The 109,714-nt window shown below is 39.0% G+C and overlaps 1 protein-coding gene across 1 annotated transcript; it reads left to right on the top strand.

Moving 5' to 3' along the window:
• Window positions 1-25,700: 25,700 nt before the first annotated feature.
• On the top strand, window positions 25,701-86,258 carry LOC126176586 (cilia- and flagella-associated protein 61-like). The gene is made up of 4 exons (XM_049923747.1): window positions 25,701-25,743; window positions 25,827-26,033; window positions 69,070-69,199; window positions 86,090-86,258. Exons 1-4 carry the CDS (start codon window positions 25,701-25,703, stop codon window positions 86,256-86,258), a joined length of 549 nt encoding a protein of 182 aa, XP_049779704.1.
• The last annotated feature ends 23,456 nt before the right edge of the window (window positions 86,259-109,714 follow it).

Below are 109,714 nucleotides of genomic sequence, written 5' to 3' on the forward strand. Positions count from 1 at the left end.
GCTACAGAAGGGTACAGGTGTTTCATGATATGGCCTCCCCAATCACCATAACCCACTTTGTGTGACTTTTTTCTGTGGGGACATATTAAAGATCTGGTATATGTACTGACTCTACCACGTAATGTAGCATAGCTCCGGAAGAGAATACAGGAAGCGACTGTCACAGTCAACGATGTCATACTGGGATGGTATGACAAGAATTCGATTACCATATTGGCATCTGCTGGGTCACTCATGGTTCGCATATCGAATTTTGCGTAAATCAATGTTAAAGTTTGAAAAGTTATTTTTGTGTGGAATAAAAATATTGACTATGTACATTTTTGCATTTCAAAGTCTTATAAAAGTCTTAGACATTCAAAATCACTTTCAGCCTTTCTTGATTTTCTTAATATTAGTGGTTTTTTTATTCCTCTAACTATGTTTACGCTTAGGTCCTTTGTCTTTCAAGAAGACGTTACTTAGATCCCTTGACTTCTAAAGAAATGGTAAGGAAAATGACTGCAGTAGTTTCATGAAATACTTTTATTGTTATACAAATGTATGAAAACTCACTTTAACTTTAATGTAAATTGAATACTTCGTATGTATTAGACAATATAATCATCTCTGCCTGTATCATAAACATTGTCTGGTTATGATTCTTCTCCTTCTTCAACAACTGGTGTGTTGCTTCCATTGTCATGTTGTGGGGCACCCCAACAGAGAATTAATGGCGGATTGGTGAGACAGATTGGAGAAGTTTCATGAGACTCATATTTTTTCTTCTTCGTCAATAAAGATAGAAGCGGAAGAAATGAATTAAAATTTGTGCCACAGCCAGGACTTGAATCAGATCTCCTGTCTACTAGGCAGATGTGCTAAGTATTGTACAAACCACACCACTCTTGCAAGAACTGGAAGCTGTGAGGGAGGGTGATCGGATCTGGGATTGGAAACTCTTTGCTTGATTCAATACTTCCTGGTGTAGTCTTGTAAAAGAGAGTGGCTGGATTTGTCTTTTTGAAATGAAGAACTTTCATTCCTCAGATTACTATTAAGGTTTTTGGAAAGAAAGTGTTGAGTTATAATATGTTAATGAAATCCTCATCTTCTGTAAGAGTTACAATAAACTTATGGCTTAAAGATGCAAGCAGGTCTACCCAATCTTATGGGACATACAAGGCTCTTTGGTTTTTTTCTTTTATTTCAATGACCCCAAAGCCTTGGTTGCATTCATTATATGAATGGCCTGACACCGGAAAATGGTGTGTCACTGCTTTAGGTCAGGTGTTTTTCACTACATAAATAGGGCCACTGCTAGGTGTTTCAGTGTCCTAGAAGAGAACTCTCCTATATCATAATGTACAGGGCTTAACTAGTAAGCTATATCAGCTAGAGGTCCTTTTGAATGGTTCATTGAAGGAGATATCTGTCTTGTGTGTAACTGAACACTGGCTGCAAGATATACAAAAATGTGCAGTTGGGATTTCAGACTTCCAGTTGGTCAGCAGCTTTTGCAGGGAAACATACAGAGTGGGTGGAACATGTATATATGTAAGAAGAGACATTAAATCAAAGGAAATTAAGTTTAAAAATGTCTGCTGTATTGAAAAAAGATTTTGAATATTGTTTATGTGGACTAACAGACAGTAAAATTAAAATTGCATGTATATATTGGTCCCCATCTGGCAATTTTGAATTATTCTCTGAAAATTTGGAAAATCTTCCGGACTATCTAAATAGTCAATCAAAATACATTGTGCTTGGGGATTTCAATCTTAATTTCAAGTAAAACTGTAAAAGAACAGAAACTTGTTAATCTACTAAAAACATACAATATGGACATGTGTATAGAAGATACCACTAGATATGGCAGCAAAAGTGAAAGTGCTGTAGACTAAATATTCATCGACAAATCAAAATATGGCTTTAAATCTGAAGTATTGGATACAGGTGTCTCTGATCGTCAAGCTGTTAAATCGACTCTAGAGAAATCTCATGATAAAAGTGACAACAGGAGATATATTGAGAGAAGATTAATTAATGATGACAGCATTAGGGTCTTTAATCTATTGTTAGAAACTGTAAACTGGGACATCAAAAGCAATAGTTCTGTAGATATAAAATTCAGCAAGTTCTTGCCAAATTCTAAATACTGCTATGATGTTTCATTCCATCTGAATAGAATGAAAATGAACAAAATATCAAATTCATGGATCACAAGTGAAATGAAAGAGTCACCAGAAAGTCTTAGAATGCAATATAAGTGTGCAAAGCAAAATACTATCTTGAAACCTTATCTAACGTGTTGTAGGAAAAAGTAGGAAATCTATAGTTGCTGCAAAAAGAAGCACAATGATTCATATATCAGAAAGGTTAACAACAAAATTAAATCTACGTGGATTATTAATAATCATACAGGCAAACATGAAAATGCAAGTAATAAAATCACCATAAAACACAGAAATGAAATTGTTGATGATCCACTTCTAATAGCTAATATATTTCAGGATCATTATATTAATGTAGCCCAGAACCTGATCTCCACTTAATATAATCCAAAGACAAATGTACTAACTCCAGTAAATGAAAGGTTAATGTATCTATATCCTGCAACACCCAAAGAAGTATAAATGGCTATCACCAAACTAAAGAGTAAAATAATAAACTGAATCTTTTTGACTGTGGTATATTTTATAAATATGGATGAATATTATTATTATTTTTATTATTATTATTGTCGAAATTTATGTTTTGGCTAGCATAAATTATCATGGATGTAACCTAAGTGTGTAGTATATTCATATATTGGCAGTAGTTCAGTAATTGAATGACTGTTAAGCAAAATTTCTTCAAACTTAATGCATCCCATTAAATTTTCTGTTCTACTATTATTTAAATATTTGCAAGGGACTAGTTACCTTTAATACTAAATATTCACACACAACTATTAGTGTGTGGAATAATTAAAGGTATCACTTCTTATTCTTAATTGAAAGTAAGTGAATTAGATATTTCACACACATGACACTTTTTTTACTTCTTTTTCTTTCGTTTCACCCTCTTTGGGGTACGCTGGATCTATCATTTCTTTGTGCGTTGTTCTTTTCTTAGGACCCAATATTTCTTCATTCTTTCTGATCTTCTTCTCCTCTCTTCTTCCGAGATGAGGGATTTGGACTTTTGTGTGGATTTGTCTTGGAACCTTATGTTTTTATCTTTAGTAATTAATTTAGCAGCTCGATCAATAAGTGAATTTTCTGAAACATTTAATTCCAATAGGTCTTTCTCAGTTTCTTTAAACCAGTTGGGCTTCGTTTTTCGGTTACGGAAGAAGTCAAAGATTTGTTTAGTTAATCTGTTGGAATTCATTCTGAGAAGATGACCATAAAAATTTATTCTCCTTTTTCGCATAGAATCTGAAAGTTTTTCCATTTTCTTGTAGAGAGTTTCATTTTTGATGTATATAATCTTATTGTCTTGAAATTTTGGCCCAATGATTTTTCTTAAAATTTTTCTTTCCTTTACCTCAAATTTCTCCATATGGCCTTTGAAATTCATGTTAAGTGTTTCTGTTGCATACAGTGCTTCTGTCTTAATCACTGTCTTGTAATGTGTAATTTTGGATCCCCATGAAAGGGCTTTTTTGTTGTATGTATTTTTTGTTAGTTGGAAGGCCAATTCAAGTTTATTTTTTCTGGATTCCATTGCTTCGCTTTCCCCAGCATTCCAACTAATCCATTCTCCAAGATATTTGAATTCTTTTACTATTTCAATCTTCTGTTCTTGAGCTTTGAGGTATTTACATGAGTGCTTGATGTTTGTCAATATCTTAGTTTTTTCAGCGGGGATGTGAAGACCAATTTTAGCTGCTTGTTTCTTTAGTTCAAGGATTTGCTCCCATGCCTCTTCCATTGTTTCAGCAAACAGGGCCATATCATCTGCAAAAGCAATGCAATTTACTTTAAGGTTCTTCTTTTTGCAACCCAGTCTTATACCACTCTTAATATTTGTGTTCCATTCTCTGACTACTTTCTCAAGCGCACAATTGAACAGCAACGGTGAGAGCCCATCGCCCTGTCGCACTCCCGTTTTTATTTCAAAGGGTTCCGATAGTTCGCCCATAAATTTAACTTTCGAAAATGTATTTGTAAGGGTCGCTTTTATAATATTAGTTGTTTTCTTATCCAAACCCGTTTCTTCCAGGACTGATAACAGAGATTCTCTATCAATCGAATCATATGCTTTTTGAAATCAATGAAGGAGATTACGTATGTCTTTGCCCTTGATTTTTTGTATGCCATAATGTTTTTGAGGTTTAATATTTGTTCCGAAGATGATCTGCCCTTTCTAAAACCGCCCTGGTATTCCCCGATTTGCGGATCCAATTGCGGCTCTGCCCTGTTCAAAAGGACTTAAGAAAGAATCTTGTACGTTATATCCAGTAGTGATATTCCTCTGTAATTGTTGGGGTCTGTCTTCAAACCTTTCTTGTGGATAGGGTGGATGAGAGCTGTTCTCCATTCTGCGGGGATCTCTTCTTCTTTCCAGATTTGATCAAAAACACACTTTAGGGATGCAATTGCATTTTTGTCAGCCTTTTTCCATAGTTCAGCCACTATTTGATTTTCTCCGGACGCCTTGTTGTTTTTAAGTTCTGAAATGACCTTCTGTAGTTCTTCAGTTGTCAGTGGTTCTGAATCCGGCTTCTCACAGTTGTTTGGGATGGATTCAAATTTTTCAAGGATGGGTTCACAATTCAAGAGTTTCTCAAAGTAGCCTGCTAGTATTTTGCAGTTTTCCGTGTTGTTGTGAGTGATGGTCCCATGTACATCTCGAAATTGGAGGGTGGGTGCTTTGTATCTTGATAACCTTTGTTTGAAAGTTCTGTAAAAGCTCCTTGTGTTGTTTTTAGCAAATTCTTCATCAATTTGGAGGAGAGTTTTGTTTTCATGTGTCTTCTTAATCCTTTTTATATTTTTATCTACCAGTTTTCTAACTGTAATGAAATTCAGTCTACTTTCTTCTGTTTTCTGTGATTGCCAATTTTGCCATGCTTGTTTTCTTGTTTCAATGATGGCATCACATTCCAGCGACCACCAGGCATGTTTTTTACTTTTTTTGTTAGGTGCTATCCGTTCAGCTGCAGTAATGAAGTTTTCCTTGATATCCCCCCAGCTTTGTGTCTGAATGGTTTCTGTTGCTTTTGTGACGTCATCTGATTTTAATATCTTTTCTGTGCTATACTTCCGACCCTTAATTTGTTTCATGCTGCGTTTCCTGTTTGGGATGACTTTGAACTTAATTTTAGAAGGGTAATGGTCTGAATCCAAGTTTGCACCCCTGAGTACCCTAACGTTCATGATTTCTTTGCTAGAAATCTTCTTGATTGACACATCATCAAGTTGAAATTCCCCAAGGCTAGAACTAGCACTCCTGGAAGAAAGGAGGGCTAGTTCTGCAAGGTTCGCAGGAGAGCTTCTGTGAAGTTTGGAAGGTAGGAGATGAGGTACTGGCGGAATTAAAGCTGTGAGGACGGGACGTGAGTTGTGCTTGAGTAGCTCAGTTGGTAGAGCACTTGCCCGTGAAAGGCAAAGGTCCCGAGTTCAAGTCTCGGTCCGCCACACAGTTTTAATCTGCCAGGAAGTTTCAACAGTCATACCAGTTTATAAAAGTGGTGACAAATTTGACATTAAAAATTTCAGACCACATTATCTGTATTTTCGAAAATAATTGAAAGAATAATGTATGCCAGATTGCTAGACTTCCTAAACAAAAATAAAAGTCTTGTAAATGCACAGAATGGTTTCAGGAAAGGCAAATCTACACAAACAGCTTTCTTCAGTTTCCTAAAACTTGTTTACTGTACAAAGCTATTGAGGACAAGGAACTGATCTGTGGGTTGTTTTTGGACCTTTCTAAAGCATTTGATCTTATAAATCATTATCTACTGCTGTTAAAACTGTATTATTATGATGTCCATGGTATTTCCTATGAGTGGTTCAAGTCATATTTAAGTGATAGGAAACAAAGAGTACAAATTTCTCAGGATGAAAATGTGTACCATTCTGAATATCAGTGTTAATGATGGGTGCACCAGGGCTCGGTATTGGGACCATTGTTATTCTTGATTTTTATTAGTGACCTACCATAACAGTTTTCAGCAACTGATACCATATTATTTGCTGATGATATCAGCTTCTTTGTAAAAGGGAAGAATGATTATGAGATGCAGCAAAAAATTGCCAAAGTAGCAGAAGTGGCAGAAAAATGGTGTAAAGATAACTCTAGTTGTCAATGACAAGAAAACTGTATGAATGAACTTCAAACCACTTCAAACCAGCTTTGAGTAGTGAGATCCATAATTATCAAACAAGGAACAGAGATGACTATCGTAGGGATTTGCACAGAAAAACAATATATCAGGACAGTGCTGTTAACAGACCAAAAATTCTGTACATTGCATTGCTCAAATTTGTAGGTCTCCTTCATAACTCACTAAACAAAAATTCGTAATTATCAACTATTCCTTGATAAAACCAAACTTCTTTCGTCCCTGTATTTATCTAATTATGCACCTAGCTTATGTGCCATATGTTACTATGCCTAGTTAACTAAAGTACTGGTATTTAATAGTTTTAATAAAATCAACCAAGGGGTTTCGCTAGCTTTTATATTATCTGTAAGTACATATATAATTTTATAATCAAATAAGCAGAATAATGTTTTTGTTACAAAGATGTGTTGATACCAGTGATAAGATTTTGTACATGATGTAAATATGTAATATTTTATACTGCTCTGTACCTTGACATGAATGTGATAATACGGGCACTAAATAAATAAATAAAAACTGAAAAATGACACTCCTTCTTTTTACTATCAGGCTCCCTGATTTACCCCCCCCCCTCCCCCCTAAATCAACACCAACGTCCAATGGCACAACAATGCAAATCTCCGATTATACTTTTAATCAGTAGACCAAGGTGGTCAGCTGTCGTCATGATCTGGGGACAGTATTCAGTTTTCATGCTTTGTTCTCTGTTGTTTTAACACTGATTGAGGATAACAAATTTTCTCAACTCCTCATTTGTTGTCCCCAGTTTTTTGACTTTCGCAAAGTAATTGAAATAGTAAGAATATGCTGAACATTTTAAACTAGAACTCAACTAAATATGCCAGTGCATCCAAATTTGGCATTAGTTACTTATTTTACTTAATTTCAAGGAAATGGACAAATAAATGTTTGGAACTATTTTCTGGTACAAATGAATTTTTCCTTGAATTTATAAATTATGAGCTCGTCTAAACCTAGTTGCAACACCTTGAAAGTACTTAGCCTTAATATACAATGTCTCAAAAACAAAGTTCCAGAATTTAAGATTAAAGCCAATGGTGCATTCATTGGCTCTATTTGTATTCATGAGAATTGGTGCAAAAGTTATGAACTAGAAAACATTAATATTCCCCCCATGTACATGTATGTAAAGACAAAGGTTAAAGTAAAAAACAGTCCTGAAGCTGAAGCCTTGAGTGTAAAAAAATGTTTTGAGGCTACAGCAGTGCATCTGAATGTAAAAAAGAGAAAAACAATAGTAATATCAGTGTATAGTTCATCATATGATGTAGAAATTTTTGTAAATAAGACTGAGGGCGTGCCAGCATCTTACATTATGAGAAATCATCAGTAATTATATGTGGGGACTTTAATGCCAATATATTGGTAGATGTTGCCAATGAGCAGGGATTTCGAAAACATTGATCATGTGAAATCCTACTGGCACTTTTCTCACATTATATACTGAAATCCTTGGAACAAGGCAATCAGGTTGGTGCTGTATTTCTCAATTTCCGAAAAGCATATGACTGAGTACCACACCTACGCTTATTGTGAAAAGTACGATCATGTGGAATATCAAGTGAAATTTGTGGCTGGACTGAACACTTTTTGGTTAGGAGGATGTAATACGTTATCTTAGATGGAGAGACATTGTCAGATGTAGAAGTAACTTTGAGTGTGCCAAGGGAAGTGTGTTGGGACCCTTGCTGTTTGTGTTGTATATTAATGACCTTGTGGACAATATTAATAGTAAAATCAGGGTGTTTTGGAGACGATGCCATTATCTATAGTGAACTACCATCTGAAAGAAGTTGCATAAATATTCAGTCACACCTTGATAAGATTTCAAAGTGGTGCAGAGGTGGGCAACTTGCTTTAAATGTTAAGAAATGTAAAATGTTACTCTTCACAGAAAAAGTAGTATCCTGTGATTATAAAATTGAGTCACAGGTGGAATTTGACAATGCTTACAAGTACCTTGCTGCAACACTTTGTAGGGATATGAAATGGAATGATCCATAGGTTCAGTTGTGGGTAAGGCAGGTGGTAGACTTTGGTTTATTAGTAGAATACTGGGAAAGAGCAATCAATCTACAAAGCAGATTGCTTACAAATCAATCGTGTGACCCATCCTAGAATATTTCTTAATTGTGTGGGACCTGTACTAGATAGGACTAACAGTGAACATTGAACATATACAGAGAAGGGCAGCATGAATGGTCTCAGGTTTTCTAATCTGTGGGAGAGTGTCACAGAGATACTGAAGGAGCTGAACTGGAAGATTCTTGAAGGTAGATATAAACTGTCCTGAGAAAGTCTGTTAACAGAGTTTCAAGAACTGGCTTTAAATGATTATTCTAGGAATATACTAAAATCCCTATGTATCACTCACATAGGGATCATGAGGATAAGATTAGAATAATTACTGCATGTACAGAGGCATTCAAACAATCATTCTTCTTGCACTCAATGTGTGAATGGAAGAGTAAGAAACCCTAATAGCTGGTACAATGGGATGCACCCTCTGCTATGCACCTCACTGTGGTTTTCAGAACAAGGATGTAGTTGGAGAAAGTTCAATTCCTCAGTATTTTGCACACTTTCAACTTTATAAATAGCCCTTGAAGGCTAATAAATACTTTAAAAAATTTCATATACAATAAATTTTCAAATATAGAAACCTCAGATACAGAAGTAATGAATATCTGACGGCAATGCACTCATCATTAAAGTTCTCACAGTTCCAGTAAAAACAAAAACAGTACATCGTACATATAAAAGAGTTTTCTTATCTGAAAACTGTAACGAATTTGTTCACATTGACTAACCAATTCTGTCCAGAAGTATTGCTACAAACGAATACAAATGCTGCACACATTGTTTTCCCTTCTCTTTCCATGGAAAGTTTTGAACTGTGCTTCCCAAAAGGATTAGTCAAAATCAGCTCAACTAAGCATAAACACATGTATCACATCTAGTATAAAATTTTTCACATGACTATGAAAAGACTCACTCTGAAATGAAACTTGTACTGACTTTAACTTTAAAAAATGTAAGAAACTACATAAAAGTGTATAGAAGGTTAATTAATCTAGTGCTAAAAGCAGACAGATGAGTAAGGAAGTCAGGCAATAAATCAAGAACTAGATGGGAAATTGTTAGAAGAAGAATAGGGGAAAAAACAAGTAAGGAACAAGAAGTTTTACTTAAATGTAGTGATAACATTAAAATAAAGAAGGAAGCATTTCCCAGTTACTTTAATAACTACTTTCTAAGAGTAACTGAGGAACTAAGCCAGAACCCCACCAAACAAGAGGAAATGACAGCAGCAAAAGTAGTCAACAGTATGAGAATAAGTCTCACAAATGAATACGAAATGATGAAAGTAATTAATAGCCTGAAAGCAAAAATGTCTGCAGGTATGGATGAAATGCCAGTGTCACTAATAAAATATGTTGCCACGCAAATTTTGAAACCACTGGTACATATTGCTAATTTATCATTCAGTGATGGTGTGTTTCCAAAGAGGCTGAAAATTTTTATAGTTAGAGCTGTGTTCAAAAAGTTTAATCATAGCAGCTACACGGGCAGAGAGAATCGACGTGCTTTTTAGTTTGGACCACTATCTAAACCAGCTGAAGGCACCTTCAGTTCTGTGGCTTTCCTTCCATATGCTGCCTGAGGTAGGTAGGGTTTTGAAGAAACATGAAACTAGATGTGTCTGTCAGCCAGCTAAGATTAGAACACTTGTTGGCCTTGTTAAAGCCAAAATAACATGAGAGTGTGGTACAATATGCATTGACCAAACTATTCGTACAGTAAATGACAGATGTTTGGAATCCCATTACCATGCTTGATTATTACAATCTAACAAATCTGTGGTGGCTGAACACTGTCTTACAGAGGGACATAGGCTGTTATACAATGAGACACAAGTGGTTGCAAGTGCCTCATGTTACTGGGATTGTGTTTTAAGAGAATCTGTTGAAACAAGACTAAAAGATGAATTCATTAACTGTGATAATGGATATCAGCTAAGTAAAACTTGGAATCCTGTTTTGTCAGATACGGAGAAACAATGGTATCTGAATCAGCCAGCTATGAGTAACAATTTTTAGTGATAAGTCATTTTTCAGTAGTATTTAACACTCAACCCTTCTTGCGCCAGGAGGCAGGAGCAACGATTCAGTGCTTGCGCATTACCTTAGCAATGTGCTTTTGTATTTTCGCTGCATGTAAATTTTCAATTATTCATGGTTGAATCAGTTATCAGCGAGAGAAGCTTAGCTCTTCTCACTTGATGAAAGCAGCAAGGTGGACTGCAGAAATTTTGTGTGCAGATGACAGAGATCCGATGCGAATTTCATCTTCTAATACATTGGGAAAGTCTACATAGTCTGTCTGCAGTCTGTGAAAACTTTGAAGTCAGATTTTCTGTAAAAACTTTTTTTCGTGAGCTCAATTTTTTTACTACTTTACAGAATCTTGTGTACAAATCATACACTTTAGATAAATTTAAGTCAGGGTTAAGGTATGCCATGTTTTGGAGCATTTTCTCAACTGTTTTGGCTTCAATAACAAAGGAAGTTTCTGAAATGTTCCTTGATTACTTTGATCTTAGGGCAAGAAATTTTATTTGCTGGTTCCTTCATATCATGTTGATCCCATAAAAGCACTCCACGTGTTGTTCCCTTTTTTTGACAGTTACATTTCTCACTCTTTTGTTTGATTTCTCCAGGGTTTTGAGAAAAAAGTGTTGCATACTCTTTATCACCTAGCTTAAATACACATGAAGCACCTTCTTTGTTCCTATTGACTGGCTCTGACTCAATTGGCCCCTTCAGAAATATAGTTTGCAGTTCCCAACTTTCAAGTTTCCAATAAGAATCAAAAATACTTTGCTATTCTTGTAAAGGAATATTATCAGTACATTTATACTGGCAGTTGCGGTCATATGGTTGCATTATTTTTGTTTTTCCTGTGTATTTTGTGTTGTCTGGCCTTAGTTCCTTAGCTTCTCTTCTTTTTACTTGTTGCCAAGTGTGAACTCTTCTTACTCATTTTTTCCCTCGCTGGGGCTCTGTAGGAATGGTCTTATCAGATAAGTCTTCTTCTTCACTAGATTCTGGGAACAAAAAATAATTGTAAATGAAGAATATTAAACATTGTTTGAGAAGTTTTTTTGGTAGTAGTAATAGTGGTGGTAGTAGTGTAATACACAATCATCCTTTCTTTAGCCTACTCTGGTAACTTACAGAGTTTGTTTTGATTGTGCTGCAACAAGTGACTGGGGTCTCCTGAGAAGCTATAGGTAGATTTATCAATTTTAGTGTAAAAAACATAAAATACTTAGGTCCCTGAGGCAAGGAGTACTGTCATCTCAGTGATCTTCAAATAGAAGCAAAGGAGAACTTTATAATGGATAGATAAAATAAATCATAGTACCTGACAATTCTTCACTGCTTTTATAACTTTCTTTTCCGAGATTGTAATCCTTGACAGCATCAGAATCACCTCCCAAAAAAGGGTGGTGGATCTACAATACACAATACAGTATTAAGTTTAGTAAACAGAAGTTGACTTCACCTCACTTTACAATGATTTCACAGGTATTTGATGGTCTTAATTACTAATCATTTTAATTTAAAATGCTTAAAGCTTAGATAATTTTACTGTTGGTAGTTTTTAGTATAATTATGAATCTACTTACCTGTGTCAGAACAGTTGTCATCAAAGTTGGTGCTGTCTCGAGAAGGTCCAGGCACTGAGTTATCCATTTTTCATTGAAAGTTGAAATATTAGGGCGATGAAAAAGTTATTATTCTGTATGTGAAAACTGAAACTTTATATTTATTGATAAACGGTTAAATGGTATAGAAGAAACAGGGCCTCAACACCAGTGGGCTGCTGGAAGACACAAGCAGGTTGTAACATGTGACTGGGAAAACAAAACAAGATAGAATGAAAGGGATCCAAGTGACACAAAGTCTCCTAGTGCTCCGGCGGATGAAGTACATCTGTTAGTTGGTAAAGGGACACACTGCTAGGTGTGTCAGGAAATGCACTTATATCTCTTTACCACTCAAAAGATTACTATTTCGACTACCATAATTTCATATTAAACTGAATATTTTAGAAAATGTCTCAGACCTCTTGTGTTCTAGGATCCACACAAGAGCTCTATTTTTCTTACGGTTTTTAAGAGTTTGATGGCTGTGGCAGTAGTGGCTCTCACTACAGCAAACTGCACTGTGTGGTGTATGAAACATTCTGTGTTGACAGTCTTCAGTGTCAATAGTGAATTTTTTAAACTTGTATTTGCAAAGAAAGAGAAATGTTATAGTTTATTCTGGAAACAAGTTATTATCCATAATGGACCAACCCATAATCAACTTCCAGTTACCCTGCAATGAATAATAACAAAGTGATTTCTTCCTGCAGCTAGTAATCAGATTTTTTCCAAATGAGTTTTATAGATATTGGTATCCTACTCCAAGTCACACAACTAATCAATCAACTTTGTACTTTGTGCTGCTTCATTTTTTTGGTCTTTGGTCCTTTCAATTTGTATAAATGATAGTTTGTGTGTGTGTGTGTGTGTGTGTGTGTGTGTGTGCAGGTAGGCAGTCAAATGATTTCTTAGAAAATAAGGCGGGGGGGGGGGGGGGGGGCAGAAATATGATGTGTTGCTTTTTAGTTCCTTATAGAGAATTCTAAAGAGTTCTGTTTGTTACAAAAAACCTGTTCTATAGCGATGTATTTGACCAAACTGTGAGCTAAACATTAGATGTATTATCGATCAGAAAAGTGACCATAAATACTGTTTGCCACAAATATTGATTGCTTTCCATTGGTTGAGACTATCGTTCTGTACCATATTGAGGATGCACTCAGCAATGGGGTAAATTAAGATCCAGGCCCATGCAGGATTAAAACTGTTACCTTCTCTCCAGGAGTTGCTGATGCTGCACTGATACCACAAAAGTCTTCTCAGCAGATGACTTTCGACAGCCCACACAGACAGGGACCCAACTGCCGTGACACTTCCCGATGGCTTTTACTTGTACAGTAGAACTCCAATTTTCCAGATGACTTGGGACCACACATGTTCTGGATGATCAAATATCTCAATTTGTGGATAACTGGAGATAAATCATTAAAACAGAAAAAAAGAAAGCTAAATTTGTGTATGCGTACTACTGTATTGCTAATTTAATGACAACAAAACAATACTGTTTACATTTTGTACAGTACTGTACTTACATCTAGTGTCTGGGAGAGTGATGTGCTGACCACATGTCTGTCAGCTGTTTTGCCTTCTTCAATAATTTTTGTGCAGCCAAGTCTCATAACTGTTTGTCAGTGAGCTGCTGTATGTGGCCACACTAAAGGTGCCACTCCATCTGTGTTAGCGAAGTGTCAAGACATGCATCTGGTTCAATGACAATGTCATTCTTCTGGTCATCAGTTTCTTCTCTCACACTTTGAATGATTTCATCATCACTGCGAATTTGGAATCCAGAGTCCAAAGAATAATGAGCAAGTCACTCATCTGTAGCCTCTGCACTGCAGTAAAAGCATCCTAGAATTTTAAGAAGGATCTTTCTCATGTCCTCAGATGATATTTTGTCCTCTGCCATGTCTCTTTCTTCCTCTTCTTTTTCACGCTTCTTATTTTTGTCTTCATCTGTCAGTACCTCACCTTTGATTGAAATGCCTTTCAATTTATTCCAAGCCCCTTTTAATGTGGTTTTCTTCAAATTCCATGCTTCTGCGGCGATGAAAGAACAGACTTTTAAATTCAGTTTATGGTGAGGAACCCCAATGCCTTCTTCATTTCCATCTTCTATCAAAAGCTTCCTCAACAGTCGCAATCTGTAATGTCACTTCCTAGTTTCAAAAACCAAATGGTGCATTGGCTGCCACAAACTCTTTGAGTTTCATGGCGGGAAGAGTGTTTTGAATCATCCATCTTCTCTATCAGGAAGGCTTTCTGTGAGGTGGGTGGGTGTACTGTCTAGAAGTAACATCACCATACTTCCTTTCTTCTCCTACGGACTATTGGTAAATTTTTACCTAAAAATCTTTTTTCTCTATGGCCTTTTGAGTAGTTTTTTACTTCACCTATGAAAACTGAATCAGCCAATGGCCTTGCCGAAGGTGGTAACACCAGTTCCCGTCAGATCGCCAAAGTTAAGCACTGTCTGGCTGGGCTAGAACTTGGATGCGTGACCATCCAGTCTGCTGAGCACTGTAGGCAAGTGGAGTGCACTCAGACCTTGTCAGGCGAACTGAAGACCTACTTCAGTGAGAAGTACTGACTCTGGTCTCTTAAACTGACATACAGCTGGGAGAGTGGTGTGCTGACCACATGCCCATCCATATCTGCATCCAGTGACCCCTGTGGGCTGAGGATGGTATGGTGGCCAGTTGGTACCATTAGGCCTTCATGGTCAGTTCAGGAGGAGTTTAGTTAGTGAAAACTGAATCATATCATTCCAGACCTTTGGTTGATTCCAGTAAAAGATGGCAGGTTTTTTAACAGTTTTGAAAGTCAGGGTTTCTCGATTTTCCTATAAACAGATTTCCTATAGTGTTAGCCCAGTTCAGCATGATAACACAGTCTTTACTAACTTATGGCCATGAGCACTAGTTTCACATTTCGAAGCCAAAGTTGTTTCAGGAAGAGCCTTCCAAAGGAGGACTGTCTCATCCGCACTGTATAAAAATTCACAGCCATGAGATTCTGCTTCAGTTTTAAATTTTCAATAAAATTTATTGCTGCAGTTGAGTCTGCTGTTAATTTTTCACCATTTAAATCCAAATCACGAATACTGTGTCTTGCCTTGAAACTCTGGAGCCATCCATTGCAAGCTTTAAGTGAAGACAAAATATCGATTTTCTTGGTTAAATGATTTGCATTGTTGTGAACAGTCAGCCCAGAAAGAGGGTCTCCCAGTGCTCATCACTGCAAAAACCACTTGAATATGGCTTTTTCAACTTGTTTTTATTGATTTTTTGAATGAACTCCCATTTTCATTCTCAAGGAGAGCCACAAAGCTTAAAACAGAACCCTCGTTTTTTTATTTTTTACATTTATTTCATTTTTTATGTCTGAAATTGTTGATATTCCCACACTAAACATCTCATCTAATTGCTTACCACTCGTGCCTTTGTCTAATTCTAATTGTTCCAGGACTTTCATTTTGTCTGCCAATGATAAGAGAACAAACACATTTCTTTTTACAAGACATATGCTGCACCATAAGTTAAAACACACTCATTAAACAAAAGACACGGAAAATAGAACATCTGGTGGTAAGCCAGTGTTGGCCTATACATTAAGGTCATGACACAGACTGATGCAGGCCACTCTGAATGACAAGCACCACAAACAAAACCATGCACATATTGCATCTACAACAATTTACATACTGTATTCATTAATCACTTTAAGATTTTGTCTTTTAATGCATTTGCTGTGATTGATTTTAGAACAATAAAGAAATGTATGGTGTACTGTATGCTGTGATAACTATCATACTAAACCAACAATTTCAATCAAACAATACAAATTTGTTTTTCCTCAAAGTGAGACAGATAATTGGTATTCCAGATAGTTGGAGTTTGGATAATAGATGGTATTTGCAGGATGCCCACTGAGATTGTTGCCACTTCCCATATCATTAGCCCTTAAAATACTGTATTATTTTCATCATAACTTGTTCACAAAATATTTTATCCACTTGGAGTTTCACATTTTTGAAAGGTAGTGAAACATTTCACTCCATAATTCTATGTATATGATGTTGCAGATATATTGTGTGTTTTAGTATGTATTTCACTTAAACATTCTAATTTATTTAACAAATGACAAAATCAATGGTGTTGCCTGAATTCCTGTAATAAAAGGCAGCAGCCACAAAATATTAACAAAAATAAATCTTGAGAATGAAAACTTCTGCCTCAATTTGATTAACAGAAACAAATAACAAGTGAGAACTAAGAAGAGAAAACTGTGAAACAAGAACTTAGAAATGAGATCTGAGAAGCATGTGCAACAGAAGTAGAATTTCATAAAAAATCCTTCATAATATTAAGTGTATATCGAACACCTGCAGGTAACTTTAATCTGTTCATAAACCACCTTGAAGCTGTACTGGCCCATTTAACAACCAAAAACAAAGAATCTGTGGTTGCTGGTGACTTCAATTTAGATTTCCTTAAAGACTCTCTCAATAAGAACTTATTTTAGTTAGCAACACTATCATTCAACATAATTCCCACTGTAAAGTTCCCAACTAGGGTACCCAATTGCTCACAAACAGCCATTGATAATGAAACTTCCTGGCAGATTAAAACTGTGTGCTGGACTCGGGACCTTCGCCTTTCGCGGGCAAGTGCTCTACCGACTGAGCTACCCAAGCATGACGCACGCCCTGTCCTCACAGCTTTACTTCTGCCAGTACCTCGTCTCCTACCTTCCAAACTTTACAGAAGCTCTCCTGCGAACCTTGCAGAACTAGCACTCCTGAAAGAAAGGATATTGTGGAGACATGGCTTAGCCACAGCTTGGGGAATGTTTCCAGAAAGAGACTTTCACTCTGCAGTGGAGTGTGCACTGTATGAGCAGGAGAGCTTCTGTAAAGTTTGGAAGGTAGGAGATGAGGTACTGGCAGAAGTAAAGCTGTGGGGACGGGTATCTTGGGTAGCTCAGTCGGTAGAGCAACTTGACCGCGAAAGGCAAAGGTCACGAGTTCGAGTCTCATTCTGGCACACAGTTTTAATCTGCCAGGAAGTTTCATATCAGCGCACACTCCACTGCAGAGTGAAAATCTCATTCTGGAAACATTCCCCAGGCTGTGGCTAAGCCATGTCTCCGCAATATCCTTTCTTTCAGGAGTGCTAGTTCTGCAAGGTTCGCAGGAGAGCTTCTGTAAAGTTTGGAAGGTAGGAGACGAGGTACGGGCAGAAGTAAAGCTGTGAGGTCGGGGTGTGAGTCATGCTTGGGTAGCTCAGTCGGTAGAGCACTTGCCTGTGAAAGGAAAAGTTCCCGAGTTCGAGTCTTGGTCTGGCACACAGTTTTAATCTGCCAGGAAGTTTCATATCAGCTCACAATCTGCTGCAGAGTGAAAATCTCATTCTGGAGCCGTTGATAATATCTTTATAGAAAAGTTCAGTGAACAAAATTATATTACAAAACCAATAGTCAATGGCCTCTCAGACCATGACATGCAGTTCTTTCTGTTAAAAGTTAATATGGAACAGGAAGTAAAATCTATTAAATCTGAACTCAAGGAGTTAATCAATAACAAAAAAATAGATTATTTTAGGACACTCATCAGAGACACTCACTGGAGTGATGTTTACAGTGCTCATGGAATGAATGAAAAATGTAACACTTTTGCTAATAAAGTTCTTAACTTATTTGACCGGTTTCCCCCCAAAACTAACGAAGGTGAGAGCAATGTCTACAAAGAATCCATGGATTACTCAAGGAAAAGAGGTTTCTTGTAAAACGAAAAGAAAACTGTATCTGTCAATCCGAAACAGTTCTGATGTTGATGCTATAGCACATTACAAGAAATACTGCAGAATATTAAAGGCTGTAATATGGACATCAAAGCAAATATATAAGGAAAGATACTTATGTCAGATAACAAAATAAAATCAATATGGGATATAGTGAAGAAGGAGACTGGTAGAACCAGACATGAACAGGGAAAAATAGCATTAAGAGTAAATGATACATTGGTGACAGATGTGTATAGTGTTTTTTTAACAAACATTTTATAACTGTTACTGAAAAGGTGGGCTTGTCAGGTTCTGTATATGCTGCCATGGGATACCTCAGACCAGACATTTCATGTAACTTCCATAATATGAATTTGACCCTCACTACCCCAGTACTACCCCATTATAAAATCTTTAAAATCAAAAACATCTAGTGGGTATGATGAAATATCAACAAAGTTAATTAAAGGGTGTTCTTCTGAGTTAAGTAACCAGTCATTTATCAGTGAAATATTTCCTGAATGGCTGAAAAATGCTGAAGGTAAGCCACTATTTAAGAAGGGAGATAAAGAACTAGTGTCAAATTTCCATTCAATTTCACTTTTGTCAGCATTCTCAAAAATTTTAGAAAACGTAATGTACAATTGGCTTTATAACCATCTTATCACAAATAACGTACTGTCAAAGTCTCAGTTTGGATTTCTAAAGGGTACTGATATTAAAAAGGCTATCTACACTTACACTGAAAATATACTGAATTCATTAGACAAAAAAATTTTAGGCAACTGGTACATTTTGTAATCTGTGAAAGGCATTTGACTGTGTAAATCACAATATCCTTTTAAGGAAATTAGAACATTATGGTGTAACAGGAAATGCTGTAAAATGGTTCAAACCTTATATCTCTGGCAGGAAATAAAGGGTGTTATTAGGAAAGAGACATGTAATATGCTACCAGGCATCATCCAACTGGGAACTAATTACATGTGGGACCCACAAGGCTCCATCCTAGTGCCCTTAGTTTTTCTTGTGTATATCAATGAGCTTTCATCAGTAACATTACCAGATGCCAAATTTGTTTTGTTGGCCAATGATACAGACATTGCAATAAATAGCAAATCAAGTGTAATCTTAGAAAGATTGGCTAATGTAATATTTGTGGACATTAATCACTGGTTCCTAGCCAATTTTTTGTCACTAAACTTTGAAAGAACACACTACAAGCAGTTCAGAACTTGTAAGAGGTGTCCCACGAGTATATGCCTAACATATGACAACAAGCAGACAGAAGAAGTGTACAGTGTTAAAAGTCTTGGGGATTACAATTTGATAATAAATTCAACTGGGAGGAGCACACCACACAACTGCTGAAGTGTCTAAACAAATCTCTGTTTGCAATGTGAATTCCATCAGACATAGGGGATATAAAAATGAAAAAGCTGGCATACTATGCTTACTTTCACTCCATAATGTTATATAGGATTATTTTTTTGGGGTGATTCATCAAGCCAAGCTAAAGTTTGCCAGGCACAAAAATGTGCAGTAAGAGTTATATGTGGTGTGAACACAAGAGCATCCTGCAGAGGCCTGTTTAGGGAACTATGGATACTAACTACTGCTTCCCAATATATTTATTCCTTAATGAAATTTGTCATTAAAAATATATCACTTTTTCAAACTGACAGCTCAGTTCATGGAATCAGTACTTGAAATAAGATTTTTCTTCACATGGATTTAATGTCACTTAATCTTGTGCAAAAAGGTGCACATTATTCAGAAACACACATTTTCAATAACTTGCCAGCAACCATAAAAAGCTTAACAACCAATGAAATTCAATTTAAGAGAAGCCTAAAGGATTTATTGGCGGCCAACTCCTTCTACTCCATTGATGAATTTCCTAATAGAACCAACTGATTTTGTGAGTGTGCAGTAATATGTTCATTGGAAATATGTTTATTACCTTATAAATAAAAAGAACTTTTTCATAAATTTTAAAGTCTGTGCATTAATGCGATATTAGTAAATGAGGGTTTTAAAATGATACTTTCATATAGTCCTCATAAAAAAAATTACGATCATTCCACTTGGGACCTGTGGAATGTACATGAGCTTATTTGCAAGAACAGAAGTGAGAACTGAGAAGCAAGAACTAAGAAAAAAAAATGAGACCCAAAAACTAAGGACTTTTGTATGGTAATCATCACAGAAACATTTTGAACATAAATTCTTGTTGCATTGTGGACGAAATAATGCAGATGGAAATTCAAACAAAATAAGGGATTATTAATAAATCAGAATGCAAGCAAAATTACGTATATAAATAATGAATCCAATAACATTGACAAAAATATAATAAAATAATAAAGCATAACAAATTAAATCAAAGTTAATACATGAAAGTGATTAAAATCACATGGATGGATATTCAAATGAAGAAAGAATTATAAGAAAAAAAAGGGGCAAAAGAAAGTTAATACAATGATTGAAAAGATACAGAAAAGTGTTAGAAGTCTAAAATTGCATTTAAACTAATTAAATGAATAAAAATAATGATCAAAGTACTTTGATAAAGATTTTAAAATAAAAATTTTAAAGTACTGGTTTGGATTCAAACTCATGGCCCACATAACAGTTTAGTCCCTTTATACTATGCAGCCATTACAGGTTTCAGTATGAAATTTGCCACATCAAGACAAAGCATAAGCTAAATGTCACATTACCAATGATTGTGACACAAGTAGAAGTATAAATATTTGTTTTAATATTTTTCTGACACTGCAAAGGGAGAACTGAAAACTGAGAACCAATGTTGGTTCTCAAGAACAATGAGAATCCTTTGGTTCTTGGTTTGCCTATCACTATGCTTACCGTACCTTATAGTATGATCAAAAAGGGAATTGCTACGTCAAGGTTACCCACAGCGCAGCAGTGAACACTGTGTGAGGAAATTTTTGAACACTTTCAGGCTCTCATATGCACATATACTGCCAGAATTTTTGTAGATATCAATAATTGTAATTAACTGAGAAGCTTAATGGCATTCTGGTCCAAGCTGCTGTAGATGGCAGTCGTGTGTGTGTGATGTGTTCTTTGCTTGTGTGACTGAATGTGTATGTGTTTCCTTTTCTGACAAAGGCTTTTGGTGAAAGCTAATGTGCAAATGTCTTTTTGTTGTGCCTTTCTGCAAATCAACCTGTCTTCTTTATGGTGAGTAGCAATCTATCTTTCCCTTGTTGTTGTTGTGGTCTTCAGTCCTGAGACTGGTTTGATGCAGCTCTCCATGCTACTCTATCCTGTGCAAGCTTCTTCATCTCCCAGTACTTACTGCAACCTACATCCTTCTGAATCTGCTTAGTGTATTCATCTCTTGGTCTCCCTCTACAATTTTTACCCTCCACGCTGCCCTCCAATGCTAAATTTGTGATCCCTTGATGCCTCAGAACATGCCCTACCAACCGGTCCCTTCTTCTTGTCAAGTTGTGCCACAAACTCCTCTTCTCCCCTATTCTATTCAATACCTCCTCATTAGTTATGTGATCTACCCATCTAATCTTCAGCATCCTTCTGTAGCACCACATTTCGAAAGCTTCTATTCTCTTCTTGTCCAAACTATTTATCATCCATGTTTCACTTCCATACATGGCTACACTCCATACAAATAGTTTCAGAAACAACTTCCTGACACTTAAATCTATACTCGATGTTAACAAATTCCTTTTCTTCAGAAATGCTTTCCTTGCCATTGCCAGTCTACATTTTATATCCTCTCTACTTTGACCATCATCAGTTATTTTGCTCCCCAAATAGCAAAACTCCTTTACTACTTTAAGTGTCTCATTTCCTAATCTAATTCCCTCAGCATCACCCGACTTAATTCGACTACATTCCATGATCCTCATTTTTCTTTTGTTGATGTTCATGTAATATCCTCCTTTCAAGACACTGTCCATTCCGTTCAACTGCTCTTCCAAATCCTTTGCTGTCTCTGACAGAATTACAATGTTATCGGCGAACCTCAAAGTTTTAATTTCTTCTCCATGGATTTTAACACCTACTCTGAACTTTTCTTTTGTTTCCTTTATTGCTTGCTAAATACACAGATTGAATAACATCGGGGATAGGCTACAACCGTGTCTCACTCCCTTCAAAACCACTGCTTCCCTTTCATACCCCATGACTCTTCTAACTGTCATCTGCTTTCTGTACAAATTGTAAATAGCCTTTTGCTCCCTGTACTTTACCCCTGCCACCTTCAGAATTTGAAAGATAGCATTCCAATCAACATTGTCAAAAGCTTTCTCTAAGTCTACAAATGCTAGAAACGTAGGTTTGCCTTTCCTTAATCTTTCTTCTAAGATAAGTCGTAGGGTCAGTATTGCCTCACGTGTTCCAACATTTCTACTGAATCCAAACTGATCTTCCCCGAGGTCGGCTTCTATCAGTTTTTCCATTCGTCTGTAAAGAATTTGCGTTAGTATTTTGCAGCTGTGACTTATTAAACTGATAGTTCGGTAACTTTCACATCTGTCAACACCTGCTTTCTTTGGGATTGGAATTATTATATTCTTCTTAAAGTCTGAGGGTATTTCGCCTGTCTCATACATCGTGCTCACCAGATGGTAGAGTTTTGTCATGACTGGCTCTCCCGAGGCCATCAGTAGTTCTAATGGAATGTTGTCTACTCCCGGGGCCTTGTTTTGACTCAGGTCTTTCAGTGCTCTGTCAAACTCTTCACGCAGTATCTTATCTCCCATTTCATCTTCATCTACATCCTCTTCCATTTCCATAATATTGTCCTCAAGTACATCGCCCTTGTATAAACCCTCTATATACTCCTTCCACCTTTCTGCTTTCCCTTCTTTGCTTAGAACTGGGTTGCCATCTGAGCTCTTGATATTCATACAAGTGGTTCTCTTCTCTCCAAAGGTCTCTTTAATTTTCCTGTAGGCTGTATCTATCTTACCCCTAGTGAGACAAGCCTCTACATCCTTACATTGGTCCTCTAGCCATCCCTGCTTAGCCATTTTGCACTTCCTGTCGATTTCATTTTTGAGACGTTTGTATTCCTTTTTGCCTGCTTCATTTACTGCATTTTTATATTTTCTCCTTTCATCAATTAAATTCAATATTTCTTCTGTTACCCAAGGATTTCTATTAGCCTGCATCTTTTTACCTACTTGATCGTCTGCTGCCTTCACCACTTCATCCCTCAGAGCTACCCATTCTTCTTCTACTGTATTTCTTTCCCCCATCCCTGTCAATTGTTCCCTAATGCTTTCCCTGAAACTCTCTACAACCTCTGGGTTTTCAGTTTATCCAGGTCCCATCTCCTTAAATTCCCACCTTTTTGCAGTTTCTTCAGTTTTAATCTACAGTTAATAACCAGTAGATTGTGACCAGAGTCCACATCTGCCCCTGGAAATGTCTTACAATTTAAAATCTGGTTCCTAAATCTCTGTCTTACCATTATACAGGGTGATTCAAAAAGAATACCACAACTTTAAAAATGTGTATTTAATGAAAGAAACATAATATAACCTTCTGTTATACATCATTACAAAGAGTATTTAAAAAGGTTTTTTTTTCACTCATAAACAAGTTCAGAGATGTTCAATATGGCCCCCTCCAGACAATCGAGCAATATCAACCCGATACTGCAACTCGTTCCACACTCTCTGTAGCATATCAGGCGTAACAGTTTGGATAGCTGCTGTTATTTCTCATTTCAAATCATCAATGGTGGCTGGGAGAGGTGGCCGAAACACCATATCCTTAACATACCCCCATAAGAAAAAATCGCAGGGGGTAAGATCAGGGCTTCTTGGAGGCCAGTGATGAAGTGCTCTGTCACGGGTTGCCTGGCGGCCGATCCATCGCCTTGGGTAGTTGACGTCAGGTTTCATAACTAACCTTTTTCGTAGGACTCTCCATACAGTTGATTGTGGAATTTGCAGCTCTCTGCTAGCTCTGCGAGTCGATTTTCCTGGGCTGCGAACAAATGCTTGCTGGATGCGTGTTACATTTTCTTCACTCGTTCTCGGCCGTCCAGAACTTTTCCCTTTGCACAAACACCCATTCTCTGTAAACTGTTTATACCAACGTTTAATACACCACCTATCAGGAGGTTTAACACCATACTTCGTTCGAAATGCACGCTGAACAACTGTCGTTGATTCACTCCTGCCGTACTCAATAACACAAAAAGCTTTCTGTTGAGCGGTCGCCATCTTAGCATCAACTGACGCTGACGCCTAGTCAACAGCGCCTCAAGCGAACAAATGTACAACTAAATGAAACTTTATAGCTCCCTTAATTCGCCGACAGATAGTGCTTAGCTCTGCCTTTTGTCGTTGCAGAGTTTTAAATTCCTAAAGTTGTGGTATTCTTTTTGAATCACCCTGTATAATCTATCTGATACCTTTTAGTATCTCCAGGGTTCTTCCATGTATACAATCTGCTTTCATGATTCTTGAACCAAGTGTTAGCTATGTTTAAGTTAAGCGCTGCGTAAAATTCTACGAGGCGGCTTCCTCTTTCATTTCTTACCCCAAATCCATATTCACCTACTACGTTTCCCTCTCTCCCTTTTCCTACTGCCGAATTCCAGTCGCGCATGACTATTAAATTTTCATCTCCCTTCACTACCTGAATAATTTCTTTTATCTCATCATACATTTCATCAATTTCTTCATCATCTGCAGAGCTAGTTGGCATATAAACTTGTACTACTGTAGTGGGCGTGGGCTTCGTGTCTATCTTGGCCACAATAATGTTTTCACTATGCTGTTTGTAGTAGCCTACCCGTACTCCTATTTTCTTATTCATTCTTAAACCTACTCCAGCATTACCCCTACTGGATTTTGTATTTATAACTCTGTATTCACCTGACCAAAAGTCTTGTTCCTCCTGCCACCAAACTTCACTAATTCCCACTATATCTAACTTTAACCTTTCTATTTCCCTTTTTAAATTTTTTAACCTACCTGCCCGATTAAGAGGTCTGGCATTCCACGCTGCGATCTGTAGAATGCCAGTTTTCTTTCTCCTGATAACCACGTTCTCTTGAGTAGTCCCCGCCCGGAGATCCGAATGGGGGACTATTTTACCTCCGAAATATTTTACCCAAGAGGACACCATCATCATTTAATCATACAGTAAAGCTGCTTGCCTTCGGGAAAAATTACGGCTGTATTTTACCCTTACTTTCAGCCGTTCGCAGTAGCAGAACAACAAGGCCATTTTGATTAGTGTTACAAGTCCAGATCAGTCAATCATCCAGACTGTTACCCCTGCAACTACTGAAAAGCCTGCTGCCCCTCTTCAGGAACCACATGTTTGTCTGGCCTCTCAACAGATACCCCTCCGTTGTGGTTGCACCTACGGTACGGCTATCTGTGTCGTTGAGGCACACAAGCCTCCCCACCAAGGGCAAGGTCCATGGTTCATGGATACTTACATTGTTAATATTCCAACCTGGAGTTTCCATTGTTTGAAGGTTAATGAATGGTGTATCATGATCTCACTGTTGCTCCATCTATACATGCTTTTCTTCTCCAATTCTTACATTTGACTGGTAATTAATGAAATAAACTTACTCTTTAATGTTATTTCACCCCACAAATGCAGGAAAACCTATGAAACCTAGAGATAATTTGTTTGTTCTAGAGTTCTTTTGCATGCTAATGTGCTTTTTGTAGTGAATTAGTGAAGAGATTTTGCGTGAAGGGTTTATCGGTGATCCGTTACTACTGATGCACTTGACCGATTTATATAAAGGAGAAACAGTGATATTTGTGGTAGCCATTACTAAGCCAAATCCATAAATTTTTACATAGGTCACACCCATTGTACTACAAATCGTATGTATGTGGCTCATGTTGTGCCTTTCAAGAAACTATGCTCCTGTTGTTGACTAACTATAAAGCTATGCATACTTAATCTAATAAGTGTAATACAATTTTGAAGTTGTTAACATGATTCTTCCTAGTGTTATTGTGTGATCTTATTCAGAGATGGCTTTATTTTTATGCCAGGCTGGAGTACCTCACTGCCCGTAATACATTATTTGTGCATCTGGTTGTGTGGGATTGTTGCTATGACAAAACGTCCTTCACTTTCTTTCTGGAGAATGCTTTTCTGGCCAGTCCCTATCTTGAGCACATCATTATGGTGGTGCCACCAAATACTACTACAAGTAAGTATAGTTAAGCATTTCATGTACACTTATTACTAATAATTTCTTGCAACCAGTATGTAAAATTTTGTTAGTTTTATTCTTATCATGAACAGTCCAGTCTCACTCATACATTTTTCATGGATGTTTTAAAAAGAAAAAGGATCAAATTAGTCTGGAAATTAAGCAGTTACAAGGACATTTCCATGGGTGACTGTGGATTCTGACCACAATCTATTGGTTATGAGCTGTAGCTTAGAACTGAAGAAATTGCAAAAAGATGGGAATTTAAGGAGATGGGACCTGGATAAATTGTGAGAACCAGAGGCTGTAGAGGGTTTCAGAGAGAGTATTAGGGAATGATTCACAAGAACAGGTGAAAGAAATAAAGTAGAAGTAGTAGGGGTAGCTTTGAGAGATGAAATAGTGAAGGCAGTAGAGGATCAAGTAGATAAAAGACGTGGATTATTATAAATCCTTGGATAACAGAAGAGATACTGAATTTAATTGATGAAAGGTGAAAATATAAAAATGCAGTAAATGAATCAGGCAAAAAGGAATACAAATGTCTCAAAAATGAGATCAACAGGAAGTGCAAAATGGCCAAGCAGGAATGGCTAGAAGACAGATGTAAGAATGTAGAGGCATATATCACTAGGGGTAAGATAGATACTGTATACAGGAAAATTACAGAGACTTGTGGAGAAAAGTGAACCACTTGTATGAATATCAAGATCTCAGATGTAAAACTGGTTCCAAGCAAAGAAGGGAAGGCAGAAAGGTGGAAGCAGTATATAGATAGTCTATTCAAGAGCAATGCAATTGAGGGCAATATTATAGAAATGGAAGAGGACATAGATGAAGATGAAATGGGAGACATGATACTGCATGAGGAGTTTGACAGAGCACTGAAAGACCTAAGCCAAAACAAGGCCCTGGGAGTAGACAAAGTTCCATTAGAACTACTGATAGCCTTGGGTGAGCCAGCCCTGACAAAATTCTACCATCTGGTGAGCAAGATGTATGAGATAGGCAAAATACCCTCAGACTTCAAGAAGAATATAATAATTCCAATTCCAAAGAAAGCAAGTGTACAGGTGTGAAAATTACCAAAAAATAAATTTAGTAAGTCATGGCTGCAAAACACTAATGGGAATTCTTTACAGACAAATGGAGAAACTGGTAGAAGCTGTCCCCGGGGAAGGTCAGTTTAGATTCTGTACAAATGTTGGAACATGCAAAGCAATACTGACCCTACAACGTATCTTAGAAGATAGATTAAGGAAAGGCAAACCTATGATTCTAGCATTTGTAGACTTACAGAAAGCTTTTGACAATGTTGTCTGGAATACTCTCTTTCAAACTCTGAAGGAGGCAGGAGTCAAATACAGTGAGTGAAAGGCTATTTACAATTTGTACAGAAACCAAATGGCAGTTATAAGAGTTAGAGGTGCATGGAAGGGAAGCAGTGGTTGAGAAGGGAGTAAGACAGGGCTATAGCATATCTCCAAAGTTAATCAATCTGTATATTGAGCAAGCAGTAAAGGAAACAAAAGAAAAATTTGGAGAAGGAATTAAAATCCATGGCGAAGAAATTAAAACTTTGAGGTTCACCGATGAGATTGTAATTCTGTCAGAGTCAGCAAAGGACCTGGAAGAGCAGCTGAATGGAATGGACAGTGTCTTGAAAGGAGGATATAAGATGAACATCAACAAAAGCAAAACGAGGATAATGGAATGTAGTCGAATTAAATCAGGTGGTGCTGAGGGGATTATATTAGGAAATGAGGCACTTATAGTAGTAGATGAGTTTTGCTATTTGGGGAGTAAAATAACTGATGACGGTCGAAGTAGAGAGGATATAAAATGTGGACTGGCAATGCCAAGGAAAGTATTTTTGAAGAAGAGAAATTTGTTAACATCGAGTATAGATTTAAGTGTCAGGAAGTCATTTCTGAAAGTATTTGTATGGAGTGTAGCCATGTATGGAAGTGAAACTTGGACGATAAATAGTTTGGACAAGAAGAGAATAGAAGCTTTCAAAATGTAGTGCTATTGAAGAATGCTGAAGATTAGCTGGGTGGATCAGACAATTAATGAAGACGCACTGAATTGAATTGGGGAGAAGAGCGATTTGGGGCTCAACTTGTCTAGAAGAAGGGATTGGTTGGTAGGACATTTTCTGAGGCATCAAGGAATCACCAATTTAGTACTAGAGGTAAGCATGGGGTAAAAATTGTAGAGGGAGAGCAAGAGACGAATATGCTGAGCAGGTTCAGAAGGATGTAGGTTGCAGGAGTTGTTCGGAGATGATGAAGCTTGCACAGCATAGGGTAGCATGGAGAGGTGCATCAAACCAGTCTCCGGACTGAAGACCTCAACACAGTATTCTCCAATGGTGTAAGTAATACATCACGTAAATTGATGATAAACAGCACCTGTTAATTTGTCTGGTAAAGTGTATGTCTCTATTACTCTTTCAACCACAGTCCCCACCCACACATTGATATTAAAATAAACCTGATGCCTCTATTTCACGATGGCATGGGGATTTTTGTCTACCCCTACATAGTTATTGTGGTACTTTATTATCACACTCTGGTTGAAATCAGTTTCATATCCAAACTGATTTGAGGAACTGGAATCTGGCATTCTGGTCTTGTGGCCTGAGAGATTGCATTGGTATGGATAACATAACAGCATGTGCAGCAGTGGTCATGCAAGAACATAGTTGATGCCTTCAGCAGTTCCAGTTCTTTGCTCATTTGGGTCAGGATAATCTTCTGCTTATCACAATAGTTGTTTCTCTGTATCTGACATAGGAACTGTGCTAGGTCCCCTCAAATTCCTTGCCCTTGTTGTGGATGAACCTGTGCAAAGTCACTATAGCAGCCTACTAAAATTTTTTTAGATGGGGTGCAGTGTTGAGGACGTTTGGTATGCATTCATGTACTTGACAATCAACGTCTTTCTCACAACCACAGCAGACCTATGTCTGTCATTTCCTGCTTGAGGTAATGGTACTCCATTTCCCTCTTTGTGGTGGTGGAAAGTATCGAGCACTTAAGAAATGGGAAAACAACGAAGAGTGACGGCATTCCAGCTGAGCTACTACATGGAGAAGAAGCACTCCGGAGATGTTTGTTTCACCTGGTACAGTGATCTGGAAAACTGAGACCATACCAACAGAATGGGAAGAATAATTAACAGTCCCAATACATAAAAAAGAGACAGGGAAGATTTTAGAAGCTATAGAGAAATATCATCAGTTAACACTGCTTAGAAGACTTTATCTTGGTCTTGCTAAACATCTTGAAACCATATGTAGGAAATATAGTTGTGGTTTATCAAAACAGCTTTCATAGAAAGAGATCCACTACTGATAATATATTTGTAATCAGAACAAAACATGTCAAAAGGTGGGAAAATAAACAAAAATTACATTACTTGTTCATTTATTTTATCGAAGCGTATGATCCCATCTACAGGCAAAGCCTTTGGAATGTAATGATGGAATTTGGGTGTCCGGTTAAACCTACAAATCTTTTTAAAGTGTGCATAAAAAAAAAGAAAAAAAAAGAGGACTAAGACAGGGAGATGAGTTGTGAGGAAAGTCAAACTAGTACCTGCTGTGATCCTCCAAAGAAATATAGTTCGTGTGCAGATAGTATAGTGCTCATTGGAAAAAGCGAAATAGAGATTAGACAGCTGTATGTGGAACGCACAGAAGAAGCATTCAAACTTGGCCTAAAAGTGAACAATTAGAAAACAAAATACATGTTAGTTCAAAGATATAGAGATGAACAAGAAATCCAGTTTCATCTAATAACTGGCAAACATATGTTCTAACACTGAGTAGTTTAAAGTTTCAAGGCCAATGAAAGATGGACAAAATCAGTGACAACAAGTGAAAACAAGACTGCAAAATGCTAACAGGGTACACTACTCCATTAAAAAATTCTAGTGACTTAACTACTGACAAGGAAAGGTAAAATGAAGATATGTAGCACAATTATCAGAGCAGTTCTAACCAATGCAGCAGAAACATGATGAAGTCTCTAACCCAGAACTTTGGAAACAAAGTGGGATAGAATTTGATATTTACTATGATAATGAATCACAAAACTGGAAGGCAATACAATACAGAAATCATGATCATAATCAAGTGCAGAAGCAATTGCCAAGCCATCTGATGAGAATGAAGAAGGATCAAGTGATTTCAAGAACACTCAAGAAAAAGTCGTTTGGTAAAAGATCATGGGGGAGAACCAGGAGTGTATGGCTAAATGAAATTAAAACAATTTGCCAACAGGATGGGCACGAAAAACTGGCAAAAAGTAGAACAAGATAGAATCATTTGTAGGCAACATATGAGACTGTCACAGGATCTTTGACTTCCTTAGAAGCCAGAAAGAAGATGAGAAAGAAAAATAAGAAGAAGAACAAGAAGAAGCAAAACATGTTACTAGTACATTAACCCAAATAACTTTACAACTTGCTGTTAATATTTTTATTTAATACCAACATTTGTCAGTTTTCAGTTACTTTCAGAGACTATTCTTTTAATTTACTTATATTTCCACAACCTGCACTGTGTGCAGTGTGCCATAATGGTTAATGTCACTGGCTGACATGCTGTGGGTCAGCAGTTCAAACTTGACACCAGTAATTATTTGTTATCTAATATTTGTCATTTATAGAAAGTTCTTGAAGCCTCTTATGTTTGTCTATTCTGGAATATTCAAAATCCGTACAAATAACTGCACTTCATTACAAATGGTCAATTCTTTTTTATCTGTTGTTGTTATTGTTGTTGTTGTTGTGGTCTTCACTCCTGAGACTGGTTTGATGCAGCTATCCATGCTACTCTATCCTGTGCAAGCTTCCTCATCTCCCAGTACCTCCTGCAACCTACATCCTTCTGAATCTGTTTAGTGTACTCTTCCCTTGGTCTCCCTCTACGATTTTTACCCTCCACACTGCATTCCAATACTAAATTGGTGATCCCTTGATGTCTCAGAATATGCCCTACCAAGCGATCCCTTCTTCTAGTCAAGTTGTGCCACAGATTTCTCTTCTCTCCAGTCCTATTCAATATGTCCTCATTAGTTATGTAGTCTACCCATCTAATCTTCAGCATTCTTCTGTAGCATCACATTTCGAAAGCTTCTATTCTCTTCTTGTCCAAACTATTTATCGTCCATGTTTCACTTCCATACATGGCTACATTCCATACAAATACTTTCAGAAATGACTTCCTGACACTTAAATCTATACTCGATGTTAACAAATTTCTCTTCTTCAGAAACGCTTTCCTTGGCATTGCCAGTCTACATTTTATATCCTCTCTACTTCGACCATCATCAGTTATTTTGCTCCCCAAATAGCAAAACTCCTTTACTACTTTAAGTGTCTCATTTCCTAATCTAATTCCCTCAGCATCACCCGACTTAATTCGACTACATTCCTTTATCCTCGTTTTGCTTTTGTTGATGTTCATCTTATATTCTCCTTTCAAGACACTATCCATTCCGTTCACTGGTCTTCCAAGTCCTTTGCTGTCTCTGACAGAATTACATTGTCATCGGCGAACCTCAAAGTTTTATTTCTTCTCCATGGGTTTTAATACCTACTCTGAACTTTTCTTTTGTTTCCTTTACTGCTTGCTAAATACACAGATTGAATAACATTGGGGATAGGCTACAACCCTGTCTCACTCCCTTCCCAACCACTGCTTCCCCTTCATGTACCTCGACTCTTATAACAGCCATCTGGTTTCTATACAAATTGTAAATAGCCTTTCGCTCCCTGTATTTCACCCCTGCCAGCTACAGAATTTGAAAGAGAGTATTCCAGTCAACATTGTCAAAAGCTTTCTCTAAGTCTACAAATGCTAGAAACATAGGTTTACCTTTCCTTAATCTAGCTTCTAAGAAAAGTCGTAGGGTCAGTATTGACTCAAGTGTTCCGATATTTCTACGGATCCAAACTGATCTTCCCTGAGGTTGGTTTGTACTAGTTTTTCCATTTGTCTGTAAAGAATTCATGTTAGTATTTTGCAGTGGTGACTTATTAAACTGATAGTTTGGTAATTTTCAAATCTGTCAACTCTTGCTTTCTTTGGGATTGGAATTATTATATTCTTCTTGAAGTCTGAGGGTATTTCGCCTGTCTCATACATCTTGCTCACCAGATCTTGCTCCTGTTGCCGAATTCCAGTCACCCATGACTATTAAATTTTCATCTCCCTTCACTATCTGAATAATTTCTTTTATTTCATCATATATTTCTTCAGTCTCTTCGTCATCTGCAGAGCTAGTCAGCATATAAACTTTTACTACTGTGGTAGGCGTGGGCTTCGTATGTATCTTGGCCACAACAATGCGTTCACTATGCTGTTTGTAGTAGCTTACCTGGATTCCTATTTTCCTATTCATTATTAAACCTACTCCGGCATTGCCTCTATTTGATTTTGTGTTTATAACCCTGTATTCACCTGACCAGAAGTCTTATTCCTCCTGCCACCGAACTTCACTAATTCCCACTATATCTGACTTTAACCTATCCCTTTCCCTTTTTAAATTTTCTAACCTACCTGCCCAATTAAGGGATCTGACATTCCGATCCGTAGAACGCCTATTTTCTTCCTCCTGATAACGACATCCTGTTGAGTAGTCCCCGTCCAGAGTACCGAATGGGGGACTATTTTACCTTCGGAATATTTTACCCAAGAGGACCCCATCATCATTTAACCCTACAGTAAAGCTGTATGTCCTTGGGTAAAATACGGCTGTAGTTTCCCCTTGCTTTCAGCCGTTCGCAGTACCAGCACAGCAAGGCTGTTTTGGTTAGTGTTACAAGGCCAGATCAATCAATCAATCATCCAGACTGTTGCCCCTGAAACTACTGAAAAGGCCGCTGCCCCTCTTCAGGAACCACATGTTTGTCTGGCCTCTCAACAGATACCCCTTTGTTGTGGTTGCACCTACGGTATGGCTATCTGTATCGCTGAGGCACGCAAGCCTCCCCACCAATGGCAAGGTCCATGGTTCATGGGTGGGTGGGTGGGGGGGGTGTTTCCTATGTGTATGTAGGTGTTAATAATAAACTATCTGTATGTAGGTGTTAATAATAAACTTGCTTTCAGCTCTACATTTAGCACTTCATTTATGACCCTGCATTTAGAATTAGACTTGATTGTGGCTTCAATATGACACTGTTTGGTGAAAAACATGGTACTTCAAAAAATTTACACCACCGTGGCTCAAAATAAACAATGGAAAAGTCATTGCCTACATGGAAAATAACCAGAATACGAGCAATACATCATTCTAACTGTCTGTATATTCAGGAGACCACTGTATTATGAAACAGCAGCAAGTCACCTGAAGATCATGCATCCATCAGTTTTTTCCATTGGTGTCTGTCATGACCGAACTAAATGCTTCAGAAGTTTTGACCATGTCATCAAATATAACAATTGGACGACAAATGTGTTTGGCAGATGAATACTTTTGCTTGGATGGCACAGTCAGCAGTGGTTCAAGAACAATGAAGAGAAGGTCAGTAGCACAGATGAATTAAAGACTTAACTGTAGAAAATGTGTGGCGACATCAGCAGCAAGTCTGTTTTGTGGAAGAGCAATTGAAGAATAGGGCCCTGTTGTGTTTCAAGAATTTCCTCATAAATTCTAGAATCACTCAGCCTTCTACCATCTTGAACACATGATTAAGAGTGGTTTGATAGAATTCTACCTACTGTGTGTCGCATGTTTGTGTGTACAGATTTGAAGTTTGTCATTTTGTCATGAGAAGACTGTAGACATGGCGGTCGAACGGCACCTACAAGTTCTTGTCAGTTGATCCATTGAAGTCGTAGTGAAAGAGCAAGGAAGAACTATGAAACTTCTAGGTTATTCTGTGTTAATCATATCAGTTACCATTATTATAAGTAACGTGAACTTTTGAGATTCGGAATTCTGAAAAAACTCTTATCTTGGACTTGCTGGAGGCAAGATGTATTTTACAATTTGCTTGTAATAGAGTTATGGTTGTGAAGCCAACTCTTTTCTAAAATGTTGTTAAATCTGTTTGTAATGTGAGACGGATACAAGTGACTTACAAGAAGGAAAATATTTATATGTGAAGTGCAAGTTTTTTTCTTTATGAATCTCAAATATACCGATAGTTGTTGAAAAGTATTCCTCGAGTACCTAATTATTTCACGAGTCTTTAAGGTTCCTGTAACTAGCATCATTCTTTGGAGAAGAAGTTTATAGATATTCCAGAAGCCTGCTATTGAGAGAAAAAGATGGTTTCGACCCTATGCTGCATTGTGAATCCGAATATGACAGAGGCTAACAACATCTCATATTTGATTAAAGGAGTCACTGAAGACATGTGCCAAGCTCTTCTAGTTAAGGATGTAACAATGACAGAGGAATTTATCAAGTAGTGGCAATGAATTGATGAAATGCAACAAAAAAAGAGTCAGATAAAGTTCTTTCTTTGGCAGTTGTGAAGGATCACCATGAGCTCACCTCTCGCAGCTACTATATAGTAAATGAAGGAATACGACAGTGTATGGCTTCCAAAAATGTCAGATCAAGTACACAAGATGTAACATCGGTGGATGTAGACCCCATTTGGTTGGAGGTAATGGAGAATGTTGAGAAGTGAATCAGTCTTTAGCATCAGTCTAGCTGAATACACTGTGAGAAATGCACTAAGATTTACACCACAACAGTAAAATGGCAACCTAACATCCAACCAACACAGATACAACCAACTCCATCTCCAAACAGAATGCCCTGCAGGAGACCAAACATTCGGAGGACAGAGAACTGAGTGCTGGTATGTTTTCACTTTGTGTGCCCTGGGTACATTGTACACTGATGCAGAGAAAGAAGATGATGACTGTTACGCCACAAAATATCTACCATCATCACTGTCGTACTCACACCAATCAACTGTAGACAATTGTAGCACAGCCATGTGATGAAACCCATTGCCATACCCTACACAGTGTCTCTCCCCAACATTCCATAGGTGTTTCCCATTACCGACCAGAGGTACTAGCCATTACCTAGCAACCAAATTCAGAAAAACTAAGTGAGGTGGCCATTTATGGAGTGTGGTGTTATGTACCACTCTAGTAGAGTGATGTGTACCTTATTTCTACCTAGCTGATGGATGATGATCATGATTGTTAAACTACATAATAATTTATTGATTAAAATTAGGAAGCTTTTGTAGGTTTTTGTTGTTTGTTTTGCATGTGACCCTCAGGCAGATTGACGCATTGTCTTCAATGTGGAACAGCGATTGCAGTTTACTGTGAGTTGCAGTACCTTTGTGTAACCTCTGTGAGTCACCATCCTGGTTTGGGTTAGAACAGTCTATCACTGAGTAAAAGCATGCCCTGTAATAATGCGGCATGACATCTTGGCAAGATAGAAGAAGTTGATTAACGTGATTAATTCATTTAATGTCAGTCTCCCGCATATGAACTCACTATGAGTAGAAGCGATGTTCCCAGTAATGTAATGTTTGAGGTGCAAGATCACAATCCATGAAGATAATTACAGAAGAAATTATTCATATTCATTTATAGGAAGTTGAAATTTTGTTGAAGGGTTATTCAATTCCAGCACAAACACAACAGCATCAGAGATGGGGTCTAGCACAGCTGCACCAGTGTGGTCTAAAGAGAATTTTTGTTGTTAGGTGGAGATGTTCAGAGTGAAAAGAAGACAAGAAATTCAGCTCTGAACATACAAATATTTAAAGGGGAGTACCGCAGGAGGTGAGGCCACCACATATGAAACTCCTCCATGGACAGAAGTCACCCAAGATGTCAGGAAATCTCACTGATATCATCATTGATGGGCAACATGTCTGGGCACTAGTCAGTTAAGGGGCTTCCTTTTTAGTAATGTTGGACACTTATCATCCTCAGCTAAAGAAGACTATGTTCTGTTATATGAAAGTGACTGTGCTGAAAGTCGCAAATGAGAACTACTTCCTGCTGACATGAAGATAACTGCAAGAATAACTATCAGTGACAGAACACAGTTCTTTGAATTTGTTGTCTTATCAGAGTGTTGTCATAATGTTCCTGAATTAGGCTTCTTGCAGGCATCACAAGCAGTCATAGACCGTAAAAGGTCATATCTCCAGACTGATGCTGTTTCAATAAGAGCACATAATAAGAGATTTCTCTGGATGGTTGTTTGTTATTGAAGAGGCATCATCAATGACACAAGCTCCAGTTGTCAAGTTAGATGCCCAGCTAAACTGTGAAGCTTTTTTCACCTGCAACAAGCTATTAAGGCTCACAAAAGAAATCTACAGGGCAGGAACAATCATAAGATTTGTAGGTGGCCATCCACAACTCATCTGTAGAGGATATGCATAGGGGCAGCTAAACCAGTCTGGGAAAAGCAGCTTAGTGTCATTGACAAAGAATCATGCTCTGCTACTACTTCAGAACATACTGGGAAGGGAGCTACTATCAAACTGCCAACAGTATCTGACCTGATGAGGAACAATGTCAGTGAGGGTTTTCCATTCAGTGCCAATTTTTGGGTGCTTCCAAGTCTGGAGTAGATAAAACACAGATCAAGCAGTACACTGGGGATCATCTTTCAATTAGCCATTGCTGAATGACAGATAATCTGAAAGGAAGTGGAGAAGATGCTGCAAGGTGGCAGCTTGGGAAAAAGAACAGTGGCATGTAGTGTTTCCATATTTACTAGTGATGACTGAACAAAATCACAAGAAAGATGTCCATCCATTGTCACACATTGATGTCATCATAGACTACTTGAAAGTATCCAAATATTGTACAACTATGGACTTGCAGAAAGCCGACTGGAAAACAAAATTGCCAAACCTGACAGGGAAAAGACTACCTTCATAACACTCAATTGCCTCTATGAGGTCAAAGTTATGCCATTTGGATTACTAATGGCCCCAGCCAGCTTCAGATGTATGATGGACAACCAGCTTTAACACTTTAAATGAACAACACTTCTTTGCTATGTGGATGACAGAGCAGATTATTTCAAGACATTTGGAGATCATCTAAATTGCATGATAACTGTGTTCAGCCTACAGACCTCTATCTGAATCCAAAATGGTGCCTCTTTATGGCTCAAGAAATGAAAATCGTGGGATACTTAGGGAATGGTGATGGAAACCATCCCAATCTAGAGAAAATAAGGCCAGTCACAGATTTTCCATCTTCTCAGCACGTTCGTGATGTGACAAGCTTCCTTGGAATGTACTTGTACTCTGGGCAGTTCATGAAGGACATCTATATCAAGGCACATCCCTTGCAAGAGCTACTGGAGGGAGATAACAAATTTTCCTGGAACAAGGTACAAGAAAAATCATTCCTTGTCCTTAAGAAGGCACTAACACCTCCTCCAGTACTAGCATTGTATGATGGGAAAGCTGAGACAGAACTTCACACTTTCATTAACTGGTATGGAGTAGGTGCAATTCTAACACAGATTCCAGAAGAAGGGCTGAAATTATGACAGCATATACTTCCAGGGTACTCTCCAAGTCCAATATGAAGTACCCTACAACTGGGAAACAGTGCCTTGCAGTTGTTTGGGCCACCAAAACATTCCAACTGTATCTATTTTGCAAATCATTCACCTCGTAATGGACCACCAATCACTTTCCTAGCTGAACTAGCCTGAAGAATCCATTTGGTTAACTAGAGAGTCTCCAGAAATACATCATCACTGTGGTATATAATAGTGGACAAACACAATGAAGCCAACTGCCTTTTGAGGAGTCTCTTCTTGGAACTCATCTGCATTGACAATCTCTCAGGCATTTCTGCCCTAAATGCCATTACTGTTGAACAAGGGGAATACCCAGCACTGCTAAAAGTCATAGAAGCCTTAGAGGAGGAGGAGCTCACCAGACGAGAATTCCAGGTAATAAATGGAACATTATATAAGAGGAACTGTGACCCAGTGGGAAGGAAATGGACCTTTGTCCAGCTCATCTGCTGCCAGCTATCTAGAATTTCATTTATTTATTTATTTATTTGTCATTAGCCAACATAAGTTGAAATAGACAATTACATACTTAAAAGATGATCACATTTGATAGTTTACATGTTTAGCTTTACTATATACATTCAGATTCCTTAATACTGTATTATACTACACACATTCAAATTCCTTAATACTACACACACACTTATCAACTAACAATTTGTGAATATGGTTACAGAAGGTATCACATGGTAAGTCTCTCACTGGTGGTGGTAGCTTGTTATATAATTTTATCCCTACTTTGGACTTTACACAGTCTTGTAAAATCTACATCTATGTTATTTCTGTATCTAGTTTCATGCGAATGGATGTCTGTTCTGCAAGGTAGTGTATGTATTTGATTTTTTGTAGAGAGAAGACATGTTTTAATGTAAAGGGAAGGTACAGTCAAGATGTTGAGGTCTTTAAAATGCTTTTTACGTGATTCTTGGTTTGTAATGCTTGTAATTGCTCTTATGGCTTTCTTCTGCCACATGAACACTGTCTGAGCACCATGAGAGCTGCCCCATAGTTTTATTGCATACTGGAGGTGACACTGAAAGAAGGCAAAGTAATAAGTTGAAAGTTGTTATTTGCTAACAAATGTTTTTAATTTCTTTAACAAGAAGACTACTCTCGGTAGTGTGGCATGTAACTGTTTGGTATGGCATTTCCAAATCAGTTTATGATCCAGGTGGATTCCAAGAAGCCTTACTGAGTCAGGTTCATTTACTTTTTCATTAATCTTGTGCAGGTAGAAAAACATAGTGTCGGTTTTGCTATTGTTTAGGTTTATCATGTTACTTGTGGAGCCATATGGCAGCCTTTTCAAGACTAGCTTTTATTTTTTGTTTCACCTCCTCCAATTTGTGGCTCACAGTAATTAGGGTAGTGTCGTCAGCATATATTATTGGCTTGTCAGGCAAGAAAGTAAGCAAGTCATTCATGTATATTAAGAAAAGAATGGCCCAAGCACTGAGGCTTGTGACACTCATCTAACTACTGGCAGGACATTTGATTGACAGTTATTTACCATGACCACTCGAGCTCTGCTGGTCAAATATGATCCAATTAGTGTCAGTTCATTATTTTTGATATCATAGCACTCCAGATTATTTATGAGTATTTCATGTGACACAGTATCAAATGCATTGCTTAGGTCTAGTAGTAAGGCACACATGTTGGAACTGTTCTCAAAGCCATCAAGAATGTCTGTTACAAGAGTTTCTACTGCATTTTCTGTAGACAAACCTGGTCTAAATCCAAAGAGTGATGAAGAGATAAGATTATGATCTTCAAAATAGTTGCAAAGTTGTAATTTAATATAACATTCTATTACCTTGGATATTATAGGTATGAGAGATAATGGACAATAACTTTCAGGTTTGTTTTTTTCCCCTATTTTATAAATAAGGACAACAATAGTAGCCTTCAGGCCCTCAGGAAATTTTCCAGTTTTCAAGATGTTATTGATCAGAAAGGTAAGAGGGGCAACAATTATGTCAATTATTTGTTTCAGGATGTTGTTTGAGATACCATACAGATCTTCACTGGTTGATGGTTGTAGGTTTGTGACCACTTTGTGTACAATAAGACAGGTAACCTGTTTCCAATTAAAGGATAAGTTATTGTCAGGTATGTTATGGAAAAAGCTTCCAGAAGTTGCCTACATCGGATCATATGGGATTCATGAAGACTCTAAGTAGAATCAGATGTAGGTATCACTGACCAGGTCTCTGCCAGTCTGTTAAACATTATGTGGGCCACTATAAGGAATGCCAATGATGGAAACCTGTGCCACAGTTACCTAAGGGGCATCTGGTACCATTTCTGTCTGCAGCAACACCATTCCACCAAATTGGAATCAGCCTCTTGTGGGGGATTACCAAAGTCAGCAGGAATTGATAGATAGTAGCCTCCAATGACTACCTCACCTGGTATGTCACCAAAGTTGTGCTGACTGCTGAAGTTCCAGAAATTGTGAAGTTCATTGTAGAAGACTTCATTTTGAAGCATGGTGCACCATTTTTGCCCATCTCTGATCATGTAAAACTTCATCAGTCAAGACTAGTACCAGAAGTAATTTTGTATTGTGACATCACCCACAGGATGACAACTGCCTATCACTCACAGACAAATGGCATCACAGAATGCTTTAATAAGATGGCAGATGTTTTCTGAATGCACTTTGATGGTGAACAGAGAGATGGGAATTGAATACTGCCTGTTGTGACATTTGCATACAACACAGCCCAGCAAGACACTACAGGCATCACACGTCATTTCTTCTGCTCCATAGTCAAGAGGCCAAAACAACAATGGATACAATATTCCCATTTCACCAGATGATACTCAGAATGACTATGTGAAGCTTTTCATCACCAGGACCAAAGAAGTAAGAAATTTGGCTCACAAATAGATACTGGACACCCAGGAGAAGGACAAAGAACTTTATAACACCAAGCACCAGCCATTGAGATACAGCATGGGAGATTTATTATGTGCAGAAAGTGGGACTATCAGAAATGTTACTCAAGTGTTACTTTGGGCTGTATTGTATCCTTAGTTGCTTGTCAGTGTCACATAATGAAGTAAAGGATTGGGACCCTTCAACATCTACAAAAAAAGCCCAGAGGCATTGTTCATTTCCTGTATATAAAGCCCTACTATGGTCCTCAGGTGCAGATCAATGATGGGGCCTTCTCTTTCAAGGAAAGTGAAAAGCTGCTCAAAGATTGCAAAACTTCAATGAGAGGGGCTACCTTTCGTGCTTGTAACAGTGAAGAGGATGAGACAATATGGCCAGAATGTGAGTCTCCTCAAGGGACTATTAGATCCAGGAAGCTGCAGGCAGTCCCATGAGAACTTCTGAAATAGCAGGTTGCTATTTCTCGAGGAGAGAGAGCAATGCCATGACCTGTACTGCATGCAATGTGACATAACAATTAATGTTGCTAGCTGGCATGCTGTGGGTTCTCAGTTCAAACCTAACCTTCAGAAATTATACATTATTTAGAATTGGTTATTTCTACAAGGTTCTCAAAATCTCTTATGTTTGTACTGTCTGTACATTCTGAAAGATTCTTTGTTTGTATAAGTAGCAGCACTCCCCATACAAGAGCACAGTTCTGTTCTGGCTATATGTTGGTGTCAACATGTTTGCTTTCAGTGCTAAGTGTTATACTTCTTTGAGGACCCTGCCTTAAGATTTGGACTTGATTGTGGTTTTGATGTGACAATATTTCACACCACAAAGTTATTCAAGCCTTCAGCTTTATTAAGAGCTTCACCCATTTGGGCTTGTGTACTACGAGTGATGACACTATGAGAATCTCTACATTTGACTCAACTATTGAGATTTCTGATTTTAATTTGTGATTTTTCAACTCAGTAAGCTCATGAATATTTTTGGATTTCTGTCCACTACTGAGCTGTACAAAAGAGCATTTCTTTCCTATAGCATGAGTATCAGCTTTTAAACAAGTTTCAACCCCAGCCATCCTGTTCTCTACCTTCTTCACTTTGAATGATAGATTGTCAGCTTTCTCGCAAAGTTCTTTTCTCTAAGCTGCATGTAAAGAATCAGTTTCTTCTTTAACAGCATTAACATTTTCGATCATACAATAGATCATCTCATATGACAAGCATTCATTATCAGTCTTTAATTATTTGAGGCAGAGAGAGACCATAATAAACATTTAATCATCAGAAAGGTTAGCCGGTCTTGCTTGAACAGTAGTAATATGTTCATCTAAATTTACATTACTCTCTTCCTGTTCCCCAGTATCTGGATTGTTTTTATGTCAGTGTTAGCCTTTGTAGCACTTTCCTTGACTTCACATGAATCAACAGTTCACTTTCAAAAACAATAAAAACCATAAAAATTGCTTGCTCTGTTATGTCTAGTATGAAGAATGTTAGTAACAACTTTCAGGTATCAAAATTTAATCACTGTGAGTAGGCAAACTCCATTTTCCATGATGTTCAATGGTTTTTCACTTTAGGAGTTTTTCTTCTGCAACACATTGTAAAAGCTGATAATAATGTCAAAACAAATTGTGGACAAACCACCATTGGAGATCTATACATTGTTGTCTTGTTTATTAATTTTGAGCCACCAGTAGATTCTAAAATCCATGACTGTCATGAATATATTTATACTTATCTTGTGGTCATTGGTCAGAGCTACCAGCATACTATTTAGCAGAAACAAATTGTTGGAACTGCTAGTTGAGATGGGTTATTTTATTGTCATGGCTTGTGACATCATTCCTGCACCATCAGACAAGGCTTACATCACAATTAAAAAGTGCCGAATAGATGTTTCTATAATTTCCAAAGGCACAGAAGGCCAATATTCAGCATGATTCAATTGAGCAAAATAGTATTCAGGGGCTGTCACAGATTGTGATTTGCTTGGGTGAAAATCATGCGCAAAATAGGGCATACTGACTGTACTGGGATGACATGGGATTAGAAAGGCTAAAAACATACTAAATTGAAAATTACTACAAAATATTGCATTTTTATCATAGCTCACAAATCTGAACTTGGATATTTTCAGGACAAAGTATCTCTTTAAGTTATCAATTCATTTATTTTGATGTTTGAATTAATTAATATTACTTAGAACTTTTGTTTGGATGAAACAAATTAGTTGTATCGTGGTATTTCAACCTTGTGCATTGATTTTAATTCTTCAGCTGCTTCAAAATGTTCTTCAAACAAAGTGTTAAAATCTATGTTGAACAGTGCTGTCATGTCAGGTTCTGCAGGATTACCTCATTGATTGTATCCCCTATAAACCTATTATGTCACTGTGAATAAAAGTCAATTCAGCACATGCAAGTAATCATGGAAATAATTTCCAACACAGAAATCAAACATGAAAACTTGAACCGCATGAGGAAAGCTGATAAAGTAAATACACACTAAAAGATTGTCATGGAAAGAGACGAATAATTTCAAGCAATTTTATATAACAGCCACAAGGACCTCTTATGTTACATCAGAACTAACTTTTATTATACTAATATATGAATAGAGGGCCTTCTTTCTGAACCAGGTGATTAGGAACAGATCTAGTGCTTGCAGTCAATCTTTGATTTATGAAACAGCTAACAATTCAAGAAAATTATCTCACAAATGGAGTTGGTAGTAGAAGTAGCATCAGTAATTATTTTTTTCTGGACCCTTTTAGAAAATGATATTATACATGAGAAGTTACGAAGTAATAAGTGTATTACAAATTGATAACTCAACAGTTATGTTAAAGTTCTGTAAGAAGTCCTGAGAGGAAGTCACTGGAATAATTTCGTGTCATCCAGAAAGATTTCAGATGTAATGAGTAAGAAGATGCCCATGATGCCCATATACATGTTGATAGAACCATCTGAATTGTGGTTCTGCAGAATAATGTTAAAAATGAAATGCAAAGTAAAGTTCAGAGTGGAGAAATATGCTATGAGAAGGTGAGATAATAAACCAATAAAGAAAACCTTAACAAAGGAAACAACCATCTACTGGACACCTACTAATGGTATCTTGAGAATAGTAGATGATATAAATTGTAGGGATATATGAAGATGAATGCTGAAGATTACAGGGGTTGATCATGTAACTATTGAGTAGATACTGAATAGAATTGGGGAGAAAAGAAATTTGAGGCATATCTTGACTAAAAGAAGGAATCAGTTGATAGAGCACATTCTGAGACCTCACTTGACCACCAATTTAGTACTGGAGAGAAGTTGGGGAGGGGGGATTAGAAATTGTAGATGGAGCCCAAGCGATGAATACAGTAAGCAGGTTCTAAAGTATACAAGTTGTTGTTGTTATTTGGAGTTGAAGAGGCTTGCACAGGATGATAGAGTAGCATGGAGAACTGCATCAGACCAGTCATCAAACTGAAGACCCCAATAAAACAACAATGTGAAGTAGACAATTCAAAACCAGTTATGAAGTCTATTTGCTTCAGTAAAAAACATGAAATGGTCATGTGGCATTGTTGACTAGGAGGCCCTGTCCGGGGATGTTTGGCCACTGGGTGCAAGTCTTATTTCAGGTGATGCCACACTGGGCAAACTGCGCATCAGTGAAAATCAGATGATGATGAGGACAACACAATACCCAGTCCATGGGCACGGAAAATCTCCATCTCGGACATGAAGCAAACCCTTGCCAGCTGCATGGTAGGCAGGCACATTACCAACAGCTAAAGCAGACGGACTTTGAACTAGTAGCTACATGATGATAAGATGGGTAGCACAAGATAGAAAAAGATGAAGGATGGCACAAAGCTGGTCTTAAGATTGAAAGCTGTACAGAATTAGCATTGTAATGGTCTGTTCTCTGTATTTTGTTTGTGAAGTTTGAATGCAATATCATACACCAACAGAACAAAGGATTTCATGTAGATACAGCAGTGTGTTTGCACCAGGTCCAGTACATGCATCAACTGAAGGCCAGTGAATGCAAACACTTGTCTCCACTGTTTGCTCACAGCCAATAAGAATACACTACATGCCTTATCACATTATGTGAATCGCTTGCCAAATTTTCATCATGCATACTGAATGTGTAGTAAGAGTCTGTCTTGCTCCTGTAGAGTGCAGTGACTGATCTGAAGCACTTTACACTCTTGGCCAAGTAATATACATTTTGCTTTTAGGCAATTACAAATAAAATACTGAAACTTGGAGTTATGTTTGTTTGTAGTGAAGGAGGATCAACAAATTTTGTAAATTGTGATGAAACATGAAGTTTTGTTAATGATTGATATTGGTGGTAAATGTGAAAATTTTTTCTGAAAAATCTGACACAGTGTTGTTTTGCATAACAAAATTTATTTCTCACTGTCATCTCCACTGAGCTTGCTCCACTTTGCCCAAAGAGATTCCATTTCTTTTCAGTGTTCTCTACAAATAAAATATTTTTTTCCAACTCTGGAGAGTACTTGCACATTTTAGTCAAACATATTCTTCCCCTCAAGTGCTTTTCTGATGTTAAGAAACAGAAAAAAAACCTCCTGGGAAGAAATATGAGGAGTAGGATGACATGGAATTTCTCAAATGTGGAAGTTTATTGTTGTTGTGGTCTTCAATCCAGAGACTGGCTTTTAATGCAGCTCTCCATGCCACTCTATTCTGTGCAAGCTTCTTCATCTCCCAGTACCTACTGCATCCTCCATCCTTCTGAATCTGTTTAGTGTATTCATCTCTTGTTCTCCCTCTATGATTTTTACCCTAAGCACTGCCCTCCAATACTAAATTGGTGATCCCTTGATGCCTCAGAACATGCCCTACCAACTGATCCCTTCTTCTAGTCATGTTGTGCCACAAATTTCTCTTCTCCCCAATTCTATTCATTACCACCTCATTAGTTATGTGATCTACCCATCTAATTTTCAGCATCCATCTGTAGCACCACATTTCAAAAGCTTCTATTATCTTTTTCTCTAACCTATTTATTGTCCACAGTTCACTTCCATACATGGCTACACTCCATACAAATACCTTCAGAAAAGAATTCCTGACACCTAAATCTATACTCGATGTTAACAAATTTCTCTTCTTCAGAAACGGCTTCCTTGCCATTCCAGTCTACATTTTATATCCTCTCCACTTTGAACATCATCAGTTATTTTGCTCCCTAAATACCAACATTCCTTTACTACTTTAAGTGTCTCATTTCCTAATCTAGTTCCCTCAGCATCACCTGACTTAATTCGACTACATTCCATTATCCTAGTTTTGCTTTTGTTGATGTTCATCTTATATTCTCCTTTCATGACACTGCCCATTCCGTTCAGCTGCTCTTCCAGGTCCTTTGCTGTCTCTGACAGAATTACAATGTCATCGGTGAACCTCAAAGTTTTTATTTCTTCTCCATGAATTTTAATACCTACTCCATATTTTTCTTTTGTTTCCTTCACTGGTTTCTCAATATACAGATTGAATAACATCGGGGAGAGGCTACAACCCTGTCTCACTCCCTTCCCAACCACTGCTTCCCTTTCATACCCCTCGACTCTTATAACTGCCATCTCCTTTCTGTACAAATTGTAAATAGCCTTTCACTCCCTGCATTTCACCCCCGCCACCTTCAGAATTCCAACATTTCTATGGAATCCAAACTGATCTTCCCCAAGGTCGGCTTCTACCAGTTTTTCCATTCGTCTGTAAAGAATTTGTGTTAGTATTTTGCAGCCGTAGCTTATTAAACTGATAGTTCGGTAATTTTCACATCTGTCAACACCTGCTTTCTTTGGGATTGGAATTATTATATTCTTCTTGAAGTCTAATGGTATTTCGCCTGTCTCATACATCTTGCTCCCCAGATGGTAGAGTTTTGTCAGGGCTGGCTCTCCCAAGGCTATCAGTAGTTCTAATGGAATGTTGTCTACTCCCGGGGCCTAGTTTCGACTTAGGTCTTTCAGTGCTCTGTCAAACTCTTCACACAGTATCATATCTCCCATTTCATCTTCATCTACATCCTCTTCCATTTCCCTAATATTGTCCTCAAGAACATCACCCTTGTATAGATCCTCTATATACTCCTTCCACCTTTCTGCTTTCCCTTCTTTGCTTAGAACTGGGTTTCCATTTGAGCTCTTGATATTCATGCAAGTGTTTCTCTTTTTTCCAAAGATCTCTTTAATTTTCCTGTAGGCAGAATCTATCTTATCCATAGTGATATACGCCTCTACATCCTTACATTTGTCCTCTAGCCATGCCTGCTTAGCCGTTTTGCACTTCCTGTCGATCTCATTTTTGAGACGTTTCTATTCCCTTTTGCCTGCTTCATTACTGCATTTTTATATTTTCTTCTTTCATCAGTTAAATTCAATATCTCTTCTGTTACCCAATGATATCTACTAGCCCTTGTCTTTTTGCCTACTTGATCCTCTGCTGCCTTCACTACTTTATCTTGCAAAGCTACCCGTTCTTCTTCTACTATATTTCTTTCCTCCTTTCCTATCAATTGTTCCCTTATGCTCTCCCTGAAACTCTGTACAACCTCTGATTTAGTCAGTTTACCCAGGTCCCATACCCTTAAATTCTCACCTTTTTGCAGTTTCTTCAGTTCTAATCTGCAGTTCATAACCAATAGATTGGGGTCAGAGTCCACCTCTGCCCCTGGAAATGTCTTACAGTTTGAAACCTGGTTCCTAAATCTCTGTCTTACCATTATATAATGTATCTGAAACCTGTCAGTATCTCCAGGTTTCTTCCATGTATACAACCTTCTTTTATGATTCTTGAACCAAGTGTTAGCTATGATTAGGTTATGCTCTGTGCAAAATTCTACCAGGCGGCTTCCTCTTTCATTCCTTACCCCAATTCCCTATTCACCTACTACGTTTCCTTCTCTTCCTTTTGCTACTGTTGAATTCCAGTCACCCATGACTATTAAATTTGCGTCTCCCTTCAGTATTTGAATAATTTCATTTATCTCATCATACATTTGATCAATCTCTTCGTCATCTGTGGAGCTAGTCGGCATATAAACTTGTACTACTGTGGTAGGCATGGGCTTCATATCTATCTTGGCCACAGTAATGTATTCACTTTGCTGTTTGTAGTAGCTTACCCACATTCCTATTTTCCTATTCATTATTAAAACTACTCCTCCATTACCCCTATTTGATTTTGTATTTATAACCCTGTATTCACCTGAGCAGTAGTCTTGTTCCTCCCGCCACCGAACTTCACTAATTCCCACTATATCTAACTTTAACCTATCCATTTCACTTTTTAAATTTTCTAACATACCTGCCCAATTAAGGGATCTGACATTCCATGCTCCTATCCATAGAACGCCTGTTTTCGTTCTCCTGATAACGACATCCTGTTGATTAGTCCCCACCCGGAGATCCGAATGGGGGACTATTTTACCTTCGGAATATTTTACCCAAGAGGACCCCATCATCATTTAACCATACAGTAAAGCTGCATGCCCTCGGGAGAAATTACGGCTGTAGTTTCCCCTTGCTTTCAGCCGATCACAGTACCAGCACAGCAAGGCTGTTTTGGTTAGTGTTACAAGGCCATATCAGTCAATCATCCAGACTGTTGCCCCTGCAACTACTGAAAAGGCTGCTGCCCCTCTTCAGGAACCATACGTTTGTCTGGCCTCTCAACAGATACCCCTCCGTTGTGGTTGCACCTACGGTACGGCTATCTGTATCGTTGGGGCACACAAGCCTCCCCACCAATGGCAAGGTACATGGTTCATAGTCTAATTTCGTAATTGTAATATGTAATTTATTGTAATATGTTCATAGATTCATCGCTTAAAAGTTGGTTCTAGAAACTTTGTAAGTAGCTATTAATGGGATAGTTAGCATCTGTCTTCAAGATTCTGCCATTTCAGTTCTTTTAGCATCTTTGTGGCATGCTTCTATGCATTCAATAAGCCTCTAGCCATTTGTGTAACCCTTGTTTGTGTCTATTCAGTATCCCCTGTTAGTCCTATCTTGTGTGGGTTTGACACAGTCGAACAGTTTTCTAAGATGGGACACACAAGTGTTTCATATACAGTCTCTTTTTTAGACTGATTGCATTTCTCTAGTTTTCTGCCAATGAACCACAGCCTGCCACCTGCTTTACCTATAACTGAGACTATGTGATCATTCTGTTTAATATCCCTACAAATTGTTAAATGCAGGTATTTGTATGATTTGGCCAATTGCAACTGTGTCTCATTGATATGATAGCCATAGGGAAACATTCCACATGGGAAAAATATATCTAAAAACAAAGATGATGTGACTTACCAAAAGAAAGCACTGGCAGATGGATAGACACACAAACATACACACAAAATTCTAGCTTTCGCAACCAACGGCTGCTTTGTCAGGAAAGAGGGAAGGAGAGGGAAAGACGAAAGGATGTGGGTTTTAAGGGAGAGGGTAAGGAGTCATTCCAATCCCGGGAGCGGAAAGACTTACCTTAGGGGGAAAAAAGGACGGGTATACACTCACTCACACACACACACACACACACACACACACACACACACACACACACATATCCATCCACACATATACAGACACAAGAAGACATATTCTGAGGCAAAGAGTTTGGGCAGAGATATCAGTCGAGGCGGAAGTGCAGAGGCAAAGATGTTGTTGAATGACAGGTGAGGTGTGAGTGGCGGCAACATGAAATTAGCAGAGATTGAGGCCTGGTGGATAACGGGAAGAGAGGATATATTGAAGGGCAAGTTCCCATCTCCGGAGTTCGGATAGGTTGGTGTTAGTGGGAAGTATCCAGATAGCCCGGATGGCGTAACACTGTGCCAAGATGTGCTGGCCGTGCACCAAGGCATGTTTAGCCACAGGGTGATCCTCATTACCAACAAACACTGTCTGCCTGTGTCCATTCATGCGAATGGACAGTTTGTTTCTGGTCATTCCCACATAGAATGCGTCACAGTGTAGGCAGGTCAGTTGGTAAATCATGTGGATGCTTTCACACGTGGCTCTGCCTTTGATTGTGTACACCTTCCGGGTTACAGGACTGGAGTAGGTGGTGGTGGGAAGGTGCATGGGACAGGTTTTACACCGGGGGCGGTAACAAGGGTAGGAGCCAGAGGGTAGGGAAGGTGGTTTGGGGATTTCATAGGGATGAACTAAGAGTTTACGAAGGTTAGGTGGATGGTGGAAAGACACTCTTGGTGGAGTGGGGGAGGATTTCATGAAGGATGGATCTCATTTCAGGGCAGGATTTGAGGAAGTCGTATCCCTGCTGGAGAGCCACATTCAAAGTCTGATCCAGTCCTGGAAAGTATCCTGTCACAAGTGGGGCACTTTTGTGGTTCTTCTGTGGGAGGTACTGGGTTTGAGGGGGTGAGGAAGTGGCTCTGGTTATTTGCTTCTGTACCAGGTCGGGAGGGTAGTTGCGGGCTGTTATCAGGTTGTTGGTGTAATGGTTCATGGATTCTGGACTGGAGCAGATTCGTTTGCCACGAAGACCTATGCTGCAGGGAAGGGACCGTTTAATGTGGAATGGGTGGCAGCTGTCATAATGGAGGTACTGTTGCTTGTTGGTGGGTTTGATGTGGATGGACGTGTGAAGCTGGCCATTGGACAGATGGAGGTCAACGTCAAGGAAAGTGGCATGGGATTTGGAGTAGGACCAGGTGAATCTGATGGAACCAAAGGAGTTGAGGTTGGAGAGGAAATTCTGGAGTTCTTCTTCACTGTGAGTCCAGATCATGAAGATGTCATCAATAAATCTGTACCAAACTTTGGGTTGGCAGGCCTGGGTAACCAAGAAGGCTTCCTCTAAGCGCCCCATGAATAGGTTGGCGTACGAGGGGGCCATCCTGGTACCCATGGCTGTTCCCTTTAATTGTTGGTATGTCTGGCCTTCAAAAGTGAAGAAGTTGTGGGTCAGGATCAAGCTGGCTAAGGTAATGAGGAAAGAGGTTTTAGGTACGGTGGCAGGTGATCGGCATGAAAGGAAGTGCTCCATCGCAGTGAGGCCCTGGACGTGCAGAATATTTGTGTATAAGGAAGTGGCATCAATGGTTACAAGGATGGTTTCCGGGGGTAACAGACTGGGTAAGGATTCCAGGCGTTCGAGAAAGTGGTTGGTGTCTTTGATGAAGGATGGGAGACTGCATGTAATGGGTTGAAGGTGTTGTTCTACGTAGGCAGAGATACATTCTGTGGGGGCTTGGTTACCAGTTACAATGGGGCGGCCGGGATGATTGGGTTTGTGAATTTTGGGCAGAAGGTTCTGAGGATTCCTTGAAGCTCCACCTGGACATCAGGAATGGGATTACCTTGGCAAACTTTGTATGTGGTGTTGTCTGAAAGCTGACGCAGTCCCTCAGCCACATACTCCCGACGATCAAGTACCACGGTCGTGGAACCCTTGTCCGCCGGAAGAATGACGATGGATCGGTCAGCCTTTAGATCACGGATAGCGTGGGCTTCATCAGTGATGATGTTGGGAGTAGGATTAAGGTTTTTTAAGAAGGATTGAGAGGCAAGGCTGGAAGTCAGAAATTCCTGGAAGGTTTGGAGAGGGTGATTTTGAGGAAGAGGAGGTGGGTCCTGCTGTGACGGAAGACGGAACTGTTCCAGGCGGGGTTCAATTTGGATAGTGTCTTGGGAAGTTGGATCATTAGGAGTAGGATTAGGATCATTTTTCTTCGTGGCAAAGTAATATTTCCAGCAGAGAGTACGAGTGTAGAACAGTAAATCTTTGACGAGGGCTGTTTGGTTGAATCTGGGAGTGGGGCTGAAGGTGAGGCCTTTGGATAGGACTGAGGTTTCGGATTGGGAGAGAGGTTTGGAGGAAAGGTTAACTACTGAATTAGGGTGTTGTGGTTCCAGATTGTGTTGATTGGAATTTTCAGGTTTTGGAGGGAGTGGAGCTGGAAGTGGGAGATTGAGTAAATGGGAGAGACCTTCGTAACCTCTTAGTTCATCCCTATGAAATCCCCAAACCACCTTCCCTACCCTCTGGCTCCTACCCTTGTTACCGCCCACAGTGTGAAACCTGTCCCATGCACCCTCCCACCACCACCTACTCCAGTCCTGTAACCCGGAAGGTGTACACGATCAAAGGCAGAGCCACGTGTGAAAGCACCCACATGATTTACCAACTGACCTGCCTACACTGTGACACATTCTATGTGGGAATGACCAGCAACAAACTGTCCATTCGCATGAATGGACACAGGCAGACAGTGTTTGTTGGTAATGAGGATCACCCTGTGGCTAAACATGCCTTGGTGCATGGCCAGCACATCTTGCCACAGTGTTACGCCGTCCGGGTTATCCGGATACTTCCCACTAACACCAACCTATCCGAACTCCGGAGATGGGAACTTGCCCTTCAATATATACTCTCTTCCCGTTATCCACCAGGCCTCAATCTCCGCTAATTTCAAGTTGCCGCCACTCATACCTCACCTGTCATTCAACAACATCTTTGCCTCTGCACTTCCGCCTCGTCTGATATCTCTGCCCAAACTCTTTGCCTTTGAATATGTCTGCTTGTGTCTGTATATGTGTGGATGGATATGTGTGTGTGTATGTGTGCGAGTGTATACCCGTCCTTTTTTCCCCCTAAGGTAAGTCTTTCTGCTCCCACGATTGGAATGACTCCTTACCCTCTCTCTTAAAACCCACATCCTTTCGTCTTTCCCTCTCCTTCCCTCTTTTCTGACGAAGCAGCCGTTGGTTGCGAAAGCTAGAATTTTGTGTGTATGTTTGTGTGTCTATCGACCTGCCAGCGCTTTCTTTTGGTAAGTCACACCATCTTTGTTTTTTTATATATATACCATTTTGTGAAGTACACGGTTTTAAATTTCTGAACATTCAAGACAAGTTGCCAATATTTGTATCGCTTTCAAATCGTTTCAAGATCTGACTTAATATTTGTGCAGCTTCATTCAGACAGTACTTCATCATAGATAACGGCATCATCTGCAAAATGTCAGAGGTTACTATTAATATTTCATATGAATTTTCACTCTCCAGCAGAGTGTACACTGATATGAAACAAGATGAGTCATGGTGGGGTAGCTCATTTGGTAGAGTACTTGCCCGCAAAAGGTGGTGGTTCTAGTTTAGAGTTCTGGCCCAGCACACAGTTTTAATCTGCCAGGATTTTTCATATGAATGCACATTCCACTGTAAAGCAGAGATTCATTCTGAGAACCACCACCCAGACTGTGACTAAGCCACATTTCCATGATATCCTTTGTCCTACAGGTGCCAGTCCTGCAAGTTATGGAGGAAAACGTCTATGAAGTTGGAAAGTTGAGATGAGGTATTAGCAAAAGTAAAGCTGTGAGGGCTGTTCATGACTTGTGCTTGTGTAGCTCACTTGGTAAAGCATTTGCCCACAAAACATAAAGATCCCAGCTTTGAACTCTGGTTTGACCCACAGTTTTAATTTGCTAGGATGTGCCACTATTAATATTGTCTGCAAGGTCATTAACATGCAACATTAACAACAATGGTCCCAACACACTTTTCTGGGGCACAGACAAATATGATTCTGCAACTGTGGATGATAGTACAACCAAGAAATTCTGCTGCATCCTCCTTACCAAAGAATCCTCAGTTTAATCACAAATTTTGCTTGATACCCTCCGATTGCACTTTTGATAATATGCATATGTGTGGTACTGAAATAAAGGAGTACTGCATCTGTCTGTCTGCCTTCATCTATGGCTTTCAGTACATCATGTGAGAAAAGGGAGAGTTGCGGCTTATGTGGCTTATGTCTTCAGAATTCTTGCTGGTTGGTATATAGGATATCATTCTATTCAATACACCTCATCATATTTGGGCTCATAATATGTTCTAAGATTCTAAAAAAATGGATGATAAGGGTATTGACAGAAGTTTTTTGGATTGCTTCTGTCATCCTATTTGTAGATGGGTGAGAGCTGTGCATTTTTCCAACTACTGAGTGTGGTGTTTTGTTCCAGGAATCTATGGTAGACTAGAGTTAAAAGAGGGGCTAGCTATAGATTATGACAGGAATTCTATCAGACCCTGGAACTTTGTGTAATTTTTTCAGTTTCAGCTGTTTTACTCATCTTTTCAGTGCTATGAGAATTAAATTGGAGAAATACTCCTGGGTTCTGTATTGTAAAGGAACATGTGAAAATTGTGTCTAATATTTCCACTTGTGCTTTGCTGCCCTCATTTTAGCTCCTTTCTCATCAGTGAGTAACTGGTCACTAAATTTGGTGCCACTAATGCCTTTACAAGCAGTCAGAATGTCTTTGGGGTTTGTGAAAGATCTTTCGAGAAAATTCTGGTACAGTAATCATTAAAGGCTTCATGCATTGCTCTGTTAACAGTTAAACACATTCCGTTTAACATCTCCATATCTATATACCTATGCTTTGTTTTTGGGTGTACATATAGATGAGAATCTTAATTGGAAAATTCATATTTTGTATCTCTGAAAGTGACTAGGTTCAGCAACTTTTACAATCAGAATAACTGCTAATTTTGAGGATACAGAAGTTAGAAAGCTAACATACTTTGCATACTTTCACTCTCTGATGTCATACAGAATTATATTTTGGGGTAACTCAACACTTATGCAAAAAATATTCACTGCTCAAAAAAAAGTGGTTAGAATAATGTGTGGGGCTCATAGTCACACGTCTTGTAGGCATCTGTTTAAAAGGTTAGGAATTCTTACAACAGCCTCACAGTACATTCACTCAATAATGGACTTTGTTCTCAACAACATTGACCAGTTTAAAAACAACAGTGACATTCATGATTATAATACCAGAAGAAAGAAAGACACTGTCCTCTACATAACCTATCTTTGACACAGAAAGGGGTATTAGTTTCAAAAATAAATTGAAATCATATTTCCTGGATAAGTCCTTCTATAACGTTCCACATCATAATGGGTTCCATGAGACTGATCAATGGAACACGTACCTAACTACATGCATTATATGGTAGTCTCTGGTGTTAGAAGTTTTGTTACAGTGACTGTGTACCACAGGGAGTCACTCCCATTGTGATTTGCTGTACTTGGTACACATCAAACCATTGTATGATCAACCAATGTATTTTTTTTTTAATGTTAAGCCTTTGTTGCTCTACATGCTCCTGTCCTGAACTGAAAATTGCGTGTGTCTCATTGAAATACTGCTTATTTATCTGGTTTACTGAACATATAAATCTTTTTACTTGCTTTAGTTGGCCTTCATACTTTGTTAATTCTTGTTGTTACAACTGTCTCATTGTCCCTGATACCAGTTTTAGTGTGGAAATCCTCAAAGAGGTCAGGTCTGTTCGTTGCCATTGTATGTAAATATTTCCATCATGAGGGGGTGTTCTTAACCATCTGTTTTAGATAGTTTTCAGAAAGGGCACATAGTAATGTTTCAGAAGATGCCTTGCCATGCTCACAACTAATAAAACTGTAATCATCCCAATTGATTGTTGGATTATTAAAGTATCCTCAGATGATTACAGTATGATTGGGTAGCTTACATACTAGTGAACTAAGGTTTTCTCTAAAGTTTTTGGCTACATAAGGAGGTGAGTCAGCCATTCAATAGAAGGATCTAATGATACTTTTATTCCCAGCCCTGATACTGAGATGTGCCCAAACATTCTTGCATGCAGCTTCAATTTCTATCTCAGTTGATTTGAATTTCTTGTCTGCTGTGACACGTACACCATCTCCATTTCCCATAAGCGTATTCTTTTGTTATATGCTTCAATAATCTCATTGCCCTCAATTTTGGATTTTAACCAGCTTTGGGTGAGCTTCATGGCTTTTTGGGATCACTTCAAACTGAGACACTTTGTTGTCAATGCTTCGGCAATCAACCACTAGTAATTTAATACTCTCACCTGTAGAGGACATTTCCTTGGGTCTTACACACTCATACTTCTGGGTCTCCTACATTATCTAGACTAGATGGAGAGTTGCCTCATCTAAAAAAATATCCTTGTTTGCACTCCATGCATATCAGCTGTCTGGGCGGCATTCTCTGATGTGTAATGCACACCTGACCTATTTAGGGAGCTCCTAAAGTTCTCAACCCTATGGTGTAAGTATAGGAAATAACAAACTACTTTGTTACAGAACCTTCACTCAAGGAGAACCAGAGCGGCGTGATCTGTTCTTGGGTCAATGTTGCAGACTGCTGGGTTTGTTTAAACTCCATGAGCAAGGATGGTATTCTCAACCCTCTCTGCCAGTCACTGGAAGATGTATGACCAAGCATGACTATTGAGCCCAAACAACAGGCCTGATTTGTTCTAACATGAGCCACAGTCTACAGCTACTTACACCCTGTTCCTTCAGTGGCTGCCAGAACAGGCTCTTACACATACTGAATGAGGCCCTCAGGCATACACTGTGAGTGCACCTACTTTTCCTACCCATCCTTTGCTCCCATTTCCCTAAGGGGTACCATTATTCACCATACATGTGAACTACCAATGATTAATAGATGCTATCTTTTTTTGTTTGCCTCCCCTTGACTAGGGACTCACATGTTTTACAACAAATGAAGGGAGTCTTATTGGCTCACTTTCAATTTCAGTGAAAGACAACAGCTTCATTAATGCAGTATCCTCAATTCTCCCTGCACTACTTAGATTTATCATTGACACACCACTCACATTCAAGTGGATGAGTACTGAAAGATCCCCTATTTCCTGCAGGAGAGACAATATTCAAGGGAGATGATAGTACTTGAGATACCTTTGATATCTGTGTTACAGGACTTTCAGTAGCTCTCCGAAGACACCCAATTAGTTGGCAGTAGTCAGGATGATTTCCAGCTGCTTACAAACAGCAACTAAGCATCTGATACATTACAAATATTATGAGTTGCCCTTTAGAACTGAAGTGAGTAAGAGCCAAAATGAAATATCTGTTATGACAGAAAAACTTGACACAAACTTTACTTTGAAACATTCTTCAGGCTATGGTCACTAACGAATTTGACAGTCACCTTTTTACCCTGTGATCACTTTTAGTTTACTTTTTCTTGTTAGAACTCACTTCCAGTTGTCAATTATTGTGTATTCTAAGGTGATTTGGATAGCATGGTAGCAGAGCAAGAGAGACAGACAGAGAGATTTAAAAAATGATTTGGAGGAACAGTGTGTATGCAAATTTGAATGTGATAAGCTTTGCAAATGAAAATGTTCATGCAATCCAAGGTCTTGTGAGAGTGTGACATCAGAGTTTCCAGTTGTTGTATCTTCTTCTGTAACAACCTATTGCACTGGTGTATCATCCCAAGGACAGTGGGCAAATGTTCTTTGAGACATGACAGGTTCTCCAACGAGGATTGAGACATGACGGGTTCCCCAAGGAGGATGGAAGCAAGTCAAGATGTGTTAGTAGGTTAGAAAACACAGTAATCATAAAGTTCTTTATGTCATGCGAGATACTGGCATAAATGTGGAGAAGACAGCTTTTCAGTCTGTCAAACAATATGCAGTGACATCAAGGTATAAACAACTAATCTGTACGAAAATGGCACCACAACTTTTGTCTTATGTCTGCATCATGTAGTTCAGCATTTTCTGTGAAGTTCAGTTCATCACCATGTTTTCCAACAGTAAAGTTATATGCTATCAAGGACATGCCAATGTTGCTGAAACAATATAGATATTAAAAAGTGTTTGTTCCAACTATTCAGGCATTTCATGTCAAGGCATTCATGATCTTTTTGAGGTTGTGTTTCCTGGAGTTGTTCCTCAAGCTTTCAGTTTGTCGAGAATTAAATTCCAGTATTATAACTGAAGCAACCATATTTCAAAAATCAGCTGCTGAATGACATAAATAATGTGTATCATTCAAATGGCTCTGAACACTATGGGACTTAACATCTGAGGTCATCAGTCCCCTAGACTTAGAACTACTTAAACCTAACTAACCTAAGGACATTACACACATCCATGCCCTAGGCAGGATTCGAACCTGCGACCACAGCAGCAGTGTGGCTCCAGACTGAAGCACCTAGAACCACTCAGCCACAGTGGCCAACAATGTGTATCATTCACTGTTTTTTCATGAAACAACAGTGCTGGTGCAAAGCAGTTAGAAACAGTGGTATTCTGTTGGTCAGCAGCTCAGAAAAATTTTTTTTAGAGACATTGTTCATTGGTAAGGCAACATCTGGGGATATTGTTGACAAATTTAAAGTGCCTTAGTTCAGCAAACCTTTCTTTGCCTAAACTAATAAAGCTTGAGAATGAAGTCTGAGATGTTAATAAGAAAATAATGAGGCTGCTTAATGAACAAGTTTGTTGTACTAACCACAAGAACACAGAGTAATAATGGACACAAAACTTTATTATGTATATAATAGTTGTACAAGAAGACACTTGCCATGGGGTGGGTGCACTACTAGTCTGAGAAACATAGGCTGAATGTCAACCTAGGAATGAGAGCGAGGCTGGTTGGGCCCAAATATGTAAGCTGTCAGCCAGCTGGTACAGTGCACTGTGGAGAGCCTAACATGCATCCAAGACTGGAGGCCTCTGCCAGTGCTAAGGTCTTTTAACTTTTGTGGCACACTGTACAATTGGGCACCGTAATTGCGGATGTGAAAGCTACACAGGTCACTCACTACACCTTCCATCCCCCCCCCTCCCTCCCCCTACCTCCCCTTGGGGATGGAACATCTCCCAGTGCAGATGACCACAATGTGAAGATGGCATCCACATCAATGGAGATGAGAGGGGAGAGTAATTCCTGGTCACTGGAGACCTTAGAATATGGGTAAAAGCAGTCGGCATGAAGAGCTCCCCGACTCCTCCTTGTCGGGGCATGAGATGACAGGCACGGTGATGGGTAATCCAAGCCGGGATCCCTGGCGATGTTTGGTGGCAGTTTGAGAGATGGAGGTGACTCCTTTGCAGGATGAGGCACTATAGGAGACATAGAACCATCAAGGGGCATGTCCACTGTCCAGGGAAAAACCAGAGCCACTGCTGGAGGCTGTGAAGAGGGAGGAAGTGCTGATGCAAGCAGAAAAGAAGAGATCAGAACACTGATACATGGACAGCACCCAGTGAATGGGATACCAGCATAGGTGGTGGGATGAGAGGATGGGTGTCCACCCCGACTCCAACTTGAATTTGATGGTGCTGGATCTCCCAGTCTACACTTTGGAGGGTATAGAGGTACAGCTGTTCTGAGCTCGCAGTAATGTCCAGACTGCTCTCCCTGGTGGGAAATGCAGTGCAGCAGAACATGACAGCAGGTGAGAACGTGGACAGCTGGTATCCGTGGAGAAACACAGAAGGGCTACAGGAACCAATAGGAGTCATCCTATAGGTTGTCAGAAAAACTGTAATGCAGCCTTAGTGGGAAAATACAGCAGATAACTTTTTGTATGGGTCTTAAAGGTGTGAACCACATGCTCAGCTTCTGCATTAGACTGATGGTGAAAGGGGGGAAGTGACAATGGCAAATGCCTGATTGCACACAGAAATCACTAAATGCCAGGGACAGAAACTGAGATATGTTGTCAGAAATGAGAGTAACTGGGAGACCTCTGACAGAAAAAATTTTGTGAGAGCCTGAATAGTGACTTCAGTAGTGGTCAAGGGGCACCAGACCCTGCATGGAAAATGCAAAAATGTGTCAATGGCAATCAGTCCAAACATATTCTGAAACAGAGCCGCAAAGTCCATAGGGATGCTTCCCTGAGCTGGGTTGCTGGAGGTCATGGGGAGAATGAGGCCTCAATAGCTGCCTGTTGACTAGAACACTGGATACAAGCAGCAACCAAATGCTCAGCTCCCAGTCAGTGCCGGGTCAGTATACATATCTGTTAGCCAAGGCTTTTGTGTGGGAAACACCCCAGTGACCCTCTGATAACAGCTGTAAGACCCCCCACTGCAAACTCCCAGGAATAACCACTCTGGGAACTATTAAGATGATGGCGCTACAAAGCAGTTACGAAGAAGATGCGGCCTGGAGGATGAGATGACCAACTCTGGTTGACAAGACAGACAACATGCCTGAGGATGGGGTCAGGTGCTGTGGCCTTGGTAACCTGAGTACTAGTGATCAGAAACATGTCTAACCCTTGCAGGAGGCAGTAACCAAATGAAAACACATGAGCTCCTCCCAGTCAAACTTGGAGTTTGGACCAACGGGCAGCCAGGATAAGGCATATGCACTGGCATGGCGTCCAGTGGGGCGAAAATAGATGTCATAGTGGTATCTGGACAGGGACAAGGCAGTCTGGGGCTGCTGTATCTGGGACCCAGGCGTACGGACTAAAGAATGAAACTAATGGCTTGTGGTCCGTAATGAGTTGGAATTTTGTGCCATGCAACAAAATGTAAAATTTGGTGACTGCATACACAATGGCCAAAGCCTCCTTCTCGACCTGAAAGTCATGGACCTATGCTGGACAGAGTTTCGGATGCAAATGACAGGGACTGCTCTAAGCCATCTGCATTTTGATGGGTGAGGACTTCCCTCACACTATACTGCAATGTGTCCGTAGGCAAAACCAGTGGTTTGTTGGGATTAAAAGCAGCTAGACATGGCACCAACCTGAGGCAGTCCTTCTGTGTGAAGAATGCCTTGTCACGCAGGAGACCAGAGAAAGGAAGCACCCTTGCGAAGAAGAGGGTAGAAAGGGCATGCAATGGTGGATGCCCCAAGAAAGAACCAGTGCTAATAGGCAATTTTACCCAGGAAAGCTTTCAGCTCTTGCAGCAAGGATGACTGATAGGGGATTGCAGCAGATGCCAACAGTATGGAGTCTGTGACTGAAAAGCCAAAGGCATAAAAGGCATCAAACCTGTTTGTTTAACTAGCATCGTGGACAACAGTAAGGGTAATAGAACAAGTCACTGATCTATAGGTAATGCCAGCTATGAATTGGCCAAGCAAGGGTATTTGTTGTTTACCATATCCCCATAGGCACCTGTTTACCATTGACTGTAGTGGAGAGCCAAGGTCTCAACACATTTGGGCATTAAGCAGGGAAGCTGCAGGCGCAGCTGCTGCTAGAGAACCAAAACCTCAATAAAAACCTTGTTGTAATACTGATTGGGAACTGGCCCTAATGATGGCCCTTCCTGGGTATCCTTGTCAATGCTCCATGATACTGCATTCTGTGTGGTTTAGTGGCAGACTAATGCAATGTGGACTTTTTTATGACACTTATGACAGACAGCCCAGCCCAAGGGACATTCTCATCTATCATGTTAGGGGTAAAAAGACGCCCACAGAGGCAACAGGGAGCGCTGACTGGAAGGCTGTTTACATGTCGTGCAGGAGTTGCTGGATCAGCCGGCTTTCACTATCCCGACATTGCCCTCCCCAGAGTTGGGCCACCCTGTAACGCTGCGACATTGCATCATGTTTCCAGCTGCTGAGCAGGATTGTGTGAGACCTCAACCAACTGGGCAGTGGACAAAACTTCTTCAAGGGAGGGCACATTGCCAGACTTCCTTGGGGCATAGCAAACCATGACATCTGCGCATGGCACTTTTGACTTCACTGTGACAAAATGGCACTTGCGACTAAGGTTGTGGAGGGTCACACCCCAGGCATGATAATACTGATGGGGCTGCTTGTTACATTGGCAGAATTCAACTTAAGCGATCATGACGTATGTGTGACAGAGGCGAAGCCCCACAAAACAATAAAAGAAAAAAGTTTATCGCTTACTAAATTTTCACTGTTCATGCACTAAAACAGCTGCATGAAGCATGACTTTTAATTTATTACTTATTTACTTCTAACTGTGTTCATGAAGCATTTTGTAAACAGTATTCATATATATCACTGAATGCACAAAAAATTGCATCATGGTACAACACACAGTTCAGAATATATGACGTCATAAACACTGAAATGCATGATAAACTACTGTATCACACTAGACATTCAAATTTATGACTTTGTTGCTACTCACTCGACTTGCAACACTTTTTGCACACAGTATTCATATCTGCCGCTGAATGTACCTACACAAATATATCATTGTACGACTAAATATATCATTGTACGACACTTAGTTCAGGAGGTATGATATCAAAAACTGAGATGTGTGAAAAACTGTGGCATGATGTATGACGATTTAATGTATTTCTTAATTACTACTAGCTCTGCTTGCAACATATTTCACAGACGGTGTCTGCATGTGCCACTGAATGTATTAAAAAATATATTATTTTACAGTAAACATATTAATAATTGGCAACCAGTGCTATACAATCGCAGTAAAGTCATGAGATGTTCAATTGACTGTTTTATTAGAACATGTTATCCATTTCGGGATTACGCCCATCTTCAGACATATGATCTGCTTCAAGACTGGCTGTGTCACAGTCATACGTTATTCGACACATTCTTTGAGTTGTCAAGGCTGTACGTCTGGTTGGTTAGGAAGGAGTTGAAGTTTGTGGTACCTCAAGATGGGTGTAATCCCGAAATGCGTAACATGTTCTAATAAAATAGTCAATTGAACATCTCGTGACTTTATTGCAATTGTACAGCATTGGTTGCCAATTATTAACATAAAAATGATCACAGGCCTCAGACGGGATTTTATGTTCTGCATATCGTACAGCAAACAGTTCAGTAGATAAGATGTTGAGCTGCCTGCAAATGAAACTGTAGGTTGAAATTCGCTAGAGATTCAGGTGAAATATCTGTAGAATTATGTGTGAAAAATGTTAAGTATATGTGCAATATATTTGAAATGTGCTTACATGGCAAAGTCATTGGTAAAATGTTCATCCTAACCCCTGGAACTATTTCAACCAAATTCAGCAAACATATTAGTTACAATGTAGAAAGAAATACTGTGCAGATAAAAACTACCAACTACCATAGGGATGACCATGACAACATGGAGAGAGAAGGGGGAGGAGGAGCTGGACAGAGTGAGAGGGAAGGAGGAGATGAGCACAGATAGGGGGGAGGAGGAGATTGACAGACAGAGGGGAAGGGGGAAACAGACAGTGGGGAGCGGAAGGAGGAGATGGACAGGGAAGGAAAGAGGACAAGGACAAGATGGACAGAGACAGGGAGGAGGAAGAGATAAGCAGAGAGCAGGGGAGGAGGAGATGAACAGACGGAGGGGGTAGGACGAAATGGGCAGAGAAAGGGAGGAGGAGGAGATGAACAGAGAGAGGGGAGAGGAGGAGATGGACAGAGAAAGGAAAGCAGAGGAGATGAAGGTAGAGTGAGTAGGCTGCACTAGATAAGGAAAGGGGAAGAAATTTATAATTTTGATGGTATGTATCAGAAGTCATTTGAAACCAATTTTCCAGCTACATACTTTTAAAGAGTAAATGTACTGAGAAGAAAGAGTGAGTGAGATAAGTAATGAGACTGACAACGCTACTTTGTTCTTCTTGTATAGACTAGTGTCTTCACTCCTTCCAGTTGCTCAGTCTGGGTTTCAGCTTCTTACAGCCATCACATAATTTTTGAGAGTACCATAAATGAAGTTGTGTTTTTGTTGTGTGTTAATGAAAAGGAACAATGGAATTTAGTGTTATGTCACCAAGTTTTGTGTTAAACTTGAGGATCTGCCAGTGTGACCTTTGAAAAGTTGAAACGGGCCTATGGGGAACTTTCCTTATTAAGAACACAGGTTTTTCACTGGCATAAATAATTTTTTGAAGGCCAAGAACACATTGAAGATGAACCTCACTCAGAGAGCCTTCAACTTGAAAAACTGTTGAAAACAACAAATGTGTGTGCTACTGTAAGTTCAGACTGATGTTTAACATTAAGGATAATGAGTGGCCTGTTAAACTTAAACACTTTCACTGTACATCAAATTTTGACTGAAGTTTTGTACATGTGAAAGGTTTGTGCCAAAATGGTGCCATGAAACCTGATGTCTAAGCAACCTGACGTCTAAGCAAAAGGACAATCGAAGAAACATATGTATTGATCTTCTTGAGAGGATTACCAGTGAGCACAAATGGTTCAGCTGTGTGTGGTGATGAATCCCAGATTTTTGGATATGATGTTGAGACAAAGTGGCAAAGTGAGGAGTGGCACACTGAGATATCTCCTCGACTCAAAAAAGCTCAAATGGGCAAATCAAAGATCAAAGCAATGCTAATTTGCTTTTTTTGGCAGTAGAGGTATTAGGTTTCACAAAGATATCCTTGAAAGGCGAGTGACTGCGTGTGACATCGCTCTCTAAGTTTTTATATATCTTTAGGTTTCAGATACATATTTTAACGGTTTTTGTGATATTATTTACGATATAAGTGACTTATTAGTGGTTTCTTCTTTCACCTTGGCCTTTCTTGTGTTGTGACCTGATATTTGTGAGTGTTTCGTATCGAGCAACTTAACCTCTTACCTGTGTTTACATTCCACGCTGACCAGTTGCAGCTGTAGCGGCGCATCGAAAGCTGAGTACTAATTAATTGTGTGTGTATAGTGGTTTTATTTAGGAACTTTAGTAGTCTTCAACTGGTGTTCTTGGTGTTTGGTGGTGAAAAATTTCAGAAGAACCTTTTGGGAACTGTTTTCAGTTTCGTTACTGTGTCATTAGACGTTTGATTCTCTTTCTGCATTAGCCTTTTGTTATATTATCATTTTTTGTTGATTAATACTGTTTATAATAGTAGTTACTTCCCTTGTAGAGTAAGTCTGTGATTATTGTAGTCAGGTTTTTAACATCTTCTTATTGTAGTAGCGGAACTTAGATAAGTAGTTTTCTTGTTTCAATAAGTGTAAATTTTACCATGAGTGTGAAGTGTGGGCTTTGCCGTAGGTTCGTGAGTAGTGGATTGCGGTGTGAGACTTGTTCAAAGCATTTTCACTGGGGGAAATGCAGTGGGGAAGCCAGTGGGCATTCTGGTGAGATCCTCTCCTGGAACTGCAGATTATGTAGCAAGAGTAAGTTGATAGAGGAGCAGATCTGTGCCTTTCATGTGCAGTTGAAAAACGCACAGGAGGAGCTAGATAGGATGAGGAGGGAGAAGGGGGTTGGGGAATGGGAGCTGGCTGTTGGCAAGAGATCTGCTAGGAGAAGAATATTTTCAGATAGTTTTACTATTGATGTTGGCAATAGTTTTACTATTGGTGTTTGCAATAGATATGACCAACTGTCAGAGTCTAGTGGAGAGGAATCTCTAGTAGCTGTAGATGTAGGAAGTATGCAGCAGACCTCAGCAGTTACGGTGGCTAGGACAGTTGCAAAGTCGAAGAGAAAGAAGAAGGTTCTGCTGTTAGGTAGTCCTTATGGTAGAGGTGTAGGCCAGCAGTTGCAGGAAGTATTGAGGAGTGAGTACCAGGTCACCAGCATTGTGAAGCCTAATGCAGGATTGGCTCAGGTGACTGTTAACATAGGGGGGTTATGTAGGGATTTTACTAAAGAGGATCAGGTAGCGATTGTGAGTGGGGCTGGTAATAGTATTGATAGGGATGGGGAGTATGACATAGATGGTGACCTGGAAAAGATAGCCACTCAGACTGGCAACACGAATGTGCATTTCGTGTAACTGTTTCAGCGTCACGATCAGCCTCATCTTAATACAGCCGTCAGGCGTAATAAGATGAGACTTGGGGGTGCGCTGATGACAGAAAGCATGAGTTACATTTCAGTGGTGTCGGTGGTGTCTATCAGCAGGACTGGTTTCACTAGACATGGCCTGCACCTCAACAGGTATGGGAAGGGGAGGTTGGCAAAGCTTATAGGTGACAGCATAGGTGGGAGTGGTGGGATCACTCATGGGAAAATTCCTGCAGTAGTGGGTGTTAGAGCTGCACCTTTTTTAGATTGAAGTCAGCTGATAGGTATTCCTGCTTAAGGGAAGTCTCTCTAACAAAGGAACCACTTTTGACAAAGCTTAGGTATCCGAGTAATGAGGGAATTAGTATATTTCATCAAAATATACAAGGTATTAGAGATAAAGTTAGTGAATTGCTTATAGATGTTGATTCTGAAATTATTGGTATATCTGAACACTTCTTAAATAAGGAGATAATTCAGAGGCTTCCTTTACCAGGATACAGGTTGGCTGGCAGCTTTTCTAGGAGCTCTTTGCAGTGTGACGGAGTAGCCATGTATGTGAAAAACGGCATCCCATTTGAGTCAGTTGATGTTTCAAAGTACTGCACTGAAAAGGTGTTTGAATGTTGTGCAGGTGTGGTTAAATTTAATGGAGCTAAACTTCTAACTTTTGTTATTTATAGATCCCCAGACTCTGACTTCACAACATTTTTGCTAGAGCTAGAGGAGGTTCTTGGTTCACTTTATAGGAAATACAAAAAGTTAGTTATATGTGGTGACTTTAACATTAATTGTATAAGTGATTGTGGAAGGAAAAGGATGCTGGTAGATCTCCTTAATTCATATAATCTTATGCAAATGGTATTCTTTCCAATGAGAGTGCAAGGGAACAGTAGAACAACCATAGACAACATTTTTGTTCATTCCTCATTACTAGAAGGGCATTCTGTTAGCAAAAATGTGAATGGACTTTCAGATCATGATGCACAAATTTTAACTCTAGAAGATTTTTGTGCTGCAACACATGTTAAATATAGTTATCAACTGTTTAGGAAAGCTGATCCAGTTGCTGTAGAGACCTTTGTAAACCTTATCAAGGAACAAGAATGGCAAGATGTTTATAGCGCTGATACAGTAGATGATAAATACAATGCTTTTCTCAAGACTTTTCTCGTGCGCTTTGAAAGTTGCTTTGTGTTAGAACGTTCAAAACAGGGTACTAGCACAAACAGGCAGCCTGGGTGGCTGACTAGAGGGATGAGAATATCTTGTAGAACAAAGTGGCAATTATATCAAAACGTTAGAAACAGGCAAAATCTAAATGCAGCAGCACATTACAAACAGTATTGTAAGGTGCTTAAAAATGTTATTAGGAAGGCAAAAAGTATGTGGTATGCAGATAGAATAGCTAAGTCTCAGGATAAAATTAAAACCATATGGTCAGTCGTAAAGGAAGTGGCTGATCTGCAGAGACAGGTCGAGGATATAGAATCAGTGCGTAGTGGGAATGACTGTGCTACTGATAAGTCGTGTATATGTACAATATTTAATAATCACTTTTTGAATATAGCAGGTGAACTAAATAGAAACCTAGTCCCAACAGGGAATCACATAGCGCTCTTAGAAAAAAGTGTTCCGAGACTGTTACCTGAAATGCTCCTCCATGATACTGACAAGAGGGAGATTGAGTTAATAATTAAATCACTAAAGACCAAGAACTCTCATGGATATGATGGGATATATAGCAGAATACTGAAGTATTGTTCTATGTATGTTAGCCCAGTACTTAGCCATATCTGTAACGTTTCCTTTTGGAGTGGTCAGTTTCCTGACCGATTAAAGTACTCGGTAGGGAAGCCACTTTATAAAAAGGGAGACAGGGATAATGTTGACAATTTTAGACCTATTTCTATGCCATCGGTGTTTGCTAAAATTATCGAGAAGGTTGTATATACAAAGTTACTGGAGCATTTAAATTCACATAATTTGCTGTCAAATGTACAGTTTGGTTTTAGAAATGGTTTAACAACTGAAAATGCTATATTCTCTTTTCTCTGTGAGGTTTTGGACAGATTAAATAAAAGGTTGCGAACACTAGGTGTTTTCTTTGATCTAACAAAGGCTTTTGACTGTGTTGGCCACAAAATATTACTGCAGAAGTTGGACCATTATGGAGTAAGGGGAGTAGCTTATAATTGGTTCGCCTCTTACTTTAAGAACAGAAAGCAGAAGGTAATTCTCCGTAATATTGAGAGTGGTAGTGATGTTCAGTCCCAATGGGGCACTGTTAAGTGAGGCGTTCCCCAAGGGTCGGTGCTGGGCCCACTACTGTTTCTTATTTATATAAATGATATGCCGTCTAGTATTACAGGTGATTCAAAAATATTTCTGTTTGCTGATAACACCAGCTTGGTAGTGAAGGATCTTGTGTGTGCTATTGAAACAGTATCAAATAATGTAGTTCATGAAATAAGCTCATGGCTTGTGTAAAATAATTTGATGCTAAATCACAGTTAGACTCAGTTTTTACAGTTTCTAACTCACAATTCAACAAGAACCGATATTTTGATCAGACAGAATGGGCATATTATAAGCGAGACAGAACAGTTCAAGTTCCTAGGCGTTCGGATAGATAGTAAGCTGTTGTGGAAATCCCACGTCCAGGATCTTGTTCAGAAACTAAATGCTGCTTTATTTACCATTAGAACAGTATCTGAAATAAGTGACAGTTCAGCACGAAAAGTAGTCTACTTCGCATATTTTCATACACTTATGTCATATGGTATTATTTTTTGGGGTAATTCTTCTGATTCAAAAAGGGTATTTTTGCCTCAAAAACGGGCTGTTCGAGCTATATGTGGTGTAAGTTCGAGAACCTCTTGTTGACACCTATTCAATAGTCTGGGAATTCTGACATTGCCCTCACAGCATATATTTTCTTTAATGTCATTTGCTGTTAGCAATATTAGGCTATTCCCAAGAGTTAGCAGTTTTCACTCAGTTAATATTAGGCAGAAATCAAATCTGCATGTGGAATGCATTTCCTTGACTCTTGTGCAGAAAGGAGTGTAGTATTCTGCTGCATCCATTTTCAATAAGCTACCACAAGAACTCAAAAATCTTAGCAGTAGCCCAAACTCTTTTAAGTCTAAACTGAAGAGTTTCCTCATGGCTCACTCCTTCTATTCTGTCGAGGAGCTCCTGGAAGAGCTAAAAAATTAAACGGGTTCCAGTGTTACATTGTTGATTTTCTTTATTTAAACTTAAAACTTATCACCTGAATATGTTTTTTATATTTCATTTTATGTGTTTCTACTATCGTGTTATAATTCCATGTATTGACTCGTTCCATGACCAAAGGAGACTTTCTCCTTAATTTGGTCCCACGGAACAATAAATAAATAAATAAAATAAATTGAGTGAGACCGGACATTGCACACAGGTGGAAGCTGCATCATGACAACATGCCATATCACAGCCACTTCCATCATGGAATTTTTGACCTCAAAAGACACCCTCGTTGTTCCACAGCCCCCATAATCACCTGATCTCAGTACTTGTAACTTTTTTCTTTTCCTAAAATTGAAAAATGTCTTAAAAGGTCATCATTTTGAGACTCTGGAGAACTTTCAAACAAATGTGACTGACATGTTAAAGGCCCTACCAGTTGAAGCCTTTTGGCACTGCTACCAAAACTGGGAACAGTGATTCCACTGGTGCATAGCTGCCAAGTGGAGCTACTTTGTTGGGGACAATATGTTGTTTGAAAAAAATAAAAACTTTGGTAGATAAAAAATCGTTCTCACACACCTCATACTTGTAGAATACCAAGGTTTTAGATAATGTTCTGCAAGGTATACGTTAACGTACTTTACATGAAACCATTATTGCTTACTTTTCTGTATAAATAATATGAATCCTGTGTTGTCAATGAAACAATGTTTGAAACTGAAACTGATGTCATATGTATTAATCACACATTGTTCTGTTTGTTGTTTTCTGCTCAGGTGATATATTTGATGAGCATTTTGTACGCATATATCCTCTTTCCTGTGAGGGTGAAAAGCAAAGAACACAGTGGCTGTTCTTGAGCACGAGGCAAAAGCATGTTCCAAAACTGAATATTCGTCTTGCAATGTGAGTACATGCTTTAAAAATACGCTAAACATTTCTGTGAGCCATTAATTAATTTATGTAGAAGGAATGATACTAGTATAACTTAACGATCAACAGTCACAAAGAAAGTAGACAATAATTATCTGTGTTTCAATATTAAAGATACCTTAATAGTAATAAAAGGGCACTGGAAAGGCCTCTATGTATCAAAATATGGCAGAAAAGGTAATCCACTCTTTTTCTAGTTCTGTGTTTGGATAAAGGATTTTATTTAGTTTTTGACACAATTGTGATGAAACATCGACAATGAGCTTTTTGAACAAATCACTGCGAAGGGGAGGAATTGGAGCAAGAAAAATAGACAGAAAAATTGAAAGACAAGAATACAGAAAAATTAAGAATAGTTAAAAGTGAACAGTAGGGAAATGAAGGCAGAAAATAAAAATATAGTAATTTGTTTTGGGAACCCAAAAATATGAAGCAGTGAATTCTCTACATTTAACAAGCACATGATCCAATCTGATATGCCAAAATCTACCCTAAAATTTTTCACATTGGAGGAATACACCGAAAACTAAAATTTATCTGCTAAACCCACTGCAAGTATTTAAAAAAAAAATTGTAAATTTACTCATATTCGCCACATGGAGAACCACTTACAGCAGTGTTCAACAAATTTCGGGCTTGCAGCCGGTCATCGTTCAATACTTCACATGATATTTCAACTGGCCACCTGCCAGTCATCTTCAGGTGAGCCATCACAGACTGGCGAAAACGTCCTCTGTTCTGCAATATATATAGTACTGTAACTATACTGCGCATATGTCGAAAATTTGATAGATGAACCACACTGCCCGCCAGCAGCGCCCTCGCTGGTGGAATAGCGGAACTCAGTCACCCTCTGCGTTGCTGTTTGCTATGGCCGTTGATGCACTATGTCGCCTTCGATTTGAGCAAATCATGGAGATGATGGGATTCCATGCACTGTTCAGCTGGTAGCCGCTGTCACAGTTTAACAGATTTCCTGCCAGTCGTATTTCTATGGATTCTTTAATAATGGAGTCCCAGAAAGACGTTGTTGTGGACAAAATCATTGTTTTCTCATACTCCATTGAATGTCCAGTAGAAATACAGTGTTCAGCAATAACGGACTTGCTTGGCTGCGAAAGGCGGGTATAACATTGTTGTTCAGTGCAGTGTTTTTTCACGGTGCGTGTGGTTTGACCTATGTAAGCCATACCACATTGGCACAGTATCTTGTAAATTCTGGCCTTTCGTAGTAACAGATTGTCCTTAACTGGTCCCACAAGGTCCACAATCTTCGATGGTGGGCGGAAAACCACTTTTACCTGAAGTTTTTGGAGGATCACCCATAGCAAACCATGAGTTTGCTTAAAACACTTGTTCATAGAGCTCATACTGTCTCAGATCTAGGTAGCTTACCTCAAGAACTCGCCCATCTAAAGACAATATTCAGCAAAAATGGGTATTCCATCCGGAAGATCAACAGGCCACTAACATTTAAAACTAAGAAGCAGGAAGTGAATAAAGAGGAGAACATGCCGGAACAATCTTTAGCTTTTCTTCCTTTAGTTGGCAACACTTCGTTTAAAATAGCAAGAATCCTCCGAAAATTTCTCATGTTTATAGTTGAGTTTGATTCCTGATGCACACTATGGTATTTGATGTTCTGTTAGGTGCAAATTCTCTCAGCTTTTCCCACCTCTAGTGGATGCAATGGCCACTAAGCTCATAATAAATTGAGCACAGGATCCCAGACCTTGTTTCTATGTGCTATATGCTTTGTGAGTGGAATTTTTATGTTATTTAAATTATATTTTTCCTGCTTTCGTATCTGCAAAATTCTCAAGCATAGTTTTGAAAAGAAATTTATACTCTTTCATTTTCTGTTGATAGTATTGCCAGTCCAGTTAACACTTCCCATATCAGTGTGGAGTGTAAGAAGTTTGTGCAGCACTCAGAAGTACTTTAGATTATCTAGTCAGCTGTGTGTACAATAGAGTACCTTGATATTTGTGAGCTACACTGATGAGCCAGAACATTATAATCACCGACCTATTATCAATATAAACCCACCCAGGGGATAGCAGAGTCACCTGGCGAGGAATGACTGCTAGTCATACACACGCATGGTGCATGTAGTGTCAGTGAACATGCTTTCCATATGCAGAATGGGGAAGGCACATGATCTATTAGAGTTTGAGGGCAGATTGTGATGGCCCACAGGCTCGGCATAAGCATTTCAGAAACTGCATGACTTGTTGGATGTTTGAGGATAGCTGTGATGAGTGTCTTCAACAAGAGGCAAAACCAAGGTGAAATGATGTCTGGACATCGTGGGATTGTGCGACCACCCCTCATTACCGATGTCAGACGTCTTAGGACAGGCTGATAGTAAAACAGGACAGGTGGTGAACTGTGGTAGAACTAACATCAGGCTTTAATGCTGGGAGAGTACAAGTGTGTCTCAACACACAGTGCACTGAACACTCCTAATAATGGACTGCTGCAATCAGCAACCCATGGATGTGCCAGTGTTAACACCACAACATCAGCAACTATGACTGAAATGGGCACATGGCCATTGGCACTGGACATTAGTGCAGGGGCAAAGTATTGCATGATCTGATAAATCCCAATACCTTCTTCATAATGCCAATGGGAGGTTGTGAATCCTTTGACTCCCATGGGAACAATTCCTTGACGTTGGTACTGTGAGACGGTGACAAGCTGGTGGCAGCTCCATTATGCTGTGGAGAACATTAATATGGGCAGTCATGAGTTCAGTGGAGCTTGTGCAAGGCCCCAAGATACCAAGGAGTATCGTACACTAGTTGCAGACCATGTACACCCCTTCATGATAATCATGTTTCCCAACAGCAATGGCATTTTTCAACGAGTCACAAAGCCAGTACTATGATGGAGTCATTCAAGGAATACAGTGGCGAGTTCCAGTTGATGTGCAGACCTATCAAATGTGCTGAAACCAGAAGCAGAATTTCATCAGAGTGACATTGTAAAACTAACTGCTTCATTTTTAGATTTTTGTTGCAAGTGGTTGATATTAACAGAGGTTGTTTTGTTCTGTACGCATCCATAACTTACTTCATGGTTTGGAACTTGTATTTTGTTGCAAATAAATAATGTCAATTTTTATGTAAAAAGTGTCAAGTCCAGTTACTAGTTCTGTCAGCTTCTTGTCATCCCCAAGATCATCAAAGTGTTTCTTTGCTGTGTTATTCATTTGTTAGGAACTTTACACTCAGTGCCTGTCAAATTCTTCATAGATACTGAAAGCTGTGTCGAGCAACTTCTTGAATAATCCTTGCTATTCCTGCTACTAGCTATTTCTGATATTGGCATTCTAAAGAGTTTACATGCAACTGTAATGCCTTAAATGTTCCACTGATTTTTTTGTAGTGCTTTGTACTGAATTACTACATGAATAACAAATCTGCAGGATTCCAGTTTCTCTTTGACCTTTTATTACACTCAGTTATTGTATCTGTTACTCTTGTGTGACAGGTTTGATGGATTTAGTGTTACATTGGAAATGCCCATGGGACAAGTTTTTAAATCATGCCATCATAGCACAGGGTGGCCAAAAAAATTAGAGATGTTCTCAATTGTTTTGAAAAACAGAACTGGTTTGATTAGTCTCTACAGACTCATTAAGCACTAAATTTAAATTGTGACTTGCACAACAGATAAATGGGGTGAAGTGCTAATTTCTTGATATAGTTTTGTAGATCATTGTATATACTACCTCAAAACTCTAAAATATAATGTCTCACTTTCCCCTATGTTGGCTATTTAATGATCTAGAAACATTATCGTACAAACATAGAACAAAACTTCATATTACATTAAATCCATCGGCAGCTTAAACAAAAGTTGCACCATTGAAGAAAATTTGCACATAGACTACAAAAAAATGATAGCAGAGTTGAAAAATGTTTTAAACAAATAGAGAACTTGACTTAAAAACAAACTCTTCTATTAACTTGAAAATATTATATCAGAAAAGAAATTGCAGACATATAAATGGACACATGTGGGCCTGAACACACACACACACACACACACACACACACACACACACACACACACACACACACACAAGCATGCATGCATGAATGTGGATCTAGGTAACTAGGGACTAAATGAATGAAAGAGGTAGAAACATTCGAATTAAGCACCAGGGCCAAGACGAAAATAATTGAACATGCATAAATGGCTCTGAGCACTATGGGACTTAACATCTGAGGTAATCAGTCCCCTAGAACTTAGAACTACTTAAACCTAACTAACCTAAGGACATCACACACATCCATGCCCGAGGCAGGATTCGAACCTGTGACCGTAGTGGTCGCACAGTTCCAGACTGTAGCGAACATGCATAGTATAAACACATAAACATTGCATTTTATGAAACTAGTGTTTGATGAATTAGTCTCATTGTCCAATGACATGTTTAATGATTTTGTGGATATTTCCATATGAAGAACTTGTGGGTGAAGAGATTGAGAAAAGTTGTGATTTGCAGGAAAAGCAGGAACCTATTCACATGTCCATAATAATTATTTATTACTACAGAATCCAAACCTCTAGCTTTGGTTTTCAAATGAATATGGTCAACAGAAATATCTAAACATCACACTGGACCAACATTTCAACTGGAACACTCACACCAAGGAGCTGCTCAGAAAAACTACCAGTAGGATGAACCTGACCAGTCTAAAGAAGAGGCATTGGAATACTGTCTTGGTTTGTTAGTGTATCAACAGACTTGACAGATATTGGGCTGACATACATTGTTCTCAAATAATCTAATAAAATTCAATTAATTTCTGATCTTTACTTTATTAGTCTTTGTGTAGTTCTTACAGATTTACAATGTAATTTGGCGATTGAAAATGAATCATATAGTGTAAGAATCAAGCCAATGACTTCACATTTGCCGTACTAGTCAGAATGTCCATTGCTTTCCCCCTTTCTCTCCAACTTATATAAACAGTCTGGATAATGTGTAACACACAAACTATAAAAGATATGAAGTCATAATACATTTCTCATGAGAAGCATCACTAGGAAATCACAAGACAACTTTCATTTTTACCTCAAATGTGCTGAACCCTTTAAAATACACAAAATTTAATTGATAGTGAGAGACTTTTACAAATACACTAGGAGACTATTGTTGTTTTCTCTCATGTCAATGGCCTCGGTGCAGTGGTAACACTGGTTCCTCTCAGATCACTGAATTCAGGCACTGTCATGTTTGGCTAGCACTTGGGTGGGTGACTGTCCAGGTTTGCTGAGTGCTGTTGACAAGTGGGGTCCACTCATCCCATGTGGGGCCAATTGAAGAGCTGCTTGACTGAGAAGTAGCAGCTCTGGTCACAAAAGTTGACAATGGCCAGGAGAGGAGTGTGCTGACCACATGCCTCTCCATACCTGAGTTCAGTGATGCCTATGAGTTGAGGATGGTGCAGCTGTCTGTCAGTACCATTGGGCCTTCAAGGCCTTTTTTGGGATGGAGTTTTTGTTTATTTGGCATTACCATGGTGCATATTCATAGCAGCACTACATTGAAAATCACACTTACTTGTGGGGCATGTGCTGAATCTTCAGCCTGCCTTTTTCTGTTGATTGATACATCCACGTTGATAATGAGAAAGAATTTTGTGAGGTATCATTTTTTTGTTTTTCACACAATCACTTTTTCATGATACAACCATAAAATGAGTCCATCAATTTCTGAAAGCCCCTGGCAGTGGGAGCACTTAAATCATGTAAGCAAATAGTCCCGATAATGTGGAGATCATGACAGGACTGGTCAGCAGAGAGCTTGAGTACATTAATGAAATGACTGCTGCATCAAGGCTTCTGTAGTGACTGCAATGTGAGTAGCCAGAGACATTCTGTTGATCAGAGAATTGACAATGGGCACTATTTAATTGATACACACAATTTTCTGTAGCTATCCCTACATAACTGTCTACTTTACAATAAATATGTTGTGGTGCCAAGTAATGCTTTCTTCTAGGGCAGGGGACTGAAGCCCTTGCAATCTACATGCAGCTGTCTATGTCCTCCCATGTAAGTGTGATACACTGATGGAAGGTAAGCATGTGTCATATTCTTGTCAATTGTCTGTGAGCTACTGGTGCAGTCTAAAGAGGTAAAAATCCATTTATCTCACATCCAAAGCACTAATTCTGGACTTAAACTGTTGGATACCATTATGCCATGTACATTTGTGAATGTTTGTTGATGCATATTATATTTGCTATTTTTCCACTTTTATTTTCCATTTTGTTTCATGTTTTCCTATCTTTTGCTTGTACTTTGGGGTCCCAAGGCTTTGTCCTGGATGCCCAGCCTAGTTATAACTCCATAATGTAAATGGATAGATAAGAAATCTACTCACCTAGCAGCAGCAGCAGGATAACACACACACACACACACACACACACACACACACATACACGCACATGCTTTCAGAGCCAGTGGCTCCTTCTGGCATAATAGTTGTAAGGGAACTAAGAGGGGTGAAGGAAAAGGACTGGAGAGTTTTAGGGAAAGGGTCACAGTTTACTCAGCCATATCCCAGGTCCTGTAGCACAATGTGTGCTTTAAATGCTTCACAAAGGAGGAATGGCTGGAGTAGCTGTATTATAGGGCTCTTGAGAATGTTTACCTCTAGATCTTCCTTGAGGAGCTGGTACAGAGAAATCTAGTCACTTCATATGGAATGTGCACTATTTCAGCAATTGCTTGTGAGCTGGTAGGGGGAGGTTAATCAAATATGGCTACAGCACCTCTGGCTCTTTTCCCATTGAGGCTGTAATTTCTGTGGAGACTATAATCCCTCAGCACAGAGGTTTCAGACTCTTTGAAACTGATTTCCTGAAGACACAGAGACAGGGATTTCTCCTGTGCTCCAAATCTCAGTTTCTCCATGTAATTCCTGAATTCACTCATATTCCACTATAGAATGGGAGCCATTTTATTGGTGCAGTTTGTCTACATCACTCCCTTTACCTTTTCCCTTACATAACTTTGGAGATTTTGTAATCATCAGGGGATTTATAGAAGGATTATTGGTTCCAACAGACATATGTCTAATTCCATCACTCATTAGGTGGGTTGTCATTAGGCCTTCTGACAGTTTTGTAGTCATCTTTATTGGTTTTTGCCCCTTCTTCTCTTTCTATGTTTATAACTTAATAGTCATGTTGGTGTGCAACCGATAACCATGTTTAGCAACTTTCTAAAATGAATGTTAGTATTTTCTATACCTTTTAATGTTGTATAAAAATTTTTTTGCTGTTGTATAAGTCTGACTTAGCAGGCGTATGTGCAAGCACAGGTGTTTGTGCTGACCTTACTTGTTTCAATGTGAGTGGAAGCATCTACTTTAAGTGCTATTTTCTTTGCAACTGAAGCGAAGGATGTTGCAAAAGTAAGATTCAACTGTGCATTGTAGGCCTTTATCACTTCAGTATAAGAAATCCATTTTGCTACCCAGATTTCCTGCTCCTTTTTTCTTCAAAGACCCATGGACATTCATAGCTCAAAGGACCATAATTTCCCAATAAATTTGTACAGTTTGAAGGATGTGAGCACATGACACCTTTGTCATTGTCTGTTGCACCAGATCTACCACAAGTTACTTTGCATTTACAATTGAAGACTTGTGGCCCATAGCATTGTTGTTTATATCAACACATCAAAATTAGAATGACTGTACTTTTAGAGAGAGCAAAGTAGCCTTTATATATGCTGCCGATACTGGTGAGATACATTTTACAATAAACATGTCAGTTTTTTCCAGGTGACCTTTTACCTGTTTCAACCTCATTTCTGTAACGCCCTTGTCAGACCGTTACTTTTGGGGTTCACTTACATCAACTGACATAATGTTACAGCATGACATGATATCTTTCCTCTTCAACAATAACTGTACATTCTCCCAGTTTCTTGCATTGAAGAAGACATTCAGCTTGCTACCATGTTGACATTGAAAAGAGACTGAAGCGACTTCCATCTTTTTACATTATTGCAGTCACTACTGTCTCTAATGTGTTCTGAATGTAAAAAGAGGAACAGCTTCTCAGATGTGCAAATGTGATTTGCTACTATTCAGTTTAGAATTCACTTTGCTTTTACCTTGTTGCGGGAGGCTACAAAGCTGAGTTCTCTTTTGGTCCACCCAGTTGTCTCGAGTGCATTTTGTAGAATTATTAGACTCCGCTTGCATCCCATGAGCAGCTGGTGGAGTAATGGTCCACTCAAGTGGAGCCTCACATACCCTGGTAAATCTCATACAACTGAGTGTGGTGGGTTTTTCACATGTTCCCCACTAACAACTGTTTCGCTTCAACAGCAGTTCACCTCACTGGGACACAGATTGATGTTTTTGTTTTACCGAGAACTCTATCAACTTCACTTTCCAGGTGGTTAAACCAGGATCCCTATTCCCTGTGACAAACAACATTCCACTGCTGAACCACATGGTGGTCACTTAAATATGTCCTGTGCTTATGGTTGGAGGGGACAGACAGCTTAGAAACCCTGGGTTCACGAAACCTGTGAACAACCAACAGAGACTGAGCCACCTGAGGTGCTTGCCATTTGGTATTATCTGGGAGCCACATGTAGCTTATTGAGTGCCACAGATGTGGTGAGGAGTGACAAAACAAATGATAATGTCCAGTTCTAAGGACAAATGAACACCATATGACCTGGAGTCCTCTAACAAATGTTTTAAAGGCATCAGCTGTTAAGTTATCTATGTGTCCTTTTGATTAGTGATAATAGATTGAGACATTGTGTTACAGAAATGATACAAGTAGGAAATTGAGCCAATGTTGCAAACCTACAGATATTTAAGAACTCTTTATATAGAACAACAACAAAGTTAAGAGTATGCTACTCCCTTGTATGACCAGTTGTTACAGATGGATGATAAGAATACAAGGTGACAGTAGTGGATATAAACAACATAACAGACTTCAAATGAAAAATATTGTGGAAAACATACGTGACTGAGAGAGAGGCAAACGGTTGGAGATAAAGACATAACTAAGAACCAAAGCACCTTATACAAGTGAAAGATATAGTCAACAGTTTCAAATATCAGTAAATACCCTGCTTATAACATAAGATGAGGAAGACAGATTTTCCAAAGCAATAATGAAAGAAAAACTGGATTCCACAAGAAGGAAGAGCTGACTAAGAATAAGATAGATGAACAATGATCACTCACATCTGTAAATCTATAACAACATACTTCTGTTTAATATATGTTGCTATATGTCATGCAGCTTTTCAATGAACACTGCCACTTGCCATGTAGGTAACAGTAATTCTGATGTCTTGAATCTAGATATTCAGACAGTTTGTACAAAAACTGGCTAATAATGGATTTTTCAATTTTCTTGACTCCACATTGAACCCGAGACAAGAAAGCAAAGTCTGCTTGACTCTTGTTTTTGGTGTCATATTGCAACACAGCAAATCAAAGTTCATCTCAAACAGATTTTTACAATCAACTTAAAATCTGTCATTCAGTAAACGTACTGTGAAGTAAACATAAGAGTTAAAAGATCTTCAGAATGGCCTTTGTGTCATGTTTGTAGCACACAGTTCTTTCGAATAAAATCTATTTTATTTACTTTACATGTAGTGTCTTTAACTCATCTTCAAAGTTCTTGAAATGATTTTGAGTCTTCTTAGTATTTTATCATGGTAAGTCTTGATGCTGAAATTGTTTTGTATTGGATCTTCAAAATAACAAAGCAGACTTTTTCATTAAAATCCTTCTTGGAGTACAGAACACATCACAAAATAAAATACCTAAAGTGACCAATGTTTTGGAAATTTTATAGTGATGTTCTTCTGAGCACAGCTTGTTTGATCAGAAGATCTGACAAGCTCACAAGACTACCAGTGTCATCATTCATAGTTTTTATATGCCTTAAAAATCACTGATTTCTTGTGAATAGAAGAAGAAAATATATGGAAGACTATTCAAGAATTGTGCATTGCTGGTAATTAACAGCCCACTGGTGAGAGACGATAAGCTACTGGGAGATGAATTTTCCTGCTTGCTATCGCTGAAAAATACCTCTGCAGTTATATGTTGTCTTTTTGTTTTTGAGGCTTCTCTTTCATAATCACAATTCTACAAAGTAGTATGGGAGTTATTCCAGCTTTTGGTACCATGTAAAGCTTTATTTGGCCAAGATGCATATCACTTTATGTTGTGACAGTGCCACGAGATTTAAAAGTGCCGCTACGTCAGTACGTGAACATGGCGATAGAGGCGCTCCACAGCTCGGCTGAGCGCGGGAGCGCCACCTAGCTATGAACGGCGCCGGCCGCATGTCACGGCATGGCAGTTGAGTGACAGATACAGAGCTGGTAGCATGAAACCGACTATTGTTTCTACGTTTGTATATCCACGCAATTTATTAGTGATTTAAAGGTTATAACACTTTTTGGTGACGAGGTCGGATATTTTTTCTCCAGCGTTGGGGAATTGTGCGTTCGTGTCTGGGCAGACATGGAACAGCTTCTGCAAGCGCTCATTGAACAACAAACACAGCTGACAGCTGCTATTCAGGCGTTGTCGACGTCGCTTACTCATCGTCTGTCTTCCTCTTCTCCGCCTCCGTTCCCTCCTTACGACGAGGCCGCTGAAGACGGGGAGGATTATGAGAAGCGTTTGCGGCAACACTTCTTGGCTTTCGGTGTTGTCAACGCTCCTATGTGTAAGTCGTTATTTCTATCTTGGATTTCCCCACGGCTCTATCAGCTGCTATCTCAGTTAGCCCCTCTGCGGGAACCTGCGTCTCTGTCCTTCCAAGAAATGTGTGACTTATTGTCTAACTATTACCGAAAAAACACCCACGTCGTTGCCGCCTGCGTGGCGTTCTACCGGTGTCGTAAACAGCCCCATCAATCTTACCGGGCTTGGGCGGCGGAACTACACGGTCTGAGTAGGAAATGTCCATTTGTCACGGACACTCATCATGAGTCTTATGCTAATTCAACGCTTAGGGATGCTATTCTACGGCTTGCTCCTGATAAAGAAGTTCGGCAACGTGCATTACAACTGCCAAACCCGTCGTTGTCGGAAGTTCTAAGCATCGCTCAATCTTTTGAAGTGTCTCACGCTGCTGGTGCGCAAATAGACGCGTGGTGTGATGTAGGCACTATACAGTCCACTTTCGACATGGACAATTTGCCTGTTTCCCAGGGGACCGACGATGTGGCGGCGGTTCACTCACGTCAACGACGTTGCGTTGGGCCGCCACGCTCGCAGCGAAAACAGGAGCCACAGAAGCAGGTCCGTTCTGCACTTCCTTCTTGTCCACGTTGTTTCGTACAGCATGACAGGGCCACGTGTCCAAAACATTGGGCCACGTGTAATTCATGTAGGAAAAAAGGCCACATTGTTTCGGTGTGTCAGTCCCCTAAAGTTCCTGTCGACGAGGTCGAGGCATCGGACATAGATGTTAACTGTGTGCTTTCTCAAACAAATAAGTTGTTTGTTACTGTTAGTGTTCTGGATAAAGACATTCACATGCAAGTGGACACTGGCTCTGCAGTAACGCTCGCTGGGGGCCAGTTCTTTTCCAAACTTGACTTATCGGAGGCGTACCATCAGTTGCCATTGGATGCGTCTTCCAAGGAATTTCTTGTCAACACTCCTTGTGGGTTGTATCAGTACCAGTGGTTACCATTTGGTGTTGCTAGCACGCCGGCCATTTTTCAGCGGTTTTTGGAACAGCTCACGGCTTCCGTTCCTGGCTGCATCAACTACCTGGATGACATTTGTTGTCATGGGGGCCTCCACTGAGGAGCACCTTCGCAATTTACGTTCCCTATTTCGGGTTCTGCATTCGGCTGGGTTGAAGTGCAATCTGGACAAGTCACAGTTCTTCCAACCCTCCATTGTGTATCTTGGTTTCCACTTGTCCCGTGAGGGTATACGTCCTCTACGTCAGCACGTTGCGGCCATATCGCTCTACCCCGGCTGTTTACAGTCAAAGAACTTCAGGCGTTTCTAGGCAAGATTGGTTATTATCACAAATTCATTCCATCCGTGGTGGCGGTGGCTCATCCTCTGCATCAGCTGTTACGCAAAAACATTCCTTTCTGTTGGTCCGACGAGTGTGAGCAGGCTTTTGTCCGCCTGAAGGCTCATTTGCAGTTGGCGCCTTGTCTTGCCACATTCCGTCTGGGTCAGCACTTGGTTCTGGCGACTGATGCGTCACAGTATGGCCTAGGGGCTGTTCTCGCCCATCAGTATGAGGATGGGTCGGAACGACCCATCGCCTATGCTTCCAAGACCCTCAACGATGCCCAACGGCGTTACTCTCAAATCAAAAAGGAGGCGCTCGCTATCATTTATGCTCTAAAAAAGTTCAGCGTTTTTTTGTATGGTTCTAAGTTTCACCTCATTGCCGACCACAAGGCGCTGGTCTCTCTGTTCAGTCCCTCAGCGTCGCTTCCGGATAAGGCAGCTCACCGCCTGCAACGTTGGGCCTTATACTTGTCTCGTTTTCACTATGAGATTCACTATCGCCCCACGGCCCAGCACACCAACGCTGACGCGTTGTCGCGTTTGTTGACGGGCCCCAACCCGGTTTTCGATCAAGATGAACTACTCTGTTTCCACATTGATGAGGAAGAATGTCGTGCGGTTGAGGGTTTTCCGCTTACAGGTTCGCAGGTCGCGTCGGCTACTGTGCGGGACCCGGTCCTGCGTCAGGTGATGGGTTTTGTTCAACGGGGTTGGCCAGACAAGACCAAGGGCCGGGCATCGGATCCCCTTCGCAACTACCATGCCTTGCGCCTTCGTCTGTCTGTTCGTGAGGGTGTTGTTCTTCTGGCCACGGATGGCGCATCTCCACGGGTCGTGGTGCCAGCTTCTCTTCGCAAAGATGTTCTCAACTTATTTCATGAAGGCCATTAGGGAATTTCTCGGACTAAGTCCCTGGCCCGCAGGCATGTTTATTGGCCTGGTATCGATTCGGACATCACCCACATGGTCGCTGCGTGTGGTCAGTGTGCTCAACAACTGGCTGCACCCCGTACAATGCCCTCTCCGTGGCCTGATCCGGCGCAGCCATGGGAATGGGTGCACGCTGACTTTGCCGGCCCCTTCCTCGGCACTTATTGGCTACTGTTGATTGACGCCGTCTCGAAGTTTCCGTTTGTGGTTCGATGTTCGTCGCCCACCACTGCGGTGACGACGCTGGCTTTGTCCAAAATCTTTGCGCTAGAAGGTCTTCCATCCACGATTGTCACGGACAACGGCCCTCAGTTCTCTTCGCAGGCCTTCCGTGATTTTTGTACTGGACAAGGGATTCATCATGTTACAGCACCGCCCTTCCATCCCCAATCGAATGGGGAGGTCGAGCGCCTTGTCCGCACTTTGAAAAGCCAGATAAAAAAATTCCTTAGTAATTTTTCTACCGATGACGCTCTGTTGCAATTTCTGAGTTCTTATCGCTTCACGCCTCTGGGTGATCGCAGCCCTGCTGAACTCTTGCATGGCCGCCAACCGCGCACTCTACTGCACCTGCTTCACCCTGTCAGACCTAGTACTGTGTCCCCTAGTGCGGGAAAATACTCGGTGGGTGCCGACGTGTGGGCACGAGGGTATGTATCTCGCCCTAAATGGATTCCAGGGGTGGTCAAGGCTCTTCGCGGCCGCCGGCTTTGTGAAATACGTACGGACGACGGCATGGTTGTTCGCCATTACGACCAGATGCGCCCCACGAGTGGTGGCCACGCTGGTGCCACCGCCCCTTCTTTCGCCTCCACCAGCCCGAGAAGCCAGTCCTGTCGCTGCTGCCGATCTCCCGTGCATGTCGCTGCAGCCAACATTGCTGCCGCTTCCGAGTACGCCGGAACCGGCCCCAGTCGCGACGCCGCCTTCTCCGGGACCCATCTCGCTGGAGCACACCCCCAGGTCCACGACACCTATGGATGCTGCTCCGGAGTTTTCACCTATCATCTCGTCCAGGAGGCATGTTCCACGCACAAGCTTCTGTCCTGGACATTTTCGACCATATTCTCGGGTTTCTCCGCGGGATCTTCTTGGGGTCTCCCAAGAAGCCATGGATGTCTCCGCACTGTCCGTGTCTCCAAGGAAGGGAGTGTCCTTTTTTTTTCAAGGGGGGAAAAGTGTTCTGACAGTGCCACGAGATTTAAAAGTGCCACTACGTCAGTACGCGAACACGGCGATAGAGGCACTCCGCAGCTCGGCTGAGCGCTGGAGTGCCACCTAGCTATGAACGGCACCGGCCGCATGTCACGGCACAGCAGTTGAGTGACAGATACGGAGTTGGTAGCATGAAACCCACTATTGTTTCTATGTTTGTATATCCACGCAATTTATTAGAGATTTAAAGGTTATAACACTTTATTTAAAGCATCTCTGATGATCATTTTTTTTGTTCCTAAAGTACTTTAATGTGTTCTTATATACACAGGCATTCCATTTTTAGCACACTGATCTCTGCTGATACTCATATTCAGGCATGTACATGAAAAAATAATGTGTATCAGTACATGCAGTATGCTAAAAATCAAATTCCTCTGTTTAGATAAATGCATGGAAATTATGTAGGAGTGAAAATGCTGATCTGCTTTAAATAAAATGAAATGCATCTGACTCAAATAAAACTTTACACAGTTGCAAAAAATAGAGTAACTGCTTCATTACCTGTGCAGTTTGGATGGTTTACAAATATGTCCCTAGTGAGGAAGCTGCCCAGTAACCCGTTGGAGCTATCTTACAAAGCTGTCTGGCAAATAGGACATAACACAGAAGCTACAGTCATACTCTCTATTAATTCTCTATTAATTTTGTTGCCATTTATGAGTACTATCACTGCTTGTGTTGTATGTTGTCAAATCCACAGCTGCAAGCACTCACGTCATCTGAGAACGTATATTAATGCTGATGTTCTGCTATAGATTATTAAAGTAATGTCATGCTTTCTCAGTTGCATCAGTTTAATGACCCAGGATAGCATCAAACATGAACAGAGATAACTATGTAGTAGTGTCTGAGCCTCATGATATTAAAATGATAATAAGGACTGGACTACAAAGTTCAGTAGACATGAAAACAAAGAACATGACACTGACAAATAGCTTCTGCTAATGTACTTACCTTATACAACATACATTGGCAAATGAATAAGCAGTATGCCTTACTCATTGAGCCAATGTCATGCAGGATCCAGAACATCAGTGTCAACTAAGGAACTTCAGATATGTTTCAGTCATACTCTGAGTGTGGTGCTGTTAACATTGGGGAAACATTGAGGCCATTTAACATATTCATAAGAGAATATGGATACTATGTGCAAAGGGAATAGCACAACAAATCGGCAATGGCAAAATCCCATCATGTGTGTGCAAATCCTAGTTCTAGGAGGTTGGAGTGCTTGTATATCAGGTGCAGATGCACTGTAAGAGAAATGAATGAAATCATAACAGCCCAACAATATTCACAGAGAGGATGGCTATAGGCTCCCAACATATTTGTTGCCAGCAATCTGGATGATCTTAACTGTGAGAGATGACAGGTGCAGCCTCAGTGGACACTAATGATTGTCTAAACAAACTACATAGTCAGCACTGCCTATCTTAAAATACTAAATAATATAAAATGCCTACTCATTGTGGATTACCATTTATTTGTAAGCTTTGGAATCTTTGAATATCTTAACAGACTATTGATATTTTGGGACCATTAAAACTTTAGATTACTGATATCAGTAACCATGCAATCCAGGTAGAGATGCAAATGTGCAAGTACCCTCCATCTGCCCTGAAGGAGTCCACTCCAATATGGCCATATATTACCTATTTTTCTATTTTGCATATTCATGTGGCAATGCTTCAAGAAGAATTTTAATGAAATTTACACTGGTCATGGAAACCTACATTGCTGTATGGCAAAGAAGGTCCTTTGTTCATTGCTCAGACATGGGCTCTCCTCTAGTTCTGTTATGTTGGCAGTAAATTAGTTTCTTTAGTGTTTTGTATGAATAATAATAATAGTAGCACAGCTCTTATATGAACAGCTTTCATTATGAAATGAAATACTTCAGTCGTACAATATTATGGAAAGGATAGTTGCTGCTCACCGCATAGCAGAGATGCTGAGTTGCAGAAAGATACAACAAAAAGAGTGCTGGACAGTCAGCTTTTGGCCAACAAGGCCTTTGTCAAAAATAGACAACACAAGTGCACACACACACACACACACACACACACACACACACACACACAAAATCAATGCAAATGCAACTCACACACACATGACCACAGTCTCTGACAGCATGAGCTTTTCTGCTCCATCTGCCAGAGACTGTGCTCACATGTGTGTGAGATGTGTTTGCGTTGATTGTTTGTATGTGTGAATGCGCGTATATTGTTGCATTCAATCCTGGATTTTCCATTTTTTGATACTTTACTGGTAACTACTTCAAGAGGCATTTATCAGTTTGATAAATTGAACCATAACTTGTCATTTTTGATCATCTGAAAGACTCCTAACGTTTATATTTCACACAAATTATACAATAATTGCCAAAATATAGAAAAATAACCAGACTGAAGCATTTCAATTAAAGAAAAGTTTTCCACAACTGGTAGCCATGGCAGATCATTAAAAAGAAATTGAGAGCCATAGATATTGTTAATGATTTACTAGCTTTATATTTTATTTTCTTGGCCAGTAAACTCACACCAAAGAAAAGTATTGCATCTGTCATTTGTACTTGTTCTAATTTACATTTCAACAAATGTTGCATATGACATCTAAAAGTGTGACATTTTTTAATATTTCAGGGAAGATGACAATGATGATTTAATGGAAATTTTTAATGATATTGAATTTATACATGATACGTATGGAGAATATTATTTTGCTGAGTTATGTAATCAAGATGATGATAAGAGTTTTTTGATTGTTGCTGAGGTCAGTATTTACAAAATAAATATTGATAGATTATTATAGTCACTATAAATACTACTGCAAACACTTGACCAGTTAGATGTGTGATCACTATACATGTAGCACTAAGTCACTTACAAAAAGTAATTGGCAACGGCTGCCTTCAAAGAACCATCTCAGTGAGAAAATATTTAATAAAACCACAATCTAACGCAACTAAGTTCTGAACATAGTTTCTGCAAGTTCACTGCATTACTAACAACCCTAATCAACATTATTACATTATTTTCTCTGCTACAATGTAGGTCATGGGTGATATTGTCTATTAATTTATATAACTTATAAAGTGCATTCTGTGTATCAACATTTCTTAAGTTTTTCAGTAAGTGGAACCCTTTTTTAAGTCCTTTGTTTATTGTGGACCCCTGGTTTGTTTCCATAGCATTATTTAATTCAACAATTTCAAATGAATTATTTGCATCAAAATGAGAGTTATTTCAAATAACATTTATTTGCTCTAAAAAGTAATTTCAGATTAACCCAAAAGTTCTTAAAATAAGTTTAAAATAATATAATCAAACAGGATTCTTAAATTAGAATTTTAAGGAGATGTATGATGTTGGTTCTTATTTTTGCAGACATACTTAATATTATGCTTTATGGATGAAAACTACAATCTCATGATAAATTAGGCATTAAGTCTGTTGTGGTATTTATTTTCTGTCAACACATAAGTTGAGACCACTGTTTCATACCTATACACAGTTGCAAATAAAATTACCATCATGGCCTTTTGTGCCAACTGAAGATGTTCATCTCGTGAATTTTGCCAGAATTTCATAACAATATTAATTTAAATTATACTTCCAATGATGAATGAGATGTTATTTTAATAGAAGCTTCCTATTATTCTGCTGACAGAATTGAAGGTCGTATATTGATAATATAAAGGATTTTAATCCACAGTTATTTTTGATCTTTGATGTTCAATCAGACAATACTGGTTAAAAGATTCACTCAAACATTTCAACTGCTAAATAACTTCAATGAATGTCTCTCCTATTCAAACCCCTTTCTCTATTAAAAAGCCTTTTATTGTAGGGAAGCAAATCTAAAGCCATTGGAGTGCATACAAATTGTCCAAAATTCTTTTTTTAATCTGTAAGGAAGAATTTATTTCTCATGTATTTGCTAGGTTGCCTGGAAGAATTAAATTATGTCAATTGACATTTGTAAAAAGAGTCATTTAAATAGGAAATTTTAAGCAGTCAATTTCTGTCAAATAACCAGCCTTTCAATCTGAAACTTTTTTTCTAAAAATAAAGCTCACACCTCCTCTCTCAGCTCTAGAATATGGGTTAATATCTTTCCTTGAGACAACTGTCTGACCTCATTATGTAAAAGATGACTTTTCATATCATCATGTTGTGTTTTGAATAAATGAGTATTCATTATCTGAGATTTTATGAAGTTAGTGATATTGACGACTTGATTAATGCATTACTATAACTTCAGAATTTTTGTTTTGTTTTGTTTTGCTGCAAGTTCCTGCCTATGAATCATGCAATCATTTGGAAAAGAATTTAATATACCAAATATTTCTACTGCAGTAACAAAATATTTGCATAAAAGGAGATCCTTCAGTGATGTATTTTCATGCAGGTACATAAATATTAAAATAAAACTGTGAGTCCAGATTTGATTTGATTTAATTAGAGAAACAAAAGGTGTTTCTTTCTATGTTCTCATCATGTATAGATGTTTCTTGAAGTTTGCATGGCCTGTCATTAAACTTATCATGAGTTTAATTCGCCTCTTCTTCAAGCCCAGGATTGGACTTAGATCCTGTTACGTACACTAAGTCTGCACAATGTTCAGAGTGTAATGTGCCAATGTTCTAATTGTACTTGCAAATTTGCCAAGTTTTACTATGACTAAATCATCTGCATATCCTTGGCAAAAGTAACCTCTAGGATTTAACCCTTTAATTAATTAATTCACTACTAGGTTCTACAGTAATGGTTAGAAAGCTCCACCATGCAGACACCCTCTGGTGGTGTCAATCACGATTTTCACATCCATCATTGTGGCTGCTGTTTTTTTGTCTACCCAGTGTGGTATTGTTAAACGTACATGTATTGGTCTTGACGCCATACTATTCTGCAGCTTTAACTGTGAATTTGAAGACCATATTGCTAAAAGCCCCCTCAATATCCAGGAAAATGCAGAGTGCAATTTCTTGAAAGTGTTGGTTTTCAGGTAGAGAAAACTCAGTCGGCCTCCTTTCCCTTACATGTACATTACCCAATTTTTCTAGTGTCTTTAAAAGAAAGAAGGACAGAGTGACTGGTTTCATATCCTTTGCAGTAGAATAATTAGTTATCCTGGGTTTGAAATGAAAACATCCTCCGCTGTCCTCCAAGCTTCGGAATGACTCCTGCTGTGAGATTGATTCTTAAGCAGACTGGATAGGAGTCTGATATGTTTGGACTTCAAAAAGTTCTTTATTATTTTGAATGACAAGATTCAACGTTTTTATCTTTAAGCTAGCCATGAAAATTTTCCAAAGGACGACACAGTTTACGTTTATTGATCCACTCAGTCATTCAATGTATGGAATTGTACAACATGAGGAGAGACAAGTCAAACAGATGACATGAAAACATACACATTTGCATAACATTTTTTCTTATTGTGAACTATATATACATCACATTTTTTCTTACAGTGAACATGATAAAACATGATATGAGAACATATATATATACATAAAATTATTTCTTATAGTCAATGTCACAATGAAGATGTATTATGTATGTATTCATAGTAATAAAGAAAAAAATTGAAATAATAATGCTGGTAATAATAAACAGCAAAACTTCATTAATGGACAATAGGTTATTTCTAATAAAACAGTTTAGTTTTGAAAGATAATGAAAATATATAATTTAGTGTATTATAGATCACATTCAAGAAAGTCTTGTTTGTTGTAGAAGCAATACTTTCTTAGGAGTGCTCTCCAGTTTTTTTTTCTTTTCTTTTTTTTTTTTTTAATTTTGTTGGTCCTTGAATACTTTCTGCTACTTTTCAGAGGTGGTTGTACAGATTGATTCCCTTGCATTTAACACTACTATTATACTGTTTAGTAGAATGGGGAACTAGTCTTAATAGTTTTCTTGACTTTGTGTCATGTTAGTGACTGTTCATATTCCTGTGCATTATATTGATGTTTTGTTTAATAAAACAGAGCTGTTCAAATATACCACTAGGGAGAGGCAGTATGTTAAATTTTTTAAAGAGTGGTTTACATGTTTCTCTTTGCTGTTTATACATGATTATTCTAATTGCTTTTTTCACTATAAATAATTTCACCGATTCAGTACCATGACCCCAAAAAATAATTCCGTAGTGTGGTACTGAATGGAAAAGAGCATAATACATGCATGTCACTGTGCTGGTATTTAGCTCATCCCTCACTGATTGGAGCATAAAACAAACATTGCTTAGCCTGGAAATAATCATGCCAGTGTAGTTTTTGGATGTGAATGTATCAGTGATGTGAATCCCTAACAATTTTGTCTCATTGCGAAATTCTGCATTACTTCCACATAGTGTTACTGTTGGAACCTGGGGAGTTCTGTTCTAAATGATGTGGAAGGTTAGGCACTCAGTCTTTTTTGCATTGGGGATTAGTCTAGCTGGGCTGTATTTCTATTAACTGCAAGAGCTGAAATGCTTAACGCCATTTTCAAATGCTCCTTTACAAAGGAAAACCCAGGAGAATTGCCCAGTTTCATCCTTGTACCACTGAAACAGGTATTAGTGTCAGTGGCATTGAGAAACCATTAGAACTGAACAAAGCTCCAGGGTCCAATGGAATCCCTATCAGTTTCTATACTTAATTTGTGACTGAGTTAGCCCCTCTTCTAACTATAATCCATCATAGATTCCTTTAACAAGAAACCGTGCACAATTCTTGGAAAAAAATATAAGTCACATCCACCTACAAGAAGGGTAGTAGAAGTGACCCACAAAACTACTGCCGAATATACTTGACATCAATTTGTTGTAGAATCTTAGAACATATTCTGTGTTCAAACATAATGAGGTATCTTGAACAGAATGATGTCCTCCATGATGGATTCCGAAAATGTCGATCTTGTGAAACCCAACTCACTTTTCTCACATGACATACTGAAAGCTTTGGATCAAGGCAATTGGGTAGATGCAGTATTTCTTCATTTCTGAGAAGCATTTGACTCAGTACTGCTCCTATGCTTATTATTAAAAGTATGATCATATAGGGTATCAAGTGAAATTTGTGACTGGATTGAGGACTTTTTTGGTATGGAGAACACAGTATGTTATATTGGATGAAGAGTCATTTTCAGATGTAGAAAGAAATAACTTTGGGGGTACCCCAGGGAAGTGTGTTGGCACCATTGCTGTTAAAGTTGTATATTAATGATCTTACAGACAATATTAATGGTAAGATCAGGATTTTTGCAGATGATGCAGTTATCTATAATGAAGTACTATCTGAAAGAAGCTGCATAAATATTCAGTCAGATCTTGATAAGATTTCAAAGAGGTGCAGAGATTGGCATCTTGCTTTAAACAATCAGAAATATAAAACTGTGCACTTCACAAGATGAGAAAACATGGTATCATAATATCAATGAGTCACTGTTGGAATCAGCCAACTCATACAAATACCAGGGTCTAACTCTCTGTAGGGATATGAAATTGAATGATCACATAGGCTCAGTCATGTATAAAGCAGATGGTAGACTTTGGTTTATTGGTAGAATATTGGGGAAGTGGAGTCAGTTTACTAAGGAGATTGCCTGCAGATCACTTGTGTGACTGTTTCTAGAATATTGCCCAAGTGTGTGAGACCCATTTCAAATAGGACTAATAGTGGATATTGAATGTATACAGAGAAGGGCAGCGCGAATGGTCACAGGTTTGTTTAATCCATGGGATAGTGTCACAGAGATACTGAAGAAACTGAAGTGGAAAACTAATAAAAATAGACATAAACTATCCTGAGAAAGCCTGTTAACAAAGTTACAAGAGCTGGTTTTAAATAGTAACCCTAGGAATGGACTACTATCCCCTGTGTATTGCTCACATAGGAATCATGAGAATAGGATTAGAATAATTACTGCACATCAGTGGCATTCAGACAGTCATTCTTCTGGCACTTCATATGTGAATAGAACAGGAAGAAACCATAATAATGATACAAAGGGTTGTACCTTCTGCCATGCACCTCACAGTCATTTGCAGAGTATAGATGTAGATGTAGATGTAGATGTAAATGAAGATGTAGATGTAACTGTTGACTGGAGAGATTCGTCTGTATTTGAGATTCAGTACTAGTACCATCAGCACAGAGAAATGCCTTAATAGTGGGCAGGTTGGAGGAGAGAGAATTTATATAAAGCATAAATAACAAGGGACCTAAAATTGAGCCCTGTGACACACCATCTTTAATGACTTGTATATATTAGTGCACCCCATTTAGGATTCCTGATTGATTGACTTTATTTGTATGAATGTACTGTGCTTGGTCTTTGGCATAATTGCAGAGCCAGCCATGGGCAGTTCCCCTTATCCCATAAGAATCCAACTTTTGCAAAAGTAGGTTGTGATTTACCATATCAAAAGCCCTTTGTAATGTCAAGAAAGACACTTATAGCTGGCATTTTTGTCAACAAGATATAGAGTATTATCAAGAAAATTGTACATTGCATCAGCAGTGGTTTTATTTTCTTGGAAACAAAATTGAGTAGAAGAAATAATGTTATTTTTTCTGAGAAATGATTTTAGTCTCGCAACCATTGCATGTTCAGATATTTTTCTGGATACATACTGCAATGCAACTGGACAGTTGTTGCTGGGATCTTCTTTGGATCCCTTTTTATGTATGGATATGACTTTTACAATTTTAAGTTTTCTTGGGAAGATTGCATCTGAAAATTAGGCATTTATTACAGGAGACAATGGCTCACTAATAAGTTTGCTGCATCTGTGGAAAAGGAAGCAGGGGATCATGTCTTCTCTTGCTGATGATTTTCTTTATTTTATGTATTATCTTTCTTATCTTTGCTCCCGATGTTGGCAAGCTACTTCCTCTTAGTAATCAAGTTTAATGTTACTAACACTATTCCTATTCCTACCTGTTTTTGCATTAATTATTTGCCACATGCATTTGCTTTTATTATATGAAGATTTCAGAAGAGTGTCACTGAGAAATTTGTTTGCAATATTCAGCACATTTCTAAATATTCTTTTGTATGGAGTGAAGTACTTCTTACATTGTTCACTTTTGAAAGGTTAGTCATGCTGAGGGGGGAAAGTCCTCTCTTTCTCTTTGTTGAAGTTATGACACCTGCCTTAATCCAGTTGGAGCAGAATGGTATAGCCATAGATCTATTTGGGAGAACCTTGCTGCATATGTGATACTGAGAATTATCATTAGAGAATTATCACTAGAGAATTATCATTACTGTTCATGAATCCTAAAGATTTATAACTTAGATTATACTTCCTAGGTTTCTTAGTAACTGCTACAGTTGATTATTTGTAAAGCATTAACTGTCCTAGTAATATTATGAGAAGGAAAGTTGCTACTCACCATGTAGCAGAGATGCCAAGTCGTCCTAATTTATTCTGAGGCAATTTCATTGATATTGCTCTCATTACTACCATAGTTACCTTTTTACAAAAGAGCTAGTTGAGCCTGAAGCAGAAGAGTAACATTCTGCAAAAGAACACTTTAGAGAGCCTTTTTTGAGCCACCACTCCATACTGCAGCAAAATATGAAAATCATATTGATAATATTATTAACAATGGAATAAAAAACTCAAACAAGTGTTCCCTTTTATATAATTTTCTGAAAGGAGAGAAAAGGTGGAGGAAGCTATGGGGATAGTTTCAAAATTTTATATGGACTTTTTTTAAATGTATTACTGTTTTTAGATGATGTGTACAAAATTTTCTGAAGCTTGTAATAAAACTGGATATTACTATAACAAAGAAACATGCAGACACTCTTTTTTGTTTATAAAGGAGGAGCATTCAGTATTCAGCAATATGACAGGAATGATCATTTGAAGAAAAAAACGATTTGGACATATGCACTATTCCAAATGGTTTGCAAAATACAATTCATTTAATATACATTCGTATTTACTTTCTGAATTACTCACTACATTGTAATCATTTACAGTGTGCAAAAGTAGTATAGAGGAAGTTGAGATGAACAATTTGATGCAGAAGAACTGAGGTCTGTCAAGTTTGGAAACTACCTTGAACTGGTCTACAAAAACTACCTATGCTAGAGTGCATGCACATTGAGTGAGATTTTCAATATTACCTTGCTCTTTTTGTCCAAACCATTAGTTCTGGATAAAAAACGAATAGGACCTTCTTAGAAGCAAATATAATGTAGTTAATTTTGCACTTCATCAGATTTTATCTGGTGGTCATGGTTTTAGAGTTATTAAAAAAATACAGGAACCATCCAGAATAGGACATATGTCTATATGAAGTTGTTTGCTTTACATGACTGTTCCTATCTTCGAATATTGACCATTCCTGCTGGGACACCCCATATAAATTAAGGCTACAACACATAGTGTGGCTCAAATTTCTCTTGACAGATGACATGTGATCCTGATGATGGTGGCACTCTGAATGGCCTTGTACAATCATGCCTTGTGCAGATGAATTTCCCATATGCAAGGTTGCCATATGATCTTATTTGCCATTGATGTTGCATTAATACTGACTATCCAAATTAGCTCATGGTCTTGCGGTAGCTTCTTGCTTCCCATGCACGGGGTCCCAGGTCTGATTCCCGTTGGGGTCAGGAATTTTCCCTGCCTGGAGATGATTGGGTGTTGTTGTGTCGTCTTCATCATTACCATCATCATTCATCCCCATTACAGTCGGAGGAAGGCAATGACAAACCACCTCCGCTAAGTGGCCTAGTCAGTGGTGCAGGTCTCCCGCATCGTCCCCTACGCTTCTCAGAGTATGGGACCTCCTCCTCCTCATCATCATCCAAATTAGTAAGTATCAGTGAGAGTTAGTAGTTATGGTCTTTTTTTTTTAAATTCTGTAGAGGTGTAATTTTTTTTATTTTTTGTAAGTTAACTTCAAATGTTATGAAGAAAAGGCATGTAACTCTCACAGAACCCATGATTGATCTCCAGGTTTGGTAGAACACAGTTTAAGAAACACTGCTCCATATCACATCTAAAGGAGAGCTTTCAAGACTTTCAAATAACAGTGTGCACATTGATAAGAAAAGTAACTTTAATAAACTACATCTGGAGACTCTTTTATTTATTAACAATCATAAACAGCAGGTTCTTTTTCTCTGCTGAAAAAGGCTATAAATGAATGTCTTATACAGTTGTGACAAAAGCTCCTGCTTCAAAAAGCTGCTGTTTCAAGCTATATTATCCAGCTACTGTTTCTGTTCTACTGATATTTTAAAAATATGCATGAGCCCACTAGTTATTTTCAAAGGATACATACTGCAAAAATAATAGTCTCATTGCAGTGGCCATTGTTACCATTAACAGATAGTAAGATAGGTGATCAGGGTATAAATAATTAACTAAAACTTGCTCCACGGAGAAAAGGTGACTGGACCCTAAGTAATAATTGTACAGTTCTTTACAATTTATGTGAAAAATCTTGCTTCTCTTCCAGCATTTAGATTCCAAGCGGAACCACAGACAAACCAACATAACTGGGTGTCTCGTTGGACAGATCTCTGATATACAAATATCACTCCAAGAAGACACACCAAAAGATTGCTGTCAGGAACAATGCCTCAGGAAAGTAGTGAATAATCAATGGGAAACCCGACCAACTGTATTAAGAACAATTGCCCAAGCTCCTTCTTCAGGCAGAAAGGTTGAAGGGGAAGGAAGAAGGGTGAAAGAAAAGGACTGAAGAGGTCTAGGAAAAGGGGTAGATTTTGGGAAAGTCCCCCAGAATCATGGGTTAGGGGAGACTTACCCACTGGCTCTGAAGACTTGCCAATCACAACAGTCTTTTATGTGAGTGCTGCTGCCACGTGGTGAGAAGATATTTATCTATCAAATTAAATAATTTTATCGTAATTGATTCTTTTCATTGTTACACCAGCTGGGAAGCTATGTAGGAGGTAACTAAATTCCCTTCGCAGACATTGAGGACCTGTTGTGGGAATCAAGACAGTTAAGTTTAGCATAGGAACTTATGCCTGGAAGTATACTATTTTTCCACTACACGCAAAATACCACAACTCACATTGCCCTCTGACTCCTGCTGATGGTTCCCTGTGTTCACTTAACAAGTAGGACTTGATGTGGAGACCATTGATGTCAACACAAATACGGTACCACCATACCAAATTCCACTACACACAATCACCAGTCCCTGGTCCTCCAGCATCTGCTGCAGCCCTGGCATCTGAGTAGTTGTTTATGAGTTGCCCATGTTTTGGAAGTGTCTGGATGGAACAGAGTGATAAGTCTACATGTTGAAAAGGAGTTGCTTCCAGGTGGCCAGACAGTATGGATGATGCCCTCAACTACAGCATCTTGACAGTTGTTTATGTGATTTTCCAATGTTTAAGAAGTTACTGTATGACACAGAGTGTAATTTCTTCTGTGTGGAAGCAGTATGACAGACATTTGGAATGGTGTGAGCACTAAGGGCGTTCGCCCTTGAGCAGAGCCTTGAAAGGTTCCATTGAGATTAACTGGCGTGTCCAGCATTGTGTGCCATACTAATGCAGTCATATTGAAGTGGGCTCAACATGACTCTGTCTGTATTTTCGTGCTACTTTCTGTGTGTCAAACATTAGTGGTATTTTGTGAGAGTATGTAGGGCTGTGCAAGTTATGGAGTTTTCTGATATGGATGTTGCTTTGTCAGACTAGAATAACTAACAACTATATGTGATTACTTTCATGATTATCTGTGCGGCTTTGCTCTCATAATGACAAGCATTTAGTGGGTTTTTATTCCTTGTTTGAGAGTACTGAATCTGTGTTGTAGGTGTGTGTAAGACAATAATTCGAATTGTTCCTAAGGTAATTAAGTTTCAGCAAAACTTCTGCACTTTAATAAGAAAACAGTCTTGCTCATGTGTATAAGGGCCAGGCCATGGACATGGCTTCTTGTTAGTGTGGAAAACCAAAAGTATAAGATCCCAATCCACAAATCTTCCAAAGTCAATGTGAAGTAATTTCTATAAGAGGGAATGATACTAAGGATTTGTTATTAATATGGGTAACCTTTTTATGGATTGTACTTTAACTATTGTGTTTTTGTTTCATTTAGAGAATTTGAGTTTTAATTGAGGGTTGATATGCAGGCTTTAGACAGCATTAATAATATCTTAATAGTATTACTTGTGTATAGCTGACTTACCTTGTTCCTTTTTTTTTTTTTTATAAAAATGTAATTCCTGGTAAACTGATCACCATAAAGATTTCATTAGCAGAGTTTCATGTGTTTTTTATATAATTCTGTTAAATTGGTAATAACATCTTGTTATTCTACAATGGTTCTTGCATTTCAAAGAATTAAAATGTTACTGTTTTTTAAAAGACGTTGTTGGAACCATGGTTTTGTGTCTGTCCTTTTTCCTAATCAGCTACTGGCAATAGGGTCTCAGTTTTGCCCCAAAAGTGGTACCAGAGAGCATGGTTGATAGGTGAGGAGAGGCACAACCCAAATAAAAATACTGTGATCTGATATTGACTTGTTAGCTGTTCTAGAATGTCTGCCAGGGGTATTAGGGATGAAGCCTATCTGAGGAGAAGTGAGCTGTCTTATGAATTCCAAAGAAGATGCATGGCATCAAAAGAAAACATAACAGAACTGGTAGGTCAGTTAACACAAAACATGCAACTCCCAACAAAATGGGAGATCACAGAAAAGAAGGAGGTGCATTTGAACACTATTGAGTCTTTAAATATTGTGTCCTGCTTACAGATAATCAGATTAGGACACCAACAAACCAGACATGCGATTTACGTTGATAACTTGCAAAATCTGGGGACATGGAGGAAGAGGAAGAAAAGTGAATGAAAGGTCACAGAAAAAAGATTGATGATTGGCTTGCAAGTATATGCCAGGCATGGAGTGAGACTGGAAGCATAATGGGGTAAGGTGACCAATGTTAGCTGAGGGAGATGTGATGTCAGGTAAACCATTTGCCAAGCTAATAAACCCATTGCAAGGATGTTTGGAAGTGTGCAGAGATTATCATTGAATTAGGTGGGGAGTTATTAGGCTTCTATATTTTGTTGCAGAATTCCAACAGAAAGCTAGAGCAGTTGATACAGTGGATACGGACACCTTAAAGTTACCAATGGGGAAGGTTAAGGGTAATTTGTTGGAATGCATGTTGGGAGCTGTACAGGTAAGCTACACTATAATAGAATATGTAGACTTATTCCACTATGAGCACTCCAGGAAATGATTTACACTGTCCAGTCGTGTTAATGATATCACCTGTCAGAAGCCTGAATAACCACTTTTTGTAGCAAAGACCATTGTGCAAGGCACGGCGAAAGAGGTCAGTGAGGTTCTGGAAGGCACTGACAGGGTTGTGGAGGCATGCTGATGCCAGTAGCGTGGCCAGCTGTGCTAGATTTCTTGGTTGAGGATCTAAAGCATGAACAGCCTGATCAAGTTGGCCCTACAGATTCTCAATTGGATTTAAATCCAGTGTGTTTGGTGGCCATGGGAGTATGGTAAACGCATTCTGATGCTTTTTGAACCACGCACATGTACTGCGAGATGTGTGACACATTGCACTGTTCTGCTGGTAGATGCTATTGTGCCAGGAAAAACACACTGCATATAGGTGTCAATATGGTCCCTAAGGGTAAAGGCATACGGTAGTTGTGTTGATCCATTGTGCCTTCCAGAATGATGAGAGATCACACAGGGAATGTTCTCTGGCACAAGCAGTTTTGACAATTGTTGCAGGTTGTTAGCTTTCACATATTTCATGCTGTACACGCCAACGGTCATCTGTCTGATGGAGCATAAAATATGATTCATCTGAAAAGGCCATGTGTCACCACTCAATGGGTGTCTGGATGTTGTATTGGTGTGCAAATTCCAGCCTTTGTCGCCGATGAACAGCAGTCAGCATGGATGTAAGAATCAGGTGCCTGCTGTGGAGGCCCATATGCAGCAACATTCGCTAAACGGTCATTAAGGATACACTGTTGGTAGACTCCTGGTTTATCTTTGTTGTCAGTTGCTCAACAGTTGTGTGCCTATTTGCTCCTGCACAGCTCTGCATCCATCATTCACCTCTCTCATCTAGCACCTGTGGTGCGCCACAGTTACCTCTGCACCAGTTTTAGCCATGGCCATTTTGCCACTCATACTATACTTCAACCACATGGCCACACAATAGTTTACATACTTGACCATTTCAGAAATGCTTCCACTGTTGGCCCAAAAGCCAATGACCATGCTTTTGAACATGAGATAAATTACTCCATTTCCTCATTTTGTCAGTGGCTGTACTGTTTTCTGCATCTCCCTGACATGCTTTATATACCTTCCACTGCTAGTGCTGCCACCTGCCATCTTGAGTAGTTATAGCATGTTGATATCGAACAAAGGCAATGGTCACCTAATGTGACTTGACCGTGTGTAATGAATATGGAAGGGAAGCGGGTAATTGGGAAACCGTTATTAAATATGCAGAAATAGTAAAAAAAGGGGCATTAGTGTTACATTTTTTGTGACATACTGAGAAGAAATAGTTCAGGATATTATCCATGGGTTGCAGCCTGGTGGAGAGCAGTCTTTTGTAAAATACATACAGCCTTTGTACTATTGGAGGAGTTGGTGCACAATATTCAGGCTGCTGAATATGTGGAGTAAAGGAGGTAAAATGAAATGATGCAGTAGGGAACAGAAGGTGATTGAGGTGACAGAGAAAAGGGCGTGAGTTGGAATAGGAAGAATTTTCAGTTTGGTAGTATGGGTCATCAGGAGAGAATTGGTAACAGGAAGGTAGGGAGTGAAAAGGTGGATCACAAGTAGAATGGGATAAGGTGAGGGTATTTTAATGTAGTGGAACATGTAAGAAGGAATTGTGGGAAAAGGAAAGGGGTGCAGTGGTCCTCACAATTGCTGAAAGAAAGGAGGCAGATGCTCAAGGCTGCCCATGCAGTGATGTCACCTGAGCTTTAAAACTTACCATTTATGTGTGGCAACATTAATGATGAACTCCTTTGCACTTTGCTAGATTCAAGAAGTTTCATTTCAGCGATAGATTATGATTGGTTTTGTGCAAATAAGAGAATTTGCAAATGGGGAAATTAGAGAAGATAATATAGAGTATAAGGCCAGTAGTCTGTCATCAAGGTAAATGGGGTAGTGTTCATGAAGCTTAGGACAAAAGATTTTGCTTGGAAAGTGAGAATGGAGGTTATTGGCAAGTTGGCTACTACTGGTATTTTAGGAGCAGACATTATTGGATGACTGGTTTGGTAACTGACTGGGGGACAAGAGTTTTTTTGATAATATTCACACCGCAGGAAAGTTTTTCCTTTTTCAATCATGAGGACTGGGCTGCCATTGTAGTAGCAAGTAGTGGACAAGTCATAACAGGGGAAGAGAAGAAAGAAGAGAGTTCAGGTATACAGTTGGGGCACTTGGATCCTGAGACACAGCAAGAAATAAAAAGCTTGTGTCTGGAATTCCCAGATGTTTTGACACATAAATTAGGAGTCACTTAATTAGTGTAATATGATATTGAATTATCAGGTAATATTCTGGTTAAAAACAACCATATTGCTTGATCTCTCCTAGAATAAAGTTATTGAAAGGATTATTTAAACATATGCTGGACATTGTATTATTTGTCCTTCCAAGATTACATATGTAGCTCCCATATTTTTAGTGCCAAAGTCAAATGGAGAATATCAGCCAGTGACAACTGGTTATTGTGAATTAAATAAAAATGTGATATTATGTTTGGTACCACTGCCTGATCTGCATACTTGCTTCAGATGGTTTCAGAGTGCAGGGGTGTTTACCATGTTACACCTTAGCCAGACCCAGTATAAAATTTCCCAGTCAGAAAGTTCTACACCCATCACAGCATTTACAACCAATTGGAACATCTGTGAGGGAAATAGGGTTCTTTTGGTCTGTTTATGGGTCCTACAGTATCCTTCAAATTACTGGGTGGCATTTTGTCATATGTAAAGTTTCAATTTGTGTACCAATACCTGGATGACTTGGCCATTTGTAGTCGTTCAGTAGGTGACCATGTTCAGCATTTAAGAGAACTTTTTGAGAGATTTAGAAGAGTAGGATTAACTGTAAATACAGTCAAGGTGAAGTTGGCTTGTGAGTTAATGCAGTTCTTAGGGCATACTGTTTCTCTGGAAGGGATAGCAATCAATTCTGATTGGGTGCAGGAGGCCAGTAGTCTCCTGCTGACTTGCAAATTGATTTCAGGATTTGCCAAGAACACTGGACTGTTGAGTGAATTGTGTAGAAAAGGACATAAGTTTGAGTGGAATCCCTCACAGGGGATGGCTTGAGTGTCACTAAAACAAGCATTAGTAACAGCACTGGTTGTGGCAATGCATCAAGAACGTTGAACCCACTGAAAAAGGCATACTCAGTATACAAATTAGAAACCCTAGCAGTACTATTTTGGATGGAGAAACTTAAGTACTATCTGCTGAGAGTGGGAGGATGGTAACCAAGTAGTCACTGAAGAATTACCCCCGCATAAGCTTTATATTAACAGATTTGACACAGTTGTTTAGAGATATAAGAAAATATCAGAAGGATGAGCAGCTGGTTGCTATTAAGAATAAAATCTTGAAGGAACAGGTTGTCAAACTGCATATTTAGAAGATAATGTCCTCTTCTGCTGTGCACAATATAAAATGACTTTAAAGATAGTCATGCCTCAGGAATCCATTCCCTTGTTGTTTAAATATTTCCATGAGTCACCAGTGGGTGGACATTCAGGTGTCTTTAAAACTAGAGCATAAATCTGAAAGTAATTCATTTGGAGAAGGATGGACAGCAATATTAATACCAGAGTAGGTAGTTGTAAGGTCTGTGCTATGTCTGAATTCACATAAAATGCTAAGGTGGGATGGTTGACATCTACACTTTCCAAAAATTGTTCATTGATTTTGTGTGACCCTTGCTAAGATCTAAAAGGTGACACCAATACATACTGGTGTGTGTTGATGAGTTTACCCAGCTCACCTTGCTTTACCCCACCAAAGCAAAAACAATGCAAGGATTTGAAAAATATTTTTTTTGCATTTTCGAATCTTCTCACTACATTGTAAGTAATAATGCAACATGTTTTATATCAGGTGGATTTACAAATATTTGCATCGGCATGGGCATCAGGCATAGAATCACAAATCCTTGTATCCCAATCCTTCATGTGTAGGAAATGTGAACCTGAATTTGAAGGCAGCACTGATAATCTACCATAGCAGGGATCAGGAGAAATATGATTGTATGCTCCCGTGGTTGATGGTTGTGTTTAACATGGAAAAACATGAGAGCCTTAACTCTACTCCTACAGAGCTGCTGCCGAGCTTTAGGATTGCCACCCAACTGAGCAACCTTTGGTCTATTAATGACCTTTTGCCAGAAAAAATTGATCCACAGCAATTGGCTATTCAGTGAAAAGGGTCAAAGAGGAATATTTTGAGAATACATCAAATTCAGAACCAGCAATTCAATAGGGGATGGCAGCAAAACCCATACCAGGTTGATAGTCAGGATTTTGTGAGGAATTTTTGGGCATCTAGTTGAAAGAGTGATAAAGTTACAAAAAAACTCCTGTCCATATTCAACAGGCTACTTGAGACTCATAAATTTATAATGTCGGTGACAGTATTCTTGTTGGACATGGAAAAGGGGAGTACCGTACATGCTTCTATCTCTCATATTAAGTCAAGTTCCTGTCCTGTGGCTTAAATTTTGATTAAGGGACCTCAATAAGCAATAGAGGGGAAAAGGGGGGGGGGTGGCAGTATGTGCCAAAGGTTGGCACTGTTGTTCAGTATCATTGCTGAAGATGCCATTGAATATGGAAAGGTCCATATGATTGGGGAGTGGGTGGGGAGTGAAGAGGGGAGCTAGTGACTTCTGAGCAGTCACATGGAAAGGCTGTCTTTCTTTTTACTGCTGTGATGAATAGTTCTTGATGAGTTGCCTTTGTTTCAGAATTGTCTGAATAGCACAGAGTGATAACTCTTTGAGCTGAAAAGGAGGTACTTCCTGGCATTCAGACAGTACAGTTGAACTCTCAACTGTGGTGACACGGCAGTTGTTTATATGAGTCACCTATATTTCAGAAATGACACTATGCTAACGAGTGCAAGTTCTTCCAGGTGGAAGCATTATGACAGACAAATGGAATAGCTTGAGCACTACGGGTGTTTGCCATTGAGTGAAGCCTTGTGAGCTCCTGTCGAGCATGACTGGTGTGTCCAGCACTGTGCTGCATGCCGACACATTTTATAGTGAAATGGACTTAACATGACTCCATATTTTCATGGTACCCTCTGGGTGGGTACAGTAGTACAGTATTATCAAAGACCACGAGCACAACTGTAGAGACAAACCTTTCCAGGTGGATCACAATCTCAAATGAATGGCATGTAAACAAATCTGAAATGGGGTTGGGACATCAGATGATTGGTGAATGATGTACATAATACTATAGCAGAAAATACAGGAGATTTGAATGTTTGTTGTGTTTTTCATGTAGTGAGAAAATGGCATGTATCTGAAATAATTTAAACATACTTTTGATGAGCATCACCTCCTACCTAAATGAGTCCCCAAAGTACTATGCTGCCTGACAAGAGTTGCCCAGTGGCAGTACATCAAGCTGAAATATTTGGAGAACATTAAATTGCTCCAGAACAGGCAAACAAATCTAATTAAATAGTGCCTGAAAGACAAAGCAAATAATAGATGTGTCTGTGGTGAAGCCCAGGACATGGAACACCTTCTACAATGTTCCAACTGCCCCACATGATGTATCCTTGACAACCTATGGCTTGGCAAGAAAGGAGGACTGGATGTGGCCCAATACTGGACTGAAAGATTTTTGATGATATTTTTCAGACAAGAAAAAGTAAAGTAAGTTTGTTATGAACATGTGGCAGAGCATACACTTTAGTACTAATATGGGGTAATTATTGACCATTAATATTTCATTGTTTCTCTGGGCCTGGTACAAACTTCTCAGTGGGGGCTGGTCAACTATTTATGCTTTGTCAACAACTTCCCGACTAGTATGCCTCTACAAAACAGAACATTGCCTGAAAGAAGTCCACTGAGATGGGTGTCAGTCGGACAAACAGGGCACTTGCAATGGTCCATTTGTGTTTGAACATAGAGACAAAATTCAGTAATGTGTTCATCATATCACTAGTCTCATCAAACTTTTGGCTAATACATTCTTGCCAAAGTCTTTGCTACTGAAGGTTCCTTTCAGATTATGCTGATACAATAGCTCCATATTTAGCAATTATATACAACTGCTTGCTCACAGAAAGTCCCGTATCTAAAGACTGGAGAATTGCTCAAGTCACACTGATACCCAAAAAGAGAAATAGGAGTAATCCACTGAATTACAGGCTACAGTCACTAACGTCGATTTGCTGTAGGGTTTTGGAACATGTACTGTGTTTGAACATTATGAATTACCTCGAAGAAAACGATTTATTGACACATAGTCAGCACGGATTCAGAAAACATCTTTCTTGTGAAACGCAGCTAGCTCTTTATACTCATGAAGTAATGAGTACTGTCAACAGGGAATGTCAAATTGATTCCATATTTTTAGATTTCCAGAAGGCTTTCGATGCCCTTCCTCACAAGTGTCTAACCAAACTGCATGCCTATGGAATATTGCCTCAGTTGTGTGACTGGATTTGTGATTTACTGTCAGGAAGGTAACAGTTTGTAGTAATAGATGGAAAGTCATTGAGTAAAACAGAAGTACGATCTGGAATTCCCAAAGGAAGTGTTATAGGCCCTGTATTATTCCTGCTCTGTATTGATGACATAGGAGACAATCTGAGTAGCCCTATTAGATTGTTTGCATATGATGCTGTCATTTACCATCTTGTAAAGTCATCAGATGACAAAAACAAATTTAAAATTGATTTAGATAAGATATCTGTATGGTGCAGAAAGTGGCAATTGACCCCGAATAAAGAAAAGTTTGAAGTTATTCACATGAGTACTATAAAGAAATCCACTAAATTTTGATTACGTGATAAGTCACACAAATATGAAGGCTGTAAATTCAATTAAGTACTTAGGGATTACCATTATAAATAACCTAAACTGGAACAATCACATAGATAATGTTGTGGGAAGAGCAAACCAAAGACTGCGATTCATTGGCAGAACACTTAGAAGTTGCAACAGGTCTACTAAAGAGACTGCTTACACCATGCTTGTCTGCCCTATTCTGAAGTATTGCTGTGTGGTGTGGGATCCGCATCAGGTGGGACAGACAGATGACATTGAAAAAGTTCAAAGAATGGCTTTTGTATTATCGCTTGTCTGCCCTATTCTGAAGTATTGCTGTGTGGTGTGGGATCCGCATTAGGTGGGACTGACAGATGACATCGAAAAAGTTCAAAGAATGGCTTTTGTATTATTGCAAAATAGGGGAGATTGCGTCCCAGGCATGATATGTGAATTGGAGTGGAAGTCATCAAAACAAAGGCGTTTTTCATTGTGAGGGGATCTTCTCACGAAATTTCAATCACCAGTTTTCTCCTCCGATTACGAAAACATTCTGTTGGCACCCACCTACATAGGGAGAAATGATCATCACGATAAAATAAGTTAAATCAGAGCTCGCACAGAAAAATTTAAGTGCTCGTTTTTCCCATGAGCCGTTTGAGAGAGACAGCTTGAAGGTGGTTCATTGAACCGTCTGCCAGACACTTCTTTGTGAATAGCAGAGTAATCATGTAGATGTAGGTGTACTGCCAGCAGAGATACAGCTTTTCACCATAGTCAATTTATTTTTGAGAAGAGTGGTTGGGATGTATGTTCCACTAACAGTGAAGTTTACAACTGTCCGTTTTTCATGTAGGGGCAAAGATCAGTATTATCTATACTGTACAGTGCATTAGCAAATCAGAACCGAATCCAGTACATGTTCCAGTTGTTCATGAGGAATGCCAAAGAAATTGATCCCTATACCTTTATGTGGTAAACAGGACAATTTCTGGATACATGGAAGGAAGCTGTGTCAATTTTCCCACCTGTGGAGAAACTTACCAAAACATCTGTCATTGTTTTCTTCATTAAATTCATAAGAAACACAGTGGCCATGCTAGAGGACGCTATGCTAAGGATTTATAGCTGCTTCTGTGTTTTATTTTTCTCCATATTGGCCATTTTGCATTTGCTTTAGTATCATTTTTTTTATTTTTCACCAGATTGTACATTTGTCTCCATGTATTTTGGTAGTGGTGCTAAAGACAGAGATGTGAAGCAGTAAACATCATACTATCATCTACACAATTACCATCATCATCATCATCAACAGCAGCAGTAGCAGCGACAACAACAACAGCAGCAGCAATCAATTTTGGCATTGTTTTAATGAAGTGCTAGCAATAAAGTAGGGATCAGAAGTGTAGTGCATACAAGTCTCCTGTTGAAGGTTGCATACAGCAGAAATCAAGGCACTGCTGTTACATCAATGCTATACTGGCTTCTTTCCTTCCTGTTGTAGTTCCATGAGTATGAAAGTCTAAGAATGGTCGCATTGTGGTCACTCCTACACATCAGCTCATTCTCTTTTACTGAGGTGAACAGGACTGTGACACTAGTCATGACTTAGTACAGAAGTTGACTGCAGGAGCTTGCTGTTGTAAAGTGGCAGTGAAAGGTGTGTGTGTGTGAGGGGGGTGGTGGTCAGACAAACATTAAATTATGCAGTGTATATGATTGCAAATGTGCTCTGTTAGAGGAAGAATGATATCTGGAATAAGACTGATGCTATAGTCCATGCTTCAGACAAAAACCAATTTCATCCAGTGCAAACAATGTGGTTGTGTTCTTGTTCACTCCACTTTCACCTTGAGGAAATATGTATGCAATGTGAAATGAAAACTGGGTACAGAGCAATTACACTGGTATGTCCTTGTGACCAAAAAGTGTGCTCTTTGTGTAGCCTTCTGGTCTTGGCAACTAGCATTTATGGGGTAATAGTGAGGTGTACAGCTTATCATTCATTTTTCAAACTTTTTGGCAACTGTGGTTAATTTATTGTAATTATTAATCATCATTTAGACAATTCACTAAATTCTTATGTAATGTTTTCTCATAATGTTGCCAGACTAGGTAACATGTAGGTCATTGTAGTAGATTGGACATTCTCTGAATAGAGATTAAATATGAAAATAAATTCACATGGGTGGCAGTGGAGACTTAGGAATTGCGTCTCTGACTGTACAGAGATAGTGAGTTCAGAAATAATATCACTGGACATGCTGTCAAGTTTAAAGTGAGTAAACAGTGCTTATTTCTGATCCCAGTAGTAAAGATGTGACATGGTCAACCTTGCTGTGTGTAATTCAACCTTCAAAATCAATATGGGAGTTAAGGATGTTTTGAATGATTGAATGTACCAAGTAGAAAGTTCCACCAATTCTAGGTTTGAATTGAGATACGGGAGTGAGGGTAGTCTCTTAACCTTATTGTTTTTCTGTACATTGGTCTTCAGGTCATACGTGCACATGATACACTTCATTGATACATTGTAATTTTGAATGACCCATCACTTTTCATAAAAAATACAGTGTTGTATTCTGCTTTCAGTGAGATTATAATATTAGAAGTGTTCCTGCAAATGTATAGTGCTGGCAAAAATTTAACGTCTTCCATTTAAATATGCTTCACGTCATATTACTGGCAACAGAAGTTTGCACATTGGACAACCTGAAACATATCTCAACAGCCTCATGCTCTTGACTCCAATGACGCATACATCTATCCACACAGCTGATGAAGACTGTTACTTGTCTGATCAGCCTCCAGATATCAACCATACTACATAGATGCTTATTGCACCAGTTGAGTCACTTCTGTCGAAAAATTCATATCAGATAAGGCTAATACTTGGGTATCTAGTGCAGCAGCTCATACGAGCGGTAGTTATAAAGTAGTTGTTGTTGTGGTTTTCAGTCCTGAGACTGGTTTGATGCAGCTCTCCATGCTACTCTATCCTGTGCAAGCTTCTTCATCTCCCAGTACTCACTGCAACCTACATCCTTCTGAAACTGCTTAGTGTATTCATCTCTTGGTCTCCCTCTACGATTTTTACCCTCTGCGCTGCCCTCCAATGCTAAATTTGTGATCCTTTGATGCCTCAGAACAGGTCCTACCAACTGGTCCCTTGTTCTAGTCAAGTTGTGCCACAAACTCCTCTTCTCCCCAATTCTATTCAATACCTCCTCATTAGTTATGTGATCTACTGATCTAATCTTCAGCATTCTTCTGTAGCACCACATTTCGAAAGCTCCTATTCTCTTCTTGTCCAAACTATTTATCATCCATGTTTCACTTCCATACATGGCTACACTCCACATAAATACTTTGAGAAACGACTTCCTGACATTTACATCTATACTCAATGTTAACAAATTCCCCTTCTTGAGAAACGCTTTCCTTGCCATTGCCAGTCAACATTTTATATCCTCTCTATTTCGACCATCATCAGTTATTTTGCTCCCCAAGTAGCAAAACTCCTTTACTACTTTAAGTGTCTCATTTCCTAATCTAATTCCCTCAGCATCACCCGACTTAATTCGACTACATTCCATTATCCTCATTTTGCTTTTGTTGACGTTCATCTTATATCCTCCTTTACTGTCCATTCCATTCACCTGCTCTTCCAAGTTCTTTGCTGTCTTTGACAGAATTACAATGTCATCAGCAAACCTCAAAGTTTTATTTCTTCTCCATGGATTTTAATACCTACTCCGAATTTTTTTTTTGTTTTCTTTACTGCTTGCTCAATATACAGCTTGATTAACATCGGGGAGAGGCTACAACCCTGTCTCACTCCCTTCCCAATCGCTGCTTCCCTTTCATGTCCCTTGACTCTTATAACTTCCAACTGGTTTCTGCACAAATTGTAAATAGCCTTTCACTCCCTGTATTTTACCCCTGCCACCTTCAGAATTTGAAAGAGAGTATTCCAGTCAACATTGTCAAAAGCTTTCTCTAAGTCTGCAAATGCTAGAAACATAGGTTTGCCTTTCCTTAATCTTTCTTCTAAGACAAGTCGTAAGGTCAGTATTGCCTCACATGTTCCAATAATTCTACGGAATCCAAACTGATCTTCCCCAAGATCAGCTTCTACTAGTTTTCTTTGGGACTGGAATTGTTATATTATTCTTGAAGTCTGAGGGTATTTCACCTGTCTCATACATCTTGCTCACCAGATGGTAGAGTTTTGTCAGGACTGGCTCTCCCAAGGCCATCAGTAGTTCTAGTGGATTGTTGTCTACTCCCGGGGCCTTGTTTCGACTCAAGTCTTTCAGTGCTCTGTCAAACTCTTCACGCAGTATTGTATCTCCCATTTCGTCTTCCTCTACATTCTCTTTCATTTCCAGAATTTTGTCCTCAAGTACGTCGCCCTTGTATAGACTCTCTATATACTCCTTACACCTTTCTGTTTTCCCTTTTTTATAAAGTTACATAATTAAATTTTTATGAAAAGGAATGTGTAGGGTAGTTATATAGTCAATATTCAAACCTGGACTTTCCATTGTATAATTATTGTTTTGTTTATTTTCAGTCCTCATACACAATAAAATCTCCATGCCACATTAGCATACCTCAATGGTAAAGGTGCCAAAGTAAAAAGGCTCAGCTCATCTTCACTTTTTCAGTGAGCTGTACATTTTGATTTGATCCTCCAGTGGCATTCAACAGTACGTGGTGTAGAGATTTCACTGTGAATGAGTCTGTGGGAATGTAATTACAAGTGAAGAACAAATGAAATGTGTAACATTATTTTTTTGAGATGATAACTAAAACTTTGTGACTTTGTTCATTATCAAAAAGGACATGTTGGTTTGTCTATTGCTACTTATGACCACAGTCACAAGTTGCTGAACACATGATTCATCTTATCTATTGACGTTTCAGCTTGTTTTATGGTTATGTTCAAGATTCCTTTTTCTTCAGGAATTGACATAAATGTCAGCAACACTTTAACTACAGTCTGTTAATCACTGATGTGTTAATCACTTTCTTCTGAATTCTTATTCATTTTCTTATAAAGTCAGTTGTCAACTGCTAGGTGTTAGTTATTTAGTTAGCTAGTTAGTGAGACAGTTTAATGTTCCATAGATCATTTCACCATAATTCGTAAACATGTGGAATGAGTCAGACAAAAAATGTTTTTACTTGTTGGTTTCACAACTAGC

This window comes from Schistocerca cancellata, chromosome 3, assembly GCF_023864275.1.
Source record: "Schistocerca cancellata isolate TAMUIC-IGC-003103 chromosome 3, iqSchCanc2.1, whole genome shotgun sequence".
NCBI classification, from domain to species: Eukaryota; Metazoa; Arthropoda; class Insecta; order Orthoptera; family Acrididae; genus Schistocerca; species Schistocerca cancellata.

Excerpts from the sequence above, each read along its gene's own strand:
- LOC126176586 (XM_049923747.1), top strand. The coding sequence starts at position 25,701 with ATGTATGTGGCTCATGTTGTGCCTTTCAAGAAACTATGCTCCT. Across the intron at positions 25,744-25,826 it reads TTTCAAGAAACTATGCTCCT|TGTTATTGTGTGATCTTATT; the intron begins GTTGTTGACTAA and ends GATTCTTCCTAG. Across the intron at positions 69,200-86,089 it reads CTGAATATTCGTCTTGCAAT|GGAAGATGACAATGATGATT; the intron begins GTGAGTACATGC and ends TTAATATTTCAG.